This window comes from Hibiscus syriacus, unplaced genomic scaffold (genome assembly GCF_006381635.1).
Source record: "Hibiscus syriacus cultivar Baekdansim isolate YM2019G1 unplaced genomic scaffold, ASM638163v2 tig00110422_pilon, whole genome shotgun sequence".
NCBI classification, from domain to species: Eukaryota; Viridiplantae; Streptophyta; class Magnoliopsida; order Malvales; family Malvaceae; genus Hibiscus; species Hibiscus syriacus.
In genome coordinates, this window is record NW_024062732.1 from 475,732 (window position 1) to 619,910 (window position 144,179).

At 34.5% G+C, this 144,179-nt stretch overlaps 5 protein-coding genes and 4 pseudogenes across 7 annotated transcripts; 5 read left to right on the forward strand and 4 right to left on the reverse strand.

Moving 5' to 3' along the window:
- Positions 1-19,963: 19,963 nt before the first annotated feature.
- On the reverse strand, positions 19,964-46,952 carry LOC120124691 (annotated as a pseudogene).
- Positions 25,531-26,810, forward strand: LOC120124690 (E3 ubiquitin-protein ligase ATL6-like). Its single transcript, XM_039143288.1, has one exon. The coding sequence runs from the start codon at positions 25,620-25,622 to the stop codon at positions 26,733-26,735; it is 1,116 nt and encodes a 371-aa protein (XP_038999219.1). The 5' UTR covers positions 25,531-25,619; the 3' UTR covers positions 26,736-26,810.
- LOC120124689 (DNA excision repair protein ERCC-1) lies at positions 27,837-31,420 on the forward strand. 2 transcript variants are annotated; one of them, XM_039143286.1, is made up of 8 exons: positions 27,837-28,134; positions 28,502-28,631; positions 29,128-29,231; positions 29,645-29,744; positions 29,975-30,051; positions 30,358-30,457; positions 30,628-30,699; positions 30,777-31,420. In XM_039143286.1, exons 1-8 carry the CDS (start codon positions 27,908-27,910, stop codon positions 31,176-31,178), a joined length of 1,212 nt encoding a protein of 403 aa, XP_038999217.1. In that variant the 5' UTR covers positions 27,837-27,907; the 3' UTR covers positions 31,179-31,420. The 2 variants fall into 2 exon arrangements, with proteins under 2 accessions (XP_038999217.1, XP_038999218.1); XM_039143287.1 differs by lacking the exon at positions 30,628-30,699.
- On the reverse strand, positions 31,670-33,663 carry LOC120124688 (probable serine/threonine-protein kinase PBL7). The gene is made up of 6 exons (XM_039143285.1): positions 33,241-33,663; positions 32,908-33,149; positions 32,413-32,798; positions 32,203-32,335; positions 32,026-32,115; positions 31,670-31,936 (listed from the first exon to the last, which is right to left on the reverse strand). Exons 1-6 carry the CDS (start codon positions 33,584-33,586, stop codon positions 31,799-31,801), a joined length of 1,335 nt encoding a protein of 444 aa, XP_038999216.1. The 5' UTR covers positions 33,587-33,663; the 3' UTR covers positions 31,670-31,798.
- On the reverse strand, positions 39,953-42,418 carry LOC120124692 (protein YIPF1 homolog). Its single transcript, XM_039143289.1, has 6 exons — positions 42,259-42,418; positions 42,093-42,132; positions 41,757-41,837; positions 41,165-41,357; positions 40,494-40,761; positions 39,953-40,220 (listed from the first exon to the last, which is right to left on the reverse strand). The coding sequence occupies exons 1-6, from the start codon at positions 42,313-42,315 to the stop codon at positions 40,014-40,016; spliced, it is 846 nt and encodes a 281-aa protein (XP_038999220.1). The 5' UTR covers positions 42,316-42,418; the 3' UTR covers positions 39,953-40,013.
- Positions 46,953-69,144: 22,192 nt separating the features above from the next.
- Positions 69,145-74,171, forward strand: LOC120124693 (probable linoleate 9S-lipoxygenase 5). Of its 2 annotated transcripts, none has more exons than XM_039143290.1 (9): positions 69,145-69,547; positions 70,720-71,009; positions 71,089-71,329; positions 71,473-71,814; positions 71,949-72,034; positions 72,266-72,373; positions 72,521-72,825; positions 72,923-73,186; positions 73,282-74,171. In XM_039143290.1, the coding sequence occupies exons 1-9, from the start codon at positions 69,160-69,162 to the stop codon at positions 74,033-74,035; spliced, it is 2,778 nt and encodes a 925-aa protein (XP_038999221.1). In that variant the 5' UTR covers positions 69,145-69,159; the 3' UTR covers positions 74,036-74,171. The 2 variants fall into 2 exon arrangements, with proteins under 2 accessions (XP_038999221.1, XP_038999222.1); XM_039143291.1 differs by having other exon boundaries at positions 72,266-72,360; positions 72,508-72,825.
- A 6,458-nt stretch (positions 74,172-80,629) lies between these two features.
- LOC120124641 lies at positions 80,630-82,047 on the forward strand (annotated as a pseudogene).
- Positions 81,988-82,852, reverse strand: LOC120124694 (annotated as a pseudogene).
- A 16,647-nt stretch (positions 82,853-99,499) lies between these two features.
- On the forward strand, positions 99,500-122,693 carry LOC120124642 (annotated as a pseudogene).
- Positions 122,694-144,179: the final 21,486 nt, after the last annotated feature.

The following is a 144,179-nucleotide window of genomic DNA, read 5'->3' on the forward strand; positions in this document are numbered from 1 at the left end:
AGTGTAATTGAACTTGAAGGTCTTTTGTTAACAGATAACCCTTCTTGCCTTAAGTTATTCTATAAATTTGATGTTCCTTTGAGCTGAAAGTAATCGATCTTGAAGGTCTTGGTTGACAAATAGCCCTTCTCGCCTTAAGCTATGTTGTAAATTTGTTATGCCTTTGAACTGAATGTAATCGAACCCGAAGGTCTTTGTTGGCATATAGCCCTTCTCGCATTGAGTTATGCTGCAAATTTTATATACCTTTGAGATGAATGTAATCGAACTCGAAGGTCTTAGTTGACAGATAACCCTTCTTGCCTTGAGTTATGCCTTCAAATTTGATATGCCTTTGAGCTGAGTATAATCGAACTCGAAGGTCTTTTGCTGGCATATAACCCTTTTCGCCTTGAGTTATGCTTTGAATTGTTCCTTTAAGTGGAAAAATGGCTCCCATTTATGGGTCTAAGCCGGTCATAATTCTCATGTGGTTCTCCTGAGCGGGTCTGAACCAGGTGAGATGATCTTTGGATTACTCCCCTTCACGGGAAAGTCATGTGGTAAATTGTGTCAGCCACTCGTCGTGGAGTTAAACTGAACTAGATAATTTCTGAATTGGTTCTCGAACCCATCTGAAGTTGATTGTCGAGCTTTCAATCTGTCGAGTTGGTTGAGATGTAGCTTCTCGCTACTGAGTTAAGCAACTACCATCGATCTTTAAAGGTGCTTTTGAATCGAGTATACTTCGTCTTGAAGTCGAAACTTGACTCTAAAAGCTGCAAAAATCATGTATACTAAAATGATGAATGTGTGCTCTTAAGTATGTCTAAGATGCATGCCACATGAATTAGTCATGTTTTATCTCCTGAATGGAGTCTCGTGCTTTATCTGCCGATCTAGTCCTTGGAATCAATCATGCCCCATTTTCTTCTCGGGTTGAAGCCTTTCACCTTTAAGACTATCCTGTTTGAAAATGCTTTTTCTCTTTCTCTTATTTTAGAAGGGAAAAAATATAAGAATTTTGTAAAACATTGCCCCCTAATTCAGGCTTGCAATCGAATTAAATCATAAACATGAGTTCAAAATATATCAAAGGTATCAATAGCTCTTTTAATGCTTTTAGAGTTATAGCTCTTTGACAAATATTCAAATGGATGAGTTGGCTTTAGGTTGGCCTCTTATTTTCTAAGGTTTCAGCCATAAAAATATCATTTTTTTCTTGGTTATTGAACATGTCTTTTTCTTGGCTTGTTATTTTAATCGGATGCAGACAAAATGACGCAACTAGCATAATCAATTAATAGACCTTCTATTTCGGTCCTCTGAAATCTTTCATTTATTCAAGCTTTATAAACTCATCTAACAAAGGCAATGCAAAAATATCGCTCTAAAAATGAAATTCCTGAGTGCTCGTGTGAAATTTACTATAACAGGTGCTTCTTAACTCCATTAGTCTATCTTTACCGAAACTCCTTATTTAAGTAAATTTGATTTAATTTTTCCATTGTCTGGCTAGCTGGATCCATAAAGTTGGGGTGTTTAACCAATTGCTCTAGAGAGACAGCTCAATATTATAAATACCTTTATCAGGCTAGCTGAATATTATCCATAAAGTCGGGGTGTTTAACCAATTGCTTTAGAGGGACAACTCAAGCTTTATTGTATATTATAATCACCTTTATCAGGCTAGCTGAATCTTATCCATAAAGGTGGGGTGTTTAACCAATTGCTCTAGAGGGTTAGTTCAAGCTTTATTGTATATATCATATTATAATATGGGTATACGGATCCAATTTCTTAAGTTTGTCAAGAAGAACCTGTTATTAGGTGTTGTTGAAAGTCAAAAAAATTCATCTTTAGTGTTTAATTTCCAAGCAGCTCACCTAAACTAGATTCACCTACTCGACTATTATATCTGTAAAGATCATGATCTTCATTGAACGTCTTAAACAAAAAGTATAGTAATGTCACATGCAAAAGATACCCCATGCTGTCCGCATCTATACACATCTAAATACCAAGCCTCTTTTTCATTCCCTTATGAGAAGAGAAGGCTATACTGGTTATTTGCAAGAGAATGGTACGTTGTTTGAGCGTATCTTCTTGGGTAAAGTCAAAGTCCTTGTTTTATTGCTTTTAAATCATGTTACTTTGTCAAAGATCTGTAACTCTAAACCACTTACAGAGTTTTTTAATTCAATTGATATTCAAAGAATTGCAAGTTTGCAAATTTTATTCATTGCTTGCCATCTTTAAAGTAACATAACTTTATTTAAATGTTCAAAAACAAGTTACACCCAAAATATGAGAAAGTTCAAAAATGAATTCAAATAGGATGCTGCAAATGATGAAATGAAATGATCTTCTTCCTTATTTGGATGCCCCCGAGTTGTTAAAGTTGATCCAGTTCTTGTTACGCATATTCTGTATAAATTTCTTAAATACGTAACAGTTCTCAATAGTGTGCCTTGGGACACCGCCATGATATTCATAATGAGCATTATCATCATACCATTTAGGGTATGGGGGCTTCATGGGTTCCACCGGATATGGTGACATTACGTGGGTGTCAAAAAGCTGTTGGTAAAGCTCCTTGTAGGTTATAGGAATAGGGTCGAAATGTTCTCTTTCCTTCCTAGGTTCTCTGGAATCTTGACTAAAAAGTACATGGCGTAAAGCTGCAGATGATTTTAGTTTGTATATTATAACACCTTTATTAGTGGTAGGTGTTGATGTTGTTAATCTCTCCATCCCTCTCTTTCATAGGAGGTTTCTTACTAGCCTCTCTATCCTTAATCTTGCCTTGTTTTATGGTCGTTTCTACTATCTCTCTGGCCATGACCAAGTCTGAAAAATTACCGGATGTGATTGCAACCATATGCCCGAAGTAAGGAGCCTTTAGTATCTGTATAAAGAGCTTTGAGTTTCTTTCTTATCCAATGGTGGATGAACTTGTATAGTCAAATCCATCCATTTCTACGCGTATTATCTAAAACTCTCTTTATGTTTCTTTTTCATGCTTTGTAGCATAACTCGATCGGGTATCATGTCATTGACATGCTTGTATTGTTCTAGAAATGACTTGGCTAAATCCTTCCAAGTTTTGATATGGGATCAGCTTAGCTGATTATACCATCGATGACTGAGCCGACAGACTCTCCTGGGAGCAATGGATTAGGAGTTAGTTGTTTTCTACATATTCTGTTATCTTTCGGCATAATATGGTAATGTGGGCATATGGACAGCTGTTTCCATTGAACTTCTCAAATTTCGAGAAATGAATTTTGGAGGAAGAACTAAGTCTGGGAGTAGACTAAGTTATGCTGCATCGACTCTATGGTAATCATGGTCTCCTTTAACTACCTTCATTTGGTCCTCCAATTGCTTGATTTTCTCCTCCATCTTCTTTGTTTTGTCTTCTTCATCCAAATCTGGTTATGGTAATAACCCAGATTGTTCTCAGGGTTAGATATAGTAGTATGTATCTTTGCAGCAGATGGGGTCTTCACTTTTTGTAGCGGATGATTCCCATTGAAGTTCTTGTAAGATTCCAAGTGAGACAACCACTTGTGGGGTAGGTGGCATAGTTACCCCTTTCAATGAACCTGCCCCAGGGGCACTGTCTGACGTAGGCCTGCTAGCTTGGCAACAATATGATCAAACAAGGACTATTGGCTCTTCGTGATTGTAGCCAGAGTACTCAGACCGCTCTGGTTTATCGTATCTTCTAGTTATCTATATAACTTACACATATTTTCCTCGAGTTGAGCAATTTTTGCTTCCATCTTCTTCTTTTTTGAACGGGTGTTATGCGAATGGGGCGTGTCCAATGCTTGAGGTGGTATATCCAATATTTTTTCCTTTTGATGAGACATGCTTCTGTTAGTTAATGCGAATATAAAGAAATGAAAATAACAAAATGCAAAATATGTCTAAATGCATGATGCATGCGATGTTCAAGGCATTGTTGATCCAAAAATGTGTCTGTTATTATAAATAATCCTTATTGAGGACAAAAGTGTTATTTCTTAAGTGACAAAAACATTTTAAAGGTAAATTCTTCTAGACCCAAACAGCTTCTGACTGGTTGATTCATCTTCCACTTTTTCTCTCACCGGTTGAATACCCTATCAAATGTTCTAGCTCTTCTGGCTAAACCGTGCTAATAACGAGCTACTTTTTGTACTTGTCCTAAGAAGTCTCGAATGACTGCATCTCTGATTTTTACCGAAAACGACTTTAGAAGCCTCCATTGAAGGGAACTATCTAAAACTCACTTGTTTGCTTCTTGGATTTGTCAATAATGGCTTGTTATCTTTGAAGGAGCTCTTCAGGTCATTAACCTTTTTCCTTGTCTTAACCCTACAACCCCTGTCAGCTCAAAAAGTTGACTTTTGGTGTGCACAATGTAAATCTCGGTCTATTCTGAGTATTCTTTGACCATAGATAGACTTCTGAGTTTTTCATCTCTTGTATTATAACCCCTTTGTCCATTAATGCAGATTATTTACGTTTAACGAACACGTTTTTGGTGGATCAATACCTCTTTTGAATGATGTAAATGATGAAAATAAAATAAAAGAGAACAACAATGAAAAGAGTTAGTGAGGTAAAGATAATAATCAAAATAATCATAAAAATAAAAGTCCTACCCCACATGATATCTACCCCGCATGCTTATTATTTGTAACATCCTCAATATCGGTGAGTGACTAAATTGAAATATTTAGAATTTGTTGGTCAAAGTGGATAAATTGAAAGTTTGGGGGAATCACATGAAAAATGTTGTGTAGGATTTAAATATTAAAAAAGGAAATATGGAAGGACAAAATGGTCATTTGCAAGGAAAATAATTAATTTGGTTAGATATATATGGAGGCCACGTGAATGAGAGGAAGAAAATATCTAAGCTTCCAGACAACTCTTCTCCTCCTTTCTTCTTTGTGCGTATGAACCAAGGTAAAGGTAAGAATTCTTATTAGTTGTTTATTAGTTGAGATTTAAGTTTGGTTTTGCTCCTTAGATGCTAATTAAGCTTAAAGAAAGCTTAATTTGTTTTAAAACCATAAGAAGAAGGGAGATTGAAGAATTAAAGATTTGGAGTTCTTAAATGAAATTTTGAAATAAAGTTTATAATGAGAATTGGAAGTTGAATTTGACTTGTTACCAACTTGATTAAGGGATATGAAGGGTTAGAATCAGATTTAGAACATGTGGGAATTTGAGTAAGATTCTTAAATTCTCTGTGGAGGAATGGATTTTGAAGTTTTAGAGATATTGAATGTGTATTAATTAGTTTAAATAGGTGTATGAGAGTTAAGAATATAAAAGGGGGTGAAATATGAAGAGTTGAGAGGATTAGGAAGGAATTTTCGTGCTAAAATAACATTTTTGGGCTATGTGCATCGATGCACATTCAATGTGTACCGATGCATCAAGGGTAAAATCCCAGAAATTGTTCAAGGTGTATCGATGCACATGAAGTGTATCGATGCACTCCTTTAAAATAAAAACATCGAATGTCATCAGTGTATCGATGCTCCCGCTTAAAGTACAAACATCGAATGGGATTTATGTACCGATGCATAGATAGTGCATCGATGCACCCATCAAGGGATGCATCGATACATGGGGTAGTACATCGATGCATACCTTCGTTAAAAGATGGAAATAGCTTTGTTTTTAGCCTAATGAGTGATAGTTTAGAATATATCAATTATAATACTGATATGGATCCATGTATGATTATGTAGATACCGAAATCGAGCAAGTTTTGGAATGATCACCGAGTTAGAATTCAATCGAAAGGAAGGAAGTCATAGGAATAATTAGTAATCAATGAGGACAAGGTTAGTGCATATTAGATAGTGTATTATGTTTAATGGAAATAAGACTTGCGACAAGTCTATTTCCTATAGTATAATGCATGAACTTATTAATATGAACATATGTTTGACATGATACATGTGTGTTATTGATTATTGCATATGTTAAATGATATGTGTGAATACAAGGTTATATGATACATGATAAATGTATATAGTATATATGAACAAAGGATGATATGAAAAAGGATATAAGAGTATTATGTGATTTATAGAAAACATATGTGAACAATAAATAGTAATGATATACATGTTATATGAACACAAGAGAAGTGTTATAAGTTACGTGATATATGCATATGAAATCATATGAACAGTTATAAGTACATGTGAAGATATGAAATAATAAATAATAATGCTCATGTTATATATTATGAGGGCTAGAGGTATAGTTAGCATGCCAAGAGTCGATGGATTATCAGTGGTCCTTCGGGACATAGTGGTCCTTCGGGACATTTCATAGTGGTCCTTCTGGACATTTCATAGTGGTCCTTCAGGACAAATTCATATGCCCCTAGTGGGACCCTATATGAGTTGTGGTAACAGCATAGTGCACAACCTCAATAGACTCACACATCTACAGTTCTCACGTGTGTACATGGGCTAATAAATAAATAACATGTGTTGTATATATTTTGTGATATTAATTGTATAATTTATCGGATGATATATGTATTGCTTGGTTAAATGAATCAGATGATTAAAAATGTTAGGTATAAAAGGATATAATTACAAGATACAAATGATAGTAAGAATTGTGATGAAAACGATGTGTGATATGTATATATATATGTATACTTTACCTTATATTTAATGTTATAATTGTTTGGTATGGCATTACAAGATTACCTATTCATGCATGTTTAAAAAGTTAGAGTTTTCTTCCATATTTTATTATGCCTCACTAAGTCTGTGACTTAGCATGTAAGTGATTTACACGTAGGTACCAAGAATCGAGAAGAACATAAATAGGAGTGGCAAGAACAACAACACTGCTAGAAGATCAGATCAGAAGTAACTAATAAAGTAGGTATTTTGTTATGTATAGTGTGTTGGCATGTAAGAAAAGTGTTAGTTACAAATGTTCTGATCAGTTTTGTCTTGTTTTGGTTAACTTTTGTAAAGTAACAATGTTATTTAATGAAAGTTTTAAATTTCCTTGATTTTTCGTCAAGAGTCAAAGTTTGAAAAGTCAATGTGACACCTCAGACTCGTATCCGGGTGGGTACGGGTTGAGGATGTTACATTTAATGGTATTAGAGCTAACGTTTAGTCGATTATCGGCATAAACCGGAGTCTAGAGTGTCATATAAAGTATACATACCAATAAAATAATGAAAACTTCTGATCTGATATAATAGTAAGTATGTTGTTTTGCTAATAGAACGATTTGATTATATTTTATTAGATGTCCAGACAAGATAGCTCCCGAAGTGAAGCAGGAGATGATAGATTAACTGAGAGTAGTAATTCACTTGCCCTGGCCAGCAAGGTGAAGAACGGGCACCTTCTGGAGTGTCTGTAGCTGATCAAGATGTATTATTTAGGACGTTGGACGCGGTATTGGCGCGTTTCCAACCTCTTGTCTCCTCAACACAGAGAATGAATATGGAAAAAGAGTTAAAAGGATTATGAGCTCCTGAGTTCAAAGGTGAAGCCGATGAAGGTCCAGTTGTTGCGGACCTTGTGCTTAACGATGTGAAAATCATGCTCGAAGGACTCCATTGTTCTAATATGGAAAAGTTAGATGGAGTAGTCTCCTTGCTGTGTGGGCAAGCGAGAATTTGGTGGACGAATGTCACTTTGAAGATGCCAAGTGATCAGATAACTTGGTATTTGTTTTTGGAAAAATTTAAGCACAAGTATATAGGAGATCAGTTCATCAGGCAAATGAAGCAAGAATTTTTGAATTTGAAGCAGATTAATCATACTGTGTATGATTATGAGTGCGAGTTTAAAAAGTTAAGTCGTTTTGCAACTGAGTTGATTCTAACCGAGAAAGATTTGTGTGATTGGTTTGTAGAGGGCTTGTGCCCGAGATTAAAAGAGATGTTAATTGTGTTAAATTTGTCCTCGTTTCAAGAGATAGTAAATCATTCGAAAGCTCTTGAAAGAGCTCAGAATGAACAATTTGGGGAGTAGAGAGCTCAATCTTCTATAAGAACTGGGGTTTCATCGAGCATGGTACCACCCAAGAAAGGTAGAGATTTGGGTTTTCGATCTCAATCACTGCCAGAATCGATGGCATCATCTGTTAAAGAATCAAATCAAATGAGAGTTAAACAAACTCAGTATGGAAGGTCTAGTGATAAGCGAGCACAGAAGAGTCAAATTATACAATGTCATATTTGTGGAAGAAGACATAGTGGATTGTGTAGAGTGGTCACTAGAGCCTGTTCGCGATATGGATAAGCAGGGCATTACATGAAGGATTTTTTGTTGAGGGCTGGAGAGCATGTATAGTCAGAGCGATCTTCGTCGATGTCTTAGAGAGGAAACGGTAGAGGTAGAGGAAGAAATCAGACCGAATCTTCTACTCAACAGGAAATACGCTCCACAACTAAAGTATATAATCTCCAGATCAATGAGGACTGTGATGACCCAGAGATAGTAGCAGGTATTTTTTCTATTGTACAGTAAATGTGTTATGATATTGGTTGATTCGTGTTGTATATTTATATATGAGTAGTGAATGGGTGAGAGAATGGGAATTTAGATAGAAGTCATTTGTAGTAATATTAAAGTGACAAATTTAGTAGGGCACAGTGCTCAGGTAAACAAGATATGTGGAAGGTGTTCCATTTGGATTCAGGGAATTGAATTCTTTATTAATCCAATAGAGTTATTTTTAGGGATTGGAAATAATAATATTGGAGATGGACTAGTTAATAGTTAGTATGCAAATGACGATGGTAAATTAGGAAGAGGTACAACTAATCAGCTTAGACGGATTGTAAATATCAGTGTTGGAAGATATATGTTATGGGGGATAAAATGTTTTGATTGAATAAGGATTTTACAAGGAATGAGGTTGTGCAAGTAGTGTTAAATATTAGAATTATGGAAATGCAATGAGGAATGTTATTTAAAGATAAATATAAGTGATATGAAAGGATTATGGAAGCATAAGGAAAAAGATATGATTTATGAGATAAGAATATGGTGGTTTATGAAGAATTAAATAGATATAAAGGAATTAATTGGAAATGAGTGTAAAGTGTGAATAATAGGTTTGATAAGGAAGTAAGGAAATGATAGATAGTGTTGTGGAATAATGGTTTGGTTTTAGAAATATATGTTTTCACCAATTATGATGAGGAGTAAATGTTATAGATAAGAAGATAATGATTTAGTTATATGTATTAAGGAAGTTAAAGTATAATTGAAAGAATGTTTTCTCGGTTCAGATAGTGAAGGATAAGTTTATTGTGTTGCAAATGACATGGATGTATAAATTTAGGTTATGATAACCCGAGATTAACTAAAGAGGTAATATGTGAATATGAATATGAGACGGGTAGACAGTAGTTTAATCTACTAGTACATTGAAAATTCAAGGATGAATTTTCTTAAAGGAGGGGAGATTTGTAACATCCTCAATATCGAGTGAGTGACTAAATTGAAATATTTCAGAATTTGTTGGTCAAAGTGGATAAATTGAAAGTCTGGGGGAATCACATGAAAAATGTTGTGTAGGATTTAAATATTAAAGAAGAAAATATTGAAGGACAAAATGGTCATTTGCAAGGAAAATAATTAATTTGGTTAGATATATATGGAGCCACGTGTATGAGATAAAGCAAATATCCAAGCTTCTAGACAACTCTTCTCATCTTTTCTTCTTTGTGCGTATAAACCAAGGTAAAGGTAAGAATTCTTATTAGTTGTTTATTAGTTGAGATTTAAGTTTGGTTTTGCTCCTTAGATGCTAATTAAGCTTAAGGAAAGCTTAATTTGTTTTAAAACTACAAGATGAAGGGAGTTGGAAGAATTAAAGATTTGGAGTTCTTGAATAAAATTTTGAAATAAAGTTTATAATGAGAATTGGAAGTTGAATTTGAGTTGTCACCAACTTGATTAAGGGATATGAAGGGTATCAGATTTAGAAAATGTGGGAATTTGAGTGATATTCTTAAATTCTATGTGGAGGAATGGATTTTTGAAGTTTAAGAGATATTGAATGTATATTAATTAGTTTAAATAGGTGTATGAGAGTTAAGAATATAAAAAGGGGGAGAAATATGAAGAGTTGAGAGGATTAAGAAGGAATTTTCGTGCTAAAATAACATTTTTGGGCTATGTGTATCGATGCACATTCAATGTGTACCGATGCATCAAGGGTAAAATCCCGGAAATTGTTCAAGGTGGATCGATGCACATGAAGTGTATCGATGCACTCCTTTAAAAAAACATCGAATGTCATCAGTGTATCGATGCACAAGTAGTGCATCGATGCACCCGCTTAAAGTACAAACATCGAATGTGATTTATGTACCGATGCATAGATAGTGCATCGATGTACCCGTCAAGGAATGCATCGATACATGGGGTAGTGTATCGATGCATACCTTCATTAAAAGATAGAAATAGCTTTCTTTTTAGCCTAATGAGTGATAGTTTAGAATATATCAATTATAATATTGATTTGGATCCATGTATGATTATGTAGATTTCGAAATCGAGCAAGCTTTGGAACGATCACCGAGTTAGAATTCGATCGAAAGGAAGGAAGTCATAGGAATAATTAGTAATCAGTGAGGACAAGGTGAGTGCATATTAGATAGTGTATTATGTTTAATGGAAATAAGACTTGTGACAAGTCTATTTCCTATAGTAGAATGCATGAACTTATTAATATGAGCATATGTTTGACATGATACATGTGTATTATTGATTTTTGCATATCTTAAATGATATGTGTGAATACAAGGTTATATGATACATGATAAATGTATATAGTATATATGAACACATGATGATATGAAAAAGGATATAAGAGTATTATGTGATTTATAGAAAACATATGTGAACAATAAATAGTAATGATATACATGTTATATGAACACAAGAGAAGTGTTATAAGTTACGTGATATATACATATGAAATCATATGAGCAGTGATAAGTATATGTGAAGATATGAAATAATAAATAATAATGCTCATGTTATATATTATGAGGGCTAGAGGTATAGTTGGCATGCCAAGAGTCGAGGGATTATCAGTGGTCCTTCAGGACATAGTAGTCCTTCGGACATTTCATAGTGGTCCTTCGGGACAAATTCATATGCCCCTAGTGGGACCCCATACGAGTTATGGTGACAGCATAGTGTACAACCTCAATAGACTCACATATCTACAGTTCTCACGTGTGTACATGGGCTAATAAATAAATAACATGTGTTGTATATGATTTGTGATATTAATTGTATGATTTATCGGATGATATATGTATTGCTCGGTTAAATGAATTAGATGTTTATTAAAAAGGTTAGGTATAAGAAGATATAATTACAAGATATAGATGATAGTAAGAATTGTGATGAAAATGATGTGTGATATGTATATGTATACTTTACCTTATATTTAATGTTATAATTGTTTGGTATGGCATTACAAGATTACCTATTCATGCATGTTTAAATAGTTAGAGTTTTCTTCCATATTTTATTATGCCTCACTAAGTCTGTGACTTAGCGTGTAAGTGATTTACACGTAGGTACCAAGAATCGAGAAGAACAGAAATAGGATTGGCAAGAACAGCAGCACTAAGATCAGATCAGAAGTAACTGATAAAGTAGGTATTTTGTTGTGTATAGTGTGTTGGCATGTAAGAAAAATATTAGTTACAAATGCTCTGATCAGTTTTGTCTTGTTTTGGTTAACTTGTGTAAAGTAACAATGTTATTTTAATGAAAATTTTAAATTTCCTTGATTTTTCGTCAAGAGTCAAAGTTTGAAAAGTCAATGTGACACCTCAGACTCGTATCCGGGTCGGGTACGGGTTGAGGGTGTTACATTATTCCTACCCAGACATGATCTCTATCCCACATGTTAATTTTGAACCAGTCCTAACTGTATAAATTTCTAGTCCACATGCTTTTAACAGAAAATAAAGCAAGAAATAATCTCAAAGCAGTCTAGGGTTTGAAATGAGGTTTTGGGTAGTCTCTAATTCTCTGTAGTCTCCCAGTTTAGGTTCTAAAAAAAAGTACCCGAGTTCTCCTTGCTGGTGCCCCTTTGGCTTGCCAGACCCTTAATCCTAAGCCCATTACAAGCTTATGTAGACTAAGTTCAACTCGACAGGATACATTCTCTTATGCCCGCACGGAGAATAAATTCTCATGAAGACATAAGGTATATGAATCCCGAAGGCTACTTGTTAGGCCAGTGCGAAGAATAAATTCTCACGAATGCGTCGCTTTCACCCCCACTTAAAAGGGTTCAGAGCTCGAGAATTAGCCTTAGATAGAAAAACAAATTTGATAAGCTGAAACCACTGAAAGAAATAGTCAGTACAACTATTTATTTGAAGGAAAAAAATAATCAAAAGTAAGTAATAAGGATCGAAAAGTTACCCTAAAATTTAAACTTACCCTTTTCATTAAAAAGACAACTAGAAATTAATCTTTAGCCTAACTCACTTACCTGTCGCCAAGCTGTCGGAACTGTCTTTCGGGTGGGCCTGGAATTGGGCTTCGACTTGAATAAAATGATTAGAGTCGCCACCAATCATTTTAAAAACAATATTTAGGCTGATCAGACACCATCTTACCTGATCTGCACTTACCAAAAATATGTTGGATTCGGGAGTCGGTTACAGTTAAGGAAGGATTAGCACCCTTGAACTGCCCTTTCGGTACTAATTAATTTCCAGTTGTCTTAATTAAGAAAATTGTAATTTAAATTGAAAGATAAAAGTTCTATCCGAATTACTCACCTTTAATGGATTCAAAAGCATACCTTTAAAAAGTCAGAAAAATTGTTAGCTAAAGTAAAATGAAGAATCAAAAAATACAATAACTATAAAAAATATCCCGAAATAAAAAAGAAAATAAATAAAAATGAGTAAAAACAAAATAAGTTAACTAAATTAAGGAAACAAATCGAATAAAATAAAGAAAAGGAAAAAATAAAGACATAAACAAAACAAAAATATAATATATATATATATATATGTTAGGTAAAATAATAATAATGATAATAAAAACAAAATTAAAAAAACACATAATTCAACACTCCTCGCCTAACCTAACCAACTACTATCATTTCATCAAAAAAAGGGGAAGAATTCAGGTAGAGAGAGGAAATGAAGAAATTAAAGTGGGGGCTAGCAAATAATAATAATGAAGGTTAGGTAAAATATATACATATATATATAATATTTAATAAGTAAAAAATAAAATAGAAATAAAAAAATAGAAATAGAAATAAAAAAACTAAAAAAAACATATAACATATTTAAATAAAAAAGGCAAAAAATAATGATAAAAAATAAAAATATATACAAAAATGTTAGGTAAAAAAATAAAATAAAATATATATAAATAAAACGTTAGATTAAATAAATAAATAATAATAATGATTAAAATGCAAATTGAATAAGAAAATACTTAATTGAAATAAAAAATCAATCAGGTAGCCAAATTAAAAGGAAAATCAATTTAAAAAAACAAATTTAGGGATGTTGAATGAGCTTTTAAAACAAAAAGGACTGAACACATAATTATCCCCCTTTTCCTCAAGAACAAGCGGGTCAAAATTAGATGGATCGGGTCACGGGTTGGTATAAATACCACTAATTTAACCCAAAACACCTCATTTTTCATTTTAAAACACAACCCCCTGTAACATCCTCAATACTGGGTTAGTGACTAAATTGTAAAGTCTCAAAATTTGGTGATTAAAATAGAATGATTGAATAGTATAAAGATTTATATGTAAATTATTGTATAGGATTGAATTGAAAAGAAGAAGGAATTGAAGGGCAAAAGGGTCATTTACAAGGAAATAAGTAAAGAAAGGTTATATATTAATCTACGTGGGTTGAAGAGAGGGGAACACAAAGGCTTCCAGAGTTCTCTTCTTCTTCTTTCTTCCTTGTGTGTGTGAAGCAAAACAAAGGTGAGTTTTCTGATTATTGAGTTTCTTGTTAAATTTAAGATTGGTTTTTTATTATTAGATGATAACTAAGCTTAAGGAAAGCTTAAGTTATCTTAAAATCGAAGGATGATGGAGTTAGGAGAGATTAAAGATTAGAGGCTCTTTAATGAAATCTTGAAATAGAGTTCATATCTAGAATTGGAAGTTAAAATTTACTTGTCATCAATCTAGTTAAGACATACTAAGTGTTAGAAGTGGAATTAAATCATGTTGCAAAATTGGTATAATTCTTGAATTTCATGAGGATGCTAGGATTTTGAGGTTTAAGATGAAATAAATGAGTATAGATTGGTTTAAGTATGTGTACTGGAGTTAAGAATATAAAAGATGAAACATGAAGGATTTAAGCTAAAATATATGAGTTTTCGGGTTTAAGAAGTGAATTCTGGGCAGAGTGAATCGGTACACATTCAATGTGTACCGATGCATCAAGGGTAAAATCCCAGAAATTGTTCAAGGTGTATCGATGCACATGAAGTGTATCGATGCACTCCTTTAAAATAAAAACATTGAATGCTATAAGTGTATTGATGCACAAGTAGTGCATCGATGCACCCTTAAGATTAAAACATTGAAGGTGATTTGTATACCGATGCACAGGTAGTGCATCGATGCACAGGTAGTGCATCGATGCACACGTTATGGAATGCATCGATACACTATAGAGTGCATCGATGCATACCTTCATTAAAAGATGAAAATAACTTTCTTTTTAGCCTAAGGAGTAATAGTTTAGAATATATCAATTAGTATACTGATATGTATTAATGTATTACTATATAGATATAAAACGTAATATTGTTCCAGAATAATCGAAGGATTAGAATCGAATCAAAGTAAGGCTAAGGTGAGTGCATTTTATAGTTAAAGTGTATAGAGATAATACTTGTGATAAGTTTATCTCTGATAGTTGAATTCATGATTCTATACTCCTGTACATGCATACATATATTATTGTTATAGTGATTGCATGCATAATTTATTATGTGTTAATATGATATTAACTGAACGAATGTCATTGTCAGAGAATACAATCCAGGTATGTGGAATAATGGAAATGATTACATGTGTTTATATGAAAAGTGATGAAAGAGATATGAAATGTATTCATATTTAAGCCCATGTTATATGATATGAGAGCTGTAGGTATAGTTGGCATGCCAAGAGTCGAGGGTTATAGTGGTCCTTCGGGACATATCCAGTGGTCCTTTGGGATGTAGTGGTCCTTCGGGATAAATATTCAGTGCCCCTTGAGGGAATTATACGAGCTGTGGTGAAATCGTAGTGCACAACCTCTATGTACTCAATACCTCTATTCTCAATAATGTACATGGGTAAATGAAAAATAAATTAAAGTGAAAATGGCACAAGAAAGTGAGTTTTATATGTGCATGATATGATTATATATGTTTAGTGTAATAGATACATGCATATTGAAATATCATGATCAAATGGTAAGAATGCATATCCATGAATCTATTTTTATATGTTTATTTATTGTCTCACTAAGTCTATGACTTAGCGTGTAAGTGGTTTATACGTAGGTACTAAGAAACAAGAAGAGCAGGAATAGAAGTGGCAAGGACAACATCACTACTAATAGATCAGATCAGAAGTAATTGACAAAGTAGGTATTTTGGTTGTGTATAGAGTGTTGGCATGTAATAAGTTGTTAATTACGAATGCTCTGATCGATTTTGTATTTTGTGGTCTCTTATGATGTAAATTAATGTATTTTGCTTTAATGAAAGTTTAAAATTTCCCTGTTTTTCTTTAAGTGTCAAAGTTTGAAAAGTCAATGTGACACCTCGGACTCGTATTCGGGTTGGATACGGGTTAGGGGTGTTACACCCCCACCTTTCCATTTTCCTCTCAATTGTTCTTCACTTTGTGAAGAACACAACCAGGCTTCAACCAAAAACCCAAAATCCGACCACCGGTCGTCGTTCATCGATGCAAAATTTTTTTCTTTTTTTAAATTTCAAAAGCTTTTCATACCCCTATCTCGAAAATCCCCTTTATTTTTAAAAATCGACCTCGGGGAGGGCTAGATCTAGAGTAGATCTTTCAAAAAAAAAACCTCACCCGAATCCTTGGCCTTTTGAAGCAAAAATGGAAAAAAAGTAAAAAAGGACAAGCCACGTGCAAGCCTAAAATAAAAAAGGTAAGTCTTTTTACCTTTTGTCCCATTCGAAATCTCTATAAAAGTACTCGGTTTCACTTGTGATTGTGTGTGTGTTTTCTCGTATATTTCGAATATAAAACCTTGTGTACAATAGTGTTCGATTTACATGGTTTTATAGCCTTGAGATTGGCTATTTTTATAGTCCTATTTGGACTTAAATGTATCAGTTTTTTTGGTGTTTTATTCAAGCTAAAATACTCCTTGCTGACTTGGTTTTTTTTGTGATGTTGGTGTCCTACACTTCGCCGAGAAATACGGCCGTCGGTTGCGTAAGAAGAGTCTGTGGCGCTCGTGAGAAATGGCTGGAACAAAGATGGGGTTAGGGTTTCACAACACTAACCGATTCGGGTTACTCCAGTGGACCGGTTCGGTTCGGGCTCCACTAGATTTGGGCTGCAATTTGGATCCCTTGTTTTGTAATTTGGTGTGCTTGTGGTTGGTCTTCTGGGCCTTGTTTGTACTTGGGTTTGGTGTGTAATGGGTAGTTTGGGCCTGTAAAAGACAAATATCATGTATTATTATAATTATTACCATGTATTATTATTATTATTATTATTAAGTAAAAAACATATATATATATATATATATATATATATAATTTGCATGGACTAAAATTGGTGTCCACACAGTAAAATACAATAAAATAATTAACTATTTAATGATTATAATATAATAACAATAATTTTACATTCTAAGAATAATAATATAACCTACTTAAGCTTTGTTAGAATGAGTGATAAGAAAAGACTAATTTAGCTTTGGAGTGATTTGAGGGTTGTATGAGGGGCTATTTATAGGAGAGAAGGTGGGGCAATTAAGGCAGACGGTTGGAGGTAATTTTGGAAGGCACGGATGGTGATTTGCGTCTTCGCCGCGTGTCAAAATCCCAGGAAGACGCGAATAGTGATCCGCGTTTTACCCCAATGTGGCACTAGTTCAGGTGTCCGTATCTTTTTGCCACGTTGTCATAAAGAGTGTTAAATCGATAAAATTAGGACGATGGGTGCCTAACAGATAATTATTTAACATTTAGATGATTTTTGGATAAAAACATCGTAGTTGTCGGTCCGTCATTATCTTTAATTAAAAATCGTCTCTTCATAAGTATTGTCTTTACGAAGGTATCTTCATAAATAAATTGTAGAGTCCATTTGAAATAATACTTTTGGCTACCTAGACTACCGGTTGACTTGAATGGGCCAAATCCCGATGATCAAAACTTCAAAAACCCAACATTACGGCCCTCTATCTTTCCAATTTTTCTCTTAAATGTTAGATATATAAATAATAATAAAAATAGCTGTCCCTTTTTCCCATATGTATGGGGTAAGGGGGAGGTAAGATAGTAGGCTACTCCCAACACCAGATTGAGAGCAGCTTCCGTAAGAGACTTTCGAATTATGAAATGCCTTCCGTGGGACTCGACCCCACGACCTCAAGGTTAAGAACCTTGTGCTCTACCAACTGAACTGGATGGACAATTTTAGATATATAAATAAATTTGAATATAATTATAATATGTTTAAATATTATTGATGGGAAGTAGAAATAAGTTAAATCCGGTCATGAATGGTTTATTTTTTATTTTTTTTGAAATGAGAATCATGACTGATTAAAGAATGATTGTTAGCTTATATTTGAAAGAAGAGAATGAGTTGTCATAAGAAGAAGATGGGTCGATTGTGAACGGTTTGTTTTTTTTTAGATTCGATTGTGTGTATTTATAGTGATTTTTAATGTATGTATCAACCGAATAGTCATGATAATTATTTGTAGTTTGATTAAATTAGTTAAATCTAATGGTCATATTTTAAATTATGTTTTGACACATCACTTAATCAATTATAAAGTTTATCTATTAAAATTTTATCTATGCGATACAGTTAATCAAAAGTTTATATTTTAAAAAGATATAAAATCCTAAAATTTTTCAAAAGTAAATTATCTCTGAAAATATAATAAATAACTGTCGGTAATATATAGATTTGGATTAATATGGTCGGGGCTCCCCACCCCATTCGTATCAAAATATCACCCGTAATTTTCATAGTTATCTTATGGTGGAATTGTTTGCATGGCAGTCCTGATATATGGCATTTGCGAAATTGATTTTATCAAAGGGGTGATGATAAAGACGTGGGATTTTGTTCCGATGCGGTGTAATAATTACAAGGAACAAGTGGCAGCCTCTTACCATTTAACACCGATCATGGACCACACTTCCTCGGTTCGGTGGCTTAAACCGGTTAGTGCTTATCTTAAATTATAGAGTTAACTATATGATTATCACATATATTTATGTTCCGTCTATTTTCTTTCAATAACTTTAAAAATATAGTATATGATGATTTTTGTTTTTATTAATTAAGATATAGTCATCACAGGTTAATTGTCATTATATCATTAAAGGTATGCTGAGCTAGCACGGTGATTAAATAAAATAAAATAAACAGCATTTCTCGTGGATTAAGTTAACTACATGATTGTTCACTTACGTTTGTATTTTTTTTCATTTTTCCTCATTTGATTTCAAAAATCATAATATATATAGTTACTTTCGTTTTTATCTAATTAAAATATGATTATCATGATTTAATTATCGTTAGATCGTTAATGATTTACTAAACTGACACGATAATTAAATAAAATAGAAAATACTTTGTTTTACAAGTGGATTAAACGAGATTAAGTTGTAAAAAAACAAAAAAAAATATAAAAATTTAAATAAAAATTTATCATCAACTATCATATTTCTTCAAATCCTTAAAACAAAATCACCTTTGAAATATTTTTTTCTTCAAATCACTAAAATAATACTCTTTTCATATTTCTAACAACTCTTAAAATTCTAAGAAAAATAATAAATATTATAAAATCAAACAGCGACAATTTCCATTCGTTCTATACAACGACAAATGCTATTCTCTGTTTTATTTAATTAAATTAAACGTATTAATGGACTAACGGTGAACATGAGACACTTGTAGGTGCTGAGAGTATGACAGTTTGTGTTGCTTACTATGGAGGCAGCTGAATTATTGTTTGATATCGAGTGCTTAATTAGGTATCCTGCAGGCAGTGCTGACCTATTAGCATCAGAATATTATTGATTTTGTTATTATTTAAATGATAAAATTAATAAAAAAAATATTAAAAATGTTATTTTTTTTCTATTAATTTTGTTATTATTGGATATTGTTGCGGAAGACGGCTATCGGATAGAGTAAAATCGCAACTGATAATTTGAGAAAATAAAAATGAAGATAAAAAGAGACACAAAATTTACGTGGAAAACCCCTAAATAAAATAGGGTAAAAACCACGGGCAACGGTAGAAGAATTTCACTATGAGAAAATAGGAATTACAATCTCTCTCGATCTACCAAGGAGAAAATAATGATAATTCTCTCTCAATAAAAAGGAGAAAACAACTCTCAATAAACTCTCTAAATTCTCTCTAGTATTGGAAGAAAATAATGATAATTCTCTCTCGATAAAAAGGAGAAAACAACTCTCAATAAACATACCTGGATTTGCCATGTACCGTCTAACCACTCCCACTGCTTGTGCAATGTCTGGTCTTGTGCATATCATAGCGAACATTAAACTTCCCACTGCTGATGCATACGGTACTCGAGACATCTCCATCCTCTATTCTTCACTGCTAGGACTCATACTGGAGGATAATTTGAAGTTAATAGGAAGAAGGGTAGAAATTGGCTTACAATCTTGCATGCTAAATCGTGACAAGATTTTTTTCAAGTAATTCTTTTGTGAAAGCCAAATCTTCATATTACTTATGTCTCGGTGAATTTGCATCCCTATAATCTTGTTTGCTGATCCCAAGTCCTTCATTTCAAATTCCCTAGCCAGTTGTGCCTTCAATTCTTCAATATGATCTTTGTTGGGTCTTGCAACCAACATGTCATCCACATACAACAACAATATAACAAAATCGTTATCACCAGACCTCTTGAAATAAGCACAAGGGTCTGCATTAAGTCTGTTGTATCCAAGGCACACAATGAAGGAATCAAATCTCTTATACCAACACCTCGGCGCCTGCTTTAGACCGTACAGAGATTTGTTCAACCTGCAAACCAAGTTCTTCTTTTCGTCTTCTTCAAAACCTTCAGGCTGGAGCATATGAATCTCTTCTTCAAGATTTCCATGAAGAAAAGTTGTTTTAACATCTAGCTGTTCCAAATGTAAATTCAATGTAGCACACATTGCCAAGACTACTCGAACTGTTATTAGTCGAACCACAGGAGAAAAAATTTCATTGAAATCAATACCTTCTTTCTGAGCATATCCTTTGACCACCAGTCTTGCACGATACCTCTCCACTTGATCGTCACCATTTCGCTTGATTTTGAAAACCCATTTGTTACTAATTGGCTTCTTTCCTTGTGGTAGTGGCACAAGGTCTCATGTATTATTTTTTATGAAGGGCTTCGATTTCTTCTTGCGTCGCCATCATCCATAGTGAAGCATCTGAGCTGTTTATTGCCTCCTGGTATGTTGATGGCTCACCGTCCTCTGTTAAAAGGCAGTATGCAATATTACCTTCTATAACATAATCTGAGTGCCAATTGGGACGTCTTCTCACACGATCTGATTGACGAGTTGTTGGAGCTTCAGAACTCTCTGGTTCTTGTTCATCATGTGCTGGTTCTGCTTCAGAAGAATCTCCTTCTTCAAACTCTTTTTCCACGTGTATCTGAGTAGTCTCTGACTTTTCAGCACTATCATCGTCTTCTTTTCTTTGTAGTTTATCTTCTACAAAGATAACATCCCTGTTAATGATCACTTTGCGGGCAGTGGGATCCCACAAGCGATACCCCTTTACTCCATCAGCATACCCCAAGAATTTGCATTTCCTGGATTTTGGATCCAGCTTTGAAATTTCTTGGGAGTTGTACATCACGTACACAATACTTCCAAATACATGGAGGTTTGAATAATCAACTGGTTTACCAGTCCACATCTCCATTGGTGTCTTCAGCTCTATTGCAGTTGATGGAGCTCGATTCACCAAATAACAGGCGGTATTGACTGCTTCTGCCCATAATGATTTTTCTAGGCCTGCGTCCCTCAACATTGCTCTTGTTCTTTCTAACAAGGTTCTGTTCATCCGCTCTGCCACTCCATTTTGTTGAGGAGTGTTCGCCACTGTGAACTGTCTTTTAATGTCTTCTTTCTTGCAAAAGTCATCAAATTCTTCGCTTGTGTATTCTCCTCCATTATCTGTTCTGAAACACTTGATCTTATTTCCAGAATCAAGTTCCACCCGCGCTTTGAAGTTTTTGAAAGTTAAAAACACGTCTGACTTCTTCTTAATAGGGTGCTCCCAACATCTCCTAGAGTAGTCATCAATAAATGAGACAAAGTATTTTGCTCCACCTAGGGACGTTACTGGTGCTTTCCATACGTCAGAGTGAACCAATTCTAGAACACTTTTGCCTCTAAAATTTGATGTGTTGAATTTCAACCGGTGCTGCTTACTTGTTATGCAATGCTCACACAAAGGAAGTGATACCTTTGTTAAGCCTGGAAGTAGCTTTTGCTCTACAAGGACTTTCATTCCTTGTTCTGACATGTGTCCAAGTTTCTGATGCCATAGCATTGCCGAATCTGAACTACATGAGGCAACAGAGGCTTCTGCTTCTACCAAAGTATCTCCCTTCAGCATGTACAAGTTTGCAGCTATTGTTTCGCCTTTCAGTACCACAAGCGCTCCACGGAACACTTTCATGATTCCTTTTCGTGTTTCAATATTGCTTGCATTATTATCCAACAATCCGTAGGATAATAAATTTTTCTTCAGACCTTTCACGTGCCGCACATCTCGAACAACTTTAATTGTTCCATCATACATCTTTAATTTGATGGTTCCCACACCAACGATCTCTAAGGCATGATCATTGCAACTATACAGAGATCCTCCTGAGACAGGTTCATAATGATGGAACCATTCTCTTCTTGAGGTCATGTGATATGTCGCTCCCGAATCAATGAGCCATATATCTGTAAATCTTTTTCTGCCTTCCACGGTGGTTGACGCTTCACAGCATAGAGCGTCTCCATCATCTGAAATGTTTGCGGTATTGCCTTGTAGATTGGAGTTTTTATTTAGACTCCAACAATCCTTCTTCAAGTGACCCTTCTTTCCACAGTGGTAGCACTTTAAATTCTTCTTGCTCCTCGACTTCGATCTACCATGTTTATGACTGATGCTTTGGCCACGTTCTGTTGATCTCCCTCTCATCGTTGTCAACGCTTCTGCTTGCTGCAGATTTACTTGTCTGTCTTCCTTGTTCTTGCGCTGATTTTCTTCTTGTAGAACAGCAGCTGCAACGTCATCGAAGACTAGACTGGTGACATTACTGTTTGTCAAGTTGATGATGAGTTGATCGTACGAATCCGGTAGACTTTGAAGTAGAAGTTCAGCACGTTTTTGTTCTCCTATTTTACAGCTTAAGGATGTAAGCTGAGAAAATAAGGTGTTCAGTGTATTTAAGTGCTCCGTCACTGAAGTAGATTCTGGCATACGGAGAGTGTACAACTTTCTCTTAAGAAAAATTGTATTGTGCAGCGATATGGCCTCGTACAATTTGGTGAGATGATCCCATATCTCCTTAGCTGTCTTCTTCTCCTCGATGCTTGACAATACTTCATCTGCTAATGCTAGATGAAAGTTTGCCATAGCATTCCCGTCCATCTCGTTCCATTTGATGTCATCTGCGAATTCCACCGGCCTTTCATTGATAGCCGCTAGACACCCGTCTTTCCTTAGGATGGCCTTCATCTTCAATTTCCACAATGAGAAATTTCTCCAATTGAATTTTTCAATATCAAATTTTGTTGCCATAGCTTCTTCTACGGATAGCTCCCACTATTTCACTATCGTGTATAGTTCTTTGGAACCTTCAAAGAATGGGTAATAACTTCTTATTTTCTTATGTTGGAGGATCCACCTTTTGGTAGCAACCACAAAGACAATAAGCAGATATTACACACTCTAATCTAGCTCGGATACCAATTGTTGCGGAATACGGCTATCGGATAGAGCAAAATCGCAACTGATAATTTGAGAAAATAAAAATGAAGATAAAAAAAGACACAAAATTTACGTGGAAAACCCCTAAATAAAATAGGGTAAAAACCACGGGCAACGGTAGAAGAATTTCACTATGAGAAAATAGGAATTACAACCTCTATCGATCTACCAAGGAGAAAACAATGATAATTCTCTCTCGATAAAAAGGAGAAAACAACTCTCAAGAAACTCTCTAAATTCTCTCTAGTATTGGAAGAAAGCTAGAATGCTTTGAGATGGTTTTGAAGCTAAATGAGCTAGGGTATTTATAGTTGAAACTTAAAGACTAATCTTGTAAATATCCTAAAATTACAATGACTAAAATTGTAATTTACCCATTTAATTTTCAACAATTTTTCACCTAATTTTGACATTGCAAAATTCGGTGCCTACCTCCCTTTTTTTTGACTAAATTAATGCCCTTTTTCGGTGCATTTCAACAGACATTTTATCGAATTTTTTAACAAAATTGGTAAAACGCTACTGGTTTTGTTATTTTTTTTATCGGTTTTGTTATTGTTAGCATTTTATCAAAAATGTTAAAAAACATTAATGTTTTAGGTAGAAATAATAATGTTTTAGGTTATTTTTTATCGGTTCGATTATTTAAATAATAATAAAATCGATACCACCTTTTTTAGTCATATATTAAGGTTGTCGCACTATAGAACTTCTAATTAGCATCAAGTTTCTGAGATTTGAATTTCTTTATATACACTATTTAGATTGTTTTATTTTTAAATTGAATTATTTAAATTTTACCTTTTATAAATTTAATCTATATATATTTTATTTATTATATTCTAGTAATAATTATTTAATATATATTGTTTATACTTAATTATACGTCTACTCAGAAAAACGCTTCAATAAAAAATAGTTTAGTTTATAACTTGATCTAGAACCTTCCCATGGATAGTAGACAAAATTAATTATATAATTCTTCAACCAAAATGTGTGATAGTCTTATTAGATCGTCAACTTGAGATTAAAGTCAATTACAATGACATTAAACTAAAACCCATTTCACTAACCACATTCAACAACCTATCAATTCAACTAACGTTACGAATCCCACTCAATCCTCATTACTATTTAACTAATACAATATTGTTAATTTATATTTTGTAATGCAAATATGAGCAGAGAAATAACTGTATAAATATCAATTAATATAAATTATAAACAATTCATTTCAAATTAGTCAACTGATGAATCAAAGGTTATTAATTATAAAAAAATAATCATAAATGTAAATAAATTAATTAAAACTTAGATTAATTTAAATACAAAAATATTTTATTATTTATATCTGATTGTTTAGTACTTCTAATAAATGAATATTTTATTAGATATGAACCCAATTCATTGATATGACATAGGTTCAATGGGTTTGATGACTCTCGAGTATTGTTCATAAATTCGGTTCATAAATTCAGAACTCCGAGTCAGTTGGTATATCTGATTCACTGATCCAACCGACTGGGTTCATGAATCTAGGTCATGGTGTACGTATATAGTATAGGGTTTAAATTCTTGACCTAACTTCTGACAATTTATTTTTGAATAGATTTAATATTTTATAAAATCAATTTTAGAATATTTGGCTACTCTATAGCAATCACTGAGCAATCAATTAGAACTATGCGCCAATAAACACGATAAAATAGTGGACACGTTTTAGAAACCTTTTCTTTATCAATAAAAAAATTGCAAAAAAACACTTATCTTTTAAATAAATAAACATTTTAATGCAACATCACTCAACAACTTTTAATTTAAATAATCGTTGTCTTAAAACATATTATAATATATCAACTTTTTTATAAATCAGATCAAAGTTTAAACCTTAAACTCTTAAATAATAATTTATGTTTAAATATATATTTTTTAAATATTTACTCATTAAATGGTTGAAGATCGAGTTTATCTATGCATGTTATCTTCATTGCTTGAATAATTATATTTGTATAATTATAAGTCTTAGATACATATAATACATGTTTCATTTTGTAAATTAAATTTGTATAATTATTATACTTTTGATCGATTAATTGTATTTCTTTCAAATTGACTATGAATGATGCTAATAATAAAAATAAAATTTTAATAAAATTACATTTATAGGTGATTACTTGTAATACAAGTATAGGTTTTTTTGGGTTGCCCTCGTTTGTTTATATATATATATATATATATATAAACGGCTTAAAAATATTTTATATCCCCTTCCGCCTTTTTCTTCTTCTTTGATTTAAAAACCTTCGCTTCCTGATTTTTCCTCTCACATGCTCCTCATCTCACCGCCATGTCGTACACCGCCAAATGTGGAATAGTTGCCCTTCTTCTCTTCCTACTCTCTACACCGCCTTCCGCCGCCCAACCCACTACCCCATACGGCGAGAAATCCCCTCACGAGCGTTTCAGCCCCTCCTTGACCGTGATCCTCGTCGTTTTGATTGCTGCTTTGTTTTTCATCTGTATTTTCTATATTTACATCCGGAACTGCTCCAACTACACCAACGGAAGCAGCGTCAACCCTGTTAATGGAAGAACCGGCAGTTCTTTGCGTGGGATGCGTGGACTTGAAGCGTCGGTGATCAAGACTTTCCCAACCATGGTTTACTCCGAAGTTAAGGTTCATAAGGTTGGGAAAGGAGCTCTCGAGTGCGCGGTGTGTTTGAATGAATACGAAGACGAGGAACCGCTGCGTTTGATCCCTAAATGCGATCATGTTTTTCATCCTGAATGTATCGACGCTTGGTTGGCTTCTCATACTACTTGTCCCGTTTGTAGAGCTAATCTCGCTCCTCAAACAGGTGAGCCTGCAGTGAGTGGACACACTGAGTTGAATAACACCGAGATAGACCTCGAGGCTCAAAACGTCCGAAGTGACTCGGAACCGGAAGAAGAAAGGAGGATACACAATAACAACAATGTCAACAGTGACGTAGAAGCTCAAGTTGCTTCAGAGGTTGGAGTAATTGGTCTGATTCGAACTCTAACATGGAACCGTACGCGTGGATCAATATCGACCCGTACGGGTAAACCTCTCTTCACGCGATCTCATTCAACCGGCCACTCTATGATCCAGCCGGGTGAAAATACTGATCGATTCACTCTACGATTGCCGGCTGATGTGCGAAATCAGTTAATAAATCGGAAATTAAACCGGGCAACCAGCTTGGTTCTGCATAAAGAAAGTAGTCAGCGGCAAGGATACCGAGCTTGGGAAGATGATGGAAGTAGTAGAGCCAAGTCTTTAACTCGGCTCAACAAGTCGGACCGATGGTTTTTTTATATGTCACTACCATTTTTTAATCGAGCGTCTTCCGTAGAATCACCAAAGGTGGTATACAATGGTGAAGGAACCTTAAGTTCTCCGGTTGGACCCGTGGCTGACTCAAGCCGTCCTCAGGTTTAATGGTCCCCGCCCCCAAACAATTTTAGTAGTATGTACAATGTCAAATGCAAAGTATTTTTAGCTGGAAATTTTTATTAATTTTAATTTGAATTTCAAGATCAATGCATGTAAGATAACAATCATGATCGGAACTTATTCAATTGAAAAATGATATTCGATAAGTTAGTATGTATAGTTTGTTATTTTGTTTCTCCGACGTTAAAGGGGTCACGTCGTGCAAAAGAGGGAGTTTTTTATTTTAATTTCGTAGGCCTTTGGAGGGTTTTTAGGAGGATTCAGTGTTGGTTCTTTCTCCTTGATCCTTTTCCAACGTCATTGATTTACATGGTGAATAGTGCAATCATTTTATTTTATTTTTAGAATAATCACAAGTTGATTAATCTAGATTATAACTTTTAAATTTAATCTTTTCTAAAAAGATCTAATATTTCATCCAATTAAACTAACTTATTATAGATATAGAAGAGTCGTCTTGTTGGTTTGGAGCGTGATCAATATCAAGTCCGATTCTTAATTTTTTACCATGATTTTCATGGAAAAAAAGGGTCTCTTCCATTGAAACTGTCGAGATTAAGATCTTAATGGTTCAGAAGTCGAATATGAACGGTTTTTAAAGCGCTGGTGGTGCCTTTAGGATCGACCCTGTTCTTGTTGTTCTCTGTTTTTATTTGCTTTGTTGTATATGTTTTACTCGGCTTCCTGAAACCTTTGGCAGCGGTTGATTTCAGGCCTTCGTTACCAATATTTGTTTTTTGGACTGCTAGACCCCTTGATTCCATTTAATGATTCTCTCTCTCTCGATAAAAAAAAAATCAATTCATTTGAACTGTTTTTAACTTGACAAATTGGAACCGTCAACTAAAAGAGATAATGGAATAGAATTACACTTTTGGAAGGTAAATCAATCGCTACTTGCACCGAAGTTGAATAGCTAGTATATTTAACCTCCTTTTTCACCAAAAAGTTGTAAATTTCGATACCTAATTCTAGTATTGACGTGGAGTAACTCGCGTCCATCAAAATGACCCAAGGTTTGTTCGGGCCGATGAGCCTTATGTTTGAGCCTACACACAAGTCAGGTAAGTGGGCTTCCAAACGAAAACCTCAACCTATGGTACTCACTTCTTTATTGTATCGAAAAATTCAGCAGGATAACGAGGAAGGAGGAGGAGATGGAGAAAGGTGAAGCATATCAAACGGAACAAACCAAAAACAAGAGGAAAACACAAATTGTAATAGGAATTCCATCGTATAAAGAAGTTATTGAAAGCTCACAGACTAAATCAACCCCGCCATCTCTTTTTACTCCTTCTCAATCTTTTTCTCAAGCGTTCAATTTCATTAAATCCTCTGAGTTCTACTCTCCTCCTGCTCCAAGCTCCACTGTTTCTACACTAAGGTGAGGCCTGTCAATCTTCATAATTCAGCTCAATTTACCGTAAAGTGTCGTTCTTTCTATTGAATTTGGCTGTATCTTTTGTGGGTATCTTTTTCTCTTTGATTTGGTTGAACCCCTTTGGTCAAGTTTCATTTTCCCCTTTAATTTGGTCCAATGACCAATTTTTTTTAATAAAAAAAGTTGAAATGATTTATTGGTAATTTTTTAGTTTCTTAATTTTAGTTGGACCTCTTTGATCAGTTCTTCATGTTCCCAGTCTTGGTTTAGCTTGTTGAGTTTCGTATGATAAGGAAACTAGATTTCATAAGAGCCTGTTCTGTCATTTGAAGTAGCTTGTATTTTTTTTTCAACTTTTGGTCTATTTTAGGCCAACAGGTGAAGCCAATGTGCCTTCTTTAGCTGTCTCTGCCTCAGCTTCCCCTGCTGCTGCTGTTGCTTCATCATCATCATCGAATTCGTCTCTGAGTCGCAATGCTATCCTTGTCAGCCATAGGCAGGTGATGTTATATAACTTTGGCAGCATTGATTTTTACATTGTTTTCAGTACTAGTATAATTATCCAGTTTTTAATGAGTAAATTGTCAGCTAATTATCAGCCATCTACCTGTTTCAACATGACTAGGTAATACATTTGACTTTACAGAAGTTTAGCTTGTCTGGTTCGAGTACATGTAGACGGGTCATTCCTTTGATTCTTTCTCATTCTGTTTTGTTATTATCTTGCTCCTTTGATTCATTTTTAATATGATAGAGCTTCCTGTTATTTTATAGAGTTTTCAATTTATTATCAATGTTAAAAATATGTTAACTTTTAAGATTCTCCTGAACAATATTGCTAATAACCTTGAAGTCCTAAACTTCCTGAGGAAGAACCTAGCTTCAACAAAATTTTGTTATTACGACAGAAACTGCGAGCCTTTTAATAATGCAACTTCGGTTCTTCTACCTTGATAATAGTAGCCTAAAATGTAGATGTACTCTCACCTCATGCAGAAGGGTAATCCCTTGCTCAAGCACATCAGGAACGTGAGATGGGCTTTTGCAGATATTGTTTGTGACTACTTGCTCGGTCAGAACTCATGTGCTCTCTATTTAAGGTTAGAACTACAACCATATCGATTAGTAGCATGATCCAGCAGTTTGTGTGAATTAAACAACAAATGGGTTATTTATTTGAATTTGCAATCATATGCATCATAAGATATAGGACAAGTCTTACTTGTATTCGTAGTTTTTGTATCTTGCTTATGATTTCTATATTTACACTAATTTCTAGAAGGAGGAGCAATTTTATGAACTGAAAGCCAGTTTGGGTTTGGGATAAGATTACGTGCTCTTCCAAGTTCTGAGTATATTTAAGAAACTATAGGTTTTAATCGATGAAGCGAACCTTGTTTTCTAGTGAAAGGGACTAGTATATTCTTTTATATTCAGTGTCTTCTTTGGTAGATCTATTAAATACCGTGCTTCTGTAATGCATTCAGCTCATTAAGTTGACTATTTGATGCAGTCTTCGATATCATTTGCTGCACCCGGACTACCTATATTACCGTATCAGGGAACTACAAAAAAACTTCAAGCTTCGTGTTGTGTTATGCCATGTTGATGTGGTAAATCTTCGTTTTTTGTTGATATTCATGTCCTTTTAATGGTTTCCTACAAGTTAAGATTTCAAACCACGAATATGTGCATTTTGACATCATAGATATGGCATTTTATCCCTCTGGCTATTGTGGTACATGAATATTTATCAGTACTTAATTGCTCATTCACGACTTGTACAAACAAGTAAAAAAAATGGAACTTGGTTGCTCATTGTTCAGAGCTTTCTTTGCTGCAGGAGGATGTTGTTAAGCCTTTGCTTGAAGTTACTAAAACAGCGCTGCTTCATGATTGCACTCTATTATGTGGTTGGAGGTATGGTGAAGATTTATCAATGCATTAAACAATAATTGCTGTACGTACTTCATGAATCTGAATGGTGATTGATCCGTGACTGCTTCCATTTGTTGCAATAACATTTTGTTCAATTATTTTAACCCTAAACCTAGTTAGATCATATTTATTTTGTGAGTTTTATGTCAAAAGATAAGCTGTTGTACCTTTTTACCCCGTCTTTAGACTATTTATGCTATTTGTTTTTTTTATCGAGTTGTGATAGTCGAAAAAGTGGATTAAAAAATAATTTTCTCAATAAACTTTCTTGCTATGATTTGGTTTTAGCTTGGAGGAATGTGGCCGCTACTTGGAGACCATAAAAGTATATGAAAACAAGCCTGCAGACCTCATTCAAGGCCAAATGGATACAGACTACTTATCAAGGGTATCGTTCTCTTCTTTTGAAGCTTCGGTCTGAAGAAATGTACTTTCTGTGTCTCGTAGAACATTATGATTTTTTATTGGCTAATCTGCTAAATCCAAATTTTATGTACAGTATTTATTTACGTTTTATTTGGCATGGTTAATCTGAAATTAGTTTTCTCGTAATTGTAGCTAAATCATGCTCTTACAACAGTTCGCCATGTTAACAAGACTGATGTGGTCACTCTTGGTTCTACATTCGGGGTGCGTCTGCTGTTTACATCTAAATCGCCGGTGTTTTATTCGTTGGTTTATCTGACCTGATTATCATGTTTTTTTAGTCTCTGTCTAGTATCATGGATGCATCCATGGAAGATCTTGCTCGATGTCCTGGAATAGGAGAGCGGAAGGTAAAACGCTTGCATGACACTTTCCATGAACCATTCAAGCGCACAGTTTCCAGTAACCCTCCCATTCTGGAAACTCCAGTCTGCAAAGATGCTGAACCAAGCCCTGCAAGTGAACGCATTGAAGCAGACAAGGATACTGAAGGTACGGCCAAACGTAGGAAAAAAGAACCTGAAATAGACGTTAAATATGCCCTAACTGCTGCATTTGCCAAGTATGCTGGTAAAATTAGTAAAATGAACAATAAATCCGAGGGTAATAACGGAGGTGGAACCAGTGCTGCTGCAGTACCAGACGTTGCAACTAAGGATTCCGGGGAAGGGGTTGAAACTTGATCTCCTTTTGCTACTTCAGCCTATCTCCCATAGGTAAGCATTGACTGATATGGATAATGATATATCGAGCTCATACCAATTAGGCATCGAATATTCGGTGACCTTTTTACCTATGTTCGAGATTCATGTGGCCTCGAGTGTAATTTTATAGCATGTATTTTTCTTTGGAACAATATGTAACTCTATAATCTGTTGATATTTGTCTCAAGTAATGCAAGAATTTTAGAAAGTTGCGGAATGAACATATGATAACAGACGAAAAGTATGATTTCTGAGAAGGGAAAATAATACTGCATTCATCAATCATTTTACAAGTTTATACAAGAATATGAATGTAAAGAAGCTTAATCATGTGCAAGATATGAGTCCATTTGAGTGCAGAAGCAATAGCTGCTATCTGAGGTGATTTACTTGTGCAAGGAAGCAAGCCCTTGTTGCTAACTCTTTTTTCAGACACAAATTCAAAGATACGAATCACTAAACATATTTTTCTCAAAAAATAAATAATACCCACGTCTGATACATGCTCGTATTCAACACTTAATTCTTGAACAGGATACACAAATTAGGCTGTTTTGTACATTGTTACAATGATAGTAATGCTTGGTAATGGAGATTTGTCAAAGGAATCTGGAAGAAGCAGTGGAATTAATGGAATTGAAATTTTTAACCAGAGGGATCAATGACTGCACTACATCCACCATTAGAGGTCGATAATCAGCTTCCGGTTGCACACACACAGCAGCAATGGCAGCCACCTGTGGAACAAGTACGTTGTTCATTTTGATGATTTATATTCATTCATATGTCAAAAGCAAAACACCAATATCACATAAGCAAACTTTACCTGAATTAAATCCTTCTTTGTATACTGTCCTTGAATTGCTGGATCTACCATTTCATCAACTTTATCTCTATTTGTTAACCTTGGAAGTGCCTGTGAAATTATCAAAATGTTTGATCTTCAATGACACATTCGGTCGCGGCTATTGAGGTATTACAGAAAACTGAATCAGACACTAACCCACGAAACAAGCACATGTTCTCCGGGAGGTCTGTTGATGTCGATAGGCACACGGCCTGTTAAAAGCTGTAAAAGCACCACACCATAGCTGTAGACATCTGATTTTGTTGTAAGTTTTCCTTTTGAAGCATATCTGCAATGTCACTGTCATTTAATTGAGAAATAATGAAGCAGAGATGCATGAGCATGATACGGTGATGAAACACTCACTCGGGAGCTAGATATCCAGTGGTTCCCAACACGCGTGTCAAAACCTGACCATCGATCTTATCTGACCCTGTTTTCGCCAATCCGAAACCGAAGACCTTGGCTCGGAGGTTTTCGTCAAGTAATATATTGCTGCACTTAAGGTCACGGTGGATAACAGTAGGGGAAGCATGTTCATGGAGGAACTCAAGGGCTCTAGCACAATCAAGGGCGATGACTAATCGCTTTCCCCAATCCAAAGGTCTATGTTGATTACCGGGACGATGAAGATGCTGTTGAAGAGCACCATTGACCATGAATTCATATATTAGAAGCCTGTGTTGCTGGTCAGCACAGTAGCCTAGTAGCCTCACCAAGTATGGGCAGTTCAAGCGGCTCAGTAGATCCACCTGCAGGACAAAAATGCAGTAATTTGAACGAGCTCCATCGAGTTTATTTTTAAAGCTCGAATTTAAAAACCAGAATAACAAAATTGGGTGGGGGAACAAACTAATTCACCTCCATCCTGAAAGCACGCTCCCCTTGCTTTCCATCTCTGTGAAGCCTCTTAATGGCTGCCATGGTTCCATCAGCAAGAACTCCTCTATACACGACACCAAATCGGCCGTTACCGATCACATTCATCTCGCTGAAGTTATCGGTTGCCTGTTCGAGATCCTTGTAAGTGAAAACTTGGACCCCTTTGTATCTACTCTGAAATGTACGGACGCTTCCTCCGTATAGACACCTTGCCTTCACATCTGCACCATTTCAAGCATTTAAACATCAAAAAATTTCATAAACAATAGGAAAAAAAAACCTGATGTTTCAATTTTGAGAATGGAGACATACCAGGACTAGAATCGAAGTTCATAGTAGTATGAGCAGTGAACCTGGTACTGTTGTTTATGCTACCACTTTCGATGCAAGTGTCGCCTTTTCCGACCGATTTAAGTCTACGAAACATTACTATAATTACAAAGATTGCAAAAACGACGACGACTGAGACAAGTGACAGAATGATTATGACAACGGAATTGAATGAAAGGCCGGTGTTATGTTGATTGTTTCGAGATATCGAATCAAAATGATGATGATGATGATGATTGAGGTGATGACTATGGTTTTTTGCAGTACTGAGGCCTGGTGTTGACATTGCAGGCGACGGTTCAGTGGCTGTAGTTTTGCTATCTTCCATGAAAAAGAAAAAGAAAAGCAACGTAACAAAGATGAAAGGAAAATGAGTTTTAAAAAGGAAAGGACATAAGCACGAATGTGTGAAAAGAAATCTATATAATTACGAATTAATATGAACACATGAGACATATATACACAGATTTATTTATGGAGTATAATGAGAGTAGCTGTATGGCCAGAAAAAACAGCTCTTTCTTCACCATTCTCTCTGTCTCTCCCCCGTGATAAAACAAGTGCCTTGCGTACTTCATTCGTCCATTGCTTTGTTATTTTGTTAAGAATTGTCATTTTCTTTGCATCAGAAGATAGCTTGGGAGTTTCTGATACCACGTCAATGTCTTTCATCCAAATCATATGCAAATAATTGTCTCGTGTTTCGCAAAATCTGGCTCATTCATGTACTGGGGAAAAAACCCATACTTTTACGATAAAAAATGATTTTTTAAATATTAGGATTCGAATTTTAAACCTTGAATATTGTATTTAAAAGTAATTGTAAAAAAAAACAAATGAAACTGAACTTGGGGTTCATCTTGATTATTCATTCTAAAGATCATAACTTACAATATACGAATAAATATAAGTACTGAGATTCCAACTTTAAAATTACAAGTTTCTTAGCAGGGATATTATTTATTTTCCACAGGGAAAGGGAGGTGTAGACAGAGAAAATACGAAGTTCCCCGATTGCTTTTGTCCAATACAGTATTTGTAGTCACACACTCGCATGTGCTGCACAAAATGCAGCAAAGGCTTGCATTGATTCGAGTGAACCCACCATCTCCAATATTTTATTTTATAAACGTGAACTAAACAATCCGTGACTGCCTGTTTCAATCACGAGACTTTGTTAAGCTTCCCTAGTTTTGAAGTCACAATCTGGATTCTACTTTCAGAGAAACACTTTTACTTGGATAAGTCAATGATTGGATCATCAACACATGCATTTTTTGTTTCGGATGAGAACTTTAACGATAATTCGGGAAATGATAATAAAGAAGAAGTTCAAGTTATGCATGGGATTACCATTCAGCAGAGAAGCTACTTGCTTGACTTTGTAGTGGTCTCAAATGGCAATTTTAATTTTTAATAGTCCAGTTGTTCTTAGATTCAGAAGGTTCCAATTTGCAGAGAAGAAGCACATTAAGATAATCATTTAGCATTGATTACTGTCACAAAGGACAAAACAGAAGTGAATTTTTCAAGCATAAAGTCCGAAATCAGCGGGTCAAATCTGTTTATGTATAGTCTCCTACATTAATTGCCTTGTACAGTAGTCCTGCATCTACTTCATATACCTCACGTCTGGCAGATTTTAGATTTTTTTTTTTGAAAACGATAACTGAAGTTTATTAATAATTAAAATAATCAAAATTACAACGTATCGAAATATAAAGAGAAATTTAGAGATGTTAGTTACCAAATTACTCATACAAAAATAAAAAATTAAAATTAAAGATACGAAAAAAAATTAAAACCTTCTAATGAGAATGACGACCAACATCAGAACCTAATAATCTTCATAAAAATTCTTTGTCTCTGTCGAATGGGACACTTGGCGAAGTGATAAAGGAGTGTAGAACAAACCAAATAATATGGCAAATTGCTTTGCTACACAATCTGATTACATGGCCCAACAACCTTTTACCAAAAAAATAATCTGACTATACGTGATCACTGACTAACCAATCAGAAAATAAATATTGTAATAGTTTTTGTGCAAGAACTAAAACGACCACAAAGGTATGCGAAAAATGTACCAACAACTAGGGGTGTTCATTTTTCGGTTTTAATCGAATTAACCGACCAAACCAAATTAGTTTGGTTAATTCGGTCGACCACCGAATTAGTTCGGTCAAGGGACGGTTAATAATTTTTTTAGAATAAGGTTAACGGTTAATTCGGTTCGAAATCGGTTAATTAACGGAATTAATAGAAATTAAATTTTAAATATTAAATATATTATATATAACATATAGACTTAGCCCAAACCATTTAAAACTCAATTAATAATTTAAGATTTAATAACTTTTAAACTTAAATCAATATTAATTAATTAAAAATCTAGATATTATTTAAATTACTTGTAAATTGTTTTTTTTAATTAAAAAATATTCAATTATTATATAAATTAGAAAATTTTAAAAAATTTCAGTTAATTCGAAAATTGATTGAATTAACCAAAATTTGTTCGGTTCGGTTAATAATTTTCAAATAAATTTCGATTCGGTTAACGATTAAAGAAAAAAAAAAGCTCGGTTAATTCGGTTCGGCCGGTGACCGAATTAACCATTTGAACACCCGTACCAACAATCATGAGGGTCGTGTCACAAAGGCAAAGAAAACACTACCACAATGACAGAGAAAATCATGTCATGAGAACAGAGAATTTTATTCAAAATTAAAAAGACTCAAATTAAAAAGATAAAAGACATAAAATATATAAAAATAATAATCACCGATGATCGACAACCAACAATAAAAGTGGTGTTGCCGTCAGCTAACCAAAAATCAAAGAGAGAAAATAAGATGCACAAATATTAAAAGAAAGAAAAGAAATTTTAAATAATTTTAAATCAAAACTTATTAAATACATAAATAGATATATTTATATCATATACTTTGGTTGGAATAATATTATGTGATGCTTTCATTCGGACAATGTTAAATAATCCAAAATCATGTGAGGGAGTATATTTTGTTACAAATAGCTGGAGCGTAGAAAAGAACCAAATCCAAGTAGGACCAAAGCACAGACTAATGAAAACATCGTAACCACTGGGGACGTTCATCCTACGGTGAAGTGGGAAAAACATTGGATTTCCAAATTTCTAACATTTGGATCATTGTACATGTCCTTGGTGATGTTTTTTCCATTAGACCGGGTGTCAATTTTAATTAGTCCAATAAGCTATTATGGTTTTATTTTAAACTATGGCAAAAGTTACAATGCAGGTTAAATTCATATCACCAACATGACGAGTTTGTTCAAAAAATAATTTTTAATGACCCCAGGTAAGTGCGTCTATGTGAGCCAATTTTATAATATATTTTCAGGAACTCATCACGTTAACAAAAAGTAATTTTTTAAAATTTAGTAATTAATTTAAAAATTATAAAAAAAAAACAAAAAAAAACTTTGGAACGTGACGAAATGCTCTGGAATTTAAAATTCCATTAGCCGTTGGTTAATGGGTAGCTTTTGAATTTTAAAAAAATATAACTGTTGAAACTTGTTACATTCAAAAAATAATTTTAAAAATAATTTAATACGAAATAATAAAAATTATTACAAACTAATACAATCCATAAAAAAATTTACTTATATTTTTGTAATTCTTGACGATAACGAGGAGTAGTCGAATGATAACGGCGTGGGACTAATCAATTTCGTCTTAGTCGACTGCCGTGATCGTCTTTATCTTCGTTTGCTTCTTCAACATGAGGTCTACTGAGCATCACTCCACTTTGAGATCCACCTTCAAAATTCAGTGATGGAGTATTTAAGATATTTGACGTCATCATTGTTGTCATTCACTCAAATTGACCACTGAAATCAGTACCTTGTTGACCATATATAATATGATCACATTTACCCGAATGTTTTGTCGAACATGCTTGAGCGCTTTGCATTACATCTCATGAACCTCCAACCCAATTCGGTTGACTCTCCATTAAAGCTTGATATGGAGAATAAAAACCATAATTGGTCTGAGATGCAAAATATTTGGCAGAAGCAAAAGATGAAGATGTTGATGATGATGATGATTTCTTGCCGTTTGCATATTTGGCCTTCATTTCTTCCCATTGTTCCCTCTCTTCTGATATTGTTAAATATGATTTCCTATTTGCTTCATAATTTCGGAGGTAAGGAGAAATTTCGAAATTAAGGTCAGTAGTTGTAATCTCGAAACATATATGGACAAATAAATATCGCTCGTTCCATTACTGAATGTATACAATTTGCTTCCTTGGCCAATTATCTTTATGCTTCTCACGCGTATCAATTCTATATACCGCGTACATATCAAATATATGTGTAGGAATTGGTTGATGAGGCGCAAACTGGAATAACACTCTATCTGCAGCATACATCTCAACAATCACAAAATGAAGCAAAGGTGTTACGTCACATCACAACTCTGAGCCTTAAAAAAATTCAGGTGGCAGTAACTGGTAGATCTTATGTTCACAATACGGAAGCCAACAAAACTGTAAACATTAATTAAATTATAAAAGTTAGTATAAATTATAAATAAATAAAAATTTAAGTAATTTACTAAAATAATATTTATTGCATGTTGACTGATGATATCAATCATCATTCGTATATCATTTTCATTTGCAGCCAACAATTTGGTCTTGGTAATTTTATGTCGCCATCTAACTAATATAATACAAAATTAAAAAATAAGGATATCATATAAATTTAAAAATTTAATAAAAAAATAAAGTTAAATAATTATCTTTCAGCCAGAGGAAACTCAATCGGGACTGTTGTAATTGGCGTAAAAATGGGAATTGATACCACGCCCAAGATTGTAACAAGACTAAAAAACCCGCTACATCGGTTTTTTTAACTCATTTCAACGATTATATCCTTGCAAAGTTCTCTATATAAAAATGTCAAAATCGTAGAGCCCCAACTAGTGTTACGACACACAGTAATATTATTCAATATTGAAAGATACTGAGTGTACGCCAAATTCTCGGATTTATCTGGTAACAGTATCCCTCCATCAATTGGAGAAGATACGCTCGGACTACAAATTTGACCTCATCCTCGGTAGAGTCATCAGTTACATGAAATTCGGACTCCAACCAAGTTATTTGTATCTGGTACTCGTCTAAGACATCTGGTGGTGGCATCTTTCTCAAAAACTTACTCAACAACTTGGAATTGGTCATTGTGCTTCACTAGTGTCACACCATTAATCCGAGCACCAAGTTGATAAGCTACATCCTCAAACGTAATTGTAGTTTCACTACTCTGAAAATGGAAAGTGTCCATTTCGGGCCTGCAACATTCAATCAACGCCGAAATCAATCGGGTTAACCTTAAAACCACAAAGAAATGTGGTTGGATACGACATGGATTGTTGTAGATATATAATAATCCGTTTATGCATATCTCTATGTGTCATTTCTCGTTGACGGATGTTTTGTTCTTCTTACGGAGTGAGTTCAAGCAAAGAAATATGGACAATATCAAGGCGTAATATTTCATCTCGGGTAAACATTTTTTGGAATTCTTCAAAAAATACAAATCTTTTTAATCTTTTTTCTTAACAATATAATATAAAAATCCTAAACCCGAAACTCTTATTTATAATTACAAACCCAACGGCTATAAACGGCTATACTTTTCAAAAATCTCATGGAACTCGTCACAATATGCCTATTACTTCTTACCGTTGTTACTACCCGTTGTCCAACTGCTATAAACATCTAGTTTATTTTAAATTCCAAATGAACTCATCACTTCGAAGTGAAGAGTTCTAAAGTTTTTTTTTATTTTTATATTAATTACTAAATTTAAAAAAATGTTTTTCACTAGACTTATCACGTCCTGGAAATATATTATAATATTGATTCACATGGGACTCACTTACCTGAGACCATTTAAAAACATTTTTTCGGGTAAATTCATCATGCCGATATGACGAGTTTATCCTGATTATAGCTTTTGTCGTAGTTCGCAAAATGAAAACCATGGTCGCCTATTGGCCTTGTTAAATTTGGCGAATGGCCTAATGGGCATAAAAACCTGTTTTATGTTGGTCCCTAAAAAGCCTTAATATAAGACCCATTGTCTATATTTAGTGGAACAACAAAATGGCCCATAGCATAAAATTAATCTTTAAGATAGTTATGATTTTAATCATTATAAAATTAAGAAATTAATCTCTCTACTCTAATTTATAAGAATTTTATCTTCTTATTTTATAAAAACTGAGACTTTATTCTTGTTGTTGATAAACACATAAAATTGAATTACTGGTTTTTTATTAATTTGTTACATACGAATTATCTAAGTATTAATTTTATCAGTTCATTACTTATAAATTACTGATTTTATTGTGCTTTTCAAGTTAGAGTTAAGTTGGAATTTGATTTTTTTTCCCTTCAATTTTTGATCCGAATGATCCTTTATTTTGTGTACTTGGATTTAATTTTTTATATAATCTAACAATTTTTAATTCATTAATCAACAAAGATTTATTATAATTGTAACTCGGTTATTGTATTTATATCTGACATAGCACAATACAAATGAATGAATACAAGATGTAATTCTTGAAGAAGAATAGTAGATAAAGCCCAAAACCGTAGCAACTAGCAATTAAAAGCCAATGGACCAAAATGCTCTCTCTTTTTTTCCTGATCTACAACTAAAATGAGTTTGCTTCATCGAAGGAAGTATAATCTTACACGGAAACAGTGAACAAATAGAGTTTGAGCACAACAGCCAGAGCCAACTGCAACAGAAAGATGCCACTGACGATCAAGAACCATCTTTCTCCAGCTGAGTTAATATGAGCTTTTAGATTAAGTGCCACAAAAGTTGCTGACATGAACCCAGCTACACCTGCAATTACCCATCTGAAAATTTCCAACGGGACAACAGATAGACACTGCAATCAAGTAAAAGCAACAAGTTTAGCTTCACCTTAAAGAAATCTCCAAAACTCCAGGTTCTAGCTTTAACAGCAAAATCTTCCACAAGAAAGTTTCAATGTACTTTTTTTGGGTAGTTCTCGCAGCTTTTTCAATGTTTGAACTTAAATGTTGGGAGAAAGGGATCAACTTGGAAATTTAGAAATTAAATTCCGATAAAAGTTAATTGAAATCCAAAAACTAAAATGAGAGAAAGCCAAATGAACAATCTTATCATTCAAAGAACTTACCAGTGCGGGAATAAAGACAAACAGGGAGTATCCATACAGACAAAACAGCTGGACAAGGCCTGATGGTGCTGAAAAGTATTTGAGAATAACATACAAGGCAAGAGGAACCACAGTGACATAGCCATAGAACACACCAGCAGACCAAGTCACTAGATTTATGTCATAATCCCATTCCTTATTCTTGAGCTTGTGTGCCACATAAGTCACAAAAGTTCCAATGGACGCTGCAACAAATATAAGAGTGGAGCATATCCAGAATGGTCCATATCTGCACAACATTTAAATTTTCAATCATGCATGATCCTACTTATAGGAAGATGGAAAGATGAGCGCAGAAGAGACACATATTTCCATCAGAAGAAAGTTGAAGTTATCAGATTACAGTTACGGAGAAGCAAGATGATATTTTTATAAAGGAACACTTGTATTTCATGTCCAAGAATAATACTAGAACCGCAAAGCTAAAACCTGTAATGATCAACTCTGTTTTCTCTTCTTTTAGGGTTTTACATACCCACACTTAAAAGAAATGTTTCTAATCATGTGCAATATAAAAGAAACTTTCAAGTCTCGAGCTAAGATAATTTTCCCTCCATCTATGTTCAATAATTATTCAATGCTTAGCACATTACTATATTTAAACACAAATGAGTTCCGGGGCAAAAACTCACAAATCTGGGTTGGAAGCCGTTTTCTCTGTAAATGTTCCTCTAAATGGAAAGAGTGACTCCTTAAGTCTATCTACAACATCTGAAGTGTCAACATCAAAGTATGGCTTGTATGCAGCAACAGTGAATGTACGAAACCAGCCACCTTCTTGTGCTTCATCAGATTTAGATCCACCAGCTGGTTTTGAAAAAGTATCTGCCGCAACAGCAATGCAATCATTTGCCACCAACATAACACCGAACATTGTTCATATGAAAAGCTAATTAAAATTTTCATTTGAACTACAAAGTAGCTAATATTACATTTAATTTATCTGATCTATTTACTTTTTCTAAACTATTTGTTTCATACATGGCAGCAATTTCAAACATGTCATCAGTGTCATGGATCATCTTTCTTACGGTAATAACTTTCTAGAACCTAATCTTAAATCACCATTGAATTTAGTATGCAAAAATGCCAATGAAAAAACGTGATTCCTAGATATATAACGCCCCAGGATAAACAAACCAAAGCATAAGCACCATCACAAATTGGATCAACTGGAAATGAAAACAAAACAAAGGAATTTAAATAAAATATAATCAGAAATACCATCAGCATCACGAGGAGGCTGAGTTCCGCCAGAGATTTTCCCCTGTGCACCCGATGGAGGAAATGTTTCAAGGTTCGAATCTACAAAATGAATCAAATTAATTTAAACTCAACCAAATCCACAAATTAAGAACCTCAAAGCACTAAACAACACTTCTATTGACATTAAAACTTCATCGTGCATTAAACCATACATTCTATGCATTCATTTTAAACTCCAATTGTACTAATCTTTCCTACTCTTTTCCAGAAATAAAAAAAACTAAATAGTAACAAAAAAAGAATTTAAATTTAGATTCATAATTCTACAACTGAAAAGGGGGGAAAAGCGTTCACCTGTAAATTTAACGGCGACATGACCGGGATCTGAAACCGCCTGAGAAATTAAGGATTGGAAAACAATTAGCAAACTAGATCTGCTTACTTTAGCTTGAAAAAGAGAATTAAAAGTCTAAATTGAGAATAATAAGCGCAATGCGATAAGTTATGAAATAGAACTTACAGGAACAGATCCAGAAACTTTCTGATTATCAATGCTTGTATAACCTCCGGACATCATTTTTGCTCCTATTTTTCAAGCAGATCTCTCTCGCGCTTCTTGAAGTCCAGAGGTTTTGTTTATTGATTTGAGGGATTTAAGACGAGATTCCTAATATAATATAAATTTGACTTGCTTTTTAATATTAGGTAGAATGTCCTTCTTAGCTTCTTAACTTAATCAGATTAATTATTTTAGCCCTTAAGCTTTTGTTGAGTTCCCTTTTACCCTGGAAATTTTATTTTGTTATGAAATTGACTCAAATGTCATGTTAGAGTTCATTGGAAAAAAATAAATTTTAAATAAAAAAGAAGATAGTAAAAGTGTAAGGGTTAAAATGATTAAACTAGTAAACTTAAGGGCCACAAAAATATATTTTACCTACATTTTATTATATTTATTATTTTGGAACATTACATTTTATTGTATCTAAGACATTATAGAAATTTGAAGTTACTTGTGCACTTCTGCTTGGTGTGAACTAATTGTTATTATATTAAAATTATACATATTTAACAATATATTTTAATTTTTTATATCAAAATATTAAGTTATTAAGTTATCTTTTAATCGTATTTATTTCAACTTATATACTTTAATTATATTTTTCAAATATATATTTGGTTTATTTTTTCATAGCATATCTCGTATCAATCCCCCAATCATCTTTTTATAGTAAAACATATCCGGGTAAAAAGCCAATAGACTATTTATCTAATTTTTGAAAAATACGATTATCAAATTTCAACAAATTAAATTATAAGGATTAACTCCACAATTTACATAAAGTAAAAGGATTGAATTCATAACCGATAATATAATTTTCAACTCCATTAACAGATGAAAAGTCTATTAACACAAAGGCAGAGTATAGTATACAACTGAATAACTATGGTGTGCCTTTCCATTGCATTCCTGCATTTGATCATATAACTAATTTAATACTTTTTTTAATCTACCCTCTGTGAGCAATAGAGACCTCCGGATGGCAAGTATAAGAACCCAAGTGGTGGCTGTGACTTTCTCTTTGATCATCAGAAGCAAAGCCGAGCTTAATACAGTCTTTGTGATCTGGGCATCTAATCCCTTGAAAAACCCGAGGATCCCTTCGCTTCTCCAAATAGCACCGACGATTCCCGGAACTGTTTTGCGGGAGTTTGGTTGAGGTCTTTTAGTTTCATTGCTGTCTCGTCTGGATCTGCAGCTTGAATCATGACCTTACACCTGCATTGAGTTGGCATACACCTCATCACTTCCACATAGTTGAAAATGCAAGTTTACTTCTATAACGCGACAGTTCGAGAGAGCGGCTATGCACCTGATAGCAGGATAAGTTATAACAGTTGATATACTCTTTGACATTGCGCCTAACAAGAAGGCGGTGAAGGCAGATAGAACCACAGGGGGTGAACCATGGTCTGCTTTCTTTGTTTTTTGCATAAGTAGTCGTTGTTTCAGTTGATCGAAAACAGTATACTGCAGTTTAACGTATTTCTAGCCTTAGTATCAATGAAGATAACAAAAAAATTTAAAGATGAAGGTTCGAGGCAACAGTGTAGGAACCTGAATTGCAGGATTGGAGGTCAGCAAAAGAGAGATGCCAAGGCCATCGAATGCATCACTCAAGGTGCCTTCTGTGAGAGTCTTCCAGAGTCCTTTCGATTTCCCAAAGGCACTTGCCTGCATCCTCGAGGCGGCTGTATCTAGGGGCTACAAAACGATAAACGGTATTCAAAGGCAAACTCCAAAATTAAATTGTGCATGCTCCTGGATTATGTAATATCGTACAACGTGACAGAGAAAGATACTTGTAACTGTAATGACACAACATCGTTATCAGAGATAAGTCATATACCCTTTGATTTGCTAAATTAATAAATTTCATTCTAATGCTCAATGACATGAAACATCTCATCTTCTATTCGTTCCAACATTTTCCATGGAAATAGTAAAAAAGAGCACAATTTTACTTTTTCTGATATAACTCTTTGCAGCAACCACATGGAAGAAAAGTTTTGCTTTGATGGATAGGACCTTTCTTTTTGGCTCATAGATGGATAGATTATATATTTAAATCAAAACATACGAGGCTCGACGAATGATGTCTCACCTGAGTGACAATAGCAGCACAAGCCCCTGCCGCAGCTGCAAGAATCAAGTTTGATTTTGTTCCAATAGACTTAAACCTACTCTTTTCTAGGTACAGTCTTTTGAAGTAGCTATATCCATAGAAGTAGACAAATTGTGCAATGAATGACTGCAAGTTTTTTGTTCCAAGGCCCTCGTATAAGGAAAAAAATTGGCGATTCGAAACTGCCTCCCATAATACATCAGAGAGATTCCTATATAAGATAAGAAATCGATATCAGAGACTAACAAACTCAATCAAGAACTTCAAACATTGCCAACGGGCCAAGTAGTGCAGCGAGGAACATTCATCGATATCAAGCAGCACATGACAGTAAAATAGTAAAAATAGTTTCATTCCTCAACCATATTAAAAATGAAAATATGCAACATGAATGGCAAATGGAGAAGGGAAGAAAATCATGTATCTGCATAGCTCAAGTTCAAACTTCGAATAACCTCAATCTATAAACCATAACACGGCTTTGTACAGATAATTATACTAACAGGACATATGATAATTTCGTTAAACCTCTACTAATATGGTGATTTTCATTCCACTACTTTACTCTTCAGGCCAATTCTCCACATCTTTGAATAAGAAAAATGTAAAGACAAGTATAAGACCCGAAATGCAGTAAGGTTATAGTGAAATTAAAATCATATACTTCAATTCAATTAACACGAACACCTCATCATGCTAGGATTGTGTTAGTTTTAATCAATACAACAACAACAAAACTCTATTCTCATATCCAATGGGGTAAGGGGGAGGTAGGGTAGTAGGCTGCCCCCAACGTCAGGTTGAGAGCAGCTTCCTTGGAAGACCTCCAGCAATCAGAAAATTAAAAATAAAGATAAAATACAATGCATTAATAAATAAATAAATAAATACATAGTTGAACAGTCTTCATATGCGCGTCTGAATGGGAAGTAATCCCTGCAAATAAATTCATGCGTAAAAATCTCTGCATATAGACAAAAACGTAAGACCCGACTAAATTTAAAAGGAGAAAACATGAAGAGAAAGATACACAGAAGTCAACGATAGCAAGCTACGAGAAGTAATATAGTCAAATGGGTTAAAACCTAAACTAAGGCAACACTACTACGCTACCCTAGTTCTAAGCCTTCATAAATTCTAATGACAGAAACGTATAAAAAGTAGAAGTCATGGAAATTACTATAAAAGTATTAAAAAGAAAACAGAGATGCTACACCCTATGGGTGTGACTCATACTACTTGGCTACCATGGTCTTAAGTCTCCATACTTTTCTATCAGAGGTCATGTCCTCGGTAAGGGCTAAATCCTTCAAATCAGATCTTAAGCAGTCTACCCACTTCCTCTTTGGTCGTCCTCTCCTTCTGGCACCGTCGACTGTAATCGGCTCTACCCTCCTGACCGTATCCGGCGGTTGTCACCTAAGGACATGCCCAAACCACCGTAGTCTTCCCTCCCTCAATTTTTCGGATACAAGCACCATCCTCAAGGACATCCTAATTGCAGAGTTTGGTGTCATGTCCCACAGAGTCCTACCACATGCCCATTGAAGCATTCTCATTTCTGCGACCTCCATCCTCCTTACGTGATCCTTCTTGATTGCCCAACATTCTGATCCATACAACAGCGTTGGTCTTATTGTCATTCTATAAAATTTTCCTTTTAAGTTTTAGAGTCACATTCTTTTCACACAAAACTCCAATAGTAGCCCTTCACTTTAGCCATCCCGCCTTTATACGGTGTGTAACGTCATCATCTACATCCTATCTTTATGTATCATAGACTCTAGGTACTTGAAACAATCCTTTGAGGGGAAAACGTATCCTTCTATGAATACTTCTACATCTTCATCGTTTTGGTTCCTACTAAAGTTTGAACATAAATACTTTATTTTTTCAATATTGATCCGTAGACATTTTTCTTCCAAAACAGTCTTCCAGGTAGTCAGTCTACTATTCAGCTCAGTTTTTGTTTAAGCAACTATAATAATGTCGTCCGCGAAAAGCATACACCATTAAACACCGTCTGGTGTCGCACAATAAATATCATCCATAATCAAAACAAAAATGTAAGGGCTAAGAGATGACCACTTATAATTCATTCATACCAAATAATAAAACGTAAAACCCATATTAAAAAAAGAAAGTAACTCATGAATTCACACACCAACAAACAAAGAAACGAAATTCAAAACTCCCTGGGATCATGATCAGGGATCACAACAAAAACAAAATAAATCCAGAATTAAAAAAAAATGTAAAAACAGAGAAAGAAAGCAAGAATAAGAAATGGGTAACCTGTATTTTCGTTGACCATGGGCTTGGACCTCGGCTTGATACTTGGTTTTGCAGGTATCGAGAGGGTACAAAATCGTGGTGCTTAACAGTGATCCTATAGCACCTGAAGTTGCCTCCGATATAGACTCTAAATCAACACCCATATTAAAAAATTCTTCTTTTATCTCTCTGGTTTCTGTTTTACTTGATCTCTTGATTCTGAAAATTGAGTCTATTAAATCATTTGATCTGGCTTTTTATGCATAATATATATAGGAAGAAGAAATTGAAGGTAGCTGGAAAAGGAAAACGTGACCGCGAGTTACCGAGGATGATATAAACTAATATTTAATAAGTAAAATATACACAAATGATCCTTAATCATCATGTAATATTTTATTATCTCAAAATTAAAAGTTAAAATATTATTATTTAATTATCTGTATATTTTTTTAAAAAAAAGTTATTAAAAATCAATGATTATTTGAGCATAATATTATTTTATTAATTATGATATGATAAAATATGATCTCGTAATCGTTTAAATTATATTTTGTTGATTGATTCTCTGATTATATTATCCACCGAGTTAGGGGTTGAAATATTATGTCATCGAATCCATGCACTTGGCCCGTCAAATATTTTTTAAGTATTAATTAACTTTAAAAAATATGTTTTTAAAAAATAAATAGTAAAAAAATTATCAGCCCCTCAATTAAAAAAATTATATTTTTGAAAAATAAAAAAATATTTTAACATATATTGTAATAAATTCCTAGTTCCGCCTCTGATCGAATCAATGTTTGAAATCAATAACGACATTTATATAGATCATTAAAATATAATTTTATTATATTTCATTTAACATATTAACGTCTAACACAAATAATCATCAAATTTTAATAAAAATGATGAATTTCTTAACGTATGAACAACCGAATAACTATTTTACCACTTTAATAATTAAAAATAGAGAAAATCGCCTCAGTGACCAAAAATGCCTTATAATATACGATTTTAACCAACTTTTTTTGGATTTGCCAAAATGACCAACAAAATCGCAACGCGAAATAAAAATCGCAACGCGATCCCCAGAATCGCAAATCAGTTTCCAAAATCGCAACGCGATTCTTGACAATCGCAATGCGATAGTACAAATTCGCATTGCGATTTTCCAGAATCGCAACGCGAATATGAAAATCGCAACGCGAACACATAAATCGCAACGCGTATCCGTAAATCGCAACGCGTATCCGTAAATCGCAACGTGTATCCGTAAATCGCAACGCGTATCCGTAAATCGCAATGCGTATCCGTATATCGCAACGCGTATCCGTAAATCGCAACGCGTATCCGTAAATCGCAACGCGATTTTTAAAGCGCCATTATAATCGCTACGCGTATTTTATTTTCAAATTACAAAAACGAATATTAAGACAAAATCCCGTAATCGCAACTCATAACCTAAAACCTAAAATCACAACTCAGTCCCATCTCCATCTCTCACTCTCTACGGCGAAATCCGTCCCCATCTCCGAAGATTTCCGTCCCCATCTCCGGCGAAATCCCTCACAACCATTCACGGTCAGAAATCCCTCACAATATTCAGAAATGGAAAATCAACCTCCGAGGGTTAGTTTTTTTAATTATTTTTATTTTGAAATTTTTGCATTATTGTAGGTTTTTCATATTGAAACTGATGATAAGTTTACTGGTCATTTCAATAATAGATTAACCATTTCACTTAGATTTCATTTCACGTTACGATTCTCTCGTTGCGATTTTCATTTCGCGTTGCTATTCTCTCGTTGCGATTTTCAAGTTAGTATTTGTCTTTGTCTTTGTTCTGTCTTTTGGTTGAAGTAATGCAATCCATTCAAGTTTCAATTTGCAGAAGAGTCGCAACGAGATAAATGAAAATCGCAACGTGAAAATGACTATCTGCAACGAGAGAAATGAAAATCGCAACGAGAGAATCGCAACGCGAAATGAAAATCGCAACGAGAGAATCGCAACGCGAAACCAAAATCGCATTGCGATTTTCATTTCGCGTTGCGATTCTCTCGTTGCGATTTTCATTTCTCTCGTTGCGACAGTCATTCTCTCGTTGCGATTTTCATTTCAACCAAAAGACAAAACAGTGTTGCAAATTTTAGTTTCAAGAATAAACTACTACTTTTATGTTTATTGTTTTTGGTATATCTTCACAGTGTAGTTTTTGGTATATCTAACTTGGTATGTTTATTGTTTTTGTAGAAATTTTTTTCGGCTTCATTGACATTAAGGAATAAAGTTAGCCTAGCCACTACAATTGCTTCGAAGCTTTCACCTGCACAAAGACAATTGTTTGAGGAAACCTGCTTCGGCCATGGCTGAGAGTACAGCATCCGGGTGGAGATGCTAATTTGACCCATTTGTGGCTTCAGACCATGACATCAAATCTACCCGACAGTATACAACGTGGTGAGGAAGAGATATGGTTTCATTTTCCACCAGCGTATACTTGTTTTGGGCGGAAGGAGTTCTGCTTAATCACTGGTCTACGATTCGGACACAATGATGTAGGCCGGTACACTCGTCATATCGCCCGCCCATCATGGTTATCCCGGGTTTTTCCGGATGAGTCAATGGAGAAGCCGAACCTACACGTCGACGACCTGAAGAAATTGTTTAATAAGAAAGCTGGTTTCACTCGGATGGATGACGTCGATGTTGTCCGAGTATGCCTTCTACTACTTGTGTAAGCCGGCTTTTTAGGCAGAGAGGCCAGACAACCTATTCCTCGGGAGCTAATAATATTGGTAGAGGACCTGAATGCATGGAATCTGTTTCCGTGGGGTTCGTATATATGGAAAGCTACCTGGACTAAGTTGTCTACTGCCTTTGATGACCGCAAAAGTTTGCGTGGCGATGGGTCGAAATACACTTTGTCAGGCTTTGTTTGGGCCTTTAAGGTAATAATTTCTATATAATGTTTCTAAAATTATAATTAATTATTTAACAATTACTAATTTTGTTATTATATTGTTTGTAGATTTGGATATTCGAGGCTTTCCCCAGCATGCGTACATATGCAATAAAAACGTCAAATGATATTCCAGGGCTATTTCCTGGAAGAGGAAAAATCTGTTGGATTGGGAAGACTTAATACCATATGCGACAATAAATAATGTAAGTTAACACAAATACTTTCATATAATATATAAACAAGTTATTAATAGTAGACGTTTAACTTTGTTTGAGTTTTTATATTGTTAGGAGGCCAACATTCCATTACAAAGACTGACACCCACAGAGGAAGAGCTTGCCACTGATTGGTGGCAAGCTAGTCAGAGTTTTTTTGATGGCACGGATGATGAGCAGCATCCACTTCCTCCAATTCGAGAGCCATCACCTCACCCAGAGCCATCACCCGATCGACCCGACTATACACCTCTAGAACGAGAGCCATCACCTATCCCGTCACATCATCGAGCCTCTTCTCCACCATCACCTCATGATAGGCGACCGGTAAAGAGGCCACGACATTTATCTCCTTGTTCTCCACCTCCACGGGATGAGTTACGTGATGAGGTCAATGCCTTGCGTGAGGAGATCGGTACTCTACGCGATAACGATGGTGCATGGCGTGTGGAGGTGTCAACTTTACGTGGTGAGGTTGCCGCTCTACGTGAGATGATAGTATCGTTGCAGAATGAGGTTCATACTCTACGCAACGAGGTAAGTTTAAGATTTTCCATATTTAACTTAATGATAAATTTACTCGTAATTTCACTTAGATTAGCCATTTCACTTAGATTGCTTAGTAAATTTATTCGGTTGCTGCCAATTCTGCTAAACTGTGTATTCTTTAACACTGTGAAATAGTATTTGTCTTTGTTTTGTCTTTTGGTTGAAAGTAAATTTGTTCGGTTGCTGCCAATTCTGCTAAACTGTGTATTCTTTAACACTGTGAAATAGTATTTGTCTTTGTTTTGTCTTTTGGTTGAAAGTAAATTTGTTCGGTTGCTGCCAATTCTGCCAAACTGTGTATTCTTTAACACTGTGAAATAGTATTTGTCTTTATTTTGTCTTTTGGTTGAAAGTAAATTTGTTCGGTTGCTGCCAATTCTGCTAAACTAATACCCTGAAGTCAGTATTTGTCTTTGTTTTGTCTATTGGTTGAAGTAATGCAATCCATTCAAGTTTCAATTTGCAGAAGAAGAAATAGTTTACTTTCGCAACACGAAACTTAAAATCGCAACGAGAGAATCGCAACGCGAAATGAAAATCGCAACGACAGAATCGCAACGCGAAACCAAAATCGCAACGACAAAATCGCAACGCGAAACCAAAATCGCATTGCGATTTTAATTTCGCGTTGCGATTCTCTCGTTGCGATTTTCATTTCGCATTGCGATTCTGTCGTTGCGATTTTCATTTCGCGTTGCGATTTTGGTTTCGCGTTGCGATTTTGGTTTCTCGTTGCGATTCTCATTTCGCGTTGCGATTTTAAGTTTCGTGTTGCGAAAGTAAACTATTTCTTCTTCTGCAAATTGAAACTTGAATGGATTGCATTACTTCAACCAATAGACAAAACAAAGACAAATACTAACTTCAGGGTATTAGTTTGAAACATATTTTTCTTTGTTATCTGATGCATTTTGTGAACTATGATAGAATAATGACTTGGGTGAATACAATGCAAGTTTGAAACATATTTGTCTTTGTTTTCACTGTTTAAATATCATGTCTGTTTATTTACTGATTTTTGTATTTAATTATTTAGCGGCCCGATAGAGTGGATGCTTTACGTCGGGTTATGCTTGCACGACGGAGTTCACGCATCAGACAGCGTGCACGTGCTATTAAGTCTCCGTACACCCCAATAGTGCGAAGACACCGCAAGAAGAAGCCCGACTCGCCTGTCATCCCTCAAGAGTCCACTCCTATCGTTGAAGAGGCCCCCCTATCATTCCTCGAGAGTCCCCTCCCACCGTTCAAGAGGCCACTGTCATCATTGAAGAGGTCCCTCCCACCATTCAAGAGCCCGATTCACATGGCGTCATATGTAGGCTTCTTGAGAAACCCTCTGACGTGCCGGACATGATGGATTCAAGTTGGCTCTCGTATGAGTTACTGGCCAGTACCATACCGGTATCTGAAGAGGAGAGGAAACAACTACCGGACACAATTCTGGATAACACCCTTTGGGCTAAGACCGCAGTTGATTTTTATCTACATGAGCGGAGCCAGGGGTGTTTCACTGACATATGCAAGCTCACCGATGATATCTATTTGTTGCTTGATCGGTCTTGGTGGGGCGTATTATTAGGGGTCGAAGACAATGGCTATTTCGATGGGGGGGTAAGTCTTATATTTTTCTTATATTTCAATTTGATTAATTTTTTTTAAATTTATGTAAGTCACTAATATATGTCTTTTTTTGTAAAACAGCATATCGATGCGTGGGTGACACGTCTTCTAATAATAAGAAAACTTAAGAAAAATAAAAATATACGATATACAATTATGCCGACGTCTTTTAACGCCGTTCACTTGAAGAATGCACGAGATGAATCATTTGATTTGGGCAATGGACAAGCTAAACTTTATCCTGCATGGTGGGAGGTCGATAAGGTTAGTATTTATTTTAGATTGAGTTTAAAGGTTTTATGAAATAAGTGCGCAAATGAATGAATTATTACTTATGATTGCAGGTGTTTATCCCTGTTTTGGAACGTAAACATTGGATTCTCGTCGAGCTTCAGCTCCCATCCCTTAAGACAATAGTGTATGACAGCATGATAAATTACATATCATTGGCTGATTTAAGAGATATTATTAAGGGATGGAGCTCTCATTTGGCTAAATTCTTGGATGCGATCAATTATTGGACTCGTTCTAGAAACAAGAAGCCAAAGAAGCTCAATATTACAGTTATTAGAGACGAGACCGCGCCACAACAAACGGGAGGAGCCAGAGGAGATTGTGGTCCTCTCGTATGCTTGGCGTTGGAGCGTTTGACGACGGGAAGCACCAAGTATCTACCTCCCACCGATAGAGATAGAGCTGCAGTAGGCTTGTGGTTTCGGCATTATATGGCTAAATCGATATATACGAGACGCTGCCTACCTGCATCCGCGTTATAAACAATTGGTAAGTTTATAGACTTTTGGTTTGAAAATGTTTGGTTAAGTACCTAGAATTCAATAATTTGTTGTTTGTAGGTTTTAGATGTGTAGAAAGTGTTGTTTGAGCAAATGTTTGGTTTCTGCAGGTTAATCTCAGAAGTGAACTGCGTGAAAATGATGTATGGCTGCAAAAGTTGATTCAATAGTTTAATTGATTGTTTTTTGATTGTTTAATTGATTTGTAAAAGTTGATTCAATAGTAGATGATTGGAAATAAGAATTATTGCTTATTTTTTGATTGTTTAATTGATTTGTAAAAGATGATTTGTAAAAGTTGATTTGTGTAATTGATGCGAACATAATTCTTATTTGTGCTTGTTTAATTGATTGAAATGTAATGGTTGATTTTGTTGATTTCAATCTGCATTATGTTGAAGGCAAAAATGACTATCGCAATGCGAAATGAAAATCGCAATGCGAAATGAAAATCGCAACGAGAGAATCGCAATGCGGAAATGAAAATCGCAATGCGGAAATGAAAATCGCAACGAGAGAATCGCAATGCGATTTTCATTTCGCATTGCGATTTTCATTTCCGTATTGCGATTCTCTCGTTGCGATTTTCATTTCGCATTGCGATTTTCATTTCGCATTGCGATTTTCATTTCCGCATTGCGATTTTCATGTTGGGATTTTCATTTCGCATTGCGATTCTCTCGTTGCGATTGTAATTTCCGTGTTGCGATAGTCAAATGCATGCCTAATAAGTGATAACAACTGAATAACAAGAGTTGGTTAAGTCAAAATGGTTGGCCTGAGTCATTAATTCAACTGAAAATGTTAAAAGTTCACACATAAAATCCACATAATACAACGTTTGCATTTAAAAATCACCTAAGTTAACAGTCCCAAAAAGTGAAGCCAATTGTGATTGGGATTTTAAAGATGATTGCCTTTTGCTTGACACCATATGAGCTTTGGATTTTGATGAGGATCCATATTTTGGTAGAGGAAAAGATGATTTTGATGGCACTGGTGATCCACATGTCAACCTTGTATGACCACTTTCCTTGCACCGACTACATGTCGATCTCTTCTTCTCTTCACCCTTAGACGGTATACGATCGTGACTTTTTGGTCGGCCAGGTAGCCTTCTGTCCATGGCTGGTGGCAAAACTATTTGTAAGTCATCTGGTATGTCCCACTCAGAAGGATGTGGAATAGGGTAGACAATCTCGGCATAAGTCTGTCGATAAACTTCTGTAGTGTAGCAATCCATAGCGTATGCGCTTGAATCATCTTGGTTTAAATGAAGAGCAACTTTTATAACATGGCCACACGGATAACCAGATGTTTGCCATTTCATACAACTACACGTCTTTGCATTTAGATCGACTAGCCCATTTAAGTTATTATCCAGTACTTGAAACTTTGAACATGGTTCAACTCTCCATGACGTTGACTTCACAACACGTTTCGTTATCTTTTTTTCAGTCCATGGTGTAACACGATGTTCCAATGTTCCTGTAAATTTAAATAAACAATACTTAGTAAAATATATAAATATGATAAGTTACGAATTCAAAGAAATAATACCTGCATGGTTTCTTTTCTTGTAGTACCACTGTTGAATAGAGGCTCGAAAAAACTCCATTAACATAGTAATGGGTAATTTCCTGGAATGACGACTTAGAGCGTTGATTGATTCTACACTATTAGACGTCATGAAACCATATCTTGCTCCAAGTTGATGTACTCTTGACCATCTTTCAAATCCGATATCTTCTAGTGTTTGAGCACACTGAGGCAAAACACGTCTTAAACAATTTATATGCTTATTGAAATCCACTTCCCGATAAGCTTTTACAGCCTTCCAGTATGTCCATTTGTGCTTTTTTATACCAGCAGACCTTGATTTTAGATTTCTATACAAATGAACACCACAAAGTCCATGAAAAGCATCTGGGAAACACCTTCTAACAGCGTTGTCAATTGAGTTTGCCCTATCAGATATGATTGTCAGATTGCTAATAGGACCTATGCAATCCCTAAGATGCCCCATAAACCATGTCCATGAATCAGAGGTTTCAGATTTGCCAACCCCGTAAGCTATTGGCAATATCCCATTGTTAGCATCCATGGCTACTGCTAATAAGTTTACTCCAAGGTATCGACCTTTCAAATGTGCTCCGTCAACTATAATAACTGGGCGCATGCAAGTAATAAACGAACGAATCTACAAAATAATATACACAAGAAATATAATCATTTAAATGTGAAATGCATGTAACTAACAAAAATGAGTCAACAAAATTATATTAATTTACTAACCGTAGCACCAATGGCGATAAACAGCAACTCAAAGTGTCCATCTCTATCTGTTTTGATATGAGTTACCGACCCAGGATTTTTCAGCTTTAAATTGTGACAATAAGCCGGCAGTTGGGCAAACGATGCTTCTGGCGACCCCCTCAACAATTCCAAGGCATAACATTTGGCTCTCCAAGCTTGAGAATATGATATACTAATCTTGAACCGAGCATTCATGTCAGTCATAATTTCATGTCCCGATATACCCTGCCATTCAAAAACATTAACTCAGCCAGAAAACCACCCAACACCTTTTTGTTTGCCTGTCTATAGTGAGGAAAAACTTGGGTTCTTGAACATGTATGTTTATCAATAAAAGTCCTAACTTGAAACATTTCGCAATCTTTTATTCTCTTTGCAATCATACGCCACGTACAGTTTTTGTCAATCATACACCTTGTTTCGAAACGATCTTTGCTTGATTTGTTAACTTTTAGTTGATAGCCATCTTCCACACATTTCGTATACAAAGCTATCTTCAAGTCTTCCTTTGTATCAAAACAATCATCTTTCTTGATACGAATAACTTTTGTGTAACAATCAACTGCTTTCTTTACCAACTCTTCTTCCGGTATCTGAAGTAATTCTGGCATATTCCAGTTATACGCCCGTGGCATTTTCTTTTCTTCGGGGACTTTTTCTTCTTCTTTTTCTTCTTCAGGATTATATGAATTACAGAATGGATGTTCAACATGTTCATTCACAGTCGTAACTTCCTCCTCATTATCATCAACAATACATTCTTCGGCAACGGCTGTTTCATCATCAAAATTCGGGTATTGACCAATATCAAAATCATTACACGCAGGGTCTGTTTCTTCTTCTGAAACATCATCAAAATCCGTGTATTGACCAATATCAAAGTCCGGATATTGACCAAGACCAAATTTCGAATACTGACTAGTACTCACAATTTTTTCTGTTGGCTCATCATCGTCTAACTGGTCAATACGAAAACCGGAATTTGGTGCTGAAAGTTGATTGGGATTTGGATTAGAGAAAGGTTGTGGGTTTTGAGAAAAACTTAGTTGATTACTACCCGCTACTGACCCAACAATACTACTTCTAGGTTCAACAACATACAATGTAACATCATCTTGTGAAACACTAATGTAAGCAATGAATCGTTCAACATCTTCATTGTCGGTTAAAAAATAAACTTTACCATTTCTCTGATAAGATAGCCTAAATCCACTTAGGGGCTCTAAATTCAATTTATTTGAAACACTTAGCATTAGAGTTTCATAAGTTAACTTTTGTAAAGACAATTTTAGTTGAAGATTCATGGGTAAAGGCATATATTGTAAAACACCATGAACATTATCCCATGACCCTCCAAAACACAAATCTATCCAAACATGATCAACATTAGATGATTTCATGGTTGTAAATTAATTTACTAAACAGACGAGCTGCGAAACTAAAACCTGTTGCCGGATTGGGAAGGATGTCGTTGGATATAGGAACGGATGTCGCCGGAGAGAGTGATAGATGGAGATGAAATGAGTTGCGATTTAGGGATTTAGTTTATGATTTGCTGCTGTTACGTAGTTATATACCCAAAATTTCAGTGTTGTGATTTACAGATTCTCGTTGCGATTTACGGATTATCGTTGCGATTTACATATTCGCGTTGCGATTTACGGATTATCGTTGCGATTTACGGATACGCGTTGCGATATACGGATACGCATTGCGATTTACGGATACGCGTTGCTATTTACGGATACACGTTGCGGTTTACGGATACGCGTTGCGATTTATGTGTTCGCGTTGTGATTTTCATATTCGCGTTGCGATTCTTGAAAATCGCAATGCGAATTTGTACTATCGCATTGCGATTTTCAAGAATCGCGTTGCGATTTTGGAAACTGATTTGCGATTCTGGGGATCGCGTTGCGATTTTTATTTCGCGTTGCGATTTTGTTGGTCATTTTGGCAAATCCAAAAAAAGTTGGTTAAAATCGTATATTATAAGGCATTTTTGGTCACTGAGGCGATTTTCTCTTAAAAATATTCAATAAAATACCATTATATAATCGGGAACATTCCCTATTTAATAGACGAGATGGCGTTTCTCATTGGGATTCGGAAAACGTGGGACTCTCCGTCCATTTTAACGGGGTGGCTTAACGTGGTTCGTTAAAGAGAGTCGTGGTCAATTTTTTCCCACAGCTCCAAGATGGACCGGTCTTCGAATACCATTTTGGTTGTTAAAGAAACCGGTGAATATGGCCCTTAACATAGTATGAAGAAAAAAAACTCAACGTCCCTCTATTTGTCATGTTTCATTTTAATTCCATGTTAATGCCAAAGTTTTTTTATTAGAAGTAACTTCCAAACGTTTTTATTAGAGATAAGATAATGGAGTCAAAGGTGTGGTAGAAGAAGGAAGGCCTATAAGATTGATGACTGAAATATATTTGAAGTCTTTGTATTTTCTTATTTAATAATTTAATTTTTATTTTTTAAAATTTCAAGTTTAACATCATTAACATTTTTATTAAATTTAAGTTCATTATAATGTCATATATTTTATTTATATAATTGTTGAGTTAAGATTTTTTATTTTCAAAATGTCACATAATTGAATTTAGTAAAAAAAAAATCTAATGGTAATTGAATTTGAATCTTTAAATTACCTCAATGGTTAGAACAATAATTGTTATTCCTATAGGTCTCATCCCGGGTTCGAGCACCAACAACCACAGCATGGGTGATTGAATGTTCATTGTCAAATGATTGAGAGTATTTATAACATATACTACTTTGTAATCACGTTATCTTAATCAACTAAAAGATAAAGGGAATAAACTTCTATAATTAAAAGTAAAATGAAAAAAATTTCAAATTTACGAGGACTAAAACATATTTTAGCCCAATAGTTTTACCATAAGAAATACATTTTAGTTTTATTTCAACATGAAAGTTATATAAACAAGAATAAGTTGATCTAGTAGGATGATGCATTAGATCTCTTAAATATGATTAAAGTTTTGAATTTTATCATTATAAATTGAGTAAATTGGATTGGAAGAATTCTCCTAATAGACAGACATCCACAACACATAATCCTAATTAATTAACTAACAGATCGAATATCAGGTTTTACACAAACAAAATAAAATTAAAGATAATTTTATAAAAAAATTAATCTCAACCATCAAGCTACATTCATTACTAGTCCTCAATCAATATTTTTTAAAATGTTGTGTAATTGTAGCAGTGTAAAAGAATTTCAACATCTTCTAGCCACATAGTTCTTTGGGGGACTTCGAATGATTTTGACCAATACATTATCTCTAGGAATACATCTCTCAATAAGGACCAATGTTGGTTCTCCATCATTTCTGAGTTCTTCATCTATAATGTCTATAATAAACCCTCTACCACCTAACCTTTTAATATCAAAACCTCCAAGAGCCCATTTATGCAGCCTTCACTTCACCTCGTCTGAGCTAGAATCGGTTGTCATTTGTTTATTTCACTGAAAATATTTTTCATAAAATGAATTATATTTTTAAAAAAATATTTTATAGTATTTGAAAGAAGTTGTGTAAATCATTTTTCACTAGTTGATGATTATTGTAGAAATTATCTATTACAAATATTAAATACAATGAATAATATTATTTATCATGAAAACTTAATATTATTGTTTTTAAAATATTAGAATAACTTATTCATTATTATTAAAATATTATTTCTATAATTCTATAAATAAAAAAATTAAGATGAGTAGATTCTATTGAAATAAAAAAAGTATAAGTTATATTAATTATTTTTTTAAAATTAAGAGTATTATAGTATATTTTGAAAATTATTAATTAGTATATTTTAAATATACTTATTAAAATATTATTTAATTATTATATTAATGTTAAATACATAAATAATATTATTCATTATTAATAATTTAATAATATTATTTCTATGAAATTAATAAATAATATAAATTTTATTGATAATTTATTATATATTATTAAAATAAAAAGTATAATACCTTATATTATTATAATATAATTGAGTATATTATTATAGATATTAAAAATATAATATTATATTATTATAAATATTAATAAATATATTTTAAATATTTTACTAATTAATATTTTGATTAAAATGATATTAAAATATTATATTAATATTAAATACATAAAATAAAATTATTTTGAGTATTTATTTTTTAAAGTGAAAAGTTTGGAAAATAACTTGCAAAAAAATATATCGTAAGTTATTTTTAAAAACTATAAAGGAAATTATGTTGACCAGAAAAATATTTTACATTGACCAATCAGATTTTTTCCAACTAAACACTAGAAAATGAGGAAAACGTTTTCTAAAAAAAATGTTTTACGTGAATAAAACAAACACTTAATTCCCACAACAAATCATCCTCCAAAAATCATGTACTTTCTTAATTTGTTTTTCTTGATAGAGAATGGCACCTGGAAGATGAATGTTGCTTGTTGTTGAGGAATTAAACCTATAAAACTTTAAACTCGGTAAAAAAAAAGAAGAAGAGAGAAGATGGGCGGCGGCAAAATAGAAGTTTGAATGAATTAGGATTGTTGAAAATTGAGACAAAAACAAGATTAAGACAAAAGATAATAAGGGTAAGATAAACCCAAAGGAAAATAAAGACAATGGATGTAAAAGGATAGGAATAACTTAGCCAAGTTACGATTTTCGACAAAATTGTGCCTGAAACGGAATCAAATAAATAGATAGGCATTAGAAAAAGGATAATCTAAGGATTAAAGATATGCAAACAGAATTATAAAAAGATAAATGAATCAATGGAAAAATTGAAATTGAAATTTCCCCTCGGTAATATGGGGTTAACGTAAACCTTAGATTTGTGAAGTGGATGGAGTGATTGAGGATGGATGGATGGATGGATGATGATGATGATAGACGATGGATAATTATCCTATGAACCCTCCTAATCACAATTGACTAGGCAAGCTCGATAATCGGCTCTAACTAGCCCTCCTAATTATGATGAAGAGGCAAATTGGAGTGTAAAGATCTCTCTTACAAAGAACTCAATGAAAAAGAAGCTTCGAAGGCACAAGACAATCATCACTTCTAAAAACGAATTTTCGATGTATTGTATTGAAGAAAAAACGATGATTACAATGGTGGGAGAAACATCCTTTATATATGTTTAAAGGAGTCCTTGTTGTAACTTGACTAAGTCTTAAAATAAGAATAAAATAACATTAAAAGACTATCCTAATCTAAGTGTTTGATCCAATGGTGATGATGAAAACTAGGAGTTTGAAAACATGATGAAGTCTTTTAACTTGTAGGATGAGATGGACGGGTAGGATGGAGCTTCTGAGGTTATAGGCGGCATGACATATGATACGGAAGGTGATAGGCAGCATGGTCTTGTGATAAGTTATCATGGTTTTATCATTACAATCAATTACCCTTTTACCCTTATCCTAATTAAAATATAAATAATAACTTTTATAATGTCTTATAATGTCTAAATAACTGAAATCCTAAAAGGGGAAGTTTGCCCATGCTTTATAGATTTAGCAATGGGTAACTTTACAAAAGGAATCCTTATTTGCGGGGTTTTGAACATATTTTTAGGATTACCTTTGTGATTCTTGTAATTAGGTCCTAAAAAAATTTCAACTTGTGTGTGGTGATCCAAGTTGTTGTAGGGGGAAGGAGGCGTGGATTTTATTCCTTGAATTAGGGATGGCAAACAGGCGGGTCGGGTGTGGATGCCTCTTCCCCCATTCCCATACCCACTTAATATTTTCAAATCCACACCCGCCCACGTGGGTACATTCTCAAATCCATCCCCACACCCACTACCAAACTGGAAACGTACCCGACTAGACCCGCCTGACATCAATATTAAGTTATACATAAGCAACAAATATAAAACAAACACGTCCATTAAGAAGCATAATAAAATAAACCAATGATTATATGAGTTAAGTGTTAACATAGATCTTAAAGTACAAAAATTATAAGTTATATCTTATACAATATTAAGATTTATAAATTAATCTCTAAAATTATACTTAAATTCATAATGGTCCAAAATTTAATGGGTATTTAGTGGGCGGACGGATGCGAGTAAGGTCTCAAACCCATCACCCACCCACTACCCGCGACGGGTACCACTTTCTAAATCCACACCCGCCCACTACCCACTAAAGTTATGACCATCCCCGCCCCAATAGGAGCATATACGGTGTGGAATCCACGAAATTGTACCCGTTTACCATCCCTACCTTGAATCCTTCAATCTTTATATGGGCGTGTAAGCCCTTGCTGATGAAGGCTTGCATTATAGTATGAAGTTTTGTCTTTAAGAAGTTTGGTCTGTCCTCGTGTGAGTGGGCCAAGTAGAAGGGTTAGGCCATCTTTCTTAGAATTGTGGTGTGCGGTGCATGTATCAATTCTTTCTGACTACAACTTAGGCCTGAATCTTTTTCAACCTTTCTCAATTCCCTAGCAGAGTTGTAGCTGACTCTGTAGTTGTAAATAATTAATGCTATCTGTGTATGACCCTAACCAAAAAATAATAATAATTTTTCTATTATAATATAATTAATACTTTTTATCTTGAAATGTGATTTAGCCACTCTCGTATTAAAATCAAACAAAAAGTAACAATTAGAAACATCTCATCAATTGATTAGGGCTCTCCAAAAAATAAAATTAAATGAAAAATTAAATCAAATCTAAATACATTCAATCTAAAAATAAGGAGTTGTTATAATATAATTAATATATATTGACAGAAGCCTAATTTTAAAATTTACCACCAAAATCTCATAAACGAATTTGTTCCCTAGATCCCCTGAACTTGATTGTTTTCTTCTTGGACTTGTTAATCTGACTCTGATTTGAAAGTTATTTCAGATCAGTGTGTTTTTTCCTCCAGAACTAGTTTCTTCTATTGAACTTTGCCAAACAAACATGCATACTATATCTTTATAGTTGAAAACCGTTTAATCTCTCAATGGCTCTGTCTGTATCTTGCTTGTTCGTAAATCTGACAAAATCAAATCTTTTCCCTGTAGTATCCAGTTCGTAGCAATAAAAGAATCCACAACATCGTCTTGCCTTTCAAAAACCTACCATAAGCCACCGTTATGGAGTTTAGGTGGTAAATGGTTAACAAACAACGTGAAAATGGATGAAGGTCCTCCGATGCCATTCTGCCTTCTCGTCTGCCTAGCTCACAACTGGGAAACCTACATGTTTGTAGCACTGGAGTTTTACAGGCCTTTATGCGTAAGCAGGGGTAATCAAAACTCAGTGTTAACTTGAAAACCTGGAGCTCTACTGTAGAAAAAGTAATCATCGTACTGAATTCTTGAACATATTCTTGCTGTGGGTCCGATACGCCCGACCCGTTCTTGGTGAATCTGATCAGTATCCCTATCTATCCTATCCTCGTATAGGAAGAACAGGCAGACCACCAACAGAATCGGGTTATCTAAAATTTGAATGTAATAATCGAATTTAGGTGTAAGAGTTAGACATGAATATTTATTTACTTGCCGTCTAATTAAAGCTGGTCCCTCTGCTCAGCTTGTCAATTGGGGGTTGCATTTATTTCTTCAACCATAAGGTACAGAGAACCAGATCTACGGGACCACACTTGTATCATTAAATTACAAATCATGGTGGTATAATTTGAGAGGGCATAATTAGAACGTTTTTAAGGTCTAATAAAAAATTAAGGGACTTAATAAGAACCTTCTTTTAAAATGCGAGTGTTTAACTAAAAATTTTAAAATATGTGGGAGGTTTAGTGAAAGCTTTTAACAATTTTAAGGGGCTTAATTTAAAAAAATAAAAATTTTACGACTATTAGAATTTCTAAAATTTTGAGAGGTTTAATTAAAATTTCAAAAATAATTCAAGGATATAATATGAATTTCGCAAAACTTTGGAGTACTGTGCTAACTCTTGTTTAAGAGTGCTCAAATGATTAATTCAATCGATCATTCAACTAAATTATCTAAAATTAAATTATTCTGTCTGAAATTTAATTATTAATCAAATCAAATCAAATTTGATTAATTTTTTAAATTAACCGAACAACCAACAAAACTTATACGCAATCGATATATTCATATATTTTCATATTATAATTACATTTCAAATATTTTCATTTTAATATAAATTTCGATCCGATCATTCTCATTAAATAAATTTTAATAAAAGTATTCTAAAATTTTAATATATATCATATTTTAATTACTTTTTTTCGTGTGTCATGTAATATAGAAAAAGATAAGGGGTTCAATATTCAGTTTTGATCGAATTAACCGATCGAATCGAATTAATTCGGTTAATTCGGCCGGTCACCGAATTAGATGGTTGGGGAACATTTAATAATTTCTTCAATATTCGGTTAACGGTCAATTTGGTTCAAAATCGATTAATTAACCGAAATTATTAAATATTATATATAGTGATATTTTAAACTCAAACCCATTAAAACTTAATACCCGATTATTTTTTAATCACATTAGACTCATTAAATTATTAATACCTAATTAATTTTAAATCAAATAAAAAATATACATCTATTATATTTAAATTAATATAATTATAAAAAGATAAAAAAATCGATTAATCGTCTGAAATAATCGAACTTTATTCGTTTCAATTAATATTTTCACAAAAATTCAATTTAATAGATGTGGGCATAAATCAATAAGAGCTTACACGCGTGCAAGTTAATTAGGATCTCACATAAAGTTTATGTAGAAAGAACTAAATAGGACACTTGATTTGCTATCATTCAATCTACAACAAAAGTATTCAAATTGAATCATATATTAACACCTTTCTACTATAAATGATGATAATAATCGATCAATTGAACTATGTTACTGTATATAATTTTTTAACAAGAAAATAATATAACAAAAGCTACTTAACTATTTAAAATGATATTATTTACTATCAAAACTGTAATAAAAATAATATAGCCCACACATCACATACATATTATTTTTACGATATGCTACACATGTACACGCACGTCTCTTAAAGAAAGGAGTGTCAATTAAAATCTATAATGTTTTTGTTTTTATAAATTTATATAAAATATTAAAAATAAAGTTAATATCACTTTGAAAAAAATATTATTTTTTTTTAAAATATAATATCATAATTTAATTTTTTTTAACTTCACTCCTAATTATGATAATGAATATCGAGTCTCTTAACATTGAAGTTGTAGGATCGAGTCCCATGGAGGGTATTTCATAATTCGGATGTCTCCTACGGAAGTTGCTCTCAACCTAGTGTTGAGGGCAGCCTACTATCTTACCTCCCCCTTACCCCATTACATATGGGAACAATGACATCCATCCAATATCGAGTCTCTTAAAAAGCAAAGCATGATGTGGGAGAGAGGGAGCTTGACCTAAGAAAATAGAAATTAATATTTAATTTTTTAAAATATTTTATAATATTCTCTTTTTTATAAGATTGAAACATGTGTATTAATGTATAGAAAATGAGTTTATACATAAAACATATTAGGTTAATAATGTCTTTTCCATTTTACTAATTAAAATTTTGATTTCGTTACCAGATCTGTCAAATAAATTAAAAATGTAATTTATCACCATACATTTAAAATTACCATCCACAAAATATAAGTGTTTTTACTAAAATATCATCCTTAGACCCAATAATTACATGTCAGACATTCTCTCTCCTAATATTATTGATCTATCACCTCCTAACACGGTGGCAATAAAGCGCAGATCGCCATCCGTTCTTTCGCGGAGTTCTGTCCGAGCTGACGTCACGTAAGGGAAAGGCGCGGATCGCAGGATTTTGACATGTACGGAAGGCTCGGATCATGATCCACGTCTTTCCCATAAATACCACATTGATTACCACCTATCTCCTCCCTCCACTCTTTCTATAAATACCACTCAATACAACCCTCAAACCACACTCAAATCTCAAATTCTCTCATTCTTCATATTATCAATCTTTATATTAAGAAGGTAAAATATTTTCTATTATATCATAATTATTTAATAATTTATAATTCACTCAAATCTTTATATTAAGAAGGTAAACTATTTTCTATTGTATTATAATTATTTAATTATTTATTATTTTATTAAATTTTATTGTACTAATTTTTTATTACTTTTTGTATTTATAAAATGGAAGTTGGGTTGCTACGTTTAGATAGGAATCATATCTCGAGATATTTTACCGATACGGTAACAATTTTAAATTGTGTTGGTATTTTAATTACAGTGAATGTTTTATTTATTTAATTTTTTAGTATTAGTTTATATAATATTTATTAAATTAGGAGAGAGACCGTATATTAGATCCATTCATTCGTAATGTTAAGTTAAAGATACCTACTCGTGTCTGGTCGTATTTAGCCGAGGTTGGATTTGGTTACGTAGCGAAATATGAAGGGCACTGCAACATTAAATCCAACCTTATTTCTACATTGGTTAAGAGGTGGAGACCAGATGTGTGGAGAGTGTACTATTACGCTGGATGATATTTCCATACATTTGGGGCTTTCGGTAGATGGGGATGTGATTTCTGGGGTGACAGATGATGACTAGCATTTCTTGTGCGATGAGTATCTTTGAGGTGTCATGCCTAATTTCAATGGTGGTCGAATACTATTAAATTGGTTGTATATAACTTTTAAACATTTGAGTCATATACATACCTCGAACCGCAATTACTTGAGTTAGGGTGTCAACTTTATCAGCTTGTTGAGTCAGCCCATTGTGGGAGCATAATGACATACCATAAACCGTAGACACTTCAACAAATGTCGCATACATATGTGTATCGGTGTCTGAATATTGATTCTGAGAATCAAATATCATAGCAACATCGTCATCGTTGGAGAGTTCGAACGCTATATAAGTTAACAGAAATACTGCAATTAGAAATCTATACTAAAGTGAGAACAATCTTCTAGTACTTCCAACATGAACCTTCCTTGAAATTTTAGTGATCAACTCTTCAAGAGTGATGTTTCTCTTGGAGGATATTTTGACAGAATGATTTGATGCAAAGACAACGCCGATTTCATCTTCCTGAATTTCTCCATCATAGTAAACAATAACATTAATATGCATCATTTTGAGAGTTTAAAAGATTGAGAGTCTTATATATACAAAAACAATAGTTGAAATACACCTAATTAAATAAATAGTATATGAATTAAAATATAAATTAATCCATTTTTTAAAAAAAAATTCCACAATAATTTAAATAACAAAATGTCATATTGTTACCGTATTGGCAAAACGTATCGAGGTATGATCCCACATTCCAAATTTACAACCATAAAAAATAATATAAAATAATTATTACAATATTTTTTTTCAAATAATTAAATATAAAATAAATATAAATGAAAAATAATTTTACCTTATAAAAACAATAACAAAATCTACTTAGCTTGATAGAAGGAATTGATAAAACTAAGAATAAGCAAGTAATTTTGGTGTGGTGATGTTTGCTTTCAGAGGGTGCGTTATTTATAGGGGAGGGGGAGTATTTAAAAGCCGAGTTTTTAGGCTCGATTAATAATAGAATCCCAATAATTCAACGTGCATAATAAAATGCGTGGATGATGCGTGTCAGAACTCAATGAAGGCACATATGGCAATGCGTGCCTTCCCCTTATGTGGTTCTAGCTCGGATAGAACTCCGCGAAGATGCGAATGGTGATCAACACTTTATTGCCACAATTTCAGAAAGGTGATAGATCAGTAATATTTGGGAAGAGGGTGCCTAATAAGTAATTATTGGGTTTAAGTGTGATATTTTGATAAAAACGCCCAAAATATAAGAATATAATATATCCAATCAGATAAATAGCTAATTTAAAACTCCAAATTTATAAATAAGGGTAAACTACACTGGAGACCACCAAACTATAGTCATTAATCAATCTTACCACCGAACTATTTTTTGTCTCAATTCGACCACCAAACTTTTTAATTGATTCAATCAGACCACTCTCCGTTAAAAAAATAACGGCGCTTCCGACGTGGCTGCTCAATAAACGTATTATTTCCAGGTTGGACATGCACCACGCCACGCCATTTAAAACATAAGAAAAAAAATAAATGGCACTAAAAGACTAAAGGAAGAAGAAGAGATAATTTAAAGCACATATCTCCATCTTCTCCACAACCTTTTCTCCTTATATTTCAAGCCCCAATTGGTGTTTAAGCCTCACAACACAAATCCAACGTTTTCAGATGGGGAAACAGTCAACAGATTTCGATATGATTAGTTTATTTTGGCTTCAATGATTGAGTTTGCCTTCAATCTGGGTATATAAACTGCTTAGAAAGAAAAGCAAGAGAGAGAAGAAGATGAAGATTGTAAACGACGGTAGTAACAATGGCAGCAATAATAACTGGCTATGTTTATCTCTTTCACCCCACATGAAAATGGAAGTACCTACTGATCCACAACACCTTCATCATCACTACCATCAATATAGTCAAGCTTCACCAGTTGCTGCTAATGTTGTTCCTACAACCTTCTACTTGCCTTCTTACTTAAACGGGTCTGGAATCTGCAATTGAGTTGGAGAAACTGAAAGCTTTCACGCTCCATTATCTGTTATGCCGCTTAAATTAGATGACTCTATATGCATCATGGAAGCTCTTAGTAAATCACAACCGGAATGTATCTTCGTTTTTATTTTTCGCATTTTTCTCTTATTTGCTTTTTCCTTATGTTAAAGTTATACTCTCATTTTTTCTTGTTAAAGGGATTACGCCCACTTTTCCCCCAAAATTGGAGGACTTTCTGGGTGGTGCAATAATGGATACATATCAATATGGAAACCACGAAAGGGAGACAATGACTATAAGTTTAGACAGCAGCGTGTACTACCACCAAAAAGGAGATGGCGTCTGAATCGGAAGAGGAAAACACGGTGAAGAGAGCCTAATTACGCCATAGGGAAATTCGAAGTGAGCGGTGGGCCTGAACAACAGATCATAGGTGCTTCAATGGAGTCTCAGGGATTCAAACACGAGAAGATCGGTGGAAATAGACAAGAGAAATGTGCTTTAATGGAGTCCAAGGCCAAAAGTGAGCAGAGTGCATGTGCTTTAATGGAGTCTATGGGCAAACACGAGAACGATAAAGAGACAATGCATAGTATGGAAACGGTCGACAAATTGAGGAACATCGATAAAGAAGAGGGTGACGAGAAACGAGAGCAGCTATCTCTAGAAGAGATATCTATGCTAGAGGAACAACTCAACAGAATTCAATGGAGACTTTACGCGTTGCCGAAGAACGGTATAACAAGGCCAAGGAATCGACCGCCCAAGCGCTTAACACCGCAGTCGAGTACACCAAAGATAAGGGTCAACAAGCAAGGGAATCTGCTCGTCAAAGCGCTTAATATGCGGCGGAAAAGGGTGGACAAGCGACAAACAATGTTCGTCGAGCTGCTCAGCAGGCGACGAAGATGGGTGGACAAACGAAGGACACGGTCGTCAAAGGTGGCGACGAGGATGGTGGAGGGTGGAAGGAACCTAATGGGTTTTGTGTGAAAAAACCCATGTGTCTTCTCAGCTGGCATTAATAATAATATAAAAACATCGTCGTTAGTTTATAATAGCCACGTCGGACGCACCGTTATTTTTTTAACGGAGAGTGGTCTGATTGAATCAATTAAAAAATTTGGTGGTCGAATTGAGATAAAAAATAATTTGATGGTAAAATTGATTAATGACTATAGTTTGATGGTTTCTCGTATAGTTTACCCTATAAATAATTTGTAGGATGTCTTTTTCAAGTGAAAAAGCACTAGTGCGACAAGGATGTCTAACTCCATCTACTAGTCCTGAAAGTGCTTTAAGTTTCAACCAAGTCTTTGGTTAAAGTAAAATCTAACCAGAGAGAGAGAGAGAGAGGAAACCATTCCCGTATGAACGAAAAATAATGAAGCTTCCCATAGCGAAGCCAAGATTTGTACATAAATTTTACTCTCCACGCCCCCCAATACCTCATCGCAACTTCTCATTTTCACCATCTAAATTTAACCAAGGGATTGAGTATAATATCCTTTCACCACCACCATCTTCATCTCTGAATGCTTTTCCTTTCTATAGAGCGAAGCAGATATTCAAGATGACGAGCCTTTTACCCGACGCCGCGGCCACCGCTGACAAGACGGCGAAATCGGAGAAGATCAAGGGAACTGTTATTTTGATGAAAAAGAATGCTTTGGACTTAAAAGATTTGGGTGCATCTGTTCTTGATGGAGTTGATGAATTGATTGGGAACAGAGTTTCGTTGCAGCTTATCAGTGCTGAAAATGGTGACGCTGGTGAGTTCTATTTTTAAATTTCCATACTTTTTTAATCTTTAGATTTTTCTATAAATATAAAATTATGTTTTAAATAATTCAAATATATATATAATTTTTTTAATTATTGACAATATATATCAATTTATAAACTCAAATATTTTTTTTGTTAAATTCAAAATTTTAAAAATATTTTATTTAATTATTTAGATTACATAATATATTTAGAATTACCTAAAGGATAAATTACAAATTTAGTAATTAAATTTTATTCTCTTTTTTATTATATTCATTGTATTTTAATATATTTTTTTAATTTTTCATTAAATTTAATACATTAGGTTTATTTTTTGGTCATCTAGTCAATTTTTTCACTAACAACGTTATAAATATAATTTTATATAAATACAAAACAATTTTTTAATAAAAAATTAGTTTTTAAAAATAGCTTCATTTTAATATTATTAATTATTTAACAACAGAGTAAAAAAAATTTAATATATTATGTTAAGTGAAAAAATTAAAAATAAAAGAGAATAAAATTTTGTGATGATATTTATAATTTACCTTTATATAAAATTTTATAATTAAATGTGTGTATATATATATAACTTTAGGAACAAAATAACATACCATTTAAGATAGGTATAAATGGGTCCACATCTTAATTACGAATTAAGACACATCATCAGTTCATATTTCCTGCTCACACCAAGAAGTCCTACCAAAAGGTCATATAGTGTATTTATCCTATTTTTTAAAAATAAAAATATTTAATTTTAATTATCGTGTAATTAAATTTAAAATTGTTTTTTTAAAAATATAAGAATAATTTTTCAAAAATCTAATGAAGTAAAAGATCGTAGAGCCTTAAAATAAGTTTAAAATGTTTTTAGAAAATGTTAAATTATAATTTTTTTGGAAAAAGGGTTTCCAAAATGTTAAATATGAGAATTTTTTGGTACTACCCAAAGTCACCAGTAACAAAACGACAGCTTCTGAAAAACCAGCAGACAGCTAATAAAATGAACCGCCAATAGCATATGAACCACAAAACAAAACTCTCGTACCCTCCACTTTCAAATTTCAATAGCCATGCAGTCTTATAGCAGCTTTTCATTTCTCTGAAGAGACCTATGAATTAAATGCTAAAATCTCCTACTTAAACTTTGATAATTGATTTGAGTTGTCAGCGAATGAGTTTCGAGGAAAAGTTGGGAAACCTGCATATTTGGAGCATTGGAGTTTTACAGACATTTCTCCAGTAGCAGGGGAATCTAAATTCAGTGTCAACTTTGATTGGGATGAAGAAATTGGAAAACCTGGAGCTCTACTGATAAAAAATAATCATCATACTGAATTCTACCTCAGGTCCATCACTCTTGAACGTGTTCCAGGCCATGGTCGGATTCACTTTGTTTGCAATTCTTGGGTTTATCCTGGTCATAAATATGAAAAACCCCGTCTGTTCTTCACCAACGAGGTAACCATATACTTCCGAATGGATGATATATGGTTGTGTTCGGTAATGACTAACAAGTGTTTGATGTTTTTTCTCTAAGACATACCTTCCGCATGAGATGCCAAAGGCACTACGTAAATCCAGAGAAGAAGAGCTCAACACATTGAGAGGGAATGGCAAAGGAGAACTTCAAGAATGGGACCGTGTTTATGACTATGCTTATTATAATGATTTGGGGGATCCTGATAAGGGTCCCGACTACGCCCGACCAGTTCTTGGTGGATCTGCTCATTACCCTTATCCTCGTAGAGGAAGAACAGGCAGACCTCCAGCAAAATCAGGTTGGAACTCACATTGTTATTGTGTTTTTTCTTCCAAACTTCAATATAATAATTGAACTCTAGATTTTGAATTCTAATAATTGATTTTCTTCTAGTCGTGCTTACGTTTATGTTGTGTAATTTGTTGTTCCTTTGGATTACAGATCCAAACACTGAGAGCAGGTTACCACTTTCGAAGATCTTTGACATTTATGTTCCAAGAGATGAACGATTTGGACGTTTAAAGTTTTCGGATTTTCTGAGTTATTTCATAAAATCTGGAGCTCAATCCATACCACCTGAACTAAAAGATCTAGCTAACAGAACTGATAATGAATTCCAATCTTTTGGGGAAGTTCTTGATCTCTACTATGGAGGGATTAAAATTCCCTCTAACACTTTGCTGGATACTATCATCAACAACATTCCCTTGGAGTTGCTCAAACAAATTTTTCGAACGGATGGCGAGCAACTACTCAAATTCCCTGTGCCTAAGGTCATTCAAGGTCTCTCCCTCATGCATCAATTTACATTCATCCAATGCTTTAATTTTTTGCAAAACTAACGAGTTTCTGTAATTGGATCTTATCCCATATATATATATTGCTAATTTGATGTTTCAATTAATGAAATGGAGTAGATAATTTAAATGCATGGAGGACAGATGAGGAATTCGCCAGAGAAATGCTTGCTGGTGTAAACCCGGTTATCATTCGGCTTCTTGAGGTAAGCTTCAACGTCATTCTGAATTTTCTCTCTCAATAATTTATGATTATAGTCATTAAAATAAATAAGATTTTAATATATGAAAATATGTTAGGTTTATATATCCAAACTAAAACTAAAGCATTAAAATTTTATTTCAGAATTTAGATGTTTTCCTCCACTTGATCTCAGTAGTTAACAAAATAAATAACTTAAAATTGTTCTAATTTTAGTTTTAATTTTCAATTACAGGAATTTCCTCCAACAAGCAAGCTAGATCCTAGAGTATACGGTGATCAAAACAGTTCGATAACAAAGGAACACATAGAGCACAACTTAGAAGGACTCACAATACACGAGGTAATAAACTTGTTTGAATATGTATTAGATACAATTATTGGACATATACTTAAAAGGAAAACAAAGAGCCGTAGTTTCATTCCAAAGAACAGTTTATTACTTCTTCAGGATTTGTTTTTAAGCATTTGAAAAGACTTCGTTGAACAGGCACTGAAGACCAACAGGTTGTTCATATTGGATCATCATGATTCACTAATGCCATATATCAGAAAGATAAATTCTACTTCAACGAAGACTTATGCATCGAGAACCGTGTTGCTTCTGAGAGATGACGGGACTTTGAAGCCACTGGCGATTGAATTAAGTTCGCCAGATCCAAAGGGGGATCAATATGGTGCTGTAAGCAAGGTCTATACACCTGCACAAAATGGGGTTGAAGGTTCCATATGGCTGCTGGCTAAAACTTACGTGGCTGTAAATGATTCTGCTGCTCATGAGCTCATAACCCATTGGTAATTCATATCTAGCAAATAATATACGTTGGTTAGCTTAACTTCAAATTTGATAAGAGGGGGTTTTATGAATATGGTTATAATAATTTGATTACAGGTTGAAAACTCATGCCACAATAGAGCCATTTGTGATTGCGGCGAATCGGCAGCTTAGTGTGGTTCATCCAATTCATAAGCTTCTCCACCCTCACTTCCGTGACACAATGTATATAAATGCAGTGGCCCGGGAGATTCTTATCAATGGAGGTGGATTACTAGAGTTCACTGTTTTCCCTGCAAAGTATTCCATGGAATGGTCGTCTGCAGTGTACAAGGATTGGAATTTCCTTGACCAGGCTCTTCCATCAGATCTCAAGAAAAGGTAATATATATGATTAAATCAGAGACAATTTGACAAGTTATTGAATCAAAGTGGTGTTTATCCAAATGATTTTCTTCCATTTTTCTTTTGTTAAGAGGAGTTGCAGTGCACGATAAGGATTCACCAAATGGACTTCGACTACTGATAAAAGACTATCCGTACGCTGTTGATGGATTGGAGATTTGGTTTGCAATTGAACAATGGGTTCAAGATTATTGTTCATTTTACTACAAGAACGATGAAATGGTTCAACAAGACCCAGAGCTTCAAGCCTGGTGGAAGGAAGTTCGAGAGCAGGGTCATGGTGACAAGAAAGACGAGCCGTGGTGGCCCAAAATGCAAACTCGCAAAGACCTCATACATTCATGCTCCATTATCATATGGCTTTCTTCAGCTCTCCATGCAGCCACTAACTTCGGCCAATATCCTTATGCAGGCTACCCTCCCAATCGTCCCACCATAACCCGCAGGTTCATGCCTGAGAAAGGCACTCCGGAATATACTGAACTCGAGTCGATTCCTGACAAGTTTTTCCTTAAAACAATCGCTGCTCGGCTGCAATCAGTGATTGGGATTGCATTGATAGAAATTCTGTCGAGGCATTCATCGGACGAAGTTTATCTGGGACAAAGAGACACACCTGAATGGACGTTAGATAAAACACCATTAGCAGCTTTCAAGGATTTTGGAGAGAGGCTTTCGGGAATCGAGGAAAAGATCGTGCAGATGAACAATGACAAGAGATTTAAGAATCGTGTAGGTCCTGCTAATATGCCCTACACTTTGTTATACCCTTCAAGTGGAGTTGGAATCACAGGCAAAGGAATTCCAAACAGTATTGCAATCTAATGCTTTAAACACACCTAATTGATTTTATTAATAGTGTGTTATGGATTAATCAATGTATTATTCTCACTATATGTAATGTTTTTAAAAAAAATTACTTTAGCACTTAAATTATGATTTCGTCTTATTTGATCCTCAACATATGGCTTGATACTAACATTCTCATAGTCTTTGTTCCTTGACAACACATTTCTCTCCAACTTAAGGTATAGTATTCGAATATCCAAAAGTATATCTCCTCTGATTTCCTTAACCCTCTTCAAGGAAGCTAAAACTACAATCATTGGATAGCACGCATTGTTATGGATTGAGAGAAAAAGAAAGAGATTCGAGAGAAGAAAGTTGAGAGAAGATTTAGAAAAGACTACTTCATTCATTGCATAAGGAAAATATGTGATTACACAGCAGGTATTATTTAGTTACAAGCTGGAATTGAGACTAAAAAATGGACAGCTGTCATAACAGAATAATAACAAACTGATTCCTATCCTTATATATCATATGCAGGTATTGGGCCGTCTAGATTGGGCCTCTCACTCTTCTCTACTGCTCCCTTGGTCTTCTCCAACACATCAGCTAAGTCCAAGGTATTACTCCCTCGTTCTTCAATTCCTTCCCTACTTTCAATCCCCAAATTATTTTCCTCAACCCCTAACCCTCATTCTTCTAATCCTAAATCTTCTTCATTCCTCCGTTCTTCCTCTTCGCCTTCGATTCTAACATCATGTTCTTCCTCCTCTTCTCCTACTATAACAATACCCCCGGCTTGAGACGATCCTTGTCCCCAAGGATCAAACATAGGAAACCGTCCTCGCAGAACGGAATAGTCTTCCCAAGTATCATTCGCTTCATCCAAGTTCTCCCATCGAATCAATAACTGAGTTACGGGTTTACCATTTCTATTCACGATACGTCTTCCCACCACTTTCAATGGTTTGATTCGCAACTGACTGTCATCTTCTATTGCAGGAGGATCTGTGACAACTTTGGAGGAATCCCCGATGAACTTCTTCAAGAGACTCACATGGAATATTGGGTGAAGTCTCGATGACTTTGGTAAGTGCAATTTATAAGCCACTGCACTTATCTTTTCAATTATTTTATATGGTCCATAGTATTTTGCTACTAACTTGAGATTTCTTCGCAGGGCAAGAGAAGTCTGCCGATAGGGCTGTAATCGTAGGTAAACCAAATCTCCAACATTAAAATTCCTTTCTGATCTATTCTTATCTGCTTGCTGCTTCATCTTGTTATTGGCTAACTCTAACTGCTGTTTAACTAGCTGCCTTAGATGTTCCCTGCTATTCATAATTACATTGACTGTTTGTACAGTAGAGTCTGTAGGCCAAACCATAATAGGTGGTTTGTACCCATATAATGCTTGAAATGGAGTCATCTTTAAAGCAGTATGATGAGTGGTGTTATACCACCACTCTGCCTGAGGTAGTCATTTAGCCCATTTTTTAGGTTGATATAAACAAATGCCTCTTAAATATTGCTCCAAACACTGATTAACCCTTTTTGTCTAACCATTTGTTTCTGGATGGTAAGCAGTGCTGAAAACTGCTTTAGTACCCAATTATTTCATCAATTCCCTCCAAAACAAACTAGTAAAGGTCTTATCTCTGTCAGAAATGGCCATTTTAGGCTGGCCATGTAGTTTATAAATATTGTCTAGGTAGAGTTTAGCTACCTCTGTTGCAGTATAAGGATGAGATAAAGATAGAAAATGACTGTACTTTGTGAATTTATCCACAATCACTAAAATACAGTTTTTCTTTAGTGAAGTAGGTAAACCCTCAATGAAATCCATAGTGATGATTTCCCAAGCTTGAGTAGGAACAGGTAAGGGTTGTAGCAAACCAGGCTTAGCAATATGTTCTACTTTAGTCTGCTGGCAAATGTCACAACATCGTACATAAGTAGCAACCATAGATTTAAGATTTGGCCAATAAAAATTTGACTTAATCCTATAATATGTAGCATGTGCACCTGAATGTCCTCCTTGAGGAGAATCATGCGTATTCTGTATAATTTGTAATCTAAGACTTCCAGTAGCTCTCACATAAACTCTCCCTTTATATCTAAGGACAGCCTTAGTATACTTCCACTTATTATCAGCAGGAGGATTAATAGTCAAAATTGATATCCAATTTTGAGCTAAAGAATCATCCTTATAATTGTCCTCAATCTCCTGAACCCAACTAGGAATCAAAACTGTCACCCCCATAGTCAAACATTGACCTTGATCCTCCCATCTTCTAGATAAAGCATCAGCAACTATATTTGACTTCCCTTTCCTATACTGAATAGTATAATCTAATCCCAACAACTTTGTCAACTCTTTCTTTTGAATGGTAGTGGTCAACTTCTGCTCTAACAAAAATTTTAAGGGCTCATGATCAGTTTTAAAAACAAATGGGATACTCTCCAAATAATGCCTCCATTTAGCAACAGCTAATAGAATAGCAAGATATTCTCTTTCATAAATAGATAATGCTGAATCTCTAGGGCTTAGAGCTTTACTCAAATATGCAATAGGCCTTCCCTCTTGGGACAAAACAACCCCCACACCTCCAGAACTAGCATCTGTTTCCAAATAAAATGTCTTAGAAAAATCTGGTAGGGCTAGGACTGGAGCAGTACACATAGCCTTTTTAAGATCTTCAAAAGCAGCATAAGTAACAGAATTCCACTGAAATCCATTCTTCTTTAGCATCTCTGTCAATGGCCTGCTAATAATGCCATAATCTTTGATAAATCTCTTATAATAACCTGTTAGACCGAGAAATCCTCTGAGAGATTTAAGGGTTTTAGGCCTAGGCCAAGATTGCATCACTTCAATCTTGCTAGGATCAGTAGACACCCTTGCAGCAAAAATAATATGACCAAGATATTCCACCTTAGTCTGTCCAAAAAAACATTTGGACAGTTTTTCAAATAACTGATTAACTTGCAAACTTCCAACACCATTTGTAAATGTTGAACATGCTCCTGCATACTGCTGTTGTACACTAATATACATCAAAGAAAACTAAAATAAATTTCCTTAGGAAAGAATGGAATAAGTCATTCATAAGAGCCTGAAATCTAGCAGGTGCATTAGTAAGGCCAAAAGGCATTACCTTAAACTCATAATGCCCTTGATGTGTTCTGAAAGCTGTTTTATAAATATCCTCTGGTCTGATTCTAATCTGCCAATATCCAGACCTCAAATCAATCTTAGAAAAATATACTTCCCCATGCAACTCATCCAATAAATCCTCCACAATAGGAATAGGAAATTTGTCCTTGATTGTCATTGTATTTAATTGCCTATAATCCACACAAAATCTCCAAGTGCCATCCTTCTTTTTAATAAGAAGGCAGGGAGATGCAAATGGAATTTTGCTAGGCTGAATAACAGAAGAAGAAAACATACTAGCAATCTGTTTTTCTACCTCCACCTTCTGATTATGAGGAAACCTGTAAGGCCTTAAATTAACAGGTGTAGAATTAGATTTAAGTAAAATAGCATGATCATGAGATCTCTGAGGAGGTAGGCCTGTAGGTTCAGAAAAAACTATGCTATACTGCTCCAATACATGCTGCAGTTCAATAGGAATAGAAGTATAATTTCCTGCCATAGTTAATAACACCACATGACCCAAAATATCAGAATCACATGCAGACATTTTAAGTAAGGTAGCCCCTGATATTTGTTGTAGTTCAGATGAGGGCTATTGTCCCTGAATACAAATTTGCTCTCCTTGATGGTCAAAGCTTAGAGTCATATTATTGAAGTCCATTAATTTGGACTGAATAACTTCATCCAATCAACTCCCAAGACCATGTCACTTCCTCCCAATTTGAGCAACCTAAAATCATGTAAAAAAGTATGTCTCTGCATTTTCCATTCAACTTTGTTGCAACGGGCAGAACTAAATAACTGTTGACCATTAGCCACAGTGATTGCCAAGGGATAAGGAGTTTTAATTTGTATACCAATATCAGCCCATTTAGGAGTCAAGAAACTATGTGTGCTACCACTATCAATTAGGATATTCAATGGTCTACCTTGAATAGTACCTTGTATTCTCAATGTATTATGGCCAATGCAGCCCGTAATAGCATTCATAGAAATCTCCAAATTTTCATCCTCTTGTTGCTGAAAGTGTTCTGTAGTAGTATGATCATTTTCCAATGTAGAAGTTTACATCTCCTCAGTAATCATATTCAATTGCCTGGTTTTACGCTGATGACCTGGCAAATACTTTTCACCACATCTAAAACAGAGATTATTTAGTCGTCTTTAATAATCCAGGTTCATCCGTTTTATAAGTAAACCTAGATTTTTCATTCACCACAATCACCATAATAGGAGTCTTCTCCTTAGTTTTAGAAGTATCAGGAGATTGTACCTGTTCTCCCACCGATTGCTCTTGGTCCCCAGTTCTGCCTGTCAGTATCTTCAATATATCTTCCACATAGCTATGATTTGAGGTCATCCTAACCTCCAGTGCAGTAATCATGTTCTCCTGAGTCTCCCACCATTTAGGTGGATTAGTCTCATTCTGACCTTGTTTCACCAAAGCAGCAAGGTCTTCAATCTGTTTCTGAATCCCAGCTAACTCCATTTCTGCCATGGATTGGTTCTTCTTTGTCATACCCTAAAAAATCTTTTGCCAGAATCGTAGCTCTGATTACCAATTGTTATGGATTGAGAGAAAAGAAAGAGATTCGAGAGAAGAAAGTTGAGAGAAGATTTAGAAAAGAATACTTCATTCATTGCATAAGGAAAATATGTGATTACACAGCAGGTATTATTTAGTTACAAGCTGGAATTGAGACTAAAAATGGACAGCTGTCATAACAGAATAATAACAAACTGATTCCTATCCTTCTATATCATCTGCAGGTATTGGGCCGTCCAGATTGGGCCTCTCACTCTTCTCTACTGCTCCCTTGGTCTTCTCCAACACATCAGCTAAGTCCAAGGTATTACTCCCTCGTGCTTCAATTCCTTCCCTACTTTTAATCCCCAAATTATTTTCCTCAATCCCTAACCCTCATTCTTCTAATCCCAAATCTTCTTCATTCCTCCGTTCTTCCTCTTCACCTTCGATTCTAACATCACGTTCTTCCTCCTCTTCTCCTGCTATAACACACGTCTAAATCTCCAGGTCGTGTTTCTTGTTTGTGTCAGAAACCCATCACTATTTTACAAAAAATCGTATATAAATACTATAGACACGCCATAGGGGTGTACTCAACGACAATTGCAGGTTTTCAGCTTCAGGTAATGGAGGACAATAAAACTCCTCATACACCGTTATATATGGATGTTTTGATTGGTCATCAATTTTTTATTTTAACGGAACTAACTGTTTGGAATAAACAAAATATATATATTTAAATTTCAGGAGATAAAACGTCCCACAAAATATTGTAGGGGACAACTCGGTATAAATGGTATACTTTAAGGGATAGTGATGTATTTAAGATTTTTTTTATATAAATAATGTATTTCAAAATGTCAAAATATTTCTTCGTATTATCCGCCTGAAATAAGAGTTTATTAATATTTAATCATTCTCAGAATCGATATCATATGTGATTAAATTAATAAATCAGAACAATTACAGAAAAAAGTATCCACAATTTGCAAACATGTTTATAAAAAACCAAAAATTTATGTATAATTAATGTAATTAATTTCAACTCTTAGCTTAAAATTTTCCGGTTCTATGGTAATACACTTTTCAACCTAAAGTGAAATATTGTCAACATTTAAATAAATAGCACAAGTGAGTGCAGTGGATACTGGATAGGCGTTGTAAGGATTATCAATTTGACAACAATATATCGAGTTATGACACTAATTAAATTTACCATGAGAAACCAAAGTGAAAACAGAATATAATTTTAGTGGTCATTTTGCAAGTTTTTCAATTTGAGTGACCAAAATGAAGAATTTTTATAATTAGGTGACCAACTATATATCCAAACTAAAACTAAAGTACGAAACTTCAGAATTTAGTTTTTCTTTATTTTCCTCAACTTGATATAATAACTTAAATTCTTCTATATCTATTTTCCAATACAGGAATTTCCTCCAACAAGCAAGCTAGATTCCAAAATATATGGTAATCAAAACAGTACCATAACCAAAGAACACATAAGAGTCCAACTTAGAGGGACTCACCATTGAGAAGGTAACACTTTGTATATAATGTTTCTTAATCTATATTACAGGGGATTGGATGTGTCAGATATTAAAACGTGTCTTAACACATTTAAGCTCAACTTTTAAATCTTGTTCATGTATTTTAAAGGCCCTTGAATGCTAGTGTATTTGTACCCTTGTTCAATTTGGAGTTAAGCATCTGAAATGCTACGGTTGAACAGGCACTAAAGGCCAACAGGTTGTTCATATTGGATCATCATGATTCACTAATGCCGTATTTCAGAAAGATAAACTCTACTTCCACCAAGATTTATGCATCGAGGACGGTGTTGCTCGTGAGAGATGACGGGACTTTGAAGCCATTGGAGATTGAATTGAGTTTACTAGATCTTAAGGGAGATCGATATAGTGCCGTGTGCGAGGTTTACACACCTGCACATAATGGGGCTGAAGGTTCGATATAGTGCCGTCTGCGAGGTTTACACACCTGCACATAACGGGGTTGAAGGTTCGATATGGATGCTGGCTAAAAATTACGTTGCTGTAAATGATTCTGGTTTTCATGAACTCATAACCCATTGGTAAATCATATCTAGCAAATAATATACGTTGGTTAGCTTAGCTTCAAATTTGATAAGAGGAGGGGGGGGGGGGTTATGAACATGGTTATAATAATTTGATTACAGGTTTAAAACTCATGCAACAATAGAGCCATTTGTGATTGCGACGAATCGGCAGCTTAGTGTGGTTCATCCAATTCATATGCTTCTCCACCCTCACTTGCGTGACACAATGTATATAAACGCACTGGCCCGGGAGATTCTTATCAATGGAGGTGGATTACTAGAGTTCACTGTTTTCCCTGCAAAGTATTCCAATGGAATGGTCGTCTGCAGTATACAAGGATTGGAATTTACTTGACCAGGCTCTTCCTTCATATCTCAAGAAAAGGTAAATCAAACCAATCCAGAAAAATTGACGAAGTTAGTCTGATAAATCTACAGCATATTGATTCCATTTTGCTTTATTCAGAGGACTTGCATTCAATGATAAGGATTCACCAAATGGTCTTCGATTACTGATAAAAGATTACCGTTGATGGATTAGAGATTTGGTTTGCAATTGAACAATGGGTTCAAGACTATTGTTCGCTTTACTACAGGAACGATGAAATGGTTCAAGATTCAGAGCTTCAAGCCTGGTGGAAGGAAGATCGAGAGGAGGGTCACGGTGACAAGAAAGAAGAGCCATGGTGGCCCAAAATGCAAACACGGGAAGACCTCATACAGTCATGGACCATTATCATATGGCTTTCTTCTGCTGTCCATTCAGCCACTAACTTCAGCCAATATCCTTATGCAGGCTACGCTCCCAATCGTCCCACCATAACCCGCAGGTTCATTCCTGAGAAAGACACTCCTGAATACGCTGAACTCGAGTCGAATCCTGACAAGGTCTTATTTAAAACAATCACGGCATGGCTACAGGCAGTAATCGGAATTGCATTGATTGAAGTATGATCTAGGCATCCGATGAAACAGTGCTAACAGCTTTTAAGGAATTTGGGAACAGACTTTCGGGAATTGAGGAAAGAATTGTGCAGAGAAACAATGACAAGAGATTGAAGAATCGTATAGGTCCTGTTAATGTGCCCTACACTTTGTTCTATCCTACCAGTGATGCTGGAATCACGGGCAGGGGAATTCCAAACAGTTTGCGATCAATAATTGTGACAACTATCGTAATGAATAAAATATTATTCGTAAAACACTGTAGACATTATATCCGGAAACCATTCAAAATGCAACTCAGACCATTACTTGATCAAACCATAGAGTTACAAGCTTAGAATCAAATCCTTAAACTTACTACAATAAGCTAACTTATCTTGAAGCAAAAAAACAAGATGAACCACGTTCAGACCAATTCGTGCAGCAAATCAGTCTCCCTTCTTCCTGAAAGAGCATCCCTCGGTGAGTCTAGCTCGACCTCCGGTCGGCTGGCAAAGAACAGTCTGACAGTTACCACACAACCACAGTTTGAGAGTGGCTAAATACAGTTGTTCTGTCCAAAACAAAAACAAAAAATGAACATGTATCCGATACATATTTAGACACGAGTAAGCGAATATGATCCACCAAATATATGAAAATTTAAGACAGATTACCAATATCGACCTTCAAACATATTGTTACGTTATTTTTTAAAGATTAAAAGACAATTCAAACAATATAACAACTTACATGTTGAAGCAGCCTTGACATTTGACATCCTTTACAAAGAAAAAAAAAGAACAAAGTTAACCTCCCAACATATTTACACGCGCAAATACGAGATTTAGATAAAAGGAACAGAGTTTTAATGAATCACCATGAAGAAAGAGTTGGGGGACTGAACGAGACGCTTGAGCTTGTGTTTCTTCTTCTCAAGCTCAGCCGGAGGATTCAACAAATCGATATCGTTTTGGAGAACCTAAATAAAAATCCCAAACATCCACAAATCAGATTCAATTATATACATAAAAAGAAAAAGAAAAACAAGAAGAAACTAAGCAAGAGACTGAACACACCATTTTGGCTAAGCAGGTAGATGTTTCAAGAGCAACCGCAAAAACCCTCGAATGCTTAGTAGGCGGCAGAGGTGGAGGAAGATGCAAATGGTGCGGCTGAGCTGGCGAAAGGCACGTCCTCGGGGACGTGTTTTACCCGTGTTTTCGCTGAGTTTGATGCCACGTGTGGAAAGTGCATCCCCGGGGACGCGCCTTCCATTAAATGCCATAAATGCCCCCATCCGTTTTCCCTAACTACCCCTCCTCCCCTATATAAACCCCCTCAACCCTCCCTCATTCTTCACACCAAAATCATATTCTCCTCTTTTATATAACTCAAATTCTCCAACTATTTGAGTTTTAAATTTGTTATTAGTGGTAAGAAATTTATTTTTTATGTTAGTATTTTTTTAAATAGTTATTATATTTTATATTAATATATTTATGTAAATATTATTTTTTTATTAAAATAATATTTATATATATTTATTATTTATTTAGAATTATTAATTTTTTTTTGCTAATTATATTATTTTGTCTACAGTTATAATGGAAAACGAAATGCTGTTGCGATTGGATATTGATCATATCTCCAGACATTTTAGCGATATGGTAATATTTTTTATAATTAATGTTAATATTTAAATTTATTTTTATTTTAAAGTTATTATGAATTTATATTAATTTTTATTTTTTATAATGTATATTATTTAGGATACTGATCGTATTTTAGAGACTTTTATTAAAAATCCATGTATACCGACCATGGAACGTATTTTGCCATATTTAGCTTCTGCCAGGTTCGGGTATATTGCAACAATTATAGTCGGTTGCAAACTCGAACATGTCCTAATTTCTGCACTGATTGAGAGGTGGAGGCCCGAGACACACACTTTTCACCTTCCATGTGGAGAGGCCATAATTACATTGGAGGATGTCTCTATGCATCTGGGACTTCCCGTCGACGGAAATATGATGTGTGGTATGGCGGATGGTGATTGGAAATCAATGTGCATTGATTATCTTGGAGCTGCTCCGCCAGAGTTTAATGAAGGTAGAATAACTTTATCTTGGTTGAAAGCTAATTTTGAGGTTTTAAATGAAAATGCTTCAGAGGATCAAGCAAAGGCATGTGCTCGGGCATATATTCTACGAATAATTGGAGGAATATTGATGCCCGACAAATCTCGCAACCAAGTGCATTGTATGTGGTTGCGGCATCTGATCGATTTTGATGAAGCTGGAAGATATAGTTGGGGCGCTGCAGTTTTGGCATTTCTCTTTAGAGAAATGTGTCGGGCGACGAATTATAAGAAAACTGCTATCGGTGGATGTCTTCTGCTTCTACAATCATGGGCGTGGTTCCGCATGCCTTTCTTATGCCCGATCGTGAATGAACCATACGTATTCCCCTTATTGTTGAGGTAATTTTCGAACTAAATTTTGATTTAAATATTTTCAATTAAATAGGGTGATATTTAGTTTATATTATATTTCATAAGTGGTCGATGAAAAGAAAGGACCATAAAAGTATACCTACTAGGTTAGAGGAAATTCGTTTACTTATTGATACGAAAGCTGGGTCTGAGGTATGTTTTTAAATTTGTTTAATTATTAATATTTTAATTTAAAATGCTAGATATAATTAGAATATTTTATTTATTTGAATTGTATATTTATATTTCAGTTTCAGTGGATACCTTATGCGAGCGATGAAGTGAAAGCTTGCATCCCACCCCACCTTAGTGGGTCATTAGAGGTATGGATATCGGTTATACCTCTTATATGTTATGCTATTATTGAGTGGCATCCAGTTGATCGCGTGCTCCGTCAGTATGGTTGTACGCAATATATTCCTGGAGCACCTAGGAATTTAGACAACGTGCATAACATAGATAGACGAGGAAAGAAAGATGTTAACTGGGTGGTGAGACACAGAGATTGGATTGCGCTTTGGGAGAACCGATATACACTGTTGGCCCCTCGACAATATTACGCTGAAACTGGTCATATGGTTACGGATAACTATATGAATTGGTTTAATGAAAATGGGAAGCCGTTTCTACTTTCGGCGGAAGCACGAGGGGTTAACATTCCTAGGCGCCGAGAAAGACGTCAACCGTCTCAATATCATCGTCCCCCGACGCGTGGACGGAGAGAAGGCGCTACCGGTTCTGCATCAGTCCCACCACAACATCCTTATCCGTCGATGCCGCAGGGGTACATGCCCAGCCCTCCACTTTATATGCCAAGCCCACCAGTTTATATGCCATCTCCGCAGGGTTACATTCCGAGCCCGCAGGGTTACATTCCTAGCCCGCCAGGTTACATGCCTAGCCCGCAGGGTTTTATACCATATGGAGGTGCATATACGACTATGTTTAATGATCCAGCATATGGTTCATATGCATCTTATTTGGCTGGTGGTGCTTCTCCGCAGACACCTCAATCTCCATCTGGATCACAGACATCGATGCCAATATTTCCACAGTTTTCACAGTTCCCGGGGAGCGGTGGGATTGTTACTAGCACTCCTCCAGGGTCGTTATTTTATACAGGCCCTTCAGCGTCATCTACACCAAATGAAGAAACTGCTGCTGATAATGATAGTGAAGATGAGGAGACTGAAGAACAAGTTCCACGAAGAAATCCTCCACGAAATAGACAACCACCGCCATGTGGAACTCATTCGAGAAGACGACATCGGTGATCCAGTTGTATTTTAATGTTATTTAAATAGTTATATTTCAGAATTTTATGTAATTTGGTTATGTTATTTAAATGTTTCATGGTTATTACATACATATTTTTAATGTTATTTTTTATTCACATTTAACATTAAATGTTTGATAAATGTTTTTAAAATACAAATTATATTATTCGAAATTTAAAATAAAAATAAACGTTATTAAAATAGTTATAATTTTTTTTTAAATATAATAATTCCACATTCTAAGTAGAGAAAAATATTAAATTAAACAAATTAAAAGTTATTAAAAAATTTATGTATACGATGACACATTTCATGTTCTGATTGGAGGATTAAATTTATTAAATTAAATTTTCAATAAGACTAATTTCATAAAATATGTAAGTCTTGAAGATTAAATATGTAATTATACTAATTTATTAACTTATACATCAATATTTTCGTTAAATATTGATAAGAGATGACTAGATTGATAACATTTAAATAATTAACTGATAAAATTAATAGATCGATAATCAAATCAAAAAATAATATAACCATATGTGTAATATTATAATTTCATATATTTTTATAACTACAATAAAGTCAAAACTGGTTTTCATATATTGTTATATCATATTAATGTAGATAATTCACTCCACCTTTAACACACATTAACAAATATATTTGATAATTCTTACATTATAATCGAAACACTTACATAATATATTATTAATTTATAATAATAATAAAAATAAAATATTTATTATTAAACAAAATACGTGGCAATCGAGCTGGTGAAAGGCGCGTCCCCGGGGATGCGCCTTCCACACGTGGCATCCAACTTAGCGAAAACACGGGTAAAGCGCGTCCCCGGGGACGCTCCTTTCGCCAGCTCAGCCGAAAGGGTGCCACTTCGAAAAATATATATTAAACGGTGCTAAAAAGGTAAATATTCGTTAAAAGTGTGTCAGTTTGATCAAATAGCCGCAAATGGTAATGTGATTGATGTTTTATATATGCCTATGGAGATTGATTGACCAAGTCGGTTCAGACAGAAACGCCCAGTAAAACCCAAGAATCTGGGTTTATGTTTGAGCCCGGTCTTGTACTATCAATGGAGTTTGTTTCTAGCCCAAGCTAAATTCAAATGAGAAATAAGCAGCCCAATTTTTATTTACACGAGTATATGCAAAAATTGTGACACCCGCTAGGGTTGAAAATTATTATTATTTATTAATTATAAGAAATTATTTTTTCAGAAAAATGATATAAAAAAATTAAATAAATTATTTTATTTTTAAAAACATCTTTTTTAAAAAACTGATACAATCAAGAATTGAATCATTTCTAAAAATTATCTGGAAAATTTTCAATTAATTTTGTTTTGTAATCTTAAGAAATCATTAAATTATTAAAATATAAAATCTTAGTAGCATGTCAAAAACCGATAGCCCCCCGCGTGGTAAAATTATCTTCTAATCCCTTTACATATAATGTAATTTTAAATTAATATAATATAAAATTTGTATTTTGTACTTCAAAAACTTATTATTCAATTTGGTCATATATATATATATATATATATGGATCTGAGTTGCCTGTCCAGCTCAGTTGGTAGAGCACAAGACTCTTAACCTTGTGGTCGTGGGATCGAGTCCTACGGTGGACAATTCATAATTCGGAGGTCGCTCACGGAAGCTGCTCTCAAACTGGCGTTGGGGGCAACCTACTATCATACCTCCCCCTTACACCATTACATATGGGAATAAGGTCAGCTAATCCATATATATGGATTAGCTCCTGCTTGTTGGTGTAATACACCTCTCTTAAATTAACTCATAATAAATCTTATTAATTACGTTTTCAGTAAAAAAATTCCTTAAAAAATAAATAAACAATAAAAATAGAAATAATTATGAAAATAAACTTATTTTTAATGCATTCAAAATTCAAGTCTTGAGAAAAAAAACTAGCAGATACAAAATTCCATATATCTAGGACTAAATATAAATGAATTAAGACATGGAAGATGTAAGCTCGGTTCCAGCAACAATGGACATAGCAATTAAGATTCTGGCATGCGTATTTCGTTCTCCAACGGGATTAGGAGGATTCGGCGGAGTATTAAAAATAGTGGTGCAGCTAGATTGTGCTCTGGGTGCCGGTTGTTCGTCCAGCAACATGCCTTTGTAATCCCCCTCCTGAAACGCCGCCGTCGCTTGTTGGAAAAACTTTATCACGTTCGAATAAGCATTTTCACAAGTCGTGAGAGCATTCTTCTCCGCCGGATCCGTCGCGTCCTTTAGGAGCCGACGATAAATTCATGGGTGTCACTCGCACCGCTCAGAGTTTGCTCCACCGCAATCTGCGTCAGAGTGGTGATATTGGCGGCCGAACCCTTCAAGTTTTGCTGGAAAGTATCGTTGCAAAACGCATATTCTTCCATCTGTCGACAGATTTTGTTGATCAATGCTCGAGTCGCGTCATCGCACAGTGCGGGGCTGGGGAATATGGAGCTTGCTAGCAATAAGAAGAAGAAAATAACTGTAAAACTTGGAAGGATTAGCCATTGTTTTGTTTACTTTCTGGGATTAGGGTAATGGCTAGCGATGAATATTACAAAGAAGAATGAGAAATAGGCATTTTACGTGAATGATAAGCAGGGAAATATATTAATATATGGAGTTGTTTTAATATTATGATTCTTATTACTATAAAGGACATAATTTAAAAATAATTAACCCTCTTTTGTTTAATTTATGGAACCAAGGCACTGATTAGTGGTTGATATTGCAAAAAGAAAAAAAAAGAACATTTATTAGTTATTTTACATTAATGATATGCAAGTAAATCTATTAATATATGGGTTCTTTTTAATATTATGATTCACGTGGATTCTTATTACTATAATATATATATATATAATTAGTGTGGAAATGAAAAATGATTTGATATTTAAATGGAGGAGACGAAGCATGTGTGTTAAAAAGGTGAGGATTGAACATTTTTTATTTAATGAAAATTTTCCTATTTACTTTCTCAATTTAAAATTTTAAATAATTTTTTGATGTCATTGGGAAGAATTAACCAGTGGTTGTTTGTTTAATTTTTAGTAAAATTTAAGAGAAATGATAAAATTCAGACTGATTATAGAAACGTCGTCGTTTTCTTTTTTTGGAGCCGGCAATGCTGTCGTTTCACTAACTTCTTTGTTCTTCATTGGGAGACAGGTTTTTTTTCCCCAGCGACCATGGCTCAAAACCAGAAACCTCTTGAATTATTTCTGCCACTGAAACATCAATGGCGTACTTTGTTTCGTTATGATTCTCTGTTCCTCCTTGTTCTCTTCGAAACCCAATTAAGGTAACTCACTCCTCGAAACCCCAAACCCCTTTCTTTCTTCAGAATTTTCTCCCTCAAAACATTGTTGTGATCAGCTAAACATTTCTGGAATTAAAAAAAACAATCTTTTCGGAAGAGAACTGTTTACTGATTTTATGGGTTGAATGCTTGATTTTTTTCTTCTACTTTATTCAGGGTAGATTTCAAAGATTTTAGCTTCCTGTAGACTTTCAGGCTTTGAAACCACCGAAACAGGTTATTTTCCTAGTTATCTTTCTTCTTTATTTACCATGAAAGCATGCTTTTTTATGTAATTACTAATTACTAGCCATTTTTTGTAATTCCTGAAAACATAACATGTAAAATGGTTTAGACGCTGGGTTTAGGCTAGAATTATGCCACTAAAGAAATGGAACCGATGCATAGATTTGTCATCTGTGGCTTTCCTTTGAATGCTGAATTGTTGATAATTGATGAACTTCTTTCTTCATCTCATCATCATCAGTCCATTTTAAAATGCATGTTACAGTATTGTATGCCTTTTTCTTAGAAGTTTCAATAGAAGCTATAAATTTGCCTGGAGAATTTGGGGATTATGATTAAATGGTGATAGAGTAAGGTAGGAGTTTTGGGTATTAATGGAATATATTTCGCACAAGAATGTTCACTTCTTTATAAGTTCTTCCGTATATTCTGAGGGTTCTTGGAGGGTCAGATACCAGTACTTTAGTATGCAAGGAAAATGAAGAGTTGAAGCAACATAGGTGTCAATAACAAAATAAAACTAAGCAAAAGCCAAAGATTAACTTTGGGAACTGAACTCTAACTGTTGTTACGTTTACAAAAATAGTATATTTGGCTACATGCTGGATGTTTCTTTTTGCCATACGCCCATACCCTTGTGTTTGTGTGCTTTTGTTATCTGATATTATGAATTACTATCCACAGGATCCTATTTTCTTCCTCCCTGCATCAGAATAACCGAACAAAGCATTTTGAAGATACGGATTTATGTAGTTTGAATGTAAGTTCTTGTACTCCAATGGTAATAATTGGTTATCGGGTAGGACCAGATATTGATGATGGTGGGGGATTTGTAGAAGCTTGTATCTATTAAAGAAGTTGATTCTTTTCGAAAATTGCATCAATCATTTTTGCATGCTCCTCCTGGTAGTTGGAATATTAAGAGTGAAAAATACAAGTTATAGCTGAATCTGATCATTTCCAATTTTTTCTCCAAGGAAACCCTATTTTGTAAAGAGAAATTTCTTTTCCCTTGGGGAGCATTTTTAGTGAATTCATTTTGTGGAATACTTGACACATTTTGTTTTTCAACAGCCTTAAGTGTGCTGATAGTCATTAGCATATTGAATGTATAGACATTTTTTTGGAAGGTTACTGATATCCGGGCTCTTTTTTTTTTCTTAAAATACTTGTGTCAGGTACATATTTGGATATGAATATGAGATATAACTCTTCAAAATTCAGTATACTTATGTTGGATACATATATGTATCCACACTTGCCTTCAAGCTTGGGTAACATTGGTTGAAGGGGTGTTCTATAAATCCACAAAGCAATTTCAATGCTGAAAGTAGTTAGCTCTCAAGTCAAAAATTGGTCATCAAATACCAACAGTTCTTGTTTTTGGGCCAAGTAAAATGGAACTTAGGTAGCTAGGCCCAGTTAATATCTATATGAGATGTTGGGCCATGGTTTTACCTGGACCCCAGTAATAAACAGGTAGCCTACATGAGATTGTTTGTTACATCATTTATCAACAAATTTTAAAATTTTAAAATAGCTAAACATAAATAACTTTCTGTTGTGAATTTCTTAATTTAATATTTTGTAACAATTTAATTTGAAGGGTCTTTAAGTTTTAGTTTTGCAAGCTGGTAGTGTATATAATATATAAGAGGATAGTTTATAAAAATATAAATCTAAATATATAGGAAATATAACTAACTTTCACCAATAACTGGGTAAGTCATCATAATTTATCCTAATATTTATATTACATATAAACTTTAATAGGAGAAAAAAAAGAAACTGCAATATATTCTAATATCAGGCAACAATATTCCAGGGGGGAAACTGAAGGAAAGAAACACTTATTGTTGAACAAAATTAATGAAACATAATGTGATAAATTTCTTTATACAGTTACAAAAGGGTGATGGTTATTCCTTATACTTCTTATAATTTGAGCTTTAGCTGGTTCAGCAAATTCTTTCAATGATGATTGAATATTGGCTTCTGTCACCTTTATCTCCATTCTCCATAACATTTAACTTTTTGAACAATCAAATTTTAAGGAAATAGTTCTAGGATTAATTAGTTAAACTAGCAAGGTAAAGATTTTCTTGTCCTTGGGTTTTGAATGAAATGTACATAGTTTTCTGTTGTTTCAAATGCTTTAGTATATTTTTGGGGGATATGAAAGTTATATTGATAAAATTTGAAGTATCGTTACAAGTCATCCTTAGAGCAAATCAATATCTATGCATGCATATTCTTAAACCATTCTTATGTCATTACATGCATCAACTTTGTGTTGGACCATCAGCATTTCTCATCGATCATATATTATATCAAACTTTTAATAAGTTCAATGTATCTCTTGTTATGCATCTTAAGGCACATTGCAATTTGCAACAATGTTGCACTTGCCTACGTTGAGTTGCTGAAGCTCACATGGATTATTCATGATCCTCTTGCTTTCTGTCCTGGAAAATGGGCACATCGATGCAATTACGACGACAGATTGCCTTAATGTATTGTCATTCACCATTGCCAAAGTTCCAGATCAGTGCTCACTGACAAGGGATGCAGGCTCCTCAGGAGTTCAGGTCATGGAGCTCAATACCGCAATTCCATGGTCGGAGCCAGCGGCAACAACATTTATCCTTGAATCATTATATCAAGAAAACATCATGTAATACCACATTGATTCAGTTGGTCCCGGAGTTTTTGAGGCTTTCAAAATCATCCTGTCAAGAATACTGCTGCAGATGAGTACATTGGTATAGTTAGACACAAAGTTTTGAGGTTTTCAAAATCACTATGTAAAGAAAGTCCATCACACAATGGTTTGAGGTTTAATCAGCTTTTGTCTCCTGTACTAACCTCATTTATGTATTATTATTAACCCTTTGAAGGGGAAACATTTTGAGTTGGGAGCTCTCTTTTCACTCCTTTTGTATGAAGTGCAAGCTCATTGTTCAATTGAATGGAAAAAGAGGGCAACAGACCATAGTTGAGAAGTGGTCCCAAAGGCTTAGAAAAGCCCTAGGATTGACGCCCTAAGGGATTGACAGATATTCTAGGTTTATTAATTAGGGTTGCAATCATCTTTTTTTGTTTTATGGGAAGACAGCCTGAACCATTTGCATATATATAATAAAAAAGAAAAAACGAAGCATGCTTGAAGATTTAAATTGCATTTTTCACGATTACTCATGTAATATGAAGAAACAGTTCCCGTGGTCCCCCTTTCTAGGGTTTAGGGAACACATAACCTAGTAAAGTTTTAGCCCGTTTTTGACTATTTCTTTTTGCTGGAAATTTATGTGGAACATGGTAACAGTGCTTGCTAATGCAGAGATCCAGAAAGGGCATTTACAGTTTCGAGTCCGGATTTACTGAAAATTTCAAGTTTTAGATGAGAAAGGAAATGGGAAAATGTGCTAGGGCTCTTGTGTTCACTAAGCATACTGAGAATTATGATGTAAATAATGAACTGCAAGGGGACTTTGGAAGCTGCAGGTGTGGTTGATCTGATCTTTCAATTTTTATTTGTTTGATATCTTCCTTGTTCGAAACGGACTAGCTGCGGATAGGATCCGAAATTAAGGGTGCCAACTAGGTTAAGCCTTTTACCCTTTCCCTTTCTCTTCCCCATTTTTTAATTTTTGGAAGGGATGAGGAGTAGAGATAAGGATGGAAATTTTAAGCCCCAAATTATTAAAGAAACTGATATGAGTCATTATGTAGTTTGAATTTGATTGTTGGCCTTTTGGGTGAAGATTAACGGTGATTGATCTATAGTCATATTCCCCACCTAAAGAGCCTTGGATAGAACAGGTGAATACCTCTATAGACGGTTTCATCTCTCTCGCTCTCTCTCCCAAACGGTGCTTTCATATCAAACCCTAAATGCTAACAGCAGAACATGATTTATAAATAGAACTCAAAGGTAATTACAGAAGTGGTAATTTACACAATACTAAAGGCGTCTTCTGAAAGAGCATGCAGGATAAACAGCTTTCTTGTTTAAGTTACAACTGTAAGAGAACAGTTAGGCTGACAAATTCTAAACTTGAAGAAAACATAAGATTTATTATCAATATATCTATCTATATGTGGGTGTATGTATAACATTACTAACTGGATTCTGAGCTCATATCTGGCTTGCCCTCAAACTGTATCTTCTTCGGGGTCTAAAAAGGGAAAGAAAGATTCCAATTACCAATTCAAAGAAATCATCACCTTTCTATATTTATGTATGCCGTCTTTCTGTAAGCACTCAGCTAATTCAAACTTAAAGTACAGATAAAATGGAACAAGCAAAATATTAGTCATACATATCATTCATTTCACAATCAACTTCACATAAGTTTCCTTTTCCCCTTTCCCTTTGCAGCAAAATCCCAGGAATCACAGAGAGAGAGAGAGAGATGAAAAAAGTACGAAAAGGAGAAAAAAATGTAACCCTGAATCAAAGAAATTAAGCTACGATTTAACCTGTTAAGCTAAGAGAAGACCGACATCTACTGATTACAACCTGTTTCATATCTCTCCAATTGCATATATATATATATGTTCTTGAAGCCTTTGTCTCCATTCACACACTAAACTCTAGCACTTGGAGTTGGAGCTTGAGTTTGTTGATGAGGTTGATGGTCACTTTTATCTTCCAATGAATCTTCTTCTTCTTCTTCTTCTTCTTCTTCTTCTTCATCATCTTTGTCTCGAGAGGTTCTGCTGCAGGAAGCTTTGTTTTCGGTAGCTTTGTCTCTTTCAAGCTCCCGATATTTATGCAAGTACCTGACAATAGCATCACCGTAGTCGTCAAACCCTAGAGCTCCCAGCGCCCAACAGATGTCATCTCCATTGACAGTCTTTCGATTCTCTTTGCGACACTTGTCAGACGCCTCGCCAGTTACAAAGCTTATAAACTCCGTTGCAGACTCTTGCATTGTTTGTTTAGCCTCTTTTGAGACTTTTGCCCTTGCTGGCAGTATTTGTTTCATTATCCTGCCCACGTTCGCTATTGGCAACAATCGCTCTTCTTCATCTACCATATTTTGCTCCCAACTCAACTCAAATCAGATGATTATGATCTTCAATGCTCTCAACCTTAGACACGTAGCTCCTATATAAATGAGGATCCTATGTATGTATGTATGTATGTATGTATGTATGTATGTATGCATGTGTATATATGTATTATGATGATGCAACATGGTCATATGGTACATTCGAGTTTCACTATAATCATGCGTGTGATATTCACTTGATTATTATCAAAAAAATTAATCTAATATTTTTAAAACTAATATCTTAATAATATAGAGGTAATTAATAAAGTAGCTTGGGGCTTTCTCTATACTCTCTCCACATAACTTTAAGGGTAAATTACACCGTTCATCATTGAATTATATTTCTCTCTTATTTTTCTCAACCAATTTTTATTTATTTATTTTACTTACTGAACTTTAAAAATTAAATTATTTTGTTTAATCAATCATTAACTATTTAATGACGTTATGATGTAGCACCAGCACCAAAACAACATCGTTTTGAAAAACTCAAATATACATCAAAACGATGTTGTTTCGAATCCTATATTAAAAATTCAATGAGTAAAATAGTATTTATTCAATATTTATATAGTTAAAGTAAGGGTAAACTACTCCAATGGTCACTCATGTTTGGGGTAGTGTTCGTTTTCACTACTGATATTTAAAAAGTCACAAACCGGCCACTAATGTTATCATTTATTATAAAATAGTCACTAATCTTTAACAATCGTTAATAGGCACAATTGGACCTTTATACGCTGACATGGATAGTTGACACTACAATTTGACCATTTTGATTGACTCTTCTTCTTCTTCTTAAACCCAAACTCATCTTCTTCTTCTTAAACCCAACCCTATCTTCTTCTTCAACCCAACCTCATCTTCTTCTTCTTTCTTTCTCTTCACAATGGGTTTTGGAGGCTTATTGCCATCCTTGTTCAATATTCAGTTTAATGGATACCCAGATCCTTCTGTGTATGGAACACCTTTAGGATTTCCTTATGGATTCCATACGATTCATGGTGGACAAGATTGAATAAGAAACAACTGAAGCTTTGAATGAATCTAACAAGATTGATATCTAACGACAACTTATGAATCCAAATGGTGTTTCAGAGAAGATGTAAGCCATCGAATGCCAATGAAAATATGGTATTTGCAAATTCATTGCAGACCTAGAAAGGTAACTACATCATGACAGTTTTCCATTCGTTACTGGACAAGATTTTCATGCTCTCCAGTAGAATAGGATATGTCGAATCCCTTATTCACCGACGGCAATGGTATAGCCGAACAATCAATCATCACAGTGTCTCCATGTCTCAGGGGGAAAGGAAAACTTAAACCTTTTTTTTTGAAAAAGAGGAATTGACACTGGTTTGAGTTGTTCTTGTAGCCAAAAACGTAATCTACAGTGCTCTTGGTATATTTACAGACACTAAATAACCACCACTGGCCAAAGACTGAAACTATTTTCACCAATAAAGCAGAGCAAGCACGACAAAGAAACCAATCAACAAAAGAAGTCAATACATCATCTGCCTGCTGCCCTCTGGTCGTCGGTGGGGGGAACCCATGAGCATGAGCGTGTCCACCATGAAACGTATGAAATCCATAAGGAAATCCTGAAGGTATTCCATACACACCAGGATCTGGGTATCCATGAAACTGAATATTGAACAAGGATGGCAATAAGCCTCCAAAACCTATTGTGAAGAGAAAGAAGAAGATGAAGATAGGGTTGGGTTAATGAATAAGATGGGGTGGGGTTGAAGAAGAAGAAGAGTCAGTCAAAATGATCCTGTGGCGGTTAACGATCTATGTCAGGATATAAAGGCCCACCCGTGTTTTTCGTCAGGCATATTAACGGTTGTTAACGTCGAGTAATCATTTTAAACAAACGATAATGTTAGTGACCAATTTGTAACTTTTTAAATATCAGTGGTGAAAAAGAATATTACCCCAAACATGAGTGACCATTGGAGTAGTTTAACCTTACTTTAACTATATAAATATTGAATAAATACTAATTTAAACTTCGATATATCTATTTCAATGGTCCTTAATTATCTACGTTTTAGAGGCTTTTTATCTAAATGTCAATAAATATATAAAAATTTTGAACATCAATTTGATAAAATATTATGTGTAACTAACGTATGATTACTGTTACACATCAACTTAAATTTTAATTAACCGTTAAGTTGATTTTTAGTATAATTTTACTTGTTGAAAAATACTTAGTGATTGAATTATTTAGATAAGAATAATGGCGAATTCAGAAATATTTTTCAAGTTGTATACACAAAGTTAGCAATACAAAATTTTTTAATGGGTGAGTACAAATAAAATTTCAGAATTTACAGCATCAATAAAATAAGGAACTATCTTAAGAAAATTCGGATTTCAGGGTAGTCATGGTCAAATATGTGTGGTTATGTCACTGTATAAGAATTATTATAGAATACGTTTTTTGTTGACCAAGTATTTAGTTCTATAAAGTAGTATTGACTTGTAGAATTATAAATATCAGAGAGATATAATTGTATCGGTATCAATTTGTTTTGTAGGTATGTAACAAGAGTTTTAATTAAAATAAAATTGGGTTTGTGAGATATACCTGAATTATGAATAATGTATTTAAATCTTTATAATTTATGTATACATAGTTGATTATTTTTTTATTTCATCATGGATATAGACAAGATTGAGCAGTGTTAGATTTTATATCTAATATATGATTTATTTTATGTTGATCTTACTTCAACTATTTTTCACCTAAAAGTTTATAATGATTACCAACTCATCATCATAGCAATTTCAATGGGAGAATAATTTCCTTGCAAATCCTTAACCAGTTTAACTTGAAATAGTTTTTGACAAGTTACTGATACTGTTTAAACATGGGACAGTGTCCCAAACTCCCAATATCTTTCCATTAGATGGTTAATTTTATCAGACTTCTTCTCAAGAACTCTTCAAACTTTCAACTTAATTAGCATATTAATTAGCTAAACCTCTCAAACTTTCAACTTAATAATCCTATTAATTAGCTAAACCTCTCAAACTTTCAACTTAATAATCCTATTAATTAGCTAAACCTTTAAAACTTTCAACTTAATTAGCACATAACTTTGAAATATATAAATCAATATCAAATGAATAACTTCTTTTCAACTTTACTAGCTAATGTTTAGCACTATCCTTAATCCAAATCAATACCTAGATTATGCACCTAATACAGAATTCCTAAATTTCTAAGCTATTTGTGATGTACATTGACCAATGAAACTTCAAGCAAAAGTCATCAAGAAGGCTTTGCTTTACATTAAATCTTGCTATATCTACAGATCATTTGCAGGCTCTCCAACAAAATAGAATTAAAAACAAAGAACCCCAAACCCTAAAAAGACTTAAATATGGTCCCCCACCCTCCCCCCTCCACTTTCACCTTAAATGGTAAAGAATTATGTACTATATATTCAACACAAGTGGAGGATATTTTCACACGTTTGAATGTTTTAGCATTTATTATAACCTAAGAACATATAGCAGTATACTTTAAAAAATTGATTCATAAACTTAATAATTAGTGTTTGATTACCTCATAAATTATGGGTTAAATTCAGGTTTTGTCACTCTAATTGTCTGTCAAAGAATTCTTTTTTTTTTCTCATGAATTCAGTCCAGTTAGGTTTTAGGTCAACTTTAGATGTTAACCCTTCATGTAGAAGTTGACATATGTGGCCATATATACCCTATATTTAGTACCTTTTTGGCAGATATTTACATTTAAAAAGACTTGTTATAGCAATATGGGAATTCTTGTGGGTGCACTTCTTCTTAATATATCAACAAAATGCATTAAACTTATAGTTGGCTCCAATAACAATTCCCACTAAGCTAGGACAGGTTCTCTGCAACCTCAATATATATATGTATATATGCACACTGTAGTTCGGATTTTTGCAGAAGGTATTTTCGTTAATAGTTTTCTATATAATTAATATCACTTATGCATATTAATTGTTGATGAATAACCAATCTTAAAAGCTATTCACAGTTTAATATTTTAATTGAGATAAAGGGTATCTGCTTATCAAGCCTAGTTGCCTGTTACAACAAAAGATGCTTAGAATAGTATTAATGTAACAGCTGTCCTAACCTTTCACTCAGTCACATACATCAAGGGTTTACCATATTATTATAAGAGAGCTAGGGTTCCATCCATAAGGGAAAAGGCATAATCCCTAGACTGTTGGAACTTTTTTAGGCCTTTAATTACAGAATAATATAATGCAAAGTATTCGTTTTCATCCTTTTTATTAGGCCATAACCTAACTTTGGTAAGATTTCTTTTCAGTACTCTTATCTGCAATTCACTCACTAATCTGGAATCTGGTTTGATTTAGTTTAATATACAAAAAGAAAGTGTAAAAAATAATTTCGTAGAGTTAGGGTTTATAGCCTTGGCCTCATTGGATATAGCTCAGAATTTGATGCCTTTCTTGTCGTTGAATATATATATATGTAGCTTAATTACGATCTTATTAATATCACTGCTCATTGGCGAGTTTGGCTGCAGGTTATTTGTGAAGAAAGTTTTGAGGAAATTCATGATTATAAAGTTCTAATTAACGCTCAATCGCTCCTGTTGCAGTCACTGGTGTTTGAATTCGTGATCTCTAGGAACAACAACGACCCCATTAACCACTGAGGTTAATTGTTTCGTGCATGGATTATGATACTTGAATTGTGAAGTCGTAAGATGAATAAAATCAAAGAACTAAGCATCTGAGTTCAAGCTTCTTAAGTTACACACCAGGCTTTCTCTAATTAAAAAATGTGGTGGATATATATATACAGATTTAGCCCATTTCATCTAATCCATCAACTCGTCCGAGTCACGGGCCTTAATGGAAACAATGAATTGAGAGGCTGCATTTTATTTTCTTTCTATTTACGTTTCCCCAAATTGGAACTTTGGTCAAATATGATGCTGATCTTTGTATTTGAATTTTGTTTAAGATTTAATCCTCATACAATTCAGAGATAAATTATTATGAATTCGGTAAACAGACTTGATAGTAAGCACATTTTAATATAACAACACTAATCGTGTCAATGAATATACTATATTTGTTAAAAAAATATATTTTAACTTTTTAAATATACAGAATAATTTTCAAACTTTATTAAATTATAGGGGCTGTCTCATATTTTGACCTTTGACTTTTGGTTTTTGGTTTTATTAACAAATTAACCCTCTAATAATACATTGTTCCACTTAGAAACTTAATTGTTCTTTTTGTAAAAAAAGTAGTACTTAAACTATTTTTTTTTCAATTTATCTAAAAAACATAACAATATTAAAAGTTGTTGACAATATTAATAAAAAAAATGATACGTGAAAATGGCGTATGGCAATACCGTTCATGATATATATTGTGATACGTTGGTATTAGTTGATATTACCAGCATTCTTTCTGTACGCACTTATGCTTTCTGAGTGGTAAATTAGAAAACAAAATAGTTCAGGTACTATTTTTGACAAAAAGTGAAATTAAATACTAAGTGAAAAATGGGTTATAGGGGTCAATTTGTGAATAATTTATCTCTGAAAAAAGAAGAAGACAAGAGGCCAAGTGCCCAGCCAAACAGGCCAACATCCGGAGCAACGTTAAATGTTTAAACATTTTCGTCGCTAAAAACATTGCTCAAACTCAATCGAAAGTCTTATATCTGATACGTATATATTTCTCTGGTCAAATCCAAATCCACGAGACAAACACACAGGTAAGGTAAACAAATTCTGCCGACGATGGCGAGGGCATCTCCGGCCTCGCGTACCCGGACCGATTCTACTCGGCGGCCTCTTAAGCTGGCTTCGGCGGGTCTCTCAATTCAAGCAACCAGGACATTGTCTCCAGGTTCTTCAACGACGTCGCTTTGATCCTTTTCGCCTTATACCAGCAGGTAATTTCACTGTTCTCATTTCCCATCTCTCTTAGTTCATTGGATCCCGCCTTCTCCATACGACACCAGCTTGTTAAGTTTTTGCTAATTTCCAGCAATGTGATGTTTTTTCTTATTTCGTACATTAGAATTGATTTTCCATATACATGTATTTGAAGTATAATTCTGGTAGGTGTGGCTTTGCACTCTGAATTTAGGACAATTCGAATATTCGATTGTTGATCTCTCGGATAACTGAATAAACACTTATGCTGTACGTGAAATATGAAGCTCATTGTAGACACCCGTCTTTTTATTATTATTTAATATTATTAATATTATTTATTATTATTATTATTTTGATTATTTTAATTACATTTTGCAGGTTACAAATCAAGCCCAATCGAGGCCCAAAACAGATTACAAGCCTAATCCCGGTTACAAACCAACAACCCATTCAGCAGACCCAACACAGATGCAGAACCCAAGTGCTGACCCGGAGCCGATCTAAATCGGCCCAAGAACCGACCCGACCTGAGATAAATAGGGTTTCATAACCCTAACTCTAGCTATCCGCCGTCGCCTCCAACTTCTGTTGATATTGTTTCCGCCGCCGTCGACAGATACCTACCTACACTGAACGAAACCCCATCAGTCAGAACCAAACTCAAAGAAAACCCAATAGAAAAATGAAAATAAAATCTAAACATATCTTCCCAAGGAGATTTCCTCGGTAACAGTCTAAACAAGTAAAATAAAGCCATCCATCAGTCAAAACGAAAATCATACATGCAAGCATAAAAGAAGAGAGACTAGTTTCCAGAAAGGGGATTCGAAGGGAAGAAAAAAGAGGAGAGATTCAGAGAATTTTTGAAACAAAAAACAACAGAAAAAAATATATTGGGGATTCGGGAAAAAGCCAAAGAAAGAAACTGAGAAAGAAAATAGAGAGAAAGGGAGGAGGAGCTTACCGAACACCACACTCGTCGGAGGGGGGCCAAAGGGTCATCGAAGTCCACGAGTTTTCGGAAGGTAACTCTTAGATCTAGGACTCTTGAGAGGATTTTAGGCTAAGGGGAGTTGAGTTTGGGGATAAGGGTGAGGATTGGATCGTTTTTAGGGTGTTTGTATCCTCCGGCTGCCATGGGCTCCGCCATGAGTCCCTCCGGCGGCAGGCGGCTTCCTCTCTCGGCGTTGTGGAGTTGAGAGAGTTTGAGAGACTCTCTCTCCTCCCTCAGTTTGAAACCGAAGCAAATGAAATGGTGCCATAATTTTGGCCTTATTTTGGGGTTATATAGTACATTTGAAACGATGCAGTTTTGAAAGGGGGTGATATGAAATTTCATGCCTAGGATATTTATGTTCGGGGCCCCAAACTTTTGTAATATTGGTATTTCGATAACCAATGAAATTTTAAATTCCTTTTACTTTGAGCTCCTATTTTATTTTATGTTATATTCTCGTCCATATTTCCTTTTAAAATGTTTTTGGTCTTATTTATGTTCGGATCATTGTGTTTTAGAACATTTCTCTTTTAGCAATATATGTTTAGAACATTTCATTTTAGTCACTATTTTAGTTTATTGTGTATTTTTTTAATATTCAAATTTGGTCATGACATTTGTATATATTTTATTTTAGCCATTGTTGTATTTAGGTTTATTTATTGTTTAGTCCTCCATGTTTCTTGTTTATTTTATTTTAATATGTAAACATTCATGTTTCTTGTTTATTTTATTTTAATCTGTAAACATTATTTAGGGGTTATTTTTGTTTCTGGTCCCTGTATTTATTTTAATTTGATTATTAGGGCTCTGATTTGTTCATATTTATTTATTAGACCCTTTTAGTTTCTATTAATACCATTTAAACCCTTTAAGATTCTATTTTTATTGTTTTAGTCCCTAAGTTTCTATTTTGCTATTTTAGTTCTTTAAGTTTATGTTTTATCCATTTTGGTCCTTGAAGTTTCTATTTTATCTATTTTGGTCCCTGAAGTTTCTTTTTTATATATTTTAGACCCTTAAGTTTTTGTTTTTACTATTTTAGCCATTTAAGTTTATGTTTTGGCCATATTAGTCCTTTAAATTCCTATTTGTACTATTTTGATCCTTTGAGTTTATGTGTTTACTATTTTGGTCCTTTATAATTTCAAATACTTACTTTTTGCTCATTTGTATTTAGGTTTGTAATATTTATTTGTTTTCATTTCAATCCCCTATGTATGTACATATTGTAAATGTTGTTATTTTATGTGGTAAATATTTTAATTTACATCATATGTGTTTCTATTATATTTCCTTAAATATTAATGTTATTTGAATAGTTTCGAGAACACGAATTTGTAGAACGAGGGTGGAAAGTATCACTTGATCGAAGTGGTACAATCTAATACGACATTCGAACAAATACGAACTTGAAATAAATCAATTTTATTTTACTAATTAATTTATTTTACTGATACAATGTGTGTTATTTTAATTCATAATTTATTTCATTGTATGTGAATTCAAATCGTCGATTTTCATTTATATTCGATTCATATATTTGTTAATGAGGGAATATTCTTTTATTGATAAGAAATAGCCGAGTTAGCTTTCCCAATGGAGGATTGCTAATTTCGAGATTTTTTTCAAGTTAAAGAATTTTCTGTAATTAATTAATTCGAAGCAAATTAAACAATGTTCAATAAACGAATCATCTTTTAACTTTATATTCGATTTGTAATTTCCACCACTACGACAACGTGTAAGCGACATAGTACCAATTTTTGGGCGTTGTGGGGGTGCTAATCCTTCCCCATACGTAACCGACCCCCGAATCCATTTAATTAAATCTTTGGTGATGCAGACCAAATTTTGTCTTATAAAATGTTTTTTCTTAAAATTGTTTTAAAAGACATTTTTAGGTATTCGACCTACCTAACCAAAGGTATATGGCGACTACATTTCCATTTTAATCCAAATCAATTCAAAACCAAAATTTCCAAAATTAAAGTTATAATCGTTTTTAAACAATATTTAATAATTTTTCAAAAAAATGGTTATGATAGCTTGGCGACTCCGCTGCGGACTTTTTTTTAGAGAGTCAGGCTGTAGGTCGCTTACTCATTGTCGTTTGGTGAAAATTATAAGTTCGAATATTTAGTTAACCTATGATCCTTTTATTGAAGTTTTAATTGCTTCATTTTTATTTGTTATACTAACATTTGAATTTTATTTTTCAGCTCTGTCCAAGTTTTTTGTCAAGTTTTTTTTCGTTTTTGAGTCAAAGGTAGGTACGCTCATTCTCACACACATCACATATATTTGCATAACATAAGCTCTAGACAAGAGCTTCGATCTGAAGTAGTCAGGGTGAATGCTTTACTCTCGTAAGTATTTATTCTTCGTATGAGTTTTAGCAAATAACCCATGGGATACATACCTTATACCTTCGTAGGAATTTATTCCTTGTATGGGTATAAGGCAGTGAATCCCCTTGGATTGAACGCGTTCCGTTCGAAACCTGTAATGGGTGAGGATCGAGGGTTTGGTAGGCCAATGGGGCACTGACATCAAGGATAATTTGAGTACCATTTTCCTATTAAAGTTGAAACCATGCATATAGTGAATCGTAGAACGGTCACCCTAGGTATAGCTATATCGAACCTCTGTCCGTCAGTAGGTACCCAAAATAAGTGTATACGAAGGAGGAACGACTCTAAACCTTTCCTTTTTTTCTTTAAATTCTATTGAATAAAAGCATGCAAATTAGATACCATGTGGTTAGGATTAATTTCTTGAAAAATCATTTTGGGTAGATAGCATGTCCGGGTAGGATCGCTATATAATTAAAGCATGCTCGGGTAGATTTCATGATCGGGTAGGTATTATATTTATCTGTAGATATCATCTTTGATCTCTATTGATTATTTTACTTATACAAACTCATTTTCCTCTTTTGTTTGTGTCACTAACTTATTTATTTTGTTTGTGTCATTTTTCATTCTTCTTTGCATTGCATTGCATCATCATGATATAATGCAAGAGTGTTGACCCGCAAGGGGATATTCGAGAGAAAATTTTCACAAGAAGAGATAAAAAAATTTCAATCAAGCGGTCGCTTACACAAACATGCACTGAGGGTTAAAAGAAGTCCAGAGTATCAGAATAAGACTTGATCAAAGATCGTGTAACATTCAAGACTGATATGATGATCCACTGATCAGAGGAGTAATCCAATAGTAGATTCTCATATATGATCGTTCTATCGCTAACCATCAAGGAGTGATACAACAACTTCAGCACCGCCGGGGCATTAACGGAGTCAGATTATAGAACGCTTGAGGGGCATCATTTTCGAGGACGAAGATCCGAGATGAAACAGTGATCCACTTCAAACTCAACATCTAAGTGAAAGCATGTCTATAAAGTGGACTGTCTTGTAATGTGGAGGCTTTTATCTTTGGTGAAAATTTTATATGGTATTTATCGTTGGGATCAACATTTTTTGCATCTACATTTACATCATTGCATTTTACACAACATTCATTTAAGCATTTTTACATGCATTAATCATACCTTGTGGGAAACTTTGAGGAAGCGCTTCTAACTGTTGCATTCACACAGTACTGAGAATGGATGCAAAATTCGAGCAACTGAAGAAAGAGCTGGAAGAGAGTTTGCAAAAGATGCAAGCAGAGTGGGACGTTAAAATGAATCAGGCACAAAAGGCCACCATGGATCGTATCTTGCAAATTCAAAGCGACCTAATGGATCAAATGGTAGCAAAATTGGCTGGGCTCAACCAAGAAAGAGGCAAAGAGAAAATTTCCTTGACCAGAGGAACCTCTGAATGTGTGATAGCCCATGTTAGTCCCTAAATAATTATTTCACCCACAAGTTTCCAAGCTGCCAAGTAGGCTTCTCAGCCACTAAAGCTTGTACAACTGTGATAAATCCTCGGGGTAATTCTACTAATCACAACATGCCAAATCCTGATAAGATGAGAAGAGCCAATAACGAGATCACGAAGAATCTGAAATAGTGGTGCAGAGAGACATTCCAGGGAATGAGAGGACAAAGCTCTCACTACGAAATGGATGCAACATAATTAGTACTAGTTTCTAACTTGGTACTTCCGTCCAAATTAAAGATACCCGACTTTGAAAAATACAGTGGAACCAGTTACCCTAATGCCCATCTCACGATGTTTATCCGAAGAATGACTGGTACACAAACAATGATCAGATGTTGATCCACTGCTTCCAAGCCAGTTTGATTGGACCCGCTTCTAGGTGGTATAACCAATTGAGTCGTGCCCAAATCCGCTCTTGAAAGGATTTGACTAGTGCCTTTCTGGGCCAATACAAGCACATGATTGATATGATCCCTGATCCAATCGCGTTTCCGAATATGGAGATGAGAAGTGATGAGAGCTTACGACAATATGCTCAACGATGGAGGGATGTTGCGTCTCAAGTACATCCGTCGATGACTGAAAAATAGTTCATCACTCTATTCATTGACACATTGAAATCTCTATATATCAACTACATGATAGGAGCTGCTACCAAGAGTTTCTCTAACATCGTCATGTGTGGAGAAATGATCGAAAGTGCTTTCAAGAATGGTCAGATAGGAGGCACTAACAATACTGATAATGAGGAAAGAGCTGAGATTAACATCGTGGGATCTTATTTAACTAGTTTGGGGATTAGACCTCATAATGTATTCCGTGAAAAGACTCGCATCAATCAATCCCAATGACATATTAGAAGTTGCTCTCAAATCTAGTTGAGATGAATCTTGTGACTCTAGTTCAATCCAAACCAAGAGAGGCCCCTTATTCTGAAGGCCATGATATTAACGCCAAATGTAGCTATCACATTGGGATCTCAGGGCACACCACTGAGAACTGTGGGGCATTGAAACACAAGGTTCAAGATCTGATTGATTCAGGGGTAATGACTTTCAATGTATAGTGGGGCATTCTGATCGGGATTCGTTTGGGGCATCCATCAGGAATTTTGTTGCATTCGCATGTATGTCATCTTGTTTGAACTTGTTTTTCTTCTGTACTTCTTATGTTTGTAAATCACTTGACTTTCGAACATTTCCTTCTTAGGAAATGAACAATGAGCAAATTTTAATCTTGAATTTTTAAATATCATTTTAATTAAAATCTTTTTAATAATTGAGGTTGTAAATCTTTGAAAAATACCAAGATTGAACCCATGCAAAACAAAGTCCCCTTGATCCTAATCTAAATACACACCAGAATATATACATTTCTCTTGCAATGACCGAACTAACCATTTAGTCGCCTGTACAACCAATCATCTTGGCATTCAGGTATGTGTTAGGAGCGGACAAAATGGGGCAACTAACACATAAGATTACAAAACTAATTGGTTTTTATTTCTGTTAATGACGTTCAATGATGATCATTATCTTCTCAGATGGAATGGTTGAGTGGGTGAGTCTAGTTTAGGTTAGTTGCTTGGGAATTAAACTCTAACGATGGGATTTTCTTCCTTTCAACAAAAACCTGGGCTATAACAGGTTCTCCTCAACGAGCTTAAGAAATGGAATCCGTACCAAATATATATATATATATATATAATAAAGCTGAGCTATTCCGCTAAAGCAATTGGTAATAGAGGAAATTCGAAAGCCCTAGCTTTATGAATAGATTACATTCAAACCATGACATTGATCGGGTACTTGGCAATTCGGTGTTTGCTCCATTATGGTTGCCAAGTCGAAGACTTTGTAACGACATGAATCCTTCAGCTAGCTGAACAAAGACAATTAGAAAATATATATACACAATAAAGCTTAATTCAGTTAGCCAAACAATGGAAAATTAAATCAAATTTAATAAATAAAGAGTTTCAGTGAATATGGACTAAGAAAGTTGAGGAACATCTGTTATAGTCAACTTCACATGAGCACACTGAAATCTCATTTTTAGATCGATATTTCTGCACTACCTTGACTATAGGAGTCTACGAAGCTTGAACAAATGGAAGATTTCAGAGGGGCATGTCGTGATCTTCACGATGACATTTTGTCCGCCTCCGATTAAAATGCTAAATCAAGAAAGAGGGGCATGCCGTGATCTTCATGGTGACCGAATCGATGAAACAAACCCTAGAATTTAGATTGCCAACCTCTAAATTAAAACAACCTTTCTATCTTGATATTTTTCAAAGATTTACAACTATCAAAGATTAAAAAAAACATTTGATTTTTGATATTCAATGAATTCATATTTTTGAGATTTGCTCTAATTGTGAAGCCGAAGAAGGGGCATTATTTTAGTTCATTTGACAATGAAAAACCACATATTCTTTCTTCGTCAAGTTGTTTTCAAAAGAAGAAAAACATTTTCAAACAAGATAATCTCTCTAGAGGCATATCTTGAAATTCAACGAATATCTCTCTAAGCTCAAGATCAAAGTTGGGGGAACATAATACAAAGTTTTGGGGCAAAATTTGACAAAAAGATATTAATACACATAGTATGCAGAGTCAGACTGCTCTCGCAACCATTCTCCTTCCAGATCGAGAAAAACATACATACATACATACATACATACATACATACATACATACATACATACATACATACATACATACATACATACATACATACATACATACATACATACATACATACATACATACATACATACATACATACATACATACATACATACATACATACATACATACATACATACATACATACATACATACATACATACATACATACATACATACATACATACATACATACATACATACACATACATACATACATACATACATACATACATACATACATACATACATACATACATACATACATACATACATACATACATACATACATACATACATACATACATACATACATACATACATACATACATACATACATACATACATACATACATACATGCATACATACATACATACATACATACATACATACATACATACATACATACATACATATACATACATACATACATACATACATACATACATACATACATACATACATACATACATACATACATACATACATACATACATACATACATACATACATACATACATACATACATACATACATACATACATACATACATACATACATACATACATACATACATACATACATACATACATACATACATACATACATACATACATACATACATACATACTACATACATACATACATACATACATACATACATACATACATACATACATACATACATACATACATACATACATACATACATACATACATACATACATACATACATACATACATACATACATACATACATACATACATACATACATACATACATACATACATACATACATACATACATACATACATACATACATACATACATACATACATACATACATACATACATACATACATACATACATACATACATACATACATACATACATACATACATACATACATACATACATACATACATACATACATACATACATACATACATACATACATACATACATACATACATACATACATACATACATACATACATACATACATACATACATACATACATACATACATACATACATACATACATACATACATACATACATACATACATACATACATACATACATACATACATACATACATACATACATACATACATACATACATACATACATACTACATACATACATACATACATACATACATACAGTATATTAAGACAGTTTTCACCTCACTTGAGGGCAAATTCAATAAAAAAACAAATAAATTTCATTTTTGACATCCATCATAACATTCAAGATAGTCAGTCAAAAATGCATCATTTTGATCTCTCAGAAAATCAAAGCTCGGAAATGATCAGATGTCTCTAACTTGAAGAAGCAATGATTTGACTTCTTGAAGTCAACAATCAAGATATTTCCTCAACATGCAGGAACAACCAGACTTTCTATCACCTGTGTGGGTTTTTAAACAAAAATTTGTCTCGCTTGAGACAATTTTCTACAAATTTTGAGAATTTTAAAACAAATTTCATCTCATTTAAGATAATTTCTCTTAAAACAAACTTCGTCTCGCTTGAGACATTTTTCTTTGAGATACGAATTTTGAATTTGATTCACTTGAAACAAAATTAATCTCACTTGAGATTGTTATTTCTTTCAAAACAAATTTCGTCTCGCTTGAGACATTTTTCCTTTGATATACATATTTCAAATTTGCTTCACTTGAAAAAATTAATCTCACTTGAGATTGTTGTTTATTTCAAAACAAATTTCGTCTCACTTGAGATATTTTCCCTCAGAATACAAATTTATTTTACTTGAAACAAAATTAATCTCACTTGAGATTTTCAAAACTGATTCGTCTCATATGAGACAATGTAACATCCCAAAAGTCGGGTTAATGACCAAAATAGAAGTTTTGAAAAACTTATTGAACAATCTTAGAAGAGATTAAAAGTTCAAGGATTTAATTGGAAAATTTTGATGTTGGATTAAATAGTAAAGTTTGAAAGTAATAAGAGTAAAATGGTCATTTGGCAAGGAAAGATTTTTTATGGTTATATATAGCCCACGTGGATGAGAGGAAGCGAAAATCCAAGCTTCCAGATTTCTATTCTTCTCAGTTCTTCTTTGTGAATGAAGACCCCAAAACAAAGGTAAGTTTCATGGTTAGTTAATTTCTTGCTGAATTTAAGATTTGTTTAGGACCATTAGATGATAATTAAGCTTAAGAAAAGCTTAAGATATCTTAAAAGCAAATGATGATGGAATTAGGAGAGATTAAATATTAGGAGTTCTTGAATGAAATTTTGGAATAGAGTTCATAATTAGAATTGGAAGTTAAATTTGACTTGTCAATGGGTGAATTAAGGGATATGTAGTGTTAGAATTGAAATTAGAACAAGTAGAAAATTTAGTTTGATTCTTGAATTTCATACGGAGGACGAGAGTTTGAGGTTAAAGATATGTTAAAGGGTTAGAAATGTGTTTGTGTATGTATCCTTGAGTTAAGGGTATTAAAGGAGTTAAGTTATGAAGTAATTGAGCTAGAATGAAGTGATTTTCGTGCTTAAAATATGATTTTTGGGATAGGGGCATCGATACCCATTCAACAGGTACCGATACCTCAAGAGTAAAATTTCAGGAAGATATTCAAAGGGTACCGATACCTTAATGATGGTATCGATACCCCCTTGAAACTAAAAAAATTGAATGTAATTTGGGTATCGATACACTGTATGTGTATCGATACCTTAGTTAAGGGATGTATCGATACCTTATAGGGGGTACCGATACTAGTGTAATTAGAAAATGAAGTTTTTCCTTTCCTTTAGTTAAGGAATGTAAGATTAGAGTAGGTTATTTAGAATACTGATATGTATCAATATATGATTGTGTAGATATCGATCGAGAGCAACGTCCGGACAAGTCAGCAAGAAATAGTCATCGAGGAAAAGATAAGAGATCGATATTGACTAGTGAGGCCAGGTGAGTGTATAAGGATAATAAATATGATCGATGAGAAATTAGACTTGTGATAAGTCTGTTTCTTACATGTTGAAATATATGATTGCATGAGAAGAATAATGATTAGGATTGATATTGTGTGATATGACTTGTATGCATTAAATGTCATGTGAACATAAGAGGATAACATATAAATTATATGATATGAGATAAGTGAAAGCATGCATATATGATATATGTTATGAAATAAGATATATATTTATATGGTTACATGAAATACATGAGAAAAAGTATATGTGATTAAGAGATACAATCCATAAGATATGTGACATGTGAATTTTATCGAAATGATCTACGTGCAAGTGAATATGTGATAAATATAAAGTATAATGCCCATATTATGTAATATGAGAGCTAGGGGTATAGTTGGAATGCCAAGAGTCGAGGTTTCTACGTGGTCCTTCGGGACATATATGTAATTCTGTGGAACATATGTGTGGTACATATATGTGGTACTTCGGTACACTTATTTAGTCCATTGTATTATGTATATGGTTCTTAAAGAGTGGTCATTCAGGACATAGTGGTCATTCGAGACAAATATTCAGTGCCCCTAGTGGGAATTTATACGAGCTATGATGACAGCATATGTGCACAACCTCAATGAACTCACATATCATTAGTTCTCAAAAGTGTACATGGGCTAAACAAAGAAATAACATAAAGAAATCTTGTATGATATTTTACGTTTTATTTGTGAAAGGTATAATATAAAGTGCTTCAAAGATTAAGATCGAATTATATGTTCTAAATGGATTAATGATAGTAATAATGTCAATAAAGTGACTAGAATAGTGATGATATGCGTGCATGTATATAATTTGTTATATGAACTTGTATATGATATTTGTATTATATTATTATATGAATTATGAAATGTTCATGAATTATTGAGTATATAAGATTCACATTATACGTGTTTTATGCCTTACTAAGTCAACGAATTGACGTGTGTATGTTTCACACGTAGGTTCGTGAGCAAAAATAGGGGCATGGATAGGCAAGACAGGTCAGTTGCTCCTTTCCAATGACCAGATTAGAAAAACATATTTTGAATAATATGTATTTTGTTATATAGAAAGTGGTTGGCATGTAAGATAAAAGATTTGAATTGGATCCGCTCTGATAAGTTTTGTAAATTCTTTGATATAAATGGTATAAAGTATGCAATTTGATTTAATAAAAGTCAACATTTTGATTCTTTTGTAAAAGTACTTGTTTTAATAGTCAATGTAACATCTCAGACTCGTATTTGGGTCGGATACGGGTTGGGGGTGTTACAGACAATTTCCCCTTGAAGCACAAATCCTGAAATTGTTTGCCTTGAAATAAAACAAACACCTTTGAGATTGTTTCCCTAGAAACAAAATCAACAATCTTTTTCTCTTAAAACGAATTTTGTCTCTCTTAAGACAGTTTCTCTTGAAATAAATCTTTGAGTCTGTTCCTTTTGAAAATTCTTTGAGTTTGTTTCTCTTAACAAAATCATATTTGAGGCTATTTCTTTAAAAACAAAGTTGTCTCTCTTGAGACGTTTCTATTAAAAACAACCTTTGAGATCGTTTCCATTGAAACAAATTTTGTCTGCCTTGAGGCAGTTTCTTTGGAAACACAAAATCTTTGAGTCTGTTTCTCTAGAAACAAAACCATCTTTGAGTCATTTCCTTGAAACAAATTTTGTCTCTCTTGAGACAACTTATCTCGAAGCATCATCTTTGAGTTTTTTTTTCTTGAAACAAATCTTTGAGTTTGTTTCTTTTGAAACAAATCTTTGAGTCGGTTACCCTTGAAACCAAAATCCCTAAAGATGGATAACCGTCCTCATCACGTAAGAACCGTGTCATCCCCCGACCAGATCTCTTCATTACGTAAGAGCCGTGTCACCCCTAGATAACCAGCCGTCCTCATCACATAGGAACCGAGTTATAACCCTTCCTAAAGATGGCCATAACTCTTCATCACGTATGAGCCGTGTCATCCCCCGACTAGATCTTCTCATCACGTAGAAGCCATGTCACCCTTAGACAACCCGAACTATTAATCACATATGAGCAGTGTCAACAACAAACACTATCCAATTTATAAGAAAAAGGGGGAGAACCAGACAAAAACGTGTTGTCTTGTAGTCTTTGCCCTATTCTTGTTAACACAAGAATGTGCAAAGAGGGGCAGCTGTAGACACCCATTTTTGTCCGGGTCTTCTTTTTATTATTATTTAATATTATTTATTATTTTAATTACATTTTGCAGGTTATAAATCAAGCCCAATCGAGGCCCAAAATAGATTACAAGCCCAATCCCGGTTGCAACCCAACAGCCATTCAGTAGACCCAACATAGATGCAGAACCCAAGTGCTGACCCGGAGCCGATCTGAACCGGCCTAGGAACCGACTCGACCCCAGACAAATAGGGTTTTATAACCCTAACTCTAGCTATCTGTCGTCGCCTCCAACTTCTGCTGCTGCTGTTTCCGCCGCCGTCAACATATCCATACCTACAGTAACCAAAACCCCATCAGTCAGAACCAAAATCAGAGAAAACCCAATAGAAAAATGAAAATAAAATCCAAACATATCTTCCCAATGAGATTTCCTCGGTAGCAGTCCCAACAAGTAAAAAAAAAAGCCATCCATCAGTAAAAACGAAAATCATACATGCAAGGATAAAAGAAGATAAACCAGTTTCCTGAAAGAGGATTCGAATGGAAGAAAAAGAAGGAGGAGATATTCAAAGCATTTTTTGAAACAAAAAAACAACAGAAACAATATATTAGGGATTCAGGGAAAAGCCAGAGAAAGAAACTGAGAAAGAAAATAGAGAGAAAGGGAGGAGGAGCTTACCGAACACCGCACTCGTCGGAGGGGGGCCAAAGGGTCATCGAAGTCCACGAGTTTTCGGAAGGTAACTCTTAGATCTAGGACTCTTGAGAGGATTTTAGGCTAAGGGTAGTTGAGTTTGGGGATAAGGGTGATGATTGGATCGTTTTTAGGGTGTTTGTATCCTCCGGCCACCATGAGTCCCTCCGGCGGCGGGCGGCTTCCTCTCTCAGCGTTGTGGAGTTGGGAGAGTTTGGGAGACTCTCTCTCCTCCCTTAGTTTGAAACCAAAGAAAATGAAATAGTGGCCTTATTTTGGGGTTATATAGTACGTTTGAAACGACGCAGTTTTGAAAGGGGTGATATGTAATTTCGTGCCTGGGATATTTATGTTCGAGGCCCCAAACTTTTGTAATACTGGTATTTCGATCACCAATTAAATTTTAAATTCCTTTTACTTTGAGCTCCTATTTTATTTTATGTTATATTCTCGTCCATATTTCCTTTTAAAATGTTTTTGGTCTTATTTATGTTTTGATCATTGTGTTTTAGAACATTTCTCTTTTAGCAATATATGTTTAGAACATTTCATTTTAGTCACTATTTTAGTTTATTGTGTATTTTTTTAATATTCAAATTTGGTCATGACATTTGTATATATTTTATGTTAGCCATTGTTGTATTTAGGTTTAATTATTGTTTAGTCCTCCATGTTTCTTGTTTATTTTATTTTAATCTGTAAACATTATTTAGGTGTTATTTTTATTTCTGGTCCCTGTATTTATTTTAATTTGATTATTCTCTAATTTGTTCATATTTGTTTATTAGACCCTTTTAGTTTCTGTTAATACCATTTAGACCCTTTAAGATTTTATTTTTACTATTGTAGTCCCTAAGTTTTTTATTTTTGCTATTTTAGTTCTTTAAGTTTCTGTTTTATCCATTTTGGTTCCTGAAGTTTCTATTTTATCTATTTTTGGTCCGTGAAGTTTCTATTTTATGTATTTTAGACTCTTAAGTTTTTGTTATTACTATTTTAGCCATTTAGGTTTATGTTTTGGCCATATTAGTCCTTTAAATTCCTATTTGTACTATTTTGATCCTTTGAGTTTATGTGTTTGCTATTTTGGTCCTTTATAATTTCAAATACTTACTTTTTGCTCATTTGTATTTAGGTTTATAATATTTATTTGTTTTCATTTCAATCCCCTATGTATGTACATATTGTAAATGTTGTTATTTTATGTGGTAAATATTTTATTTTACATCATATGTGTTTCTATTATATTTCCTTAAATATTAATGTTATTTGAATAGTTTTGAGAACGCGAATTTGTAGAACATGCGTGGAAAGTATCACTTGATCGAAGTGGTACAATCCAATACGACATTCGAACAAATACGAACTTGAAATAAATCAATTTTATTTTACTAATTAATTTATTTTACTGATACAATGTGTGTTATTTTAATTCACAATTTATTTCATTGTATGTGAATGCAAATCGTCGATTTTCGTTTATATTCGATTCATATATTTGTTAATGAGGGAATATTCTTTTATTGATAAGAAATAGTCGAGTTAGCTTTCCCAATGGAGAATTGCTAATTTCGAGATTTCTTTTCAAGTTAAAGAATTTCGAATCAAATTAAACAATGTTCAATAAACGGATCATCTTTTAACTTTATATTCGATTTGTAATTTCCACCATTACGACAACGTGTAAGCGACACAGTACTAGTTTTTTGGCATTTTGCCACACACGTAACCGACCCCCGAATCCATTTAATCAAATCTTTGGTGATGCAGACCAAATTTTGTCTTATAAAATGATTTTTCTTAAAATTGTTTTAAAAGATGTTTTTAGGTATTCGACCTACCTAACCCAAAGGTCAATGGCGACTCCATTTCCAATTTAATCCAAATCAATTCAAAGTCCGCCAAATTTTCCAAAATTAAAGTCATAATCGTTTTTTAAACAATATTTAATTGTTTTTCAAAAAAAAAAATTAAATATGACACTCATATTTTGTCAGGTCGCTGATTTTCTGAATTGCTACTCGGTTTGAAGGCTACTGGAGGTCCTTGTAATGTTCCAAAACCGAGTTTGTGGAATCCTGTGGAATCTTTAATTTTACCTTTTTAGTCTTGTTCTTGTTGAGTTGTAATGGTTACGCTTAAGGTGATAATGTTTTGATCTATTTGCTCAAAGTGGTGCTGATGATGGCAATGTTATTCGGAGAGATGTGAATGGATAGTCATACATGTGGGTTGGATTTTATTAGTTGTTTCAACATTTAGTGACATTGTGGCATTGTTCTGCGTAGTTTATATAAAACGCCCTTATTTTTTTGGTTTGTTTATTGTGTAACTCAAGGATTAGATGATCAAAGCAATTTATTATATGTCAAATAGATTTTTGCGTAGTTCCCCCCCCCTTCCTTTTTGATATTTGTTTGATAAAGCTTTTCACTTAATACAGCTGGCAGCAACTTGGAAACATGGTTTCTACAGAAGCTATGCGTTTCTTTGTGAAGATAATGGAGGTTTAGACCGATAACTTTTTGTGATTTTTTTTATGTGTATGAATCAATTTAGTTTGAGAATTATCTTCTATTTTATTCCTTGTTCATTGACTTCTTGTTCAGGAAGAAGAACCAATATGGTTTTAACGAGCTTCTAACTCTGGCTTGGAGCTAGGGTTTCAAATTGTAGACCGAAAACGCGATAGCGGTCGTGATTTTGCGGTAGTGTCACCATCTGCAACCGGTTTTGATGATTTTTACGGTGGATAACGGATTCACACAAATAGCAGTATGTCGCGTCCACAATTTAACGGGTAACAGTGTATAGCACCGATAACGGGACGCTATTATCATTATCTACCGCTACTGTAAAAAAAAACAAAACTGAAACCTTACGTGCGTCGTCAAGCTTCTCCATTGGTGAAAAAGTTGAGCAGTAACGAGGGACTTCTACTTTGTCTTTGTTTCAAAAAATGAAAGGTCAGGAGAGTGAAGAAGGGGGAGGGGGGAGTTGAGAGTAAAGCATATTTTTTTTTTGTTTCAGACAATGAAATCAGAGGAGGAAGGTGCAGGGGAGAGTTGAGAGCAAAAGCATAAAAATTTTTTTCCAGACAATGAAAGGTCGGAGAAGGGGAGGGGAGTTGGTTTATTTCTTTTATTTTTTAGAATAATTTTTAAAATATAATTTTAAAGGATATATTAATTTGAAATCCCTCTCACTTTTAGAATTTATAATTTAATCCCTAGTTTAAAATTTAAATTTTATTTTTTATTTAATTTAGTCCTAATTTCAGTAATTTAAATTTTACAATTTTATTTTTATTATATTTAATTTAGTCATTTTAGGGTAAGTTGTGCGACATTTAAAAAAATTTACAACCGCGATACCCGCAATGTCATCCATTATGTCTGCAACTGCGATAAACACGATGCTACCGAAAACGCGACCGCACAATTGAATGCGAGTAATCTGTTACTTTCTCATTTTTGTTGTTGTCTGATTTTAATATTTCCCGTGGTCTGCTTTTTTAGCAGTTTTGGTCGGGCAACTTTATCATTTTAAGGGCATGTAACTCTGTTACAGATCTTGTTCTCAACTTTTAGAGTTTGTGTCTGCACAATTGCTCTTTTCAGACTGTAGTTAAAATTAAAATGAGAGAAGCCAAGTTGCTCATCGGAAGTGCTTTTATTGAGGATTGTAGTTCTTTTTACTTTCATTTACCTACCAAACTTGTTTGCATATTCACAGCATAATTCAAGTGTTGAGCCTCTCATCGAGAATAGGAATTCTTTTGCGGAGACAACAGAAATTACTGTTGAAAGTGAAGGGCTGATGGAAACTCAAGACAAATATGTGTCAGAAGTCCTTGGTTCTGTTGTTGTGTATAATCAATGGATTTCACCTCCAATAACTGGTCAACGTCCTAAAGGCCGATATGAGGTGTGGGGGTTTGTCATTTAAACCAGTCATTTCTTCTTCATCTTTCCTTTTTTCCACATCAAAAGAATGTTTGCTCTTACTTGTCAGCATGCAGCAGCAGTTGTCGAGGACAAGATGTATATACATGGTGGAAATCACAATGATCGTTACCTAAGTAATCTTCATGTAAGTAGTTCATTTACCTTTTAAACATGCAATATACATGCTTATGCAATTCCACAACGAATTATTTTTGTAACATCCTACGCTATATTCCTTATACAATTCAGTTTTATGTATGGTTTTGGACATGAAACGAAAATTTTCTAATGCATTATTGTTCTTAGACTCATGTATCAGTATATTTTTCCTCGACTGATTTCATGTCTCTAACTTAAGGTTTGATGCAGGTTTTAGATTTGAGAAGTTGTACATGATCAAAGGTTGAAGATAAGATTGGATCTAAGTCAATGGAACTGCCATCTACTATAAATATAACCCCTTGTGCTGGTCATTCATTGGTTAGTAGAGACATGGCTTTCTATTTTTTTTTCTTTGATTTCACAAAAACAGTGTTCTCTAAGAAAATTTTCACTTTTCTTTAGAATATGTTGGATCAAATTTATTGTATTCATGCTTAACTCTCTCTGTCCCTTCTACTTTTCCCGTAGATACTTCTGGAGAACAAGTTTCTTTAAATTTATGGCCATAGAATCTGTTTGAGTGCACATTTTATTAGAATCTGTTTGCTAAAAGTTATTGTATTCATTCTGATTGTCTTTCTGCAGTTTTTTTTATTTAATTCTCTCTCTCCCTTCTGTTTTTCCCCGTAGATACCTTGGGAGAACAAGCTTCTTTCAATTGCTGGTCATACAAAGGATCCTTCTGAAACTATTCGTTCTTTTCCCTTATAACAATTTAAAATTTTGAGTATTTATTTTTCTCCTTTCTCTTGTTTTCTTGTTCTATTGTGCTGTATTTTTATGTCAGTGAAGACATTTAATCTGCAAAGTGGCACGTGGTCAATGTTGAAAACTTGTGGAAAAGCACCGATATTTATCTTTTCTTCTGGTTAATCATCTTCGTCTCTCCGGTACCAATTACAAAAAGATTATAGCAGTATATTGAGAAACTTTAGCAGGATCATGATTGTTGTGGTATTCACAAAGAATTAGACCGGCCTTTGGATTTTTTTATGCCTCTGAAATGGTCTGGAATTAACCTTTCTTACTCATTTGAATACGTTATTTAAGAAACTGAATAGAATGTTGATTGAAAGGCAGTGTTTAGCTGAAAGTTTATAAACATATTGGTATGCTTGAACAAAGGCTGGAGGTAAACCTTGTGAAGCAAAAATGTCGATTGCATATCTGTGCTTATATAGTTTTCTGGCCCTTTATTTTCTTAATGGTAAAATTCTTTGAATTTTTATGAAAAGTTCTTTCTTAATAGTTATAAGTTTTTCTCCCTAATTTGAGTGTCTTGCAGTTTTCTCGTGGCGGTCAATCTGTGACCCTCTTTGGAACAACCTTAATAATATTTGGTGGACAAGATGCAAAGCAAACACTCCTGAATGATCTACATATACTTGACCTGGGATGAAATTGACGCTGTGTAAGAATATTTTTGGCAATTTTGGTCCCGCGATGTCTCTCTACACTCCACACATGTTACTGGATGCCTTCATTTTTTTTTTGTTAGAGATATGCTACCAGTACTTCTATAGCCTTTATCAGGGAGATTGTAAATGATTTTACATTTTCCACCTTAAAAATATCAAAAGCTGGCTTGAACTAGGTTTGTTGCAAAGCACAAGCAGCATCGTTCCATAATTTTCACCTGCTAGGTTCCACTATCATAACAGCTATCTGATGTTTCAATTTCTATCTTTTTCCCAAGACTAGCTTGCCATCAAAATTGAATTCACAATTACATCAGCTTCATTCCAGTAATGAACTTATCATTTAAGTTAACAAGAAATGCTTTATATAACTGGAATTGGGATAGTGATCCAAAATTACTTCACATGCTTGAATTATTTCTTTTTTTTTGTTGGGGGGGGGGGGGGTACACTGACATTGGGCATGCGGCATATTTGTATCCAAATTCCGCTTTTCTAGTACCATATCTGAGCTTCGCTTCTGTGTGACTTATATGTATGTAATCCAACCTGTTTATAAACAGACATTTATGTAGTAAAATTCAGCATGATACAATCCTTGTAGTATTTCTATTTTGAGTAATACCTTTTACCCAATTATTTATAGATTGGACAGTTATATTCCACAATAACTCATAATATTTGTTTATATTCCAGAATAATATTTGTTTATTCTCATAGATTGAACAGTTATATTCCACAATAACTCATAGAAGCTTCGCTTCTATGCGACTTATATGTATGTAATCCGACCTGTTTATAAACAGACATTTATGAAGTAAAATTCAGCATGATACAATCCTTGTAGTATTTTGTTGTGTCCCTGCGATAGAAGAAGAATAATCGAAGGAAATTGAGGAAATGGAGATTAAAGAAGAGAAGAAAAGGGATTCAAGAAAACTGAGAATTCATTCATTCATTTCATGCCTTCAGCCCTACCCAGTACATTGCTTATATATTTACATTGTACTAACCATTTACCAGCTGGCAATACAGCTGTCTCTAACAGTTAGATTCTCTTACAAGTGTTGTTGGTGTGACTTCACTGCTGGCAACCTTAATTGAAATCCTTAACCCTATTTTCAATTTCTCTAATTCTCCTCCGTCTTCTCCGATTTCTATATCTCTCATGATCATGACATATTTCTATTTTGAGTAATCCCTTTTACCCAATTATTTTATATATTGAACAGTTATATTCCACAATAACTCATAATATTTGTTTATTCTCATCGTCATGCAGGGGTACCTCCCTCACCGCGGTCTGGACATGCTTCTGCATTACATGCTGAGCGTTATCTTCTTATTTTTGGAGGGGGTTCACACGCTACATGCTTCAATGATTTGCATGTCCTTGATTTGCAAATTGTAAGATAATTACTCTTTCATTTTTTGCATGTGCTTTTGAGAAATTAGTATATTTATCTTCATGTATTTGGGTTTATAGATGGAATGGTCAAGACCTACACAACAAGGTGAGAAACCCGTTCCTAGGGCTGGTCATGCAGGTGTGACTGTTGGGGAGAACTGGTTTATTGTTGGTGGTGGAGACAATAAAAGTGGTAAATGTCTCACTTCGAAATCAATTAGAAGATTACAATTGTGAATTGTTCCTTGGATGACTTTCCCACTATATGCTTAGTTTAGAGTTACTATAGTTATACTGTCAAGTGTCCTTTTATATGAAGATAAGAGAACACTTTGTTGGGATCTGTTGGTTGCCTGGAAAAACTTACTTTCAATTACTGCTCCTTGGTCTTCATTGATTATCCTGCTTTCTTCTTCCAGGGGCATCAAAAACTGTTGTGCTTAACAAGTCAACCTTAGCCTGGTCAGTTGTGACATTAGTTGAAGGACGTGTTCCTCTATCTAGTGAGGTAATTGACAATTTACAAATGCTTGTTCCCCGTAAATTTGTTACATGTGGCATGTGTAAAACCTTTGTTTGTATTATGCATCATATGTGTATTGGTTTAATTGTGCCGGTAATTTTACAATTTGGATCAACAAGGGATGCTAGAGAAATGCCTATAAATAAAGTAGACTTTCTACATTTGTTGTTTTGATTTTCTGTGATTATTATGATCATTTGACTGGATTTCTTTAGTGACTTGTTCATCATTTTTATTCTCGTCAATTAATTTCATTGGCTTTTAGACTCAAAAAACCTGTTTGGAAGAGTAATGTAATAGTTTATCAGGTCGAAAGAAACTTCCTTTGTTCACTTCCTTTTTACCTAATTGTCTTGATTGTAGGGTTTAAGTCTGGTTGTAGGCTCACTTAATGGGGAAGATATATCTTTTGGAGGATATAATGGGCTCTACAACAGTGAGGTATAGACGGTTTTAACCTCTTTTTATATGGCTAGGCCTTTTGGTTACTGTATGGTAATTTATGGTTGGTCATCAGGTTAATGTTCTTAAGCCAAGTCACAAGTCAACCTTGCAATTGAAGATGGAGGATCCTGTTCCTGATAGTGTCTCTACCGTGCATTATGCAGCAAATTCTACCAGAGATTTGGAATCCGAGTTCGAAGTTGGTCAAGAAGGAAAAGTACGAGAAATTGCTATGGATAATTTTGAGCCCATGGTATGTAATATTTTGATAGTAAATATCAATTCCATTTAAGCTTCATTGGATATCTGTGGTTGAATTCTTCTGATAAAAAGTGCATGCTTGCTCCTAGTATGTCTTGAGTGCCTCTGTTTCATATATCTGATATCGTGATTCCAGTTTACATGATAACATTCTTACTCAACATAATTTTTTTCTTATTTTATTCACTCTTATATATACACTATTTTTTTTACCATTCCTTATTTTAAGAATTAAGGAGTATTGAAGTTTTAAGGTGTTCAGATTGTCATTTCCTGTATCATCAGTTTTGTTTCATTCACTTTAAGTATATGCAGAAATTCAAAGGTGAGGAGACTAGTGAGCACATTCTAGCAATGCTCAAGGCGGAGAAGGAAGAACTGGAATCATCACTCCACAATGAGCAATTTTTGTCTGTCCCGCTAAGGCAAGAACTAGCAGATGCCAAGGCTCAAAACACAGACCTGTACAAGGTGGTTTTTTCCGATGTATGATGGCGGGTCATGTAGTTCTTTGACTACAGTGGTGTTTATTAGCTTAACAATTTTACTCGCTAAATTCCATTTACATCTTAGGACCTCCAATCCGTACGTGGTCAACTTGCCTCCTAGAAGTCAAGATGTTTCAAATTAGAGGCATATGAGAACAATGGTATATTTATTTGATCTGTTTTCTCCTTGAATGGGCATCAAACTCTGATTTCCTTTGATACAACTGCTCTCTGATTGCTCTCAACTTCGCTGTTTGCATGAATTTATTTGGCAGATAGGCTATCATAGTTAACATTTCTCTTGTTTTCGTCTAATACTCTTGAATCAACAGGTTGATGTTGCGGAACTGCGACAGAAGGTTCAGAAAATTGGAACACTACAAAGGGAACTTGAACTCCTGCAGCGACAAAAAACCACATCTGAACAAGCTGCCTTAAATTCAAAGGAGCAGCGAGCCTCAGGTGGTGTATGGGACTGGCTTGCAGGAAGCTCTCCAGAAAATGAGGACGAGACTGAAAACCTAATTAAATAAGGATAGTCATTCCTGGTGCAATGTTCTATCCATCATGGAAACAGGCTCAAAAACAGCAGCAAGGTCGACGGATCTCAGATCTTTCCCCAAATCATTCTTTTAACGGGAAGCATATGCATTGGGTACAATTTTTCATCAAAATTTTGGTAACATAGATGTCCTTTTTTCTACTTAACCTGGTTCTTTCTATTAAGTGGATAACTTCAAAGGTTTCCGACTGAGTATATGTTGTAAACACTTATTTTCGTCCGAGATCCTTTCATGTTATAAAATATATAGTTTAGCATATATTATAATATATTATATAGTATATTATATTATAGTATATATTATATTATATCATATATTATATTATAGAGAAAATAACCTCAGTGATCGAAAATGCCTTATAATATACGATTTTAACCAACTTTTTTTGGATTTGCCAAAGTGACTAACAAAATCGCAACGCGAACTCTAATTTTTTAACTTAGTTTCCAAATTCGCAACGCGAATATCCAGATTCGCAACGCGATTTTGAAAAATGTGTTGTGATAGTTAAAATGTGTTGCGATAGTTAAAATGTGTTGCGAGAGTTTGAAAAACGTGTTGTTGTGATAGTGAAAAAGTGTTGCGATAGTGAAAAATCCAAAATAAGTTTACATTTTAACTATTCCAAATTCACGTGGAGTTTGAAACAATAAAGAATGTATTGCGATAGTGTAAAAGATTCCCAAGCCATTTGTAAAGATCTTAGTTTGAAACAATAAAGAATATGTTGTGATAGTGTAAAAGATTCCCAAGTGTTTGCAATGCTCAATCCCATATAGTATTGGAAACACTATTGGGAATGGGTATTTAAGGCTTGGATTTCCCACTTCCTTGTTGAGTGGAAGAGAACAAGGGGGACTCTCGCGCATCGCAGCTGTCGCCGTCCCGTTTCGTCCCGTCTCGGGTCGGGTCGGGTCGGGTCGTGGTCGTGGTCGTGGTCGTGGTAATACGTGTCTTCGACACGTCCGCGCGGATACTATCTTTTTAGAGAAAATTCTTAAGAAACAAATGCAACGTGATAATTTGGAAAATCGCATTGCGATAGTCAGAATCGCGTTGCGATTGTGTTGGTCATTTTGGCAAATCGAAAAAAAGTTGATTAAAATCGTATATTATAAGACATTTTCGGTCACTGAGATTATTTTCTCTATATTATATTATATTGTTTATATTATAAAAATATTATAGTATTATTATATTATTATTATATATTAATTTTTATTTATTTTTTGTAATATTTGTTTTTATTATTTTTTAGGATCCAATTAAGTGGTCCAAATCAGAGCCCAATCCAGCAAGGGTATAAGGAAGCCCAACCAAGTAAGCCAACCTGGCAGGAGCCCAGCATGTAGAAGCCCAAGTCGCTTGACCCAACGAGCGAGGGTTTCGTGTTTAACCAGGGGCGCCACACGTTTTCGACTGTAGGATTAAGATTTAATCCAACGACAAAATTTCATCTAGAACGATTGGTAGCGGCGCGTGGAAGCCACGCGCCAGTAAGGTTACCAAGCCGAAAGAATAGATGCATATTGAACCACTAAAATCGAAGCAAAATTGGAATGAAATAAAAGCAACAACAAGATCTCCCAAGATTTTCGGTGAGGGGAACATCCTCAAGGCCGAATAAATCAAAAAACGGGGAAGACAACCCTGAGATACTAAAAAAAACCATCGTTAGGGGTTATATAAACCCCAAAAGCCATCAAAGTAAGACATCAGGGGAAACAAAACAAAAACCAAGCAAGATACATTCGAATATTGCAAAAAAAGCATAAAACATCTAGAATTTCCATCAAAGGTAGCCGGGAACGTATAGAAGCTTTTGAGGGGAGTAACGGATGCCAGAAGTCGAAGAGATTCATCGGTAAAAGTTTTCGAAACTTTATGGTTAGATCTACACTGGTGAGGGTGTTTTTAGAGTGTTTGGGCTTCAGTTTTAGGTTCACGAGGTCGAAAGGAACGTTTTGGTTAAGTTTTGATTTTTTGACCACCGACGGTGGTGGTCGGAGCGGTGGTCACCGCTGACTTTAGGCGTCAGCGGGTGGCCGACTAAGTGGGGGAGAGGAGAGAGTTAAGAGCATTTTCAGAGAGCAAAACAATAAAATTTGGAGAAATGTTAAAAATTAGTGAAAATTGTGTTTTAAGGGCTATTTATAGGGGGCTTTTGTGTAATTACCAAATAGTTAAATTATTTCCGTAGTCCCTGTAGTTTGGATGCATAATTCATTTTGGTCATATATTGTAAATTTTCCTATGAATTTTGAATTAATTCAATTTAATACCTATTAATATTTTCATATTTTTAATTTAATACTTTGATTTGATTTGATTTATTTGTTGTTTAACATCGATTTCACATTTTTAGGTTATTCTAAAATTTGTCAAAAGGTAAGTAATTCGGATTGAACTTTTAAATTTTAATTTAACTTATAATTTTCGTAATTAAGACAATTGGGAAATCAAATTAGTACCGAAAGGGAAGTATAGGGGTGCTAATTCTTCCCTAACTGCAATCGACTCCCGAATCCAAAAAATTTCCGGTAAGTTGTAGATCAGACAATGGTAAGTTATGGTATCCGATCAACCAAATTAAAATGATCGGTAGTGACTCCATCACATCAAATTAAGTCAAAACCCGATTTCGGATCTACCCGAAGGACGGTTACGACAGCTTGGTGACTCCGTTGGGGACTTGGGTAAGAGAGTCAGGCCAAAACGATTTACCTTTGATTATTATTTTTCCAAATAAATGGTTGGGTTATAATTTATCTTTTTGATCCTTGTTATTTACCTTTGATTATTATTTTTCCAAATAAATGGTTGGACTAACGGTTTTCTAATGATTTCATCTTTTTTAAAATCATTCATCTCATGCTCTATTTTTTAGCTCTAAACCAATTTTTAAAGTGGAGGCGAAAGTGACGCCTTTGTGAGAATTTATTCTCCATATAGGCCTAGCAAGTAACCTTCGGGATTCATATACCTTATGTCTTCGTGTGAATTTATTCTCCGTACGGACATAAGGGAATGCATCATCTCGAGTTTAACTTGGTACACATGAGCTTGTGATGGGCTTCGGACTGAGGGTCTGGCAGGCCCAATGGGGCATCGGCAAGGAGAACTCATGTACCTCTTTTAGAACCAAACTATGATGCTGCAAGGAATTAGAGCCCACCCCAAAACTTCATTCAAAACCTAGGACGCTTGATTTATTTCATGTCTTAGGACGCTTGATTTATTTCCCGTCTTACTTTAATGTTCAAAGCATGCGAATTAGAAACATATGCGGTTAGAATTTGTTCAAGAAAATAACATGCGGGATAGAGATCATGTTCGGGTAGGAATAAAAAGCATGTAGGGTAAATATCATGTAGAGTAGGAATTTCTGTTTTCATTATTATTCTGATTATTATTTCTATTTTACTAACTTTTTTCCTTTCATTTTTTTTTTTTATTTTCTTTTTATCATTTGCATCATTTAAAGAGGTGTTGATACGCAAAATGTTTGTTAAAATTGAAAGAGTTTGCATTAATGAACAAAAGGGTTATAATGCAAGAGGTAAAAAAATACAGAAGTACGACTATGGTCAGAAAAGACTCAGAAGGAAAAAGGGAACAGTCTGCAAGATAACTATGTGTCAGACCTGGCTGGCTACGCTTCCATCAGCCTCAAACAAAATGATACTCAAAATGACCGAGCAAATAAATTGGAAAAGGAACAGAAGAAAGTCTGCTTTGAATTGGAAGATTTGATAAAAGAGTATCAAGAACAGGTTCAGGAAAATACCAGCTTGAAAAGATCTTTCGAGTATTGGAGAGATGAAGTCGGCAGCTTGAAGAGGAAATTTGAGGCGCAAGATGACAGGGAAGCGCTGAAAAATCAACTATGGGCTTCTCAAAGACAGTTATCAGAAAACCAACACCAGAATAAGTGGTTGAAGACTAAGGTGATTGATTTGGTCCCTTCAAAGGAAACAAGAGCAAGATAGTAAAACTATAGCTGAATTGGAGAGTATTGTGGAAAAATTCAAGAAGCATGCAAATGAGCTCTAAATAGTTCCCTTTGATGGAGGACATCAGTGGCGTTTCTGGCGGGAACAAGCTCAGCAAAGGGTGAAAGCTAGGGATGCAGTCATTCATGATTTCTTATAGAAGAAACAGAAAGTATCTCGTCACTTGTATGGTTTGGCAAGAGAAGTCGGGGTGGTTCGACAAGGTATTCAGCTAGTGACAGATGAAGCAAGAAGACTTTTCAACATATTAGAAGTTATTCGGGGTCTAGAAGATCTAGCTAGAATGCACATTTGAATTGTTTTTGGTCTATTAGAAATAACACTTTTGTTTCTTTAAAGGCTATTTATAATAACATACACGTTTTGGATTAATGCCACGGAAATTTCATGCATCTTGCATTTTTTCATATTTTGCATTTTCATTTCTTTACATTCAAATTAACTAACAGAAAATGTCTCATCAAACTAAGGAACAAGCACTAGACACACCTCATCCTCACAATACTCGCTCAAAGAATAATAAAATGGAAGCTAAGATCGCTCAACTTGAGGAAAATATGTTGAGACTGCAAAGAGAACTTGAAGATAAAATAAGTTAGAATCATCAAAATACCTTGGATTCTATCACTAGGAACCAAGATTTATTGGTTGATCATATTGTTGCAAGGTTGTCTGGCCTAAATCAAATGAGTGCTCCTGGGGCAGGGGCATATAAAGGGGTGTTGTGCCACCTACTCCGCAGTTGGTTATTTCACCTAGAATCTTACCAGGACTTCAAGGGTATTCATCTGCTGCAAAAGCACAAACTTCTGTAACCAATCCTCAGAACAATTTGGATGATTATCGTATGACATATTTTGATGAGGAGGAAAAAGTAAAAAAGATGAAGGAAAAGATCAAGCAGTTGGAAGACCAAATGAAGACGGTTAAAAGAGATGACATCTATTATGGGATCAATGCTCTGGAAATAAGTCTGGTCCAGGATTTGGTTATTCCCCCTAAGTTTAAAGTTCTAGATTTCGAGAAGTTTGATGGGAACATTTATCCCTCAACCCACATTATAATGTTTTGTTAAAAGATGACATAATATGTTGGGAATAATCAGCTCTTAATTCACTATTTCCAGAAGAGTCTGGTGGGTTCAATCATCCGTTGATATAATCAGCTGAATCTTTCTCACATCAGCACATGGAAAGATCTTGCCAAATCATTCTTGAAATAATACAAACACGTGGATGATATGAGACCATATCGTGTTATGCTGTAAAAGTATGGAGAAAAAATATAACGAAAGTTTCAGGCAATATGCACTGCGATGGAGGGATTTAACTGTGCATGTTCATCCACCTTTGGATGAAAATAAAACAAGGAAGCTCTTCGTAAATACTTTGAAGGCTCATTTCTTTGGGTATATGGTTCCAATTACATATGGGAATTTTTTGATCTAGTTATAGCTAGATAAATGGTGGAGACGACCATTAAGCAAGGGAAGATAGAAGAAGGTAAGTCAAGCAAAGGACCTCCCATGAAAAAAAGAAGGAGAGATCAACAACGTCAAGACTTAAAACACCGAAAAAATTATTACAATCTCTAAATCAAAGCCAACTAAAGATGTATCGTCAGGTACTTCTAGACAAGATTTGAGGGAACCATAGAAAAAAAGAGAAAATAAGTATTTCGATCATATTCCCATAACTTATAAAGAACTTTATCAATAACTTTTTTGACATACACGTGGTGTCATCATACCCTGTAGAACCTCTAAAACCTCCATACCCTAGGTGGTATGATGAAAATGCAAATTGTGAATATCATAGTGGTATCTCGAGGCATACTATTGAAAACTGCCTCGCCTTTAAGAGGATTGTTCAAAGGATGCACAACAAGAACTGGACTCATTTCAATAATTCAGAGTCACCCAATGTTGCACATAATCATTTTATTTAATCACCAAGTAACTGGGATTAAGTCAATTACTGATGAGAAAGGAAAGAAGGTCAAGACCAAAGTTTCTAAAGTGAAGTTACCTCTAGCTTGGGTATGGAGGAAAATGATAAATGTGGGGTTTCTTACACCGTATCCTAGCACATCAGATTGCAAAGGTGACAGTCATTGTTGTTATCACAACGAGGACGGACGTGATATGCAAGAATGTGTCGAATTTAGAGCCTTGATCCAACTAATGATTGATAGAAAAGAGTTGTAATTTTACAAGGAAAGCAAGGACACTCCAGAAGTGAATGTTTGTGCAATGGGAGATGCATCTGAAAAGGGATACGGTACGGGCCTCCCCTTGATAATTACCCCAAAGGAAAAGATGGTAGACAAGGTACTAGCTAAAGTGGTGATAATGGCACCAAGACCTTTCCCTTACAAAAATAGTAAGCAAGTACCCTGAAAGTATGAATGCCAAGTGAGTGTTATAAAAGAAGATGTCAATGAAGTGGGGCGTTCTACTAGAAGTGAAAAGTGCTACTCCCAGAGGTCTAACCTACCCCAGAGGACATTTGAGCCATTTAAAGGAGACAAACCAACAATTAATGAGCCAATAAAAGAAAAAGAAGTTGTAAAGTTCTTGAAGTTGTAAAACACAATAAATATAGCGTTGTGGAACAGTTACATAGCTTGCAGCTCTCATCTCAATGTTGGTTTTACTACTAAGTTCAGAGGCATACAGGGAGATATTACTGAAGGTCTTGAATAAAACATTTGTGCCAAAGGATGTATCAATCAATAAGATGGGCCGACTGGTTAATAACATCCAAGCTGATAATCTTATCTCATTTTCTGATAACGAGATTTCATCCGAGGGAAGAGGACGGACTAAAGCATTACACATTATCACTCATTGTAAGGGGCATGATTTACCAAGTGTACTAATCGATAATGGTTTCGCCCTTAATGTAATGCCTTTAGTCACCCTTAAAAGGCTACCAATGGATACATCCCACATGGGAATATGCTTGATGAGTGTTCAGAATCGGTAGTATTTACTCGTTAATTCTTTCATTTTATGGATTTATTGCTGCTGATTTGGTTGTGCTATGCTTGTTTTCGTGAAGGCATTACTTTCCAGAATTAGTGGTAAAACAGGTGCATTCTGCATTTTTTTATTATTTGTTCATGGCTGGAGACATGGGCACGACTCTGGGCATGACACGGTCTGACATGGAAGTTTCTAGAAGGTCCAGTCAGTGGTAGTTTCTAGAAGATCTAGTCAGCGCGCCTTCTGGAAGATGAACGAGCATAGTTGCATTAGGAGACTTGTTTAAAGTTTGAATTTAGGAAAAAATTATCTTTAGGATTATTTTATTTTAATTTCTTTATTTATCTTTAAATTTTTAGAGGCTATAAATATCCTCTTGGGGTAAGCCTAAAGACAACTCAGATTACAATCTTCTTTTTCTTTCTAATTTTATAAAAATTCTCTTTTTTATCAAGTTTTTGGGTTTTTACTTTATTTTTTAGATTTGTTTTTTTAAATATGTTAAGTATGGATTTTGTCATGCTTAGCTAATTTTTTCATAAGCCGAGAGCTAAAGTGATGATTCAATTCCAACGGGAGAATTGAAACATGCCCTTAATAACTTCGTAAATTCTCTCTCAATCTCTGCGCTTATTTTTCAAAATCAAAACAATTTTCAAAATCAAATATTGACTTTGGTCAAGAGGTTGTTGTCATTAAATATGTGGGAGGAAGGATCGGCTTATTGAAAGCACATTCGACTTCCTGTGAACACACTTTGCGAGATAGTTTCGCCAAGAGGGAATTGAGATCAGAATTAACGGCTATTGAAGTAACAATCCGAGTCGGTCGCCACGAACTTAAACGGTAGTTGATATACGACAATTGATGTTGATTGGATCAGTTTCTGAAGCCAGAATCAAATATTGTCATGGGTATTCGGTATACAAAATAGAGTCACAGGGATTGCCCTTGTAGACAAAGTAACCGAAGTGAATCCCAGAGGGAAAATCTAATTAGATGATCTAAAGGAAATTGAGTCAAAGCGAGGCTTGAGGTTATTTTTACCATATACATTTTTAACTTTAAAATCTTTTCTTTATTTTACTTTAAATTATTTTTATTATTATTTAAATATCTTTTTACCTAACCCCCTATTTTACTGTTTCACGCCTGGTTTAAACAATTCAGACGGAAAGTTAGAATTTTACCAAGTCCCTGGGGATCGACCCTTACTTCTATTTACTACGAATTTCCTTATTTATTAATTGAGAAAAAGGAATTTTATTTGACATCAAAAACGACGGTTGTCAAATTGGTGCTGTTGTCGGGGACTTCGCCAAAGTTACTAATTTTTGTTTGCTTTTGATTTATGACCAGGACTAATCTGGGCGCATTAGTAGAGTACGACCCGAAAATCGAAGCCAGAGCTAGAAGACTTCACGCATAGATGCTTCGGGAAAGAAGGAGACAACAATCAAATCCAGAATCAAATTCAGGTGAATCTATTAATATAGAACAGGAACCGATGGCCAGTCCTACTATTAGAGAATTAGCCGCGGTACCTACTGAACAATAGCCTTTGTACATTGATTTTCCCGAGGTGAAACTCTATACCAGTTAAAAATTGGCCTTATTCATCTCCTCTCTACCTTCCGCGGATTACCAAACGAGAATCCACATAAACATCTCACGGAATTTCACATGGTCTGCTCCAGCATTAGACCACAGGGAGTAACTGAAGACCAAATCAAACTTAAAGCTTTTCTTTTTCCTGATTATTTTATCCACCCCATAATTTTATTACTACATGGACTCAAATGACTCGTCTTTTTCTTGACAGGTTTTTCCCTACGGCAAAAGTAAGTGAACTACGAAGGATAATACTTGGAATCAAGCAGCTTGATAGAGAGTCACTCTACGATTACTGGGAGCGGTTTAAGAAGTTATGTGCTAGTTGCCCACAACATGGGTTAACTGAACAAACACTCCTTCAATACTTTTATTAAGGATTAACTCCCCTGGAAATGAAGATGGTCGATGCTGCTAGTGGCGAAGCCTTGGTGAATATGACTCATACTAAGGCTAGGGACTTAATTTCCACAATGGCTAAAAATTCCCAACAATTCCACACAAATAATGAACCTTCTCGAAGGGTTCATGAGATAAGTTCTTCTTCTTTAGAAAATAAGATAGATAAATTAACTGAAGTCATCAATTTTCTCGTTGCAGGAAAGACATGACCAAACAGATTATGTTGAATATGTGCATTACCTGATCATCCAACAGACGGTTGTCCACTGATCCAAGATGATACATCAGCTCAAGTCAATGCAATCGAAAACTTTTCAGAACCTCCCCAAAGAGCTCCATACGACAATACTTACAACCCAGAATGGAGGGATAATCCGAATATCAGTTATGCTCAAAAGTCGAGACCGAATTAAGGTTATCAAGTGAGACCACCTCCACCATCACAACAGCCACAGAAGACATCATTAGAGTCAATTGTATAGAGGTTAGAACTTTTTTAGGAAAAATTCTAGATTCGTACTGAATCCCACTTATAATAGATAGACAAGCAGATGAGCCAACTGGCTCAAACCGTATGCCGCTTGGAATCACAAGGTAAACTTCCGTCCCAAACCGATGTAAACCCAAGGAAGAATGTCAGCGCCATCACTCTTCAAAGTGGTACAGTAGTGGCGCCACCTATTCCATCAGATGAAGCAATCCAAAAAGAAAAGAAGACTGTTGATTCAAGATCCCAGAAGAGTGACGAAGAACAAACGGATCCAACGCCATCTCCCTATGACGTTGCACCACCTTTTCCATCGAGGTTAGTTAAAAGGGATAAACAAGCTGAGGAAAAGGAAATGCTAGACGTACTTTGGTAGGTAGAAGTTAACATACCTCTCCTTGAGGTTATCCGAAAGGTTCCTAGGTATACCCGATTTTTAAAGGATCTTTGTACGACAAAGAGGAAGCTTATTGGGGTCGAGAAAGTGAATTTGGGAGAACACATCTCAGCTGTCTTCCAACGAAAGTTACCACCGAAACTAAAAGACCAAGGTATGTTTGCAATACCCTGTAAAATTGGTAAGGTTGGGATAAAATGAGCCATGTGTGACCTTGGCGCCTCTATTAATGTAATGCATCTATCTGTTTACAAAATGATTACTAACGAGCCTTTGAAGGATACAAAGATCTCAATACAACTTACCGACAGATCGGTGATCTATCCGGAAAGACTCTTAGAGAATGTATTGGTGGAGTTAAATGACTTAATATTTCCCGCTGATTTTTATATAATCGACATGGAGAATGATCGCATAAGCACAACCTCTGATATCCTGTTGGGTGTCCTTTCCTAAGTACTGCACACACGAAAATTGACGTAAGAAGAGAAATTTTAACCATGGAATTTAACGGTGAGGTTATTAAGTTTGACGTGTATAAGGCAATAAGATATCATGACAAAGTGGAAAGTATAAATTCTGTTAATATAATTGATCCTTTGGCTGATGAATTTTTAAAGACTAATTTTTCCTTTGATATATGCAGAGAGCTAAAAAATCATGATGAGAACATATACTCTAATTATGCCGAATTGAATTTGATTTCTTCTAAGCCTAAAGTTTTACCCTCTGTTTTGCAGGCGCCTGAAGTTGAACTGAAACCATTGTTGGATCACTTGAAATTCAACTTCCTCGGAGCAAACAACACTTTGCCAGTGATCATATCGAAAGGATTGTCCGATGAGGAAGAAAAAGACTTAATTACGGTTTTGTGCACACACAAGGAGGCTATAAGATGGACCATCGTCGACATAAAAGGGTTGAGTCTATCCACTTGTATGTACAAAATTAAAACAGAAGAAGGCATAAAACCGACACGTGAAGGCCAACGTCGGCTAAATCCACCAATGATGGAAGTGGTAAAAAATGAGATACAAAAACTACTTGAAGCATATATTATATATCAAATTTCGGATAGTAAATGGGTAAGTCTGATACATGTAGTTCCTAAGAAAACATGAGTTACTGTGATCGAAAATTCTGAGGGAGAATTTGTACCAACACGAGTTCAGAATGGATGGAGAGTCTGCATCAATTACAGAAGTTGAATTCATTAACTCAAAAAGACCATTTTCCTTTTCCATTCATAGATCAAATGATAGAATGATTAGCCGGTAAAACTCACTATTGTTATCTTGATGGATTTTCAGGTTTCTTCCAAATTCCAGTGGCACCTAACGATCAAGAAAAGATGACATTTATATGCCCCTGCGGCACTTTCGATTACCAACGAATGTCTTTCGTACTTTGCAATGCACCTGCCACGTTCCAAAGGTGTATAATTAGTATTTTTTCTGATTATATTGAGAAAGATATTGAAGTCTTCATGGAAGACTTCACTGTTTATGTTAATTTATTCAATAATTGTCTATTAAATCTAAAAATGTGTTGTGTCGGTGCCTAGAATTTAACCTTGTTTTGAATTATGAAAAGTGTCATTTTATGGTTGACAAAGGTTTAATTCTAGGCCATATTGTTTCTTCTAAAGGAATTGCAGTAGACAAGGAAAAAATCGATATAATACGTTCACTTCCTTACCCCACTACGGTGAGGGAAATTCGTTCTTTCCTTGGTCATGCAGGTTTTTACCGTAGATTCATTAAGGATTTCTTCAAGGTGGCACAACCATTATGCGAGTTTTTACAGAAGGATAAATCCTTCAATTTCGACTAATAATGCAAAGAATCATTTGATGTTTTAAAGGAAAAGTTCGTTTTGACACCCATAGTCCAACCACCAAATTAGTATTTTCCCTTAGAAGTTATGTGTGATGCTTCGGATGGAAGTGTTGGAGTTGCGCTCGGGCAAAGGATCGGGAAAGAGCCTCACATTATCACCTATGCGTCACGTACCTTAGATTCCGCACAACGGAATTATTCAACAACCGAAAAAGAATTATTTGATATTATTTTTGCATTAGATAAGTTTAGATCATATCTTCTTGGCACTAAAGTTGTTATTTTCTCTGATCATGCAACCTTGAAGTATTTGCTTAGCAAAAAATATTTGAAACCGTGACTAATCCGTTGGATCTTACTCCTCTAAGAATTCAATTTAGAAATAAAAGATAAGAAAAGATGTGAGAATTTGGTGGTCGATTATTTAAACCGACTTTTAATCTCTACAATTGATCCTCCCGTTCGTGAGTAATTCCCAGAGGAAAGCTTGATGATGGCACAGAAGTCAATGCCTTGGTTCGTAGATATAGTTAATTAATTAGCTACAGGTAAATTATCATATGATTTGATGAGAGCCAAAGTAAACCATATTAAAAGAGAATCTCGTTTCTTCATTTGGGATGATTCGTATCTTTGGAAGCATTGTTCAGACCAGGTAATTCGACAATGTGTTCCTGAAAGTGAGGTAAGCTCAATTTTAGATTTTTGTCATTCTTATTCGTGTGGTGGACATTTCGGACCAAAGTAGATTGCTCATAAAATTTTGGAATGCGGTTTCTTTTGGCCTTATATCTTTCGTGATACTTACTTATTTTACAAATCTTGTGATAATTGCCAACATGCATGTTGTTTGAGTCGAAGAAACGAAATGCCTCTTAATCCTATTCATATATGAGAAATATTTGATGTTCGGGGACTAGACTATATGGGTCCATTTGTTACTTTCTTTGGCAATTGTTATATCATTCTTGCAGTTAACTATGTTTCGAAGTGGGTAGAAGCTAAAGCCACTCGAAACAACGATGCCAAAACTATTGTTTAATTTCTAAAAAAATTGTATTTTTTTCAGGTTTGGCACACCGAGGACGATAATAAGCGACCGCGACACACACTTCATCAATCGGGTAATTAATGCGCTTATGAAAAACATGGAGTAAATCAAAGGATTGCCACGACTTATCATCCACAAACGAACGGACATACAAAAATTTCAAACCGTAAAGTAAAGACAATTCTTGAGAAAATAGTCAAGCTAAATCGCAAGGATTGGAGCTTGAAATTGATTGACGCTTTATGGGCTTATCGAACTGCATATAAAGGACCTATTGGCATGTCGCCATATCACCTTGTATTCTGTAAGCCATGTCATTTACCGGTTGAACTGTAACACAAGGCATATTGGTCTGTAAAGCAATGCAATATGGAGATAAAAGCGGTTGGCGAAACACGAAGCTACATATACAGGAGCTTGAGGAAATCCATAGAGATGCTTACGATAACGCCAGAATATATAAAGACAAAACAAAAATTGCTTACGAAAAATTGCTTTTAAATCTTTTTCTATCAGAAAAAAATTCTCTTTAATTCAAAGTTAAAATTTTTTACAGGTAAACTTCGATCGAAGTTGAGCAGACCTTATATGGTAACTGAAATTTTTCTCATGGAGCAGTCGAACTTGAAGATATTCGGGTACTCAATTTAAAGTCAATGGATACATAATTAAATTGTATTATGTGAATAGTCAAGTTTGCTTAATTGAAGATCTTGACTTAAAAGAACCTGTAGTCTGAATCAGGTCGTCGAGCTAACGACGTTAAATAAAAGTGTTTCATGGGAGACAACCCATTGTTTTTAATTTCAATACATTTTCACTTTTAATTTTTATTTTCATTTCAATTGAGCATGTTCATTTAATTTATATTATTATTTTGCAGGAACCAAATGTTTTCTAAACTTAAACGACGAAGATTTACGAAATTATCATCCGAATAGTGCCAAATTTAGACCCCAAGAGCAGTATAAGTCGTGCAAAGCAGTGTAGTATCGATACTGCTAAGAGAGTATCGATATAATGGAAATATAACCAAAAAATGGTATCGATACCATTAAATGGTATCGATAGTACTCTATATAGTAGTATTGATACTCCATTGATATTATCGATATTGTTGTTTGCGACCGGCGCACGTTAGTAAAACCTAAATTATTTCCCCCTTTTTGTTATCTTTCTCGCCCACTCCCCAATCCTCTCTTATCTTTCCTTTCCCTTTGATCATGGATCCCACCATCCCTATCTCTATCACCTTTGAATTTTAAACTCTTTTTTTATCCTCATCAAAAAAAAAATTCACTTAAACTTAAACACCCCCATGTACGGAAGAACCCAATTAAACCCAACCTCATTTCCTCATTTTCAAAACAAATTACTTCATCCAAAACGCTTCCACTCATCCTCTTCAAACCGATTACTCTCTTCACTGTCACTGGACTTATCGAACCACTACGCCCTCGCTAACGTGCTCGATCCACGATTGTACACATAAGGAACCAACCAGACAATGTCACCGCTCCTTTGCCCACCGTCCTTGGCAGACGTCGTTACCTCAATGCACTGGCGTTTGTTGCCATAACTAGTGACTTCGACTTCATTCCACCGCCACCCCCATTCACCCAACGCGAAACTGTGGCCAAGATTTAACGTCATAGTACCATTCGGTGTTTGCGCCGACCGTCTCGCTACACCCCGGTGTAATACCCCAAAAATTCAAACAATGACCAAAATGAAAATTTGGAAAGTTTGATGGTCAAAGTATAAAATTGGGAAAAAGCTTAGGGAATTAAGTGATAATTTCATAAAAAGAATTTTATTCCATAAATAGATGGTTTACTCTTGAGTGTGAAGTTTTATAGATATCATATTTTTGGATTTGGAATTTTAGTAAAGAAAAACTAGAAATGGTTAAAGCCGCTAAGGATATCGGTATTTCAGATCGAATTGGAATTTCACAAAAATTTGAAGGATGTTATAAAATGGTTGAAAATATTATTTTAATATTTTATAATAGAGAAATTTGGTTGAAAATGTGCAATTTTTTAGATTTAACCTAAACATTGGAATTTAGTGACTAAAACGCAAATTTTGAAAATTTAAGGCGAATTTCAGAATTAAAAGTCAAAATAATTTAGCTTTGACTTTGAAATATGATAAGGATGAGTTGTCATGGTTTTATGGTAATTAATAAGATTCATTAAGGGTGATTTGGTCTTATCCCAATTAAATGAATAATATATTCATTTAAGTGGAATATAAGGTAAATTAAGATGAAATGTTCTCCACATTTCAACAAAATTAGCTCATCTTCTTCTCCAAAACCATTTCCTTAGGATTTTGAGTATGTTGAAAATAGAAAATTGTTATATAGGAAAAACACTATCATTTGGTACCAATATTGCATGATAATCTTGTTGATTGTTCAAGTTCATCTTGAGTTGATGAAAGGGGTTCTTGTGTTTTATGGGTTTTGAAGAGTTAGTGATTTTAAAGAATTGATGAAGAACCTAAGAATGAAGTTAACGAAAACTGTTTGGATTTTGAATCTGGCAGTAGGTTCGAAAATTCACCAGAAATTATATAAAAATAATTTCGAGGTTATTTTTATATTTTGTGTTCATATATCGATCTGGTTTTGTTTAAAATAAACGGGGATCAATTTCAAGGTGTATAAAAAAAGATATGAATTGTTAACCAAGGAAAGGTCAGAAAAATCGGACAACAGATTATGTAAAACAGATTCTGTTGGTCAACTTTGAAAATTCACCATAAATTGTACAGAATGAATTAGAAGGAGTTATATATATGTATAGATTCGTATTTGATTCTAGTTTTCAAAGGAATAAATGGAATTAAATTATAGTGTGTATATCAGTACATAATACTGATTCTTTAAAGGTAGTGCAAGTTGTCAGAATATGGAAATTTTAGAAAGTTTGGTGATTGTAATACAAATTTCGAATTGTTGGGATTGTTATTGTAATTATGCCTTTGTGTACTTGGATTGATAATAATTTCAATACTGGAATTTTTGTATTGAAATTCTAAGTGATAAAATGGTGAATGACCATTTTGTGTAAATTGGAAAAGTTGGTTCCAATGTTTAAAGAAAATTATTAAGTATTAAGTATTTTGATAGATAATGAGTATCAAATATATTATGGAGTTATTTTGGGATATGTTTATGTTAGTACAATACTAACATATGTATCATTATGAAATTGTGAATTATATAGATTATGATTGATTTGCGATTGAAGCAAGTCAAGTGGGTTTATTGTGGACAATAATGAGGCACAAATTTGGAAAATTATAAAGTGTCAAGGTGAGTGTAATACATGCATGAAATTATATGGATGTTTTATACATCATCAGGAAGACTTGTGATAAGTCAACCTTGTTTATAGCAGCATGATATTATGTCATTTATCATATATTTGACATATTCTAAATATGTCAAAGGTTTAATATAAAATGCATGGATCACTGACTTTTGTATATGATTTTTATCATGAATGATATTTCGGGTATGAACTGTCCAATGTTAAATGTTATTGATATACTTTTCCATGGATGGATAAAAAAATTGACTATATGCCAAGTATGTTATTGAGGTTCAGTGGTATTAATGGCATGCCATAGAGTCTAGCAGCTGCAATATTAGGTAGCACTAAAGTGTCTAGAGAAGGCACATAGTGCAGGCCTTAGTGTCTAGTGAAGACACAGTACAAACACTACGATGTATTAGGTAGGTAAATCCCGACCTCAGCACTATGGTGCACTATTAGGTGAGCAAAGCTCGACCTCAGCACTTCAGTGCAATATTTGACTCCTATACCGAGTTCCTCATACAGTTATACTATGGGCTATGATCTATGATTTATGGTTTTATGGTTAATAAATGGTAAGTATGAAAATAAGCTTATGAGCTTATGGAATAATGGAAAGTATATTAAAATAAGCTTACGAGCTTATGGAAATTAAATGGTAGGTATTTTGGTAAAATAAGCTTACGAGCTTATGGGATAAATGGTAAGAGATTTTATATTATTTTGATCATGGTAAAATATTGGATATGTTAGTAAAATGATTTTATGGAAATTTGATTTTTGACATTGAAAATCATGCATGAATTGTATTGCACTGTTAAATGTTTTAATTGCCTCACTAAGTATATACTTAGCGTGTTATGATTTTCACGCGTAGGTAAAAAGCCAGTAATGGAATAAAGAGTTTAAAGCGTCATCAAAGATAGAGAAGTATATTTCAATATCAGTAAGATATCCTAAGTTGTAATGTTAATTTTATTAGTGGCATGTAATTATAAATGTTTTATTTGTTTTGTTAAACAAATTTGGAAACAAAATGGAATTTTAATGGATTTATATGTATTTTTGAAAGTTATTGTAGCAGTTACTGTAGTATGAACAGTAACCACGTTTTAAAGCAAAAATTTCCAGAATGATTTTAGGGTACCGATTCCCCCATACAGGGAACTGATTCCCCCACTGTTCATAGAACTGTACACTATTTATGTGTACTGTTTACTATTCATAAAAAATCTTTTGAATTAAATTTGTTACAACGAAACATGATTTATTGATATGATATTTTTATAATATCATTTACCATTTTAAGAAAATAAATTTTAAATCGCTCACAAATTGAGAAATGGTTTATTATTTGGATAACATCTATAATCTGTATAGGTATAATTATACGGGTTATGGGTGTTACACCCGGGCCGAGCACCTCTCACCGTCTGTCACCACTGCGCTCCTCATCTTCATCGTTTCACTCAATGCCGACAGTAGGAACGTCCTTATCTCATCCACAACCGACGGGCTTCCCGTCGTATTCGATGCATTCGGCGACATCAGACGACGCTCCAGAGGTAAACTTTAATCCTATTTCGGTTCAACCCTTACTGATGTACCATTCGATTTATGGTTTTACAGAGGACTTCAACGATGGTTTTCCACCTTAGAATCACTCTCCTGCGACGTCGAGCTCTCGACAGTAGCCGAGCGGCGCTTCGCCCACCGTTACCCTAGCCCGTGTGATGCTCCTGCTCCTGACAGTCCATTGTCTGCCCATGAAAATCTCGAGCGCAACAGAAGGGGTCGTTCGTACGCTGTCCCTGCCGAAGAAACTCTGCACATGTACATGTAATTTTCGGACGATGAATTGGTACGTTTTGAGTCGGTAAGACATCGCCCTTTCCGTGTAAGTAAATATATTTCGACTCGAACTTTAGAACATTACATTTACGTGAGTCCGTCCATACGTATTTTGCTGCCATTGGTTGGACCTTATATCTGATTATTAATTGTGGCAAGTTTTATGAACTTGTCTTTGAATTTTACGCCACTTTTAATTTTTTGCCGAGTCGTCTTCTTAATGTTAATTCGCCCGATGTCGTTGTATTCCGACTGTAGAAATTATTTTTCAATGTTTGTTTTAAAGTTTAATCTTGTTATGGGGTTCGTGACGGATGTCACAAATCATGGGTATTTGACTACTTTACTTGAGATTCCGTAGGACTTCAATGCCATATGGCCTATGAGACACTTACCGGTTTGGCTAGCCATACGTTCAATGCTCGCTCAACTCGAGCTCATCTTGTCCACGACTTGGCTTTGCGCTACATACACCATTTTCTTGCCTACAATTATTCTGGTCGGAATGACTCGTCTTCCTCATTGAGCTGAGTTGAACTTTTCTTTTTATGGTGCATGTCATCCGGTCACCGGGTGAACTTGGGATTTTGGTTTGCTCGGGCTTTTGAGATCGTTATTTGATCCAATCACCCACTTATCCTTGGCACTTACATTACTCATTTAGCCTCCCGCATCGTTAATTTTGATGTTACAAGGTTTACTTATGCTTTTTCTACAGATGTTTTATATGAGCGATGCTTGGATTCGATGGGCTTACTTGCTAAAACCCGAGCGCACCATACCTCGTTCCATCGGGTGTCATCACTCCTTGTCGCGAACAAGTTTTCATTCACCATAATACACCACAACCGCCACCTGCAGCACCTCGCCCGGATATGCAGTCTCAAATTGATGAAGTCAACAACCGTCTCCATTCCGTTGAGATGAACATTACTGAGATTCTTTCATATCTCCGTCCCAACGCCTCCCACCGTGGCTGAGGTCGTGGTCATGGCCCAGGCTAAAATTTTGCATGTATAATCCCTAAAGATTACTCAACCTTTAATTAAAATAGGGCTATAGAGGTAGTCGTGAATTCTCGATGTCTTCTTGGGTTATTCGTTGCTTTTGTGTGCGTAGTGAATGTCCACAAGTTTATAAAGTGGGTTGCTCCACAAAGAATGATGAAAGCACCAAAATTTTACCATTTTACACCTTTCCCAAACTTTTCTATTTAGCTGGTTTCACGTGGCATTCTATTTTCATATTATCATATTGTTAAGCACTGGTCTTAAAACAATGTTAAGCGTGGTCCCAATTTTAATCGGGAAAAATGCCAGGATAATGTAGAATGTTAAAATTTTAACATGGGTCAATAGCAATAAAATGTTCTGATGAATTTAACATAAAATAACTCTTACTTTAAGTCGTTTAGTCAAAGTGTCCGTAAAGAGCTCATAAATCAATTTATAGCCCACATGCCACTCACCAGAAGGGTTTTTCCATGAAGAACATCCAAATAGAAATGATTAAAATGAAACATATTGAAGCCTACATGCCCCCCATACAGCAGCATTGATGCCAGAGGAAGAAGAAGACGCCGAGAATTCTCAACCACTTCCACTGCAGCAGTAACCGTATTTTAACTAAAGACACCGAGTAATCCTCAAAGATTATGCATGTAAAATTTTAACCTGAAGACGCCGAGATATCCCAGGATCTTTAGGCGTATACTGTAGAAAATGCCCTAGATGGGGAAATAATGTTGGAACCACGTTAGAATGGGAATTTTTTCCCATTATGCATTATCCCGACATTTTTTCCTTAAAAATGATTGGGCACTTTAGGATTAACCATTTCGTTTTCCCCACTTAAATTGCCTACCCATGCATCTTTCCCCTAGTTAACCACTTTTGAGTTTATTCCCATTTCTTTGTTTTCACCACATTTATAAACCTGAGCCTTTTTATTTTATCCATCTTTTCTACCCTTTTTAAGGCAAGTGAACAGTTTAGCCGATGTATGCTCCATAAAAGAAAAAAAACAGTTCGAAGAAAAAAAGGAGAAAAATAAGTAATTCGGAAAAAAAGAAAGAGAAAAAATACATGAAAAAAATGAAAAACAAAACAAAAAAATGTGAAAAAGAATAAAAATCAAATGCATTCTGAAAAGAAATTTGTTGTTTGATAGTTTATCTTTTTATCTTGTTGTGCTTAATGTTTTGATGGAGTTAAACTTGTTATTTGTTAGTTCATTGCCTTGAATTTTAGCCATATATTTAGCCTTTTCCTCACCTTTACCTAGCCATGTTACAAACAATAAAAGACCCTTTGGTTTATGCATCGTGTTCTCATTAGTAATGGAGATTTGATTTACTTGCAGACCTATGGCAATATCATGTCGGTTCTGACATTGAGTGTTTATGTACCCAAAACACATTGAGTGATTTGAGTGAATTCCGGTAAGGTGTGGAGTTATGAGAATTGATATTTATGAATGAATGGATGTTACAATTGCATTTGACTTGTTCCAATTGGTGATGTTTAATTGATTGATTTCTTGACTTGAATAATTATTGTGGTCTCTACCTTCCTTCTTTAAATATGAAACTTGACAAAGAAAGGTACATGGATTTTTTTACTTATTTGATTATATTATACTTGAGGAAAAGCATGAGATAAGTGATGGGGAATTTGATGAGTGTTCAAAATTGGTAGTATTTGCTCGTTAATTATTCTATTTTATGGATTTATTGTTACTGATTTGGTTGTGTTATGCTTATTTTCATGCTGGGCCTTACTTTTCAGAATTAGTGGTAAAACAGGCGCATTCTGTATTTTTTATTACTTGGTCACGACTAGAGACATGGGCACGACTCTGGGCATGACACGATCGGACATGGAAGTTTCTAGAAGATCTAGTCACCGCGCCTTCTGGAAGATGGACGATCAGAGTTGCATTAGGAGACTTGTTTAAAGTTTGAATTTAGGAAAAACAATTATCTTTAGGATTATTTTATTTTAATTTCTTTATTTATCTTTAAGTTTTTAGAGGCTATAAATACCTTCTTGGGGTAAGCCTAAAGATAACTTAGATTGCAATAATCTTCTTCTTTCTAGTTTTATAAAAATCTCTCTTTTATTTTATTTTCAAGTTTTCAATTTTTTACTTTGTTTTTTAAATATGCTAAGTATGACTTTTTTCATGCTTAGCTAATTTTCTCATAAGCCGAGAGCTGAAGCGACGATTAAATTTCAACGGGAGAATTGAAACATACCCTTAATAACTTCGGAATATCTCTCTCAATCTCTGCGTTTATTTTTCAAAAATCAAAACAGTTTTCAAAATCAAATATTGACTTTACTCAAGAGGTTGTTGCAATTAAATTTGTGGGAGCAATGATCAGCTTATTGAAAGTACATTCGATTTCCTGGGAACACACTTGGTGAGATAGTTTCGCCAAGAGGGAATTGAGATTGGAATTAACGGCTATTGAAGCAACAATCCGAGTCGGTCGCCACAAACTTAAATGGTAGTTGATATA

Bases quoted from the DNA above. Each gene is read 5' to 3' on its own strand.
- LOC120124690 (XM_039143288.1), top strand. From the start codon at position 25,620: ATGTCGTACACCGCCAAATGTGGAATAGTTGCCCTTCTTCTCTTCCTA.
- LOC120124689 (XM_039143286.1), top strand. From the start codon at position 27,908: ATGGAGAAAGGTGAAGCATATCAAACGGAACAAACCAAAAACAAGAGG. The intron at 30,458-30,627 runs GTATCGTTCTCT...TCGTAATTGTAG, and splicing joins ATACAGACTACTTATCAAGG to CTAAATCATGCTCTTACAAC. The intron at 30,700-30,776 runs GTGCGTCTGCTG...ATGTTTTTTTAG, and splicing joins CTCTTGGTTCTACATTCGGG to TCTCTGTCTAGTATCATGGA.
- LOC120124688 (XM_039143285.1), bottom strand. From the start codon at position 33,586: ATGGAAGATAGCAAAACTACAGCCACTGAACCGTCGCCTGCAATGTCA. The intron at 32,336-32,412 runs GTGAGTGTTTCA...GTGACATTGCAG, and splicing joins ACTGGATATCTAGCTCCCGA to ATATGCTTCAAAAGGAAAAC. The intron at 32,116-32,202 runs GTTAGTGTCTGA...ATAATTTCACAG, and splicing joins AACATGTGCTTGTTTCGTGG to GCACTTCCAAGGTTAACAAA.
- LOC120124692 (XM_039143289.1), bottom strand. From the start codon at position 42,315: ATGATGTCCGGAGGTTATACAAGCATTGATAATCAGAAAGTTTCTGGA. The intron at 41,358-41,756 runs GTATTTCTGATT...CTGTTGCGGCAG, and splicing joins GCCTCCTCGTGATGCTGATG to ATACTTTTTCAAAACCAGCT. The intron at 40,762-41,164 runs GTGAGTTTTTGC...AATGTTGTGCAG, and splicing joins ACGGCTTCCAACCCAGATTT to ATATGGACCATTCTGGATAT.
- LOC120124693 (XM_039143290.1), top strand. From the start codon at position 69,160: ATGAAGCTTCCCATAGCGAAGCCAAGATTTGTACATAAATTTTACTCT. The intron at 72,035-72,265 runs GTAAGCTTCAAC...TTTCAATTACAG, and splicing joins TTATCATTCGGCTTCTTGAG to GAATTTCCTCCAACAAGCAA. The intron at 72,826-72,922 runs GTAATTCATATC...ATTTGATTACAG, and splicing joins CATGAGCTCATAACCCATTG to GTTGAAAACTCATGCCACAA.